The following is a 144,179-nucleotide window of genomic DNA, read 5'->3' as shown; positions in this document are numbered from 1 at the left end:
CCTTTCCTTGTCCCCCATGTGCCACATGGCTGTGACCACATGAACACCCCAAAGTTATTATCCCATTGAGTATTCAGTACATGCTCCTGGAGGTGAGTATTAGCAAGCCATTTTCAAAATTATCTCCAGCAAAGCGCTGTTCAATTTGTTCCAATCATCACAGCAAAGAAGGCAGTTTGATTATTTAACTCACAGCTGGGCGAAGGTGACGGTGGGTGGATGAGTTGACATTTATTTTTGCGCCAGCCACGTTGAAGGGTTCCCCACCCCCCCATTATATTTAAATTTACAATAAGATATAAACCTTTACAATATATATATTTTTTTAGATGACTAAACTTTTTTTTCTTTCTTTCATAAAACATTTTTGCTTTTAAAATGGTAACTGCTACTTTGCAGAGGCCAAGGAGACTTACTGAAAAACCCAAACTACTGACTGTCAATAAAGAAGTGAACACAGCAAAGTCTGGAAATGCAGTAGTGCCTTGAACCTGCATTCTTTCCAACAGCCATCCAGGGGCTACTCTTGTGGTTGCAAAATGTAGTGAGATTGTGTAAAAGTATGAGTGTGCAGTGTTCTTGGTTTCTCAGTCACATTCATCCTTTGCTTTTGATACCAAGGTTTAAAAACGGTGAAACTCAAGTCTTCAGAACATCAGTCCACAAACTGATTATATGGCTTTAGCAATCTTTTATATAGTGTCAATAACTCAGATATACAATATTAGCTTTTTAAAATTACAATACAATTTTATTTATTTAGCACGTTTAAAACCAGGGGATACACCAAAGTGCTTCACAGTAAAAATAACGGTAAATGATTACACTGAACAGTAAGTCATTAAAACAAGGTAAAATAGAGAAAGTAGAGAAAAGAAACAAAAAGCATTAGTAAGTAGAGAAAGGGAGAGATCATGATTATCCAGAGAAATGAGTAGCGATACAGCAATTAATGAGGTGAGAATTAGCAAATTAGAAAAGCCAGGTTGAATAGGTAAGTTTTCAAGTGTGCTTTAAAGGATTGAATGGAGTCAGAGGCACAAATGGTAGCAGGAAGACTATTCCAGAGGCAAAAGCACGATCACCCCTAGTCTTCAGACGGTGCCTGGGCTGGGCCAGAAGTAACTGACCGGAAGATCGTAAAGAACGGCTGGGAGTACAGAGACTGAGGAGGTCGGTGAGATAGTCAGGGGCTATCTCACAGACCTTTGGTGAGATAGCATTTGAAAGTAAGCAGCAGAACTTTAAAATCAATACAAAATTTAATAGGCAGCCAATGTAAGTCAAACTTTCTAAATTTGCAGTTTAAAAAAAAAATACAATGAAAAGGTTATGTGAGTGGTTTGGTTTGTCTGTTTGTTAGTAGAACTTCTCAGAAAGGTGGGGAAATATAATTCCAGTTTAACCATAGGTGAGGTTAGGCCCAGTTTACAAGTGATAAACTTCAGCTAAACGGATTTCGGAATTATTTGAAGGATTCTTTACTGTTGCAAAATTGGGCATTTTGCGTCAGAACTTACCCAGTTTGATATCAATTAGTTACAAAATAAACAAAAAAAAGGATTGAGAGATGGTATTGATGACGTTAAAACGCCTATTGATTGTTTCACATCTATGTGTCTTGCTAGATCCAAGAACTTAGTTTATGAGTTCTTAGTGAGGTGCGTGTGTGAATGCTGGATGTTTAGCAACATGGCCTCATCCTGACTCTTAAGGTAAAAGGTACCTGGTGAATGGTCCTTCTTAAACCATTAGGAGGAGACTTTATATAATGCTTGTCAGCTTATTCTTCCATGTTCTGTCAGGGCACACATACCACCGATGCCAGCTTATCTCTGGCTGTTTGATAAGCAGCACTGTAAGGGCGATGGGGGGCTGTGAGGCGTCACAGTAATAGTTCTTGACAACTGCTGAAGGGCCACGTGCCTCTGAGGCACTACAGGTTCACGCCACAGATGAATGGCAGGAGCTGAGGTCAGACTCCATGCAGCTTGGAACATTTTAATGTAAGTGTTGCACTGGAGGAACTGTTTATGAAGAGAAAAACACCCCCAGTCCCTCATGAGTTGAAGCTGGACTGCAGCCAGCTATGGTATCTAGTCCAAATGAGATATTAATGAGGTCATCCTAAGGCTAATTTGAAATTGGAATAAATGCAATAGACTTTACGTTGACTTAAAAGACTGAACACACAGTCACTGATTCTGGTCTCTTCTTTGGGTTTATCGTATCTCAGAGTGACAGAGTCAGGGATCCTTTCCTCGTCTTTACAGGTCAGATTAATAGATTTTCTGACAATAATATTACAAGAAGTCTAAGGAGCTTGGAAAGAAAAGCGTCTGGACTTCTTTAAGTTGTTGTCAGTTGTCTTAAAGAAGTCCAGACGCTTTTCTTTCCAAGCTCCTTAGACTACGATGACCTGGATGACTGAGAACCTTCACAGACAATATTACAAGAACTGTGATTTGATTACTTAATGGACACATAATGGCATCGCTCTCTGTTAATTTCAGCATAGCAGTCTTTGTCCACAAATCCCAGGGATTCAGCCCCCCCTGTCTGTGCCCTATCGTAGAAATAAATGTGACCTCTAAAGGAAAGTGAGGAATTGGTAGCAAGCTCTGGAGGCACATTTGGCCTTATTCCCCTCTAATACACAAGCTGATCGCAACCTGGTTTTCAAAGTTGGAATTTTTCAAAGGCCTTGTCCAGACTGGAAGTACAATGGTGTGTCTGTGTCTTTTTTTTTTATGAACTTTTTGAACAGGCCATTAACTTTATAAATCTTCGGGATTGCTATTCCTGTATTATGGTTTCCATGTAAATGCAAGGACTGGTCCAAGTTTTCCTCCAGATGCAGAGTGAGGGCTGCAGAGCTGCTGATGTGACCTTGTGTTATTGTGATACCTGAATTGTCATATATTTTATATTCCTATAAAATGTTAGAAATTATTATAAACAGACCAATCAACTGGAAGAGTATAAGAGTATAATCTGACTATAAAACCGAATGTATAATGTTGTCTGTTTATTGATGGGGGTGAATTGAACTATAAAATGGGACAGGAGAATAAAGGTGTTGTGCCAGAACGATTTGCTTTTGAAGTTTTTGGGGAAGATTTTGATCTCCTGGCAGCTTGCCATCATCTGCCCCTCATGCTTTCTCTCTCCCCTTCACCTCTTTCTGCAGTTGCTGTCAGCCAGTCCATCCTTAATCTCACATTCTCATTTCTCTTCCAATCTGCTCCAAAAAGGCCCGCTTTGCAGTCCTCTCTGAGCCAGGACCCCCCCCCCCCCCCAAAGTTTTCATCCCTTTGACGTTCCAGACGAGTTTCATCCCTCATGACTGAGGTCTTATGTTTCGGCCGTCTACTGGATGGCTGTTTACTGAGGTAAAGTCAACCAGAGGAGCAAAGTAATCATACCGTGGATTTGTGGCTGACACAGGGCCAGCTCTCCCAGGATTACTGCTGATTCACTACAGTAAAAGATGTGACATGGAGCTCTTAGTATTAAGTCACCATAGGTAACATATTGCTTTACTTGGATATATATTAGGGTATTTTTAAGGTTGTGACAGACAGAAAAGACCAATTAATGTCTTTACCATAACCACAGCCCGGTGCTGCTTCTGAAAGTTAAGTGCCTTGCTCAAGGGTGTCTCAACAGTAATTTATAAGGAGAGAATTACTCATTCATTTTTATTCATACTTCGTCCTTGCTGACCTCGTGATTCACATCATTGGCCTCCTGCTTAGAAGCTCCCTTCTCTAATCTGTAAGCTACCACCAGCCATCACGTCCTTGGTGTTTTTCTTCCTGCTGAATGATACTTGTGTTTAACTCTGTGCCTTTTCCCTGTATTTTTCTGATGAGTCACTCCATGGACATTCAGGATATTACAGACCAGACTGAGAAATGATCTCCTTTTTCTCTTCAGTGGTAGTTTGCTGCTTTTATGATTAGTATTTTCAGGGATACTTTGTTCCTTTGAGAAGTGGCAGTAGACAAATAAAGCACTTAAAATGCATTTCTACTGATAAACATTTTAACAATGGAGACAAAAATAGCAGTCACATACTACCCAGAGCTGAGCAGGTAAGAGATCTGGAAACAAAGGCTGCTGCAGGCAACTATTAACAATTCTTCAACAGGTTCATCTACAGAGACCTTAACTTCTCCTACCTTAGTTTAGAGCAGTGGTTGGGGAACTCCAGGCCTTGAGGGCCAGTTTCCTGCAGGTTTTAGATGTGTCCTTGATCCAACACAGCTGATTCAAATAGCTAAATTACCTCCTCATCTAGAGAACTTCAAGACATGTTGCTTCGTAACGAACTAATCATTTGATTCAGTCGTGTTAACCTGGGGTGATATCTAAAACCTGCAGGACACCGGCCATTGAGTTCATCACCCCCGGATTAGAGCCTAACCGATATAGTTTTTGTAAAGACTGATGTGGATATTTGGTGATTTACAAACCCAATGTTGTACTGCATTGGGTAGTGCGCATGTGCCAACCAGCGTGCAGCCTGTTACAGTCGCTCCTGCTTTTCTCTTAGTTTAGCTCTTTTTTTCTTACGTATTCTTTTTTTTTTCTGACTTGTATTTTCCTCCATTTTCTATCTCTTACTCAATCATGTGGATTGAGAGAGTTTTTGTTCTTCTGGTGGCCGTGGAACTCTTACTTTTATCAAGGAACGGGACCGCGGCACATCTCCTACACGCACGGACCGTTTACTCCAGAGATCAGCTGATCGCCCTGATGCCGGCCGGCTCGCTGGCCAGGCCCGCAGAAGTACCAGCTGAAATTTGGAGGAAAACACATCGGGGATGCAGAGGTCAAGGACAGAAGAGAAGAAAAAAGGTGACGGTGAGACAGCGGAGGCTCGAAGCGAGGAGGAGGTTTAAACCGTGTCTGCCGTCTATCGTGATGGGTAATGTGCGATCGTTGGCAATTAAAATCGACGAGCTCTCAGCACTGGTACGGAGTCAGAGGGAATACCGAGAGTGTAGCCTGATGTGTTTCACCGAATCATGGCTGCACCAAGACATTCCCGATGAGAATGCTTCCGTGGAAGGCTTCCACACTGTTCGGGCGGACAGGGACAGCATCGCTAGCGGTAAGCGGAAAGGAGGTGGGCTTGCTGTTCTAGTTAACAACCGGTGGTGTAACCCTGCCAACATAACAACCAAAGAAAGGATTTGTTGCCCGGACACTGAACTGTGTGCTGTTGGACTCAGGCCATATTATTTACCCAGGGAATTCTCTCACGTCATCTTGGTGGCTGTTTATGTTCCCCCCTCTGCTAACCCCACAGCTGCATGTGACACTATCCACTCTGCCATAGCTCGGTTACAGACTCAGCACCCGAGTGCCTTTATTGTGATCTCGGGTGACTTCAACCATGTATCACTGGACAATACACTACCAACATTCAAACAATATGTGGACTGTCCCACCAGGGGAGAGAAAACTTTAGACTTACTGTATGCTAACGTCAAGGATGCATACAGCTCCTCCTCCCTCCCCCCACTTGGAAGGTCAGATCATAACCTGATTCACCTCACCCCCTGCTATGTGCCAATTGTGAGGAGGGAACCTGTGACCACCAGGACTGTCAGGAGGTGGTCAGAGGAGGCCTTAGCGGAACTACAGGGCTGTTTCGAGGTGACCGACTGGGAAACACTCTGTGAGCCTCACGCCGAGGACATCAATGGGCTTACTGAGTGTATCACAGGCTACATAACTTTCTGCACCGACTCCATTGTTCCAGCTCAGACTGTTCATTGTTACCCAAATAACAAGCCGTGGGTGACTAAGGACATCAAAGCCCTCCTCAACAACAAGAAGAGGGCTTTCAGAGGGGGCAACAAAGAGGAGGTGAGGAAGATCCAGGTGTTACTAAAGGACAAGATCAGAGAGGCTAAGGACAATTACAGGAGGAAGCTGGAGTGGAAACTCCAGCAGAACAGCATGAGAGAGGTGTGGAGGGGCATGAAGACCATCACTGGATTCAGGCCAACCAACAGCAGGGGAGCTGAGGGAGGTGAGAATAGAGCTAACGAGTTGAATCTGTTTTTCAATAGATTCGACACCACAGTGTCTGCTCCTACCCCCACAACCTCACCTGTAGTCAGCCTGGAATCCAGAGCCACACCACTGTGCCAGCCTCTCTCTTCACATGTTGCCTCCTGTGAGATTCCTGACACCCCTCCCCCACCCATCACCTTCACTCAATACCAGGTTGAGATGCAAATGAGGAGACTTCACTCAGGCAAGTCTGCTGGACCAGACGGAGTGAGTCCCCTTGTCCTCAAGACCTGTGCCCCCCAGCTGTGTGGAGTCTTTCATAAACTGTTTATGCTGAGTCTGAGTCTGCAGAGGGTCCCGGTGATGTGGAAGACATCATGCCTCGTCCCTGTACCAAAGACGCCACGTCCCAGTGGCCCCCAGGATTACAGGCCCGTGGCACTGACCTCCCACATCATGAAGACCCTGGAAAGGCTCATCCTGGACCAGCTGCGACCCATAGTAAGACCACACCTGGATCCCCTTCAGTTCGCTTATCAGCCTCGTCTCGGAACTGAGGACGCCATCATCTACCTGCTCAATCGTGTCTACACCCATCTGGACCAGCCGGCGAGCACTGTGAGGGTCATGTTTTTTGACTTTTCCAGTGCTTTCAACACCATCAGGCCGACCCTCCTGGGTGATAAGTTAGCAGCGATGCAGGTGGATGCTTCTCTGGTGTCCTGGATTGTTGATTACCTGACAGGAAGACCACAATATGTACGTCTCCCACAGTGTGTGTCTGACAAGGTGATCAGCAACACAGGGGCACCACAGGGGACTGTCCTCTCCCCCTTCCTCTTCACCCTCTACAGCACAGACTTCAGCCACTGCACAGAGACCTGCCATCTTCAGAAGTTTTCTGATGACTCTGCGGTGGTTGGATGCATCAGCAGGGATGATGAGACAGAGTACCGGGCTGTGGTCGACTCCTTTGTCACGTGGTGTGAGCAGAATCATCTGCAGCTCAACGTGGCAAAGACCAAGGAACTGATCGTGGACTTCAGGAAGACCAGGAAACACTTGACCCCTGTTTCAATCCAGGGGGTCAGTGTTGACATTGTGGAGGACTATAAATACCTTGGAGTACACATTGACAATAAACTGGACTGGGCTAAAAACACCACAGCACTTTACAGGAAGGGCCAGAGTTGTCTCTATTTTTTTGAGGCGACTGAGGTCCTTCAACATCTGCCAGAAAATGCTGAGGATTTTCTATGAGTCTGTTGTGGCCAGTGCGATCCTCTATGCTGTTGCATGCTGGGGGAGCAGGCTGAGGGTCGCAGATGCCAACAGACTTAATAAACTAATCCGTAAGGCCAGCAATGTTGTGGGGATGGAGCTGGACTCCCTCAAGGTGGTGTCGGAGAGGCGGATGCTGTCCAAGATGAAGACAATGTTGGATAACACCTCCCACCCACTCCATGACATGTTGGTCAGCCACAGGAGCACGTTCAGTGAGAGACTGAGATTACCGAAAAGCACCACTGAACGACACAGGAAATCATTCCTGCCTGTGGCCATCTCCCTGTACAACGCATCCACTTAACACACTGTTTGCTACTACAGTGCTACTACACATGTTTCTTTTCCAACTATTTATGAGTGACTTATGTATGTGTATATATATGTATATTTTGTACTATTCTTAGTTAGTGTATTGTCTGTCTTGTCTTAATGTTGGTTTAAAATGGAGCACTGTAACAAAAAATAATTTCCCCCAGGGATCAATAAAGTATTCTGATTCTGATCCATCTCTCTATAGCTTAAATTTGTTATGTTTAGTTATTTATTTACTCATTTACAGTGGTCTCGGATCCAGCTGGTTATTTATGATATTCCAAATGTGTTTTGCCAACAGAAGTTTTAGAGTGTCCACTGGTTGATAAACTTTGCAACATAACACTTATAACTTATAGCTTGTAGCTAATATCGACTGATAATATACATACTAAGGAAAGGGTAAAAGCACAGTGCTGCAAAGCAAGAGCATATGTGTTGTAAGCGGATCAAAAAATGAGAGCTATATAAGGGGGGGGGGGAATGTGGGACTAGAGCTCAGTCAGCATGTTGAATGTCCAATTGATGAACTTTAAGCTAACTGATACTTGATATTATGGGGGATGGCAAAAATAAGATGCGTAAAAAATATACAACAACATCAATGAAATAAAAAGGAAGAAGTCTAGCTCCTATAATAATGTTAATGTTTTATTTGCCATAGCTGTTCGCTGCTAGCTTATTGATAACTTTACACACAGCTATTGTTCCTAGCGGGTAATTGCTAATAGTTAAGTAGCTAACATTAAAGTGTGGGCTGGCCAGATTAACACTTTTAACTGCTTAATACATCACTACTGTTGAAATGTGAAACTTTACTATGGTCTCTAGTTGCCAAGAAGCATTGAATTGGTTTTGGCATCCCATGGGGCCTCAACACTTTAGTATGATACCTGTCTGCTGCTTATCTACTAATGTCTATAGAAAGAAATGTAATCTTCTAGTGCTTCCTTTGTGTATTAGTTTGTGGTGCTAAACAAAAGTTTGTATAAAAGTATTGTTCCTAAGTACCTTCATCACAGGATCTCTCGAGGTCAATAGGTTGAAAACTATAGTGGCTGGAAAAAATTGGTGAAATTGAGATTTATTAATGCTTTCCCGAAATATTATGCAAATGCTAAGTTTCTAGCTTTTGAGTGTGAAACACTGGAATTATCTGACACTGTTTTTTGTTTTGTTTTGGGGGTTTTTGTACAATGAGTGATACCAGTCATAATTAAACCCGGTTTTGACATTTACCAAGAAGCGGCGTTACCCAAAGATAAATGCTGCTTGACATTTAACTGTGAAATGAGTAATGATTTGGTATAAAATACTTTTCTTCTCGTTAAATATGGAATATTTTGCATCCAGAAAGTGTATTTCTTTATCTTAAATATAGCTTTTGTAGTCTCCCCCTTGCCCCCCCCCCCCCCCCCCCCCCCCCCCCCGTGAAGTTACAGCAGTTGTTTCTTCACATTCAAGGCAAGGCAAGGCAAATTTATTTGTATAGCACAATTCAACAACAAGGTGATTCAAAGTTTACAGAGACCTTAGAAACAAAAACAAATAAAAAGCATGATCACACATTGATTCCTGTTGTATCCTTTTTAAAGAAAAAAATTAAATTATCTGATAAGAAAAAAGACATTTTCTTCTATGTGATCACATCTCTGCAATGCTCAGCCTCTTTGTCTAAACAAATGGCAAAGAGCAAACTCCAGCTCCATGTTAAACTATGATGTCATTGCTGCTGTTGTGATTTGTTGTTTTTCACCAAAACCCCCCCACAAGAGGCTGCTTGGGCCTAATGCATGCATCCATGCGCCTTAATATGTTTCTGTTGCAGGTTTATTTTTAGTTACAAATGTGAGTGCGCTTACATGGTGACAACTGAGTGCTGCAGAGTTGGAGACTAAACAAAGTGTTGACGATTCTTTTTAAAATCTTTTTTATTTATTTAGGGTTTTTTTTTTTTTCTTGTTTTTTTTTTTTTTGTAGCGTGGAGTTATTTGAGTTGCTCGGTGAATGAATCATTACAGCCTGTTTGTGTTTAAATGTGCTAGTGTATGACTGTGTATGCATGTCTGTAAGCATTTAAAGGAGTAACAATGAAGAAATGCGAGCATATCATGTAATTAGCCACCTGTAATTACTGTTGATGATGATGATCTGGTGTCCTGCTCAGTGATATTGGCCCAGGAATATTTTTAATGGCCTGTGGAGGAAGGACCCCCCCCCCCCCCCCCCCCCCAAGCTTTTAGTTTGGTAATATAAAAAAAATATAATTGTACATTATTATATTATTTTTTAATATTATTACACTACAATTAAGCAATATAGTTTATTGATTTATATTGATCTAAATCTGTAAAATGTTACTACAGTCTTGATCTGGCCTAGTACACCCCATACCCCCCTTTAGACTCACCCCTGCTTGCTAGAAAGTGAGATGATATCCACCAGCCTTCAGCAAGCGGACTAATTTCAACACTGTTTTATTTTAAATTCTGTAGCTTTACTGTAGTACTTCCTGTGTAAAACAGCAGGGAGTGGAAGCTGATACAACGGTCTTTCTTTCTTCACGTTGGAGTTGTTGATCAGGCGCTTTTCCCCAGTAAATTTCGGGTTTGCTTTTAGTTACATGACTAGTGTTGAAGTTGATTAAAGGTAGAAAACAATATTAATGCCTACTTGAAGTTATAGACCGTCAGTACTTTTCTCATCTTGTGCATTTTCCATGGTTATACCTCTCTGACCTGTCTTCCCCGTGATGTTTGTGTAATTTATGTATGGTCGGAAGGGTAAGATAGCGCTGGCACGGCTGGCAGCTTTAACCCAATTTCCCTCGGGATGAATAAAGTATTATCAATCAATCAATCAATCAAAAGTGTTTGCTGAGCTCTGAATGCTTCACTTGGTGTGTGTCTGTGTGTGTCAGACAAGTTGTGTGCTTACTTTACCATCCTGTGAAATTTGTGAGCTTCTGCCATGGACATCATTGTCTGAGGGGGAAAAAGTACTGAGACTACAAAATAGGAGTTTGGTATGATCTGTCCAAAATTCTTCCACGGTGGCATACAGTTCGATCATAGCGCAAAGGAGTATCTGGTATAAACATAGCTTTGGATCCATTAGAGGGAGTGGGTGTCAAAAGATCATGTTGGTAACATAGCTAATTTTTTGCAATTTATAGAACGAAGTATATTTACTAAAGAAACACACAGGTAGCTGGAAATAATTGTTAAAATATGGACACCTGTGCACATACTTTTGGCATATGTTTCATCAGAGCATGTGAAAAGGGTTGACTGTGCAGGAGTGTTTGAGACAGTGTTAGTCAACAGTACGTGTCATTGCTCTGGCCAGCTGCATGCCCACGGTGTGCTCAACTGTGTGATTTGCCAACAGGAGGCCACGCTAGCCTGATGATCCACGACAGCTCATGAATGTGCTTTTCTACGCTCTGCACTGCCGACCTTTCACTTGTCCTCTCCCTCTCCTTCTTCTGAGATTATGCTTATGCCATTTCAGCTCTGCTGGTCAGCATGCAATGAGGAGTGACAGTGATGATGGTAGATGAGGTGAAGCAAATGTGACGCAGAAGCATTTTTGCCCCTGTTGGTTTAATTGCTTCACAGTGCAGGATCAGTTGGATGTTTCTGATCATTGTTTGGAGGATTAAAGGCCCTTTTGGACCTTGGAAATAAGTTTTATATAGGTTAAGCATAGCTGTCACTGAGATGTGATGTGTTTATTCTTTAACTATGTTTTGCATCTATTCGAATGATGTTAATATACAGTGTTGTCAATATGATCAATCAGTCCAGTGCTCTAAAAGGTCGGAGTTATGGTGAAAACGGAACAGGACAATTTAACTTAAAGTTAACGGCTGGCCTGCTGCCTTTATTTGTATGAACAGGTTTTCCAGCAGTGAGCCAACATGCACTGTCTGAGGACCTCGTGATCTGCTGATTTAAATCCAACGATCAGTCAGACTTGTACATGTGGTTATAAGCAGCACTGAGGTATAATTTGTCCTGCAGCCAACCTAACAGCTACAACAAAATGAAGTGTTGTATGAGCTCAAACAGTATGTCCTTAAATGGACTGATTCTTATATAGCACTTTTTTACTCTCCCGGAGTACTCAAAGCGCTCTATACAACATGCCACAATCACCCATTCACACAAGCACTTTTTCTAAGCTGTTAAGTGCGCCCTATCTAACATTCATACACATTCAGACTCCAATGGATGCATCGGAGAGCAACTTGGGGTTAGTACGCTGCCTAAGGATACTTGACACGTAGACTGGCTCCTCCAGTCTGTCAGCAGAGTCGAAGTGATCTAATCAGACTGTTGGTGTCTTCCAATTCCCTTCAATTGATCTTATCTCTTTTCACATCTCACACATATTTAACCCTGTTGGTTCAGTTTTGTTGTCTTTGAAGTCTTTCTGTATATCTTTCTCTCGTCCATCCATCCATTATGTTTTCTTCTTTTTTTTTCCCTTTTTTTTTTTTTTTTTTTTTAAATGTGGGCAGATTTTTAATCAGATATGCACAGATCTGTACAACTCTCATTCTCTCCATTTGTGTTCTTAAGAGAAATAATTTTTCCACTGTGTTCTAGTTCTGGCATGGGATCTCATCCCAGTAGGACATGCCATAAACACCTCCTAGGAGGTGCCCAGGAGGCACACTAGTCAGATTCCCCAACCACCTTCGTGGGCTTCCTTTGCTACAGATCTAGTGAAATGAACAATGTTGTGTGATGTTTTTGAAATTGGTAATACAAAATTATAAAGCTTTTGATTAGCAAGTAAGGATTAATCAGGTTGGAGTTGGATAGCGTTGCTTTATTTGTGTGGAGTTTTTTTTAGGAGCGTGCAGAGACTGAAGAAATATATATTTTTTTTTTGCATATGAAACTTACATCTCATGCCATCAGCTTGTCCTCGGTCACGGTTTCCTTCCACATAAAGCTTTGCAAAGATTGCATAAAAAGCGCTTGCAGGAACAAAAACATAATATTCCAGAAACACGCTTTGCCGATCCGATCAGCTGTTCGTAGCACTTCACACATTAAAACAGATGTCACCGCTAACTATCGCATTTCCGCCATTTCCTGCCTGAAACCGGAAGTGACGTCATTTTCGCGGAAAATGTAGTTGTTGTTGTTTTTTTTTTTTTTTTTAACTTGTAGGCCTTAAAAGCCTATACTGGTCATGTTTGACTTTTCTGAATAGTTTCTGGGATGCTTAGAACTCTAATTGCACTGCTGGAAATAGTTTATTTTGATGCACATGCTGTTTTCTTTGCAAATTTGCATCATAGGATTGTTTTTTTTTTTTTTTTTTTCCTGCAGTATATAAAAATTGCTGCATCTCCAAAATAAAACTATGAAGACACTCAAAATAAATTTCCTGTTGTTGTAAACTATTTTTTGCAACTTTTTTGTATTTAAAGTTTTGAGGGATAAGCCTCTTAAATTTCTCCAAGTAGAAATATATGTAAAAACAAAAAACAAAATGATTTTCAATTTTTTTTTTTTTGTAGTTTATTGCACTTTTTTGCAATTAATGTAGTTACTATGGACTTAATGCATACATATTATTAAAATATGGGCTATAACAGTTGTATTGATGTATAGCAACTTGAAATGCTCCCACAAATGGCACTACAACATGTAAAAAAATAATATAAGCTCTGGCGGACTTGGTCCTATAGTAGGTCTTAAAGGGTTAAATAAATATCGTCAAATAATCGAGATCTCAATTTCAGTGAAAATAATCGTGATTATCATTTTTGCCATAATCGAGCAGCCCTATCCTCCAGCACAACTGATGCTCTAAAGGAGCTGTGGATGTGGCTTGAGGCACCAAGTAGCAGGCTAGCTAGAAATCAATAATAAAACAGCAGTAGTGAATTTCCCTCTTCTCACATTTTCTCTCTGTGTAATTTGGCTGTCCTGACACCACAGAAATCCAGCAGAGTCAGACTGGAAAGAGATTAGAAATGAACGGATGGGTAAACTTGTAATTTTGTTCATTCTTCAGTAAGGAATAAACAAACCAAGGCACACATACTGATGATGGCTGAAGGGATTATTATTACTCCCCTGTGGTTGCTAACTCCTTGAACCCTCTGCTAGGACAGTATATGGATTTATCATACACACATCTTTTGTGTGACGCTCTGGGGACCTCCTAATGGGGGGTGGGGTTGTGTGTGTGTGTGTGTGTGTGTGTGTGTGTGTGTGTGTGTGTGTGTGTGTGTGTGTGTGTGTGTGTGTGTGTTCTCCTGTTGACTGTTTTGTGTAACCTGTCTGTGTGTTAATCCTTTTCCTACAGGCAGATTGACTATTTTCAGCAGATAATAGCATGACCTACATGCATAAAAGAACCCATACTGATTGTAGTTATGGTATTGCTTTATATTAAAGTATTAACTCCTCATCACTGTCAGAATTTTTACGGAATTAAAGTTGCTGACAGACTGTTTGTCAGTAAGTAGAGCTGGGCGATATGAGATTTTTTTCACATCACGATATGTTTTTTTCATTTCAGGCGATAACGATATCTATCACGATATAAGCCAAATAACTATATTTGTAAGATTTAAATGTGCCGTTGCTCACAAGTAAAATGTGAAATAATCAGCAGCTTGTTTTTATTTAAATATTTATTTCCCATAATAAGTTCAACAGGGTAGATGTACTTAAGGAACATGAGACTTTTTCAGATAAATAAAGGCAAATATTGCAAACTACACAAAAGGCAGCCGCTAAAGCGTTTAAGTTTCAAAATAGAACAAATGAAACAGACTAAACTGTCAATTCCACTTAGAAACAAAATATTAATTCTAAAAATAAATCTTAGTTTGTTTTACAGAAGAACAGACAAAACTGACTAACTTTTGTCAATATCAAATAAACTGAGAACTAAAAGGAAATTCTCAATCTCTCCTTGTTGTATAGCTTAGCTTTTCAAACAGTTTTAACAGTTACTTTAGTCTGACAAAAGCCGAATGACAAATTAGCGCTTCCAGTCAGAGACTGAGGCTACGTACACGGGTATTTTTGAAAACGGAGATTTTCCGTTTTCGTTTTAAAAAATAATCCGTCCACACATAAAGGCAGAAATGAAGGAAAACGCTGCTATGAACATGCCAAAGCAGCAGGTGGCGCTAGATTCCTAACCGTGCCGAAATGTTGGCCAATCAAAAGTCTAGAAGCCTCGGTGGGAAAAAGTAAACAAAGCTGCGGCATAGAAGCAGAACCGAGTCGTATGTGTGGAGGGACAGTAACTGTGTGTATATGTAAGCATTTGAACACTGCAGAGAGTAGAATTAACAGTATTGTAGAAATTCATTTCACCGAAACAATAACGTGGCGCACAGTGTGACGCATGCACCAGTTTATTGTATTTCCAGACTTGCTTTCGGCACAATTTACAGTGCACGCTACTCTGTTTTTTGTCAGACTTGAAATAGCCGAAATACCCTCACACTACGGAACTTCTTTGGCTCTTCCGTTCGACAATCTCTCCGGCGTTGGAACCATCATCTGTTTTCTCTTCGGTCACGCTCGGTTGATTTTTCTAGTCGGCACACTCATTTCCTCCATTACGCGCTGGCTGCTTCCCAAACAAACACACGTGCGGCTTGGCACTTGTGCTGTACGTAACAAGTCACGCAACGTGACGCTGCGGCTGTGATTGGTTCGGCTCTGCGCTACTTAATTTGGATTGGCTGACCTTTTTTTTTTTTTTTTTTTTTTTTTTTTTTTTAAGAGGACAAGAGCGGCGAAGTCTATCGCGATAGTTTAATTTCTCTATCGAGTAAAAGTTACATCGCGATACATATCGTTATCGTTCTATCGCCCAGCTCTATCAGTAAGTCAACTTAAATACTACTCCATGAACTAAGATCCTCTTCAGCTCCTTTTTATAGCTAATCGCATACAATTGCTTAAAGCTCAGAAAAAGCTCATCTATTGCTTTTAATTTTGAGTACTGTTGAAGGGGTTGCTCAATAAAAGTAATGAATTACTTTCCTTGTTTACTTTTGTAGTTAGCACGACACTAATAGTCTCTTGGATTAGCGCACACTCAGCTTGAACGTCACTGTGTGTCTGTGCACTGTGTGCATCATTACGTATAAAGATGCTAGCATGATGTTTTCATAGGTTTTTTGGAAAGGTTTGATGTGGTGGATCATTGCACAGTTTGACCTTACTGCTACTGTTTTTTTTTTTTGTTTTTTTTTTTTAATAGTAGTAATCAGCACTGTTAAAATTTGAAGATCACTCTGATTGCTGTCCTGTCTCCCACAAAATGAAGTCAAGCATGTACATAAAAAGACTCGCTGCACACTGGAATGTGCATCCCTTTAAATTTGACTGCTGGTCACATGCAGACACTCCCGGCTCCGGTTGCCTAGGTAACCCTCTAATGTATTTACTACTACTTGGCATGCAGCTACAATTAATGATATCGCACACTCTGACTGGTGGTTTCCTCAAACACTTTGGTGGCAGCGGTTATTTCACCCATCGTTTCATGGAGTCGTAAAATTCCTTTCACTTTATATCACAACTTTAATATACCCTGTCACTGCAAATCACTTCCACTGTGGACACAGTTTTTTTTTTTTTTTTTTTTTTTCTATCCGCAAATCATGCAGATAATTGAAACATTGGAGATCAATTAACTTCAAATTTATGGAGTGCAATTAGTCACTAATAACAATCCTTCCACTGGGATAATTATTAGTAACTAATGCTTTATAGCACAGTTGGAGATAAATGTAATATGATGATAGTAGTGCTTTACTTTGTAATTTAGTGATGCACTGGTCCAAAATTTGGACTTGATATGAGATAATCCTGACCAAAAAGCATGACTGGTGACAGTGGACTGATTTGTTCAGTTAAACTAAATGTTATTTATATTGTGCAATCTTTGTTGATTGGTTGACAAGAAGGGGAAAGAGAGATAAGACATCTCCTTATGCTCTCTCTATTGTTGAAGTGTAAGTGGTGGATTGTTGCAAAATTATTTGGAATGCACTACATACTTTAGTTTTTCTAAAGTTTTAGATTTTAACTGAAGTTTTAGCTCACTTGTAATTTTCTTATTGCACAATTAATTATTAAAAGTAATATTTGTCAATGCTTCTGTGTTTAATGTTTGTTGCCTGTTATATTAACTTTTTCAAAATATATAAACTCGCATTCCCAAGTCTTGGATTACTGCCCCCTAGCCCAAATGGTTCTGTCATTAGAAGTGGTCGTCCAGGCAACACAAGAATACCGCCAAATTGACGCTCTTTGTTTGGCCCGTTGTGGCCTCACTACATCTTGAATGAACAGAAAGGGGGAAATAATAGTCACAGTTCCATGAAGATGGAGAGAAGGCAAAAGACAGGCGAGGGAGGAGCATAAGAACGTGACTTCTGAAACAGGTCATCCACATCTCAGCTAGGCCTCATTTGGCTTCCATAATGAAACGACCCCAGACAAACCTCTCCATCTTTGTTTCCCTGCACAATGCCTGTGCAGCAGGAGAGAATCATCTGACACATGAACTCCCAGCAGTCAGCTGTGTTCAACAGGCTGTACTGACACACACAGGGATAGTTTATCTGTCTACTGTGCTTCCAAGCACTGCAATATTAGCCAGCATTATTACGTATTGCATATCTGAGCTCATGAGATGGACAGTGTTCTCCTTTTCTTGCTTTGAGGGTAATTGTTGCCATGACCTTAATGGAGATTTATTTGATCTATTTGGCTAGACGTCTGTTGCACCTTCCAGAAAGTCTTAGTGCTGCTTTTAAGGACACGTTCTTGGACATGGTCAGGGCTACACTTCTTAGAAATCAAAGAGATACAAACAACATGTACAAAGGAACTTTTGGAGAGTAATGGGTAGGGCTGCACGATTAATTGTTAGAAAATCGCGATCTCGATTCATACTTATGTGCGATCTCATTTCCAAATGACAACGATTTAAAAAAAAAAAAAAAAAAAAAAAAGACGACAACGATTGTACCGCATTTTGATCCGGGACGTAATCTGCATGAAAACAAGCGCTCACTTATCCTGCTCAACAAATGACAAGGGCGGAGCCTCATGCCACGTGATACAGAAGCTGTGCCGTGTGATGCTAAAATTAGCAGGGAAAAAACAACTGAGAGCACGTCAGGGATGACGAGAAAGTGACAGGAGAAAATCCGTCCCGGTCAGCCACCCAAACATCAATAACAGGAACCTTATACAGCGCTTCCCTATACCCGTCGAACTCCCGCAGGCACAAAGAAATTACGGAGGCTATCACTTATCACCTGACCAAAGATATGGCTCCCATCAACACTGTGCAAAACGAGGGATTTAGGAAAATGATCAACACCCTAGACAAACGCTACACAGTGCCGTCCCGCAACTATTTTTGTATTGTTGCACTACCTGCTCTATACACGCAGCGTCGAGCAACGGTGGAGACGGAATTTCAAGCAGTACAACATTTTGCGGCAACAACAAAATGTGAGACATTTGTTGTTTTTATGTTTATTTATTGTTTTTATGTTCAGTTTCAACTGTTACGAAGTTGATGTGCAGTTAATAAGTGCAATAAATATTTATACTGGAAAAGAGAATCGTGAGAGAATCGTGATCTCAATTCTAAGCCAAAAAATCGTGATTCTCATTTTATGCAAAATCGTGCAGCCGTAGTAATGGGGCTTTATTACATGTATACAACACGCATGCATATTTCAAGTAAATGTCCTCAAAGATGAGCATATTAAATTTTGGGCACTTGGGTTGCAGGTTGTTCCTCATGAATTCCTTTCTTTTGTTTTGAAAATCACTACAAAGATGACACAACCTGGCTGATTTCATGTACCTCCTGCCACATGACCCACTAAACATATTAGTGGCTTATGGTTGAACTGACTGTCTCAGGTATAAGTGTGTAGCATTGTATATGTACTTTAATTCACTTTGGGTCCTTTTTGTGTGGTTGTGGTGACAAGCTAATAAAGCTTCTGAATCAGGCTGGGCGATTAATTCAAAATGAATCAAAACTAACACTCAAAGTCTCTAACTGACCTAATCTTGTTAATGTAGGTTATTTTATTATTCGTTTTAAAAGGCTGTTAACACTCCCTGAAGTTTGTTTAAATGGGAGATGGTCCAATGTACTGAGGGGATTGTCATTTTACTCTGCGCCTTCCACTCTGACATGGAAGCATCATGGAGAAAAAAACATAACACTAAGCCAACTGCACAAGTGAGAAGCACATTGACGGTGGCTTTGGCAGATTTATGTGCTATCTGCTGGCAGATTGAACAAAGTCAATTTTCACTTATTATACTAATGTTATTAGGAATAACCATGGTCGCGTGCCTTATATTAAATGGAGTTTTTCGCTGGCAATCTTTAAAAGTCATTAATTTGTCAAAGGGTGTTCATTCTTCCACCAATCAGCTGGTGTTGCTCTCAAAGGAGACCCACATGGTTATAGAGAACATTGTGTGCAGCACAGAGCAATCAACCTGCTGAGATCTTCAAATTCTCCTCCTTGTAGCAGCTACACCTCATCTTTTAAACGAAGCTCTTATTAAAATTTCAGAGGCCTCTGATGTAACTCATTTTCTGCTCGCTGACAGCTCAGTCGCACAGCTGCCGTTTGAAAGCAGCCTGCTTATCACCTGTTGACATTTGAGAACACACACAAAGAGTCGGGGTTGTACTTTAACTATTCTAATTACTTTTCACATAGTTCAAGACCTTGAGGTTCTATTATTTATTATTTTTATTTATTTATTTTTTTGGTATAGCTGCTTTTTGGGAGGTAGCTGGAACTGGTTATTTTCCTGCACGCTGGTCAGTGTGTCTGGGGCAATGGCTCAAGGATTTCAGACAATGATCTTCACAGTTGACATTAGTTAGATCATAGGTGTCAAACTCTGGCCCGCGGGCCAAATTTGGCCCGCAGCCTAATTACATTTGGCCCGCGAAGCCATACCAAATTACTATTAGAGCTGGCCTACTGGTATTATACAGCTAATATATATATTGTTTAGTATTAAGCTTTGCTTGTTCCATATTCAGTTTTTCAGCAAAATGTGTTTGAGTCCATAAGAAAAGATTCATTCTTATATCTGGAGGAATAAATATATTTCAATAAATATTAACGTTAGCCCGCGACTTTGTTCCAGTTTTCAATTTTGGCCCACTGTGTATTTGAGTTTGACACCCCTGAGTTAGATGATACCAGATTACTGCTTTCTCCACTGTTAGAAGTAAGAATTCAGTCACAGGGTTTGGTTGGAATGATTTGTTTTGCTGACTTGTGGCTGGATTTTTATGCTCCAGTTTCCAGGTTTTAATACTTTAATGTGGTTAATGCACGCATACGTGCATGCTCTTAGTATGAGTGTGTTTGTTGTTTCTACACACCTTGGCTATTGGCCTATTATGTGACAAATCAGCAGGAGGCATGGCTAAGATGACAGCCAGGTGAGGTGGACTAGGCTTCATTCTGTTTTACCACAGCCGTGTCAGGGGCTCTCTGGCCTGCTCTTCTCTGCAAATCCTGACCTGTGCTGTATTTCAAGAAAAACTGTCATTTGATGTCGTGTGTGTGTGTGTGTGTGTGTGTGTGTGTGGTGTGTTTTTTTTTTTTTTTTTTTCTTTTTTTTTTTTTTTTTTTCTTTTTTTTTTTTTTCTTTATTTAGTTTCACCCTCCAGTGAACGCAGTGGTCCCTGCATGTGTGGGTTTTTTTTGTTTTCTGGGTGACTGTGTGGACTTGTCCATGGACCATCGATGCACCAACTATGCATGTTCCTCGGGCAGTGAACTGCAAAGTATTATAACAGGAACAGCTACTCTACTGTCAACACCTGATACTTCTGCTGAGCTCAGAGTTAGCTACAGGGTGTTCAGTTTCAGGGGCACTTCAGTGGGCATGGCCCATCATTTCTTTTGTAAGAATTCAGCATCAGCTGAAGGTTGATCTCACACAAGTTCTCCTCCAGCGGTACTGTACACACTGAAATTAGTGAGGTAAATCCAATTGAGATAAGATGTGCTACGCAGTTAAATACCATTAACAAAGTACAGCTTGAATGACAGCTTTCCTTTAACAGTACACTCTGCTAATTGCACATGTCAAAATGGATTTATTAGCCAGACAGTACTGTTGAGACTGAAACCGTTTATTAATGTCAGGCAGTAGAGGATCTTAGTACAAAAAAAAACCTCTTAAGTGACATCACCAGCATTTTGAGAGTACAAATGTGTAAGACACAGAGTGAAATACAAATAGTGGAACACAAATATGGGTGTTTACAGGTAAGGCAGTGATCTAGTGAAAGTACATTAGAATAACATTCTGAGCTGCTGAGGGACTTTTCTTTTGCCCGGCACAGCCAATGGTATTTTGACATAGGCTCTTATCACAGAAAATGTGATAAGAGCTTGTAGGAAATAAGATTATGATCCTGACACAGACGGCTATATGCACAGCCTTACCTTCATTAACTGGAATCATTGAAGTGAACCTCTTCATCATGTTTGTGCAGTTTGGAGCATTTTTATTGGAATTTTCTGACAAAATGGAGCTTGCTCTGTGGTGGGTTTTTTCCTTTCAGGGTTACTTGGCGCCACCGCCACCACTACCACTGCTGCTACTACTAATACTGCAGTAACACGCAAACACTAATGTTGAGGCTTTGAAAGAGTCCAGTACATAAAATAATTGGAAAACAAATGAAATAAAACTGCACCCAAAGCAGTAAATGATCTACTCTGGAATAATATATTTGGTACAGGGTTGTAGATTCCCGCTCTGCTTTTAGGTTAAATCTGATACTTTTTTTTTGTTGTTGTTGCCATGGTTTTTACCCCTCTGCCATAAAAGGGTCATGGGTATTGTCGACACCCCATTGGGCGTGTGGACGTTGTGGACATGCAAGTTTGTGAATGCAACAACTCAAGAACATGGCGATGTAGGCGTTGGATCTAATTCAAATTCAAATTTTATTTGTCACGTACACAGTCATACACAGTACGGTATGTAGTGAAATGCTTGGACAACTGCTCGTGACCTAAAGAAAACAAAAAAGGAAAAGGCTATGAATAAGATAGGAAATAAATATGAAAAATTAAAAAGGGTAAATTTAACTAGGAAGGAATAAAATATAAATTAAGGTTAAAAATGAAATAACTGTACAACACAAATTAGAATGAAAGGTAAATTTAACTGGGAAAGAATAAGATAAAATATATAAATTAAAGTTGAAAATAAAATAACTGTACAACAAAATACACAATATAGAACTATATAAGAATGTATGAAGAAATATAAATAAATATATACACAATAACAGCAGCTGTACAAGTATTAACTGGAAATGAAGAATATAATGTCCAGTGTTGTGCAATCTTGGATCTTGATACCTTAGGTGCATCTATTATGAGGCTGGCGGGTCGTGCTGATGGCTGCCAGCATTTTTACATGTGGAAGAGCTGCCGGAGCCCCACCTATAGTAATAGTGGAGCGCTGGAGTATCTCTAGGAGCAGACGGCGGCTCTATTGGTCACGAATTATTTTGGAGCTTGTCGGGTTGTTGTTTTTTATTTTTTTTTATTATTATTTTTTTATTTCATTTATCCTTCCTAGCTGTTAAGGCACTGCTATGCTGGCTAACATTTAGAGTTGGCATTCTTGGTATTACCCAGTATGTCATTAGGTTCTGTATTTTTATAAAAATTGAAGTAATTAGTGCAACAATTGTCTTTCTGTGTTATGTTTGCCCCCTTAAATAGATGAGAAAAATACCAAAACAGCTGGAACTGCACAGAATCCTAGTTCCATGTATTGTTTTCCTCTTGTCTGTGATGACATTAACAGATAAATTGTTGCTAAGCTGCTGGTTAATAATGCTTTTTAAAACATCTCAAATGTTTACTTTTATTACTGGATTTTATACCCAAGGAACCAAATGACCTTAATTAGATGAATGCCGTGGAATTTATTTTTTTTCAGCTTGTTTGCTGGGTCATGCCTGTGCAGATCACATTTCCATTGCTGCTGTATTATCAGTGTAAGTACTATATCCACACATGTAACCTCAGGCAGCAGATGTCACTGGTAGTAAAAACTGGAAGAGGCTTATGTGGCAGCCTGTAATGCCCCAGCCGTTCTAATGCCCAATACCCTACCCTGCCAGCCATCATGTGGGCGTGTGTGTTTCTGACTCTGTGTGTATTAGGTGTGGAGGCTGGTTGCTGACCCAGTCCAGGCTAGATGCTCTTCCTCTCACACTCACTGTGGGCCCTTTCTGTGTGTGAAAGTCTGCCAACTGTTAAAACATGTTTCCTTTGTGTGTGTGGACAACAGCACATGCAAAAAGCTGAAGCACTCGGAGACATCGGGGGAGCCTGTATGGTGGGATGCTGTGGGTGAAGAAAGCTGAGCGTCTTGATAGAAATGTGTGTGAGATGAGTAAAAACAGGTGGCTGCTCTGTTTGTCCATCTGCACCCTCTTCCATAGCAGCTGTCTGTCCTTTCCCCTCACCCACTCTGTGTGCATGTGATTTCTACTAGGGTCAGGGGTCACAAACTACAGTGTACAATTCAGCCAGTCTACACTAGTAACACTAATAAATATACTTTATCTTTGTTTGCGAGGCTGCTGGTATGAAGTGATGTGGTTTTGTGTTTTAATGTATATGTGGGCATTTTGAAATTGAGAACATATTTCATGTAGAGCTGCTATGTGGGATTGTAAGGTTTTCATCTTGGTATGTTAGTCAGTTGAAATGAAAAGTTCTAGAGAAATGCTAGAGTCTGAAGATGATCTTCTGTGTGACGTTAGACAGGGTAACGGAGCTCAGAGTCCAAAAGATGTGGGGAACAAGTCCTGGAAGGAATTGGGTCCGGCAGAAGTGTGATTTCACATAAACACAAAGCACAGTCAAATGGGTTAAAGATTATGTTGAACCCCCGTTAATACGATTGAAGAAGGCCCCCAGATTTGGACAAATTTAAAGTGAGTGTCAGCCAGACGAAAACTAACCTCTTCAACATACGAACATGCGGTCACCTCACATAGCCAAACCCTAAACAAGGGATGGTGATTTCCAGGCTCTAAGAAGTCTTTTAGCCACAATCATGCCAAACTTTAAGGCTTTCTGAAGATGATGTCGAAGTGCCAGTGAGGTTATGGAGCAGCCTATGACTGCAAGTATACTATGTGGCTTTAATTTTAAGTCATAAATCTGGTTAGATAGATATAGATTGTTAGGGAAAATATTCTAAAACACTTCTTCAGTAAAGACTCAGAGAAGAGAAACACACAGAGTTCTTGCTAGCAAGGGCAGCTCCCTACTGAGAGACTCGCACTAAGAAACTGCCCCGGTCTTTATTTATACTTCTGTGTGTGTGTGTGTGTGTGTGTGTGTGTGTGTGTGTGTGTGTGTCCTGCTGATCAAAGGGTCATAAAACATGAAAGCACAAAAGGTACATCCTTGGTCATAAAGAGGGTAGTCTCCCCCACCCTAGATGGCACGGTGAGGAAGTCCAGCAGTTAAAGCACTTAGACTAAAACAGACATAGCTACGTTAAAACAATAAAACAAGGTACGACCTCTCCCATGCTCCCAGGATGTGGGGGTGAACCAAGCCTGCTAAAAATCACACATCCTGTCACTACCAAATAACTACAAACAGCATCCTACCATAAGCAAACTTATATCACTAAAAGATTATACTGACTACTAAATACAATTTTCCATTGACATAGATCGCTTGCTCTCTTGCTTCCCAGAAACTCCTGAGTGTTGGGCATGATCAAAAAAGGTGACCAAGGGTTCTTTCCACCTCTTTGCATTTATCACACAATGAGGAAATGGATGGAAAAATACTGGCTCCATTTCAGAGAAATGCAAACGATGAAGGACTTTGAACTGGCATTAACAGAGCACTCTTTAATCTTCTTCAACACATAGGCCCATAAATCATCTGATATATCTACTTGTATGTCAGGTTAATGGAGATGCACTACTTCAAAAACAAGCTGATTGACGTAAACCTTTTCACTGGGTAAACTGTTGTTGTTCAGTGTAGGGATAGTTGAGTGTTTGGGTCAGGACACAAGGACAACAAATATGCTGTCCTTGTGTCCTGACAAGAATAATTTAATCATTTCTTGTTAAATCAATTAAAATACTTTGGGAATACTACCAATGAGTGCTCGTCTAATCTCAGATATAATGATTAAATGTGACTTTATGTATGTAAACAGCAACATAGGAGATTGTCTATGATTTATCACAATTAATTTTTGTATTATGAGAAACGGGTTTTTATGTAATTGCCAGTTTGACCCATCTGTGACCGTGGCAGACTTTAGTAGCAGGTTTTAGAAGCAGTGTTGGTACTAAATTCTTGACGATCTCCTTTTGCAGTAATAAAGAAATGACAGAAGTAAGATAACTTGACCTTTATTGGATGAAATGGATGTATACAAAGTGTAATTCAACTTGCAGTTGAGAAGGTGATAGATCACATCCCATGTTATTGGAATACTCAAAATTCATTAATCACAATACTGTTGTATTCTGAGTGATGTGCTCTAATAACATTGTATTGTGTATTCCCACCTAACATTTCTGAAAGTGTGTTTCAGAGAAATTAATTAAACTGAAAAATTTAACATAGAATGTAAAATGAAGTTTCTTGTAAACTGTAGAATATCAATGAAGGGTTTAGTTTAGAAATAATCTTTTTAATTTTAATGTCATCTCACTAATGCAGTTATTTTCAAGAGTAAAACGGTATTTATTGTTTAAAAACCATATTTACTCTTTAAATAAATCTGTTTACATGTTTGTGAATGTCCTTAAACTTCCACAAAGTCAGTCTGATAATCTGTGTGTGCATATGAGAGAGAGAGCGAGGGAGAGAGAGAGGGGGAGACCTAAAGCAGTGTCTGTCCTTCATCCTACACTGTGTGAGCCAAGTCTGCTCTTATCAGCTCAAGATAAAGAGACGCTTCATTCTGACCGCTCATCTTAGCCAGCCTCTATTCTCTTTTCTCCTTCTGTCTTTTCCCTTTGGAAGCATGCTTTCCCTCCTTAACCTCTAGATTTTTTTTTTTTAATCATTTCATTTCATCTTCTTTCTGTTTGTTTTTGTTCAAATGTGAAAGACTTCTCAGAAACTCAGTTTTTTGGGTGTACAAATTCACACATTCTATGTTTCTGGTGTTACAGGGCCACAGAGTGATGCAAAGCTTCCATCTAGCTTTCTGGTTGATGCTCTTTGTGGTTTAAGTATGCTACGTCTGCTTTTTACATAATGAAAATCATCGTTATCAGAGTTCTTAAATCTGATAAATGTTTTTCTTTCCTACTGTTATTTCTTTCTCATTGTAACTGTTGGGGTGCATGTTACAGAGTGGAATGTGTGTGGGGGTTTTTTGGGCTACAATTTTACAGAGATCCCTTAAAGTGTCATGGCCCAGCCTTCTTGTAATATGGCAGTTAGACGTGGTATTTACTTCCACAGCTGTCTTTATGAGCATTTAAGTCCACCTTTTGTAAAAGTTATAACTTGTTAGCTAGGTGGAATTGTTATCATGCTTCTTGAAAACCCTGTTTTTAGGGTTACGCCTTGCTTTTAGGATTAGGTTTGTTTGGCCTTGATGCTTGTTGGTGGTTTATGGGAACTCGATGCCTGTCTACCTTCAGCGTTTTGTTTGTGTTTTTGGTTTTGCACTTCATCCACTCTGAGTGAACTCCCTGCACATTTCTGGCCCACTTGAAAAACAAACTCAGCCAATCATTTGACCGAGTTTGGGTGAGTGAAAGCTTCTCTCCGTTTGATCTGTGTATTTATGCCCCTGCACGCACTGAACTAACACAGCAACTTTTAACCAAAATCTGAGAACTACGTGGTACCAGGGTCCCCTGCAATCCAGCCACCAAGTTTGAAGTGAATCAGATGAATGGTGAAGAACAGACAGTGACGTACATCCAGGGTTTTCAGATCTTTGACAAATAAACAGTTTCCAGCATGTAAAATGGTAAATGGCCTGTATTTATATAGCGCTTTACTAGTCCCTAAGGACCCCAAAGCGCTTTACATATCCAGTCATCCACCCATTCACACACATTCACACACTGAAAAACGCATCAGTTGTTCTGTCTCTCACTTTTTTCCTTCTCTCATTCTTATTTTCCTCTTCGTTTCTGTTGTTCCTCTACCACGTCTTCTTGCTCTTGATCACTTTTCTCAGTTTTCTCTTCATTTCTCACGCCCACACTAACAGATGGGTTGCAGCCATTGTTTCACACGGCAAACATGGCCAATTTTTCAGGGTTTTGACAGCAGTTACAGTGCGCTCAAATCTGTGAATATAGCTGAAAGAAGTTTGCAACTTCCTCGGCCTGGTTTTGGGAGTTATCACAGTGCAGTTCCAACAAACATACAGTCTGCATTGGAGAATTAGGCCTCTCTGGCATTGAGTGAAATCACTGCAGAGTAAAGAGCACACACTCGGAGAAAGACGCTTAGCAGCGCTATCTGAATATTAACACGGTTGTCTCACTGTCTTGTCTTTGCATACATTTTGAAAATGATAAACCCAACTGTACAGTTTTCACTGTTCGCGTAGAGAAAGCGGCGAGTCTGGGTCCAGTAGAATCAGTGTGCTGAATAACTGTGGAGGGGAGGACTGACTATAACAAGTGTAGTCACAGACCTGTGTCATATGCTGGTTTTAAAATAAGGAGTTCACAGGAGGCTGCGATTGGGACTTCCATAAATATTTTCACTAACTCAGAAAATGCAGAGCAAAGGGAAAGTCAGGTGAGAGGAGGGGAGCTGGCAGCTTCATAAGAGCTTGTTTCTTTTGCTGACGTATTGGCGGCGCTCCTGTTGTCTTTGTCAAATTCCTTGCTGAGAGTAAAAATCTCCTGTGCAAACAGCCAGTGGTATGCTCAAAGGCACTCTTATCTGCTTTTTGCAAAGAATTCCAAGCATAAGCTGTGAAGTTTGAATATTAATCACTTTAATGAAGCACCATAACACCGTGCGATGTACAGATCGAGCCTTTTACTCGGGGCAAGGGTTTGTGCAAAAAATAGTGTCTGCTGCCGCTGTAATATGTAATGGTGCACGGTAGAGATTACCAATTTGTTTTCACTGTTTGCCGTTACCTAACGCAGAGGATTCGGCCTATAAAAGGGCTTTTATTTCGTCCACCAAGTACTTATGTAACCTTCTATTCACTCTAATCCCATCCTGTAAAAAAGCAAACAAAAAAACAGTTTCTATAAGTTTCTCTCAGCATTCATTCAACATGAGAAGGCGGCATTCTGTAAAAAGTGATGTTTAAACTAAATGATTTAATATATTGACTTTCTTTTCCATCTTGCACTGATGTTACCACAGGCTGAGACTTGGCCATCATGTCTTCCTTTGTACAGCCACACACACACTGAAAAATACTATGATACCTTTACTTCACTCTGTTTGTGGGGATCTGGTTTTCAGTTTTGGGTCAGCTTGTTGTTTGTAACTTCACCTGGGGAATACTCTGTGTAGGGGTGAATTTGGCCAATGGTAGAGATTTTGACTCTACCGCAATAGCACATGTGGATGGTGTCATCTGCGCCTGTTTTGGTCAAAAGCATTGCAGTGGCTGCAAGCAATATAATCTGGAAATTGTGCCGGGCGACAGTAATAGCGAAGAGACGAAGCACGTTTTAGAAGCCAAAAACGGCACTTCCTCCACTTGTGTACCGTTGATTCATTGTTGAATTCTCTTGCAGCTGCTCTTTTCGCATGACTTACCTCGTATCGTGGATGGATTATCTCAGTTGTTCTCCTGACTGAAGTTTAGTCCGTTTACAGCATCCTGCCATGCGGTTGCATTTGATCCTAACCATTGGGAACCCTCACGTTAACTTTTATCGAGTGGGGAAAAAAAGTTAGCATTCATCCTCCAGCATCACTGTTTATGTTATGCTAACATAGCTGTGTTGCTAGCGATCACGTAGCACATCATTATATACCAGCTAGTCCAACTTCAGTAACCCTAAAAAAGTCGGTGCTGTTTAGTTTTCTGTCTTTATTTATGTTGGAAGTGATAGCAGAGCTGTACTTTTTAATTTTTTCAGAAATCTCTCGGTCAGAACATGGTATATCATATTTAGGTGGAAACTAGCAAGCTAACTTCCTGCTAACTCAATTAAATTGACTAAATTCTGTTTTCATGCATGCCTGGATGTTAAACTTAATTGTTACACCTGGTAAAGCAGCAATGCTGATCATTTTATTAAAGATGAAAGAATTTGGACAGCTTTTAACTCTCAGTGATCCTGCAGTGTTCCTTTGACTTTGGGGCCCGAAGCGGACTGAGTTTTGGACCTAGATTACTCCACGAGGCTCCTGACTACGGCAGCCGTAATGCTCCGACAATCCATCAAGCGGTGCAGCTTCGTAGCATTTTTTTGACAGGTTTTTGAGTGCTGTGTACCATATAAAATTGGTTAGAGGTCAGTAAACGCAACCAGAATTCATACATAAGGTGCACTGGATTATAAGGCGCACTGTCGTTTTTCTTTTTTTTTTTCTTTTTTGGAGAAATGGATGGATGGGCAGTTCTCTCTCAGAGCACAACCGTGCATTGTGTGAAGTCATAGCACAAGACTGAAAAATGTGTATGGTGATTGTTTGAGTCTGTGATTACTACCAAAGCCCCAAGTGGCACTTGGAGCAGCACTGAAAGCTTGTGGTCCAGTTGATTAGGATTCTTATGGTGGTCTGCATCTGAGACTTCTGCCAAAATAAGGTACTGAGGTTTCCTTCATTTTCTTTCACAGCAAGTCCTTACTGACTGTTCTGTTATTTATTACTGCTTCCTTCAATAAGGATTATGTGACAGTGAGTCATGAGATTTGCCCAAGTGTTTGTTTTTTTTTTTTTTTTTTTGGTTTTTTTTGGTGTGTAATCTGTAGCTAGGTGCTATATCACGTTGCACTTAGTCACCATTGTGCTTTTGCATCATGGGATTCACTGGCTCGCTAAAGGGTAGCAGAGGGAAATATGTGTCTCATGAATCTTTAGATGAGCTGCTTAAGGCTTCATGAAGGAACATGGAAGTTGGTTTTTTTTCTTATTTTTCCTTCAATTTAAACAATTATTTCTATAGAATTATGGCTATTTCCCTGAGGGCTTTTCACAGCAGCCAAGCACCTTAATAAAACCAAGAACACATCGACCCCCTGTTAAAAGTGCACAATCTAATTCTTTTGAACTGTTGCATTAATTAATAATTGCTGTTGCTGGAGTTTTTAAAGTTGCAAAGTGAGGATGAAATTAAAGCCAACTCTAATAAAAGGACAAACACAATAATTAATGGAAGCCTGCATTGCAGTTTTAAACACTGCTAGCAGCTAAAAGCATTAATGTGTAAGTGGTGACACAGCTTCTCTTCCTCTCTGCAGGATGGATTCCTCTTTGCCTCTCCACCATCATTCAGCTGATTAAAAACCTCTCTGCTTTCCATATCAGTCTCTCCATCTTTGTCCCTATATTTCAGCACAAGTCTGGATCCAAAGTTCTGGACTCTGATCAGCATTGGTTCTTTCATAACATATAGTTGGTGACCTGTGAAGGCCCTGATTGGGATGGATCTTTATGCAGTCCTTTTAACATCAGTAGAGCTTTAACAGTTCTGCTTTGTCTTGTAATCCCCAGGAAATTGTAAGTAATGATGTGACTACATTGGTACCCATTTTTGTGGATCTTCAGAAGGAATGGGGAAATTCAGCCAATGAGGATACTTTGGAGATGTACTAAGAATCATGGTAGAATGCGAAGTAGTTGGACAGTTAAAAAAAAAAAAAAAAATGAAGTTAATGTCAATAACTCTCTTACTTCAGCAAAATTCTTTGTATATTAGTACATTATGACTACTTCTTTGTGTTCTTCAGGGCATCAAATAACCTAAAGAACCCACAACAACGCAAGCATGAATAAGATGGGGTTTCCCACAGATTCTGTTTATTGTGGAGACTGAAGTCACTGTAGGCTTGGCTTGTTGGCACATGAACCAGTTTTTGCTGCAAGTTCTGGCTAAAGTAGCCCGCCAGTTCAGAAGGACCGCAGCCACCAGCTGCAGTTAGAAATGGTGGACTTTGAGTATATTTGAGTACACTGGGTACAAGATCCTTGAGAAGCAGCTGAATGATATAAAGAATCGCCACAACAACAACGTGACGGAGCCAGACGCTAGTGAAAGAACTCGACAGAAGGATGATGTGCAGTAACTGAACTTTCAAAGTAAGAGCATGAAATGAAAAGATTAAAGTTGGTGTGAGGGTGAGGAGGGGAGGGGGGGGGGGGGGGAAACTAAAGAGAAACAGTCGACCACTTTGCTCCAAACTACTATATCGGTAACTGTGAGGTGAAATTTAGCAGAGACATCAGCAATAGATTGTATATGTAAAAACATACATGGCCTCTGAGAATACACCTACTGCTTTGTGACATGAAGGCTTGAGGTTGTTACATTCATCCTCCATTGATGTAATGTTTTCAAGAAGTGGATCTGACCCAGAAGCTGTGACAAAGCATGGCCTATAGCATACCATGCTTTGTCTGTTGTACTATAAGTGAAACTGTAATTAACTAAATGAGCACCGTGCTGTATTAAACAAGACGTGAAACTTGCAGTAGAGTTTGTTGACATTGAGCTTATAAACCAAGATTGGTTTGGCTATTTTTCTCCTCCATTTTCATACTGCTGGACTCCAACCTCTGCCACCAGCAGACTAGCCCATTGTTGACCATTAGAAAGAATACAGGTTTGAAGAAAATGTGGCCTTTTTTTCCCTTTTATGTTCAGTTTTAGTGCTCACAACATTTTGTTGTTAGAATCTGACCACCGAGTTGCTGCAAACCCATCAAAGATGTCTCCACTTCCATGTTTAGGAGCTTACAATTGTATGTTTAGAATTTCTGTTTCTCATTATGTCTGCAGATGCCATCTGCCTGTCACGGGCTTGTAATGGCAGCAGGCTGCGTAACAAAACACAGACTGCACGCACACTGGCACAGCAAGGAAACGCTCCATGAAAGTCCTAAATACACCAGTAGGGCTCACAAACAGACTCCTGTGCAAGTGGAATTCCACAGGCTCGGCACAAACTGAAGGCTGAGTTTGAACAAAAACTTTTTCTCTGCTTTTTAACTGGCGAAGAAGAAAGCTTTGAATACTGGACACTTATTTAGGTAAAGGATGCTTGAGGTGAGATTTCAAAGAGTGTGTGTGTATGTGGGTGCATCCCTGCAGTATATCCCCCTCCTTCAGTGAAGCCGAAACTCAGGCTGTGGTGTATCTATTTTTTGAGCAATGTGACATAAGTGTCTGTTCTTACTGTGTGGTGTTGAATTTGCTCTGAGAGGATAAAGAGGTCATTCCTGAATGCAAATAAGATAAAGACAGAATTCTTCTGTGCAGCCTGTCATATGCATACTGCCCTCAGCTGATGAATTCAGCACCCCTGAGTCACGGGGTGGCTGAGGTAAAACAGGTTGACTACCGGAAGGTTGCTGGTTTGAATCCCTGCCTGCTCCAGTCTGCATGCTGACATTGTGTTAACATTTTTCCTTTTCTCGGCTCTTGTGAAATGGGAGAGTTCATGCTGTGGATTACTTCAAGTAGAAAATGACAAAGGCTCATTTTATCTTGAAGTTTATTTGTGAGTACAGCCTGAGATGACTTTGTTTCAGACTCTAATGAGCATGACTGAGAAGAGGAAGATGGTGTGTGTAATATGCAAATAATGTTTTTTATTTTATTTTTTAGAAGCACTAATGCAGTTCGATTAGTAAAACTGCTTAATGTCATCAGCACGACAAGATTTAAGCATGCAATTAGTTTACCTTTTACTGTAGGTGCAAAATTCACTCCCTCCAACTATTTTCTTGTTCTCCACCAGCTCCTGAGGGAGAGATCTTGCTCTGTAGCTGCTAAGAGCTTCACTGTGTTCGGAAGCCTGCTTCCTAACTATGCTGGGTTGGCAGAATCCAGTGGTCTGTTTAAAATGTCTTACTGAAACAGTTTGCTGCGAATCGGGGGCGAAAGAGTTGAAACCCGCACAAAGAGCTGAAAGAGGCTAAAATGCACATTTTGCATTCACTTTTTTTTTTTGATTCACTGTTAAATACACAAATCGAAACAGCTTAAAATTGATATTAGGAATGGATTTGGTAATTTTTCTTTTCCTTTTTTTTTTTTTAAGTCTTAAACTTTACTGCCTAAAACCTTGGTGAGCAAAACATTAACTTACTGACTGTATATTAATGCAATTACAACATTACCACTTTTCCTCTGGTTAAAATCTGTAGCTTGATGGTTGTGAGTGAACAAAGCACACATGCTCAAAAAAGTGGTAAAGGATGATCATAGAAGGCTGAGGAAACGAAGGCAGGCTTTCTGCACATTTCTTACTCCTTGCCAGACTAACGCAGCCTTTTCCTTTGTCTCTACACCAGTTCTATCATTGAGTGTTGTTGTGTCAACAGCTGAGGACCCGTTGGGTCAGACTCGGGTTTCTGCAGCTCTGTCTGCAAGGATCCGCTTTGGGTCATAAAGTTTGTGCCAAACCCTCCAAGTAATATGATTTAGCATTTCTTTCATGTTTAGCTTCCAGATGGAATTGGAGTCCTTTCACATCATGGAAAAATTAATTATTGCCCCTGTTGTGGAGAGGAAATGTTTGTCTCTTACCATTAGTCTTTTACCCACTCTGTGTTCTTTTGTGTCCACATGTAACCACACTTACAGTTTGATAGATGGGACTCATGGTGCTTACAGTAGCAACAGAGTGTTGCTACCAAACACAGCAAACATTTGCTGCTTTGCCAAGTCAGCAGTGTGATGCTGTGATGATCAAGATTTTTGCTTTTTCATGTACACACTCACCCACATGCATGCTTACAGTTTGGTTGTCAGTGTGCTCACACCTTATTATTCTGAATTGGGTGTAATAACTTGTGTGTGTGTGTGTGTGTGTGTGTGTGTGTGTTGTACTTCATAGTAGTTGTAACAATTATATCTATACCAAAAGTTAAAGGGTGACAAATGTTTAACAACCAGATTTTTTTTATTTTTTTATTTTTAAACTAGCCTGATCAATCGGCGTTAACAAAGTTTAATAATGCTGTTGCTTTCTTATTGCTTTTAAAAGCCTTAGTTTCAGGCTAACCCAGCTAAACTGAACAGTAGTTTAGCTTCTTTAGTTCTTGAGTATTCCACAAATTTCAACACAGTGTCCAGTCGCTCATAGCAAGTTTTACCCTTATTTGAAATGTGTTGATGCATGCTTAATCATCCAGATAATGAAATCACAAAATTTCTAGCGTTACATCCAGATGAAGGAAATCAACTTTTTTGGACTTATTCGAAAGGGTGACTGCAAAATTTGTCTGTGATTGTTAGCTACCTCAGTTTGTGAAAGCACAAACACTGAGCAAAGCCAAAACACAAGTAGCATTGATTTGAAAAAATGTCGCAATGTCTAGGCAGTTAGTCCTAGCCTTTCTGCGTTTACAATGTATCCATCTGCTACTAGCTGAAACTTTTGGGGGCCACGATATACTCACAAAACAGTTCATGTAGTTGTATTTAATGATGTGAAGGCACTTGTGCACAAAAAGTGTGGAAATATGCAATTTTGAGATGTATCATTACTCTTCAGTTTGGATGACTGAACATCTTATCCTCATCCTGTCTGTAAGGCTGAACCCAGGCATGCTCATTTCCACTAATTGTAGCTGTATCCTTATTCTCTGATCACTACCCAAGCTTAGCTTTCTGTTCAGCACAACACACTGCAATATTATTCACAGCAGATGCTGCACCCGATCCGTATGCCAATCTCTTGCTCTACTCTCCCCTCTTTGTTGATCGAGACCCCGAGATACTTACTACCTTAAGTAGAGGAGTTTAACTCCTCCTTAACCTGGAACTATGTTCTTAAAAGCTAAAAACAAAATGACTTGCAAAGGGCAGCCACTGTAATCAATGATCTTGTGGCTGGGGGACAGTAAAAATTAATTAGCCAGCTGCTGATGGTTTGGACTGGTGATGATGGTACTATCAAACGCAGTTGGTGTCTATTTTCAACAAAAGCGATAAAGATGCTGTTGTAGTTAAAATGTAGCCACAGCACAGAGGGGTCCCATTACAGAGTTGTAGAGCTCAGATGAAAGAAACATTTTCTTTAGCATTCACAACAACAGTTTACATTATTGTAACCATGATTAAAACCTTTACTAGTAAAAATCCTGGTCTTTGTCTTCTCACATTCACCACCAAGGGCTAGTAAAACTGATTCACTGCCATAAGTGGGCAGTGAGAGAAATGTGTTGGACACTTGATTGCCCCATGCTATCCCTCTGGCTGTATAGGTACCAAATTGCCCTAGCAACAGGCCTGATACCCAATACTAAAGCACCCCCCACCACCTAACCCCAGGAGGATGCGGTCAAATGATCTGTCAATGTCCACAAACATGTAAACTAGTTGGGCAAACCCCATGCACCCTATAGTATTCATAGTGTGCCCCATACCCCTTCTTCTATTGGGATAGATGGTGATAGTATAATTATTTTTGTTGCGTCCCGAGTTAATAGAATTTTATTAAATTCATACCTAAAGAGGAAGCAGTTTGGGATTAGTTCCTGTTGTCAAGCCAGCAAGTCAAATAAATGCCCTGAAGTTTCAGCATAACGCTACCTCTGACCAATGTAACCATTTGAGCTATATTTATTGAGGTTTGCTTGTGTTTAAGATGATGACCAAAGCATTGCGTGCTATTGATTGTTAAAAATAGCCAGTATTTATAAAAAATGAGTCAAAGGGATATAAGACTTCAATTATATACACTTGCATTTAGATAAACATAAGTGGAAATGAAAGGTGTCTCTTGTACACGCAGCTTTAAATGGAAACGGCTGTAATTTCTCCTACACGATCTTGAGCTCACACACTCAGACGCTGACCGGTTGCTTAGTTGGCTCTAATCCTCTAGTTCATCGGCCCTTTCCTCTCCAAGGGAATGAAAAGTACATCACCATAGAGACCACATCAATGGCCCATTAGCATGAGAGGTGAAGAGAGGAGAGACTGAATGGAGAGGGGAGCGAGAGAGTTTAGACTGGGAAAAGAGATACTGAACGAGAAATGGAGCAAAGGAATGAACAAAAGGAGAATGTGTTTAAAAGAGAGGATGGGAAAATGTGGCAGTGGGAAACTTTAAAATAAATGATACATTGGCTCTGTTCAGTCAAGGAGGTTTATTGCTATGGATAATTCTGCTTTCCTAACTATGTCTGCTCTGTCTTTGCTTTGTTTAACTATGTTTTTTTTTTTTTTTTAATATTCAAAAGTTACTGGCAGTTTGGATCTCTACTCATAAAATGCACTTGTAAGTAAACTTCATTTGGAGTACCTTTGCATCTGATTGCCAAAACACTATTAAAGGTACCTGTTGTTGTTGTTGTTGTTTTTTGACGTTTTGACTAGACATGAATTAGTCTTACAATATAGCTACATACATTTCATGTGTCACTACTCTAAAGTGATACTTTATCACAGCAGTTTATATTATAACTGCCTGGGAAATATTTTTCAAGGTTTTTACAATGAACAGGTATTGTATACAAACCTCAAAGTTTGTTTCGACTGAACATGTATGCGCTTTTTATGCACTTGAGACCCTTTTGTGTTGAGATGAGCGAGGCATCTTTACACACACATTGGTTTGGATCGAGATGCTGCTACTGACGCTGGAGCTGGTGAAACTGTGGCCGGTGAGTGTGCTTTTTATAAAACCTAGTATTAGAAAAAACACATTTATAGATACAAACTGAAAGTATTACACTTCTAACACACATTAGCTTACTATTTTTACATGTTAATTCATGTTAGATTGTAGGGCTGCAAACTGCTGCAGTTTTACAGTTGACTTTTTGGCAGATTTCATTTGACATATTGCTAATTAGTTTGAAGCCAAATCTCAGTAAAAGCAGTCACAGTTGAGACTGAGTCTGCAGGGTACAAAAGTGTAATGTTTTTACAGGTAGTCTGTACCTCCTGCTCCCAGAAATAACATTACAGATGACTTACAACATCATACGGACCAAACAATGGACCAGTGGATCCTGAGACTACTGCTCTAGAAAACAATAGGGAAAGCTGTTAACGACACTGATGATTAAGATTTAAACATTGGAATTCCATAAAATGACACTCTTTCTTTTGAAGGCCAAACTACTACATTTATTTTAGGATTTTGTGTATCAGTTGACAAAAGCAGCACTGGCAGTGATTAAGAAGGATTATTTCTTTTAAACTTTTGTTCAACTACATCACAATGAAAAGATGCTATTTCTATTTGGGTTGTGTGAGCTCGACCCCCACCCACCCCTCCTCTCAGATGAGCATTCTGCAGACAGCTAAGCTATTTAACAGCTGTCTTAAAGTACTGTATCAGGGGGACGCAGCAGCAAATATAACTGACTTGCAAGAGCGTGGAAGAGACACTGGATTGAACTGATTTTTGAAGCGTGCGTGTTCTCTATAAGTTTTCTGACCTACATAGCCCCATTAGGATCATGGCCATCAGTCACTGATAGACTTATCTCACTCATCCTTGTGTTTGTCTTCCTAAGGTTAGTATATCCACTATACGTTGATGATAAACAGAATGTTACTGGAGACGAACACAAAGGCTCACAGCTCCTGCATGCTCCCTCTCCCTATTACATCCATGCTATGTACTTGTGATTCACTTAAATTTGCTCTGTGCTCTATATTAGATGCCATTTGCCAGAACAGATTGTAACAATTCAATACACCGTATTTTTTGGGCCATAAGGCACACTTTCGATGAATGGGCCTGTTTTCATACATAAGGTGCACCGGATTATAAGGCGCATTAAGCAAAACAAAACGGGCAGATAAATGGTAAATGGTCTGTATTTATGTAAAGCGCTTTACTAGTCCCCGAGGACCCCAAAGCGCTTTACATATCCACTCATCCACCCATTCACACACTGGTGATGGCAAGCTACATTGTAGCCACAGCCACCCTGGGGCGCACTGACAGAGGCGAGGCTGCCGGACACTGGCGCCACCGGGCCCTCTGACCACCACCAGTAGGCAAAACGGGTGAAGTGTCTCGCCCAAGGACACAACGACCAAGACTGTCCAAGCCGGGGCTCGAACTGGCAACCTTCCGATTACAAGGCGAACTCCCAACTCTTGAGCCACGATTGCCCCAGATAAATCAAACTTTACTCAACTCATTCTTCTTGCTTCCTCCACTTCCGTACCATTGATTCATTAATGTTGAATTCTCTCGTAGCTACTCTATTCCCATGTTGTTGCAGTACAGTAATGACTAACTAGAGCTGTGATATGAACAAAAATCTCATATCCCGATATAAGACATTTATCGTCCCGACAACGATATCACAATAATTTTACATTTTCTGTAAATTCTGTGAATCTTGGGCAACTCAACTTGCGTAAAGTTTTCAGCTGGGCGTCGTGTACCAGTGTTTTGACCAATACGTGAAACTATACATAGTTAGACATAAGTTGTAACGACCGCCATTTTCTTTGAGTCTGAGGTGGGGACCGGTTTCCTGCATAATTTGCATAGTACAGTTTTCTGGTCTGTGTCAGACTTTTCATAATCACACCGTGTCCATGATACAGAGGCCCCTTGTTTTGAAATAAGGTGCTCGATTGCAGTGTGGGAAAAAATGCACAGAAATAAATTATTTTTCAAGAATAATTAAATAGATTCAACATCTTTCTTCAACAGTATTGCAGAATTCACAGATGGTACCTTCCCAAAGGAAAAAGTACTATTGCTTACTAGGGTATATTAGACTTAACAGTTACTATATACAGTAATGGACTTCTATATTTTACATCAGATTAAAACTTTGGGTGTAAGATTCAGATAATTATTTATTAAAAGCCAGACATTTTAAATGAGAATAAGAAAGAAAAGTATGTCTTTGTGCCCCCTTTTCCCTGTTAATGCCCTATCGGCACCCCTGGCTAAACTTTGCTAGATCCGCCCCTGCACAGTTACCAGCCGTCAGCTGCGTAGAAAAGGATCCTGGTGTAGAAAGTAATAATAAATAAATTCTAACAACGGCTTATCAAGCTTAATAATGCTGCTGTTGTTCAGCCGCTGGTTTCCTCTTTCTGGTGCAAAGTGGGCCAAAAACAAAGAGAGACGGACTTGCGACAGAAAAGCCGATCAGCTGATCATTAAGCAGTTTCATGATTGAAGCAGGAGAGGGAGGGAGAGAGAGAGGGGCAGTCCCTCCATATATTGGTTGTTAAGCTTAACATGGGAATGCTTTACAAACATTCAGAGATGAACTTACACACTCGCTTTACTTCTCTCTGGGATAACTTCCTCGGAGATGAAATGCCGGATTGCTAGCAAGGCTACACACAGCCGCTCTATCACCTGATGCATACTGCTGCAACGTGCTACGGTTATGAGCCGAGTTACGCCGTGTAGCAAGTTTTGTGAGGTGCTTTTTTTGATATTTAATGGATCGGATTACATTTTTTATTTCTCGCCGATATCCGATCCAGTAATTTGGGTCAGTATCGGACCGATACGATACGTAATATCGGATCGGTCCATCTCTAGTTGCCACAACCATACATGCCAACCCTCCCGATTTTTCAGGGAGAATACCGAATTTCAGTGCCCCTCCCGAAAATCTCCCGGAGCCACCATTCTCCTGAATTTCTTCAGATTTTCCACCCAGATAACAAAATTGAAAAACTATATGCAGAATTCATAGCGCAACCCAGCCAATTCCAGTCTCCAACAACGGCGGCAGCTACTTAGTTTTAATATTACTCTTATTTCTCTTTCTGGGTCGCAAAAAAACTTTTAACATATTTTCAGGTAAGAATGTAGCTGTGTTCAAATATCTGAACCGACCAACACATCGGCTTCAAACCCCCGCGGTCTTTCGCTACTCGGGTTAAACATGATATATAAGTCACTTAGATAACTTAAAAATGTTATTGTTTGGCTTTTTCAGTGTTTTATTTGTTCGTGAATAAATCAGTTTGGCTGAGATTAAAGTTATTAGATTTGATTAAATTAAATTTAACTTTATTAATCCCTCAGGAGGGTTCCTCCGGGTTTTCACACAGCTGAATAAACGCCAAACAGAAAACTGAAAACAGAAGTGAGAGAGTCTAGAGTTTACGCCAGCGCCCGGTTATATTTTAGATAGCAAGGAGCAGACGGCAGAGTTTCACTCCACCGAGGGAGCTCGTGACGTACTACCCAGCTTTCTTTAGACCGCGAAGGCCGGGTCCTCAGGTGGAAGCAGCCTCTGAATTTGGACACGCCCACTGTTTCCAGACATTTAACGTATTTTATTCGATAAATAAACACTGTAAATGTATTTATCCCCCCCCCCCCAACAGCTCTTTTGAATTATCTCCCTAGTGTGGCCACAACACCTCACGTTTTTGCCACATGTATCGTGAACTAGTGATGTGTCAGTCGCGAACGAAATGGCTCTTGGAGCCGGATCTTTGACGTGAACGACGTGAGCCGGCTCCTTATCGCGAGCCGTGTTTTGTTTTTTGTTTTTGTGTTTGTTTGTTTTTTCCTTTCTCTCACCCTCTCTTGCACTTTTTTCCCGCTTCACTCCGCATGCGAGCCTTGTGCTTTGAGCTGGGAAGAGGGGGGAGGGGCGGTAGTTAAACTAGCAGTAGCACAGGAACAGAGCAGGATCATAAAGGATTCAGAAACCCATATGACAGAGAATATGCATGTTCTTTTTGTTTTCATATTTTCATTTATATTAATTATATTTTTTGTGTTGTGGTTTGCAGTGTTTTGTGTTGTTTCACTTTAAATTTGTTTAAAAGGGAAAAGCTGAAAATTTAAATAGTTAAAAGTTGAAATGTGAATAGTTGGTTTTTGTATTATATGATTTATTTATTACATTTTATGTGGAGTGAATAAATAAAAGTATATTTACGTTGGCCCCTAGAAACAAAACGTGTACAAACTCCAAAACGTGTACAAACTCCAAAACGTGTACAAACTCCAAAACGTGTACAAACTCCAAAACGCGTACAAAAGACAACCGAAGTGCTCCAGAATGCTAGGTGCAGTGTTGAGCTTTTGTTACCTAGTGGCTACACAAGCCAGGAAGTACCAACGACCGGATTTGTTGTGTGGTAGTAACAGGTAAATGAACTTTTTTTTTTTTTTTTTTTTTTTAAATTATTTGAATATATATGAGTGCTTGTGTATAAATACACAAACAATACACATATGCTTTCAATTGTGTAATTTAAGTGATCTAGGTAGCTCTGTTTTGGAAGTTCAGTTAACTGTTTTGGAATTTGTACGTGCTTTTTGGAGTTTGTACGTGTTTTGTCTCTAGGGGCCACCGCATATATTTATATATAAACATATATAAATAAAACCTTTTTTTTTTTTTTTTTTTTTTTTTTTAACATTAGTATTTCCTTTTGTGCATAATTTTATATTATTGCTAATAATAACTTCATTAAAGCAACAACACAACCTGAAGAGCGGCTCTTTTTAGTGAGCCGAGCCGAAAGAGCCGGTTCTCTGAAAGGAGCAATAAATCCCATCACTATTGCAAACCACGTTTCAGCTTTTGTGGAGGTAAAATACGTTCGCACATGACTCCAATTACGCTCAGCCATTGTTGTGAGTGCACACGCCAAGGGGCTGCGAGACAGACAGCCGTATTTCGCACATGACTATGAAAGGCGGAAGAGGAAGTAGTTCCTTTGAATGTAGACAATCCGAATGTTATGGTTTCTTTTCACTGTGTTCCTGTTAATGATAAACTACAAATTTAACCTAAATTACTAAAATATCGATATTTTAATGTGAGAATGTATTCTAGAACATAAATGATTGGTATGGGAGGAATCGATATTTCAGGATCGATCCGCACATCACTAACACATCCGCACATCGTTGTTGCTAACGACAATGCATAAAAAACAGTCGCTTGTCCATCCGTAGTGTGGTTATTTTAAATATAAGAGAAAGAGAGAACTTTAAGAAATTAATATAGCCACTACAGTGACCATCAAAACGATGAAAAACTATTGCCATAAAAAGTTTATTTTGCGACGCCACGAATCAAATGAGAGTGTAATATGAAACGATAGACATTTTCATATCGTCATCTGATAGATATGGTTATATTGAAAAGCCCTATGACTAACCTCGTATTGTGGATGGATTATTTCAGTTGTTCTCCTGACTGAAGTTTGGTCCATTTACAGCATCCTGCCATGCGATTGCATTTGTCAATAACCATCGGGAAACCTCCCGATAACTTTCATCCAGTGAAAAAAGTTAGCATTCATGCTCCATCTTCACTGTGTTTATGTTATGCTAACATAGCTGTGTCGCTAGCAATCACGCAGCACATCATTATATACCAGCTAGTCCAACTTCAATAACCCTAAAAAATTCAGAGCCGTTTAGTTTTCTGTCTTCATTTATGTTGGAAGTGATGGCAGAGCTGTAATTTCTTTCAGAGATCGCTCAGTCGGAACATGCTATATCATGTTTAGGTGGAAACTAGTGAGCTAACTTCCTAGATGAAACTGGATGTTAAACTTAATTTTTACACCTGGTAAAGCAGCAACGCTGATCATTTTATTAAATATGAAAGAATTTAGACTGTTTTTAACTCTCACTGATGACGCAGTGTTCGTTTGGCTTTGGGACTTGAAGTAGATGGAGTTTTGGACCCAGATTACTCCACGAGGCTCTTGACTGCGGTAGCCGTAATGCTCCGACAATCCATCAAGCGGTGCAACTTCGTAGCTCACCAAAGTCGTACTAAAACGTTTTTTGACAGATTTTTGAGCGCCTATACCACATAAAATTAGTTCGAGGTCAGTAAGCACAACCAGAATTCATACATAAGGTGCACTCCCAACCTTTGTAAAAATTAAAGGATTTTAAGTGCACCTTATAGTGCGGAAAATACGGTATCATAAAAACATAATCTTTGTCAACTCTTACTTCAGCTCGTAGTGTCAACAATAATGAACGTTATCTGACAATAGCAGAATGGTAGGAGTTCACAAATGTCAGCAAATGACAAAAAGCGGGGTTTCAGATTGAATCCAAAACAACCTAAGCTAATGATCTGTTGTTGTCTTAAACCAGTATAATGTGACATTATACACAGGTTAATATAATGGGTCATGTTAGCTTGAATTTGGGAAGCTAGATGACTAATTTCCACTCGTGTGTTCATGGTTGCTGTGTCACACCCAAGTCAAATTATATTGTCATTTTGATATTCCGATATACAACATGTAGCTGGTCTCTAAGTTGTTGCACAAAATAGATGCAATGTAGTACACAGTGCAGAATCCAGTTGTCGATGCTAGCTCCAAAATAGTACACTAATGATCTGCGTGCTAAAACTAGCAATTGAATGCCAACTGCAGCTCACTTGGTATCTGTGGGCGTCAATAATATCAATAGTTTTGCAAAACTCTTTGAAAAATGGGTTCAATATTGACCTGATGCACCTTTGAGAATTGTCCATAGAACCTTTCCTTTGAGGACTATAGAGTGAAACACTCCGACTGTATGCTTTGTCAGGCAGTGGGAGGTCAAACACAGGACTTCTATTCCTGCAGTTTCATTGATCTAGTAGCTTTCAGATCATTCCTGTACTTCAGTGCAATCAGGCCCCCTAAATAGCAGAGTACAGTAATTCAAGGCTGAGAATGTTCACATACTTTCATGCAAATGGCCTTTGAAGGCCTTTACTTTTTAATGTAGGCAACTCTGAGATTTTCGCATTGAGTTTCAAATGTGCATTGTTGAATCGATGAAAGGTTCCAATTCAATCCTTCAGACTTCCTTCAAACCATCTAGGTTATGTCAAATCCTATTGATCTGCCCCTCTGATCCCTGTACAAGAACTCTCTTTGTACATAGAAAAGTTTGAAATATGGGAAAAGTGAAACTTCTGTATACTTTCACATTTGTGCACTTGAAGCAAGTCACAGTCTTTAGTGGTATGATTGTTAGAGGGGGCTTTAGATGCTCTAGAGATGATCTAAGATGTATGATCTAAGGCATTAAACCTACTGTGTGATGACTGCTGCAGTGTTTACCTGTGAGTTTACCTGGGGGAAAAGACAGTTGACTGTTTTTAATTTAGAAATGCTTTATGAGCGTATTTCCCCGAGTTCAGTATTTTGTCAGTGAAAAATGATTAGAGGGGGGAGGGGAGGGAAAAAAAAACCTTTAGTTTCAGCAACCTGAGTATGAACCTGAGCATGCTGGCTCTGTCATGGCTTAATGAAACGCAGGAAGGGGAGAAAACTACTATTAACAGTCGCAGCTGTGCTTTCCCTAATGTGCAATGTCAGTGTGCTGAATGGAGACATCCCTGCTGCATCGTTTCACTCTGAGGGGAAGGAAGAACTAGTTTTATGTCGTGTGTTTCTGTGATGCAGCAGAGGCAGAATGTCAGCAGCACCTCTGTAGACCTCAAGTGTGGTGTTTTTTTGTTTTTGTTTTTGTTTTTTTTGTTTGTTTGTTTTTCCTTCTTTTTTGTTGTGGTTTTGTGTAATTATAAAGCCGTTAAAACATAAGCTGCTCTGTGACTGGAATGGCCTTAGCAGATGGTCTAACTTGTTGAAGAGATGTAGAAGGGCACAAATGTCTCTGTTTTGTTTTCACTTTCCAATCAGACTGTTTAAACTGTAAGCAGAGTGGGAAAACTCCCAAAGACTCTCAGATATCGGCACATAATTGTGGATTGTGTCCTTCTGTTTGCAGAACGTCTACCTGACTGGATATCCTAAGAATATAAATAAAAAGTCTAATCCAATGGATTAATTTCATTTGACAAAAAACATTTTATTTTTTTTTGTCTGGGTTTTTAAAAACCTATATAAGGATTTTAACGCTCATTTTCAGGTTCCTTCTTTGGTAATAGATGGTAAAACATGTCTTGGAGTTGAACCTTGAATTGGGAGACCATTGACAGTCCCCCACATGAGCTAAGCTGATGTGTGCAGGTCACAGTATCTATTTTTGGACTGTAGAAAAAGATTCTTTAACCCCTGACTCATTACACTCCCTACATGCCCCCACCTAGCTGCTCCACTTTTAGCCCAGGCTCCTGTGAGGTGAGTGAGTCCGGGTGGGTGTATGGGCTGAAATGGGGAGGGGGTTACTTCCAGCAGGCCTTGTGGTTGGGTGGATGCCCGTACACTCTCACTTTCTCCCTTGTGGAGTCAAGTCAGTCGTGGAGCCAGGCCAAAGCAGCTGCTCAGTCAGCTAGCCTGTGGAGAAAGTGGACACTAGACCAAACTTTCCCAGCGACCGATTTTCTTGTACAGTTGGTGGAAGTGCCAGATTGAGCGGTTACCAACGCCAGGATGACTCGTGATTCGTAAGTTTCAGCCGGCCATAGCAATGGAGCCGATGTAGGATTTCGGGGTTAACCATATTAACCATTTTCTATGTCTTTACCTACAGTATTATCATCTCCAAAGCAGAGTTGGCAAGTATTTGTAGTATAGGCTCAGGGAAGTGTGATTATTGTGGAGCTCAGTCTCTCTGCCCGTCTACCTGTCTGGCTGAACCATTGCCATTTACCATGGACACTCAAAGTTCAGCTGAAACGCTCACTGCAGCTGTTATCAGCATCCACAAATTCATTCATTATTCGGAGCCCCCCCATCTAAAAAAGCTGCTCTCACCAGTTGAGGAGCTTTCCTTTTTATAGAACTGCAGTAGCTGTTAAACTCAGAGTCCAATCAGAGGGAGTTTGGAGCTCGGTTACAGGATAGGATTCATCTCTTCGTGTGGTGACAGGGTACTTTTCTCCTTTGCTGCTTCTAGAGCTGCCGTTGTTTTTCCTAAAGGACTCTAAAAACCTCTTTGCAGGCTTGTCCTTCTTGGGTTGTTGTTAAAAATGTATGTGATGGTGACTCGGGGTATTTTATCTCTGTGGTGATAGTTCACCTCCTCTTGGCAAATATCTGCTGTCTCATTAGTGTGAGGACTGCTGATTTGTGCCCTGTGAATCTGCTCGCCACATCATTTTTATACCCTTTGTTCCACTGAGCACGTCTCCCTTCATTTTCATTTGGATGCTTGGCAGCATCAAAGTGATTTCCAAAATGTGTTTCACTGTAATAAGTGGAGGTAATGTAGCTAAATGAGTGATTTTAAACTGGTATTTTGTTCAATGTCCCCACATTCACAACACTGCAAATTTGACTTGGCATCCATCTGCAGATCACCTGCTGCCCCATTTTTCTTTTTTTTCTTTTTTTTTTCTTTCTAGAATGGTTCACCCAGCAACAATGACATCATTGTCCAGGCTGGACATCAGAAGCATTGCAGGTCAAATGACAGCAACACAGAGTTATGCTCCCACCCCACACAGCACCGTGCTGTTCTGTTATGTCTGTACTTCAAACCTCAGACCTAAATCACCACTGGAGGCAACAAAAGCAAACTGCTTTATCTTGGAATTTTCACAGACCAATAAACAGTTTTGCTGTTAAACTCCAGATATTCATGTTGAATATATTTGCTACTTGGTTATAGCCAAAAATCATAGTCATTATAATTTTGTTCAGTAGTGTAACCTTGATTATTCAGTAACTTCACAAATGGCATTTATTTATCATAAAAATGTCTTTTGATATTTACTTTTTCCTTTGATGTTGATACCTTTTAACTCTTATGCCTAAAATCTGACGTGTGTGCCTGGTGCATTCTTACTTATGTGTCTAAGTTTGCAGTGACTCTCTTTATCCTTTGCTATTGTTTTTGATTTATGTATGTTTTGTTTTGTTTTATTTTTGTTGCATATGTTGTTTGTTTAATTTAAGAAAAAAAAAAACAATTAAATGAATGAGAGGTAAAACTTGAGGGGGTAGGGACAAATAAGTAAATACTTCTGCCTACTCCTTTTCAAACAAATAATGGAATAATAGTTTGTAATGATTGTGAAGGCACATGTTTGAAATGTTTGAAATAAAAATGAACTGAACTGAACTATTGCTAAACAGCTTGTAATATGCTTGAATGTCATATAGCCATTAGCTGGAGAAGGCTTGGGTCCAATATGTCAGAGTGGATGACAGCAGAATTCAAACAGAGGACTTTTACATGGTACAAAACTGCTGAATGCTGAATCTCTTGAGTAAAACACTCAGTCGATTAGTGTTTTCTTTGTGAGGCACTTTGATCCTTTTTTTTTCTAAAACTGGGGTTTGTGCTACAGGTTGGTGCAGAAGGTCAAGGTGCAGATGAGAATACCAAAATAATGAAAAAAAGTCCCCACCCAGCATCCGCCTTCTGCTGAACACTGTCGGTTTCAGGTTTTTCTCCTCGGTCCACTCATGTAAAATGATCCATGTGCCTTTCAGTGTACCTGAAAACATCCTGGGAGAGGTATGCAAGGACAAAGGCTGGTTTTTCTTCAGCTGTATTCCACTCAGTTTTGCCGTCTGTGCAGTAATGCGAAGCTATCTGTGTACTGCGGCAGTGTTCTCACACCCTGTGTGCTGTGAGAACCGTGACTATACTCGTATATTGTCTGGGATTAAATGGACCACTGATATCACTAGTTTGTCTTGTGGACAGACCTCCTTAGCAGTCTTAGCGTACCTGCCTGCCACTTGATCTGTAGCTTATTAGCCATTCATATCCCTTGAGAGACATGCATGTCTGTGTTTCAGCAGCAGGGTGTGTGGGGCTTTTTTGTTTTTGTTTTGGGTCCTTTTCCCAAATTACACGAAACTGCTTGATTGGCTCAGCACAAGAGGTTTCCACCATGATCCAGCTTTCTTGTCTTTTCTCTTGCTATATTTCTGCCCCTCTAGTCTGTCACACTCCCTGATGTTCCTGGGAAACTGTTTGGTACCACATTAATTCATCTTCCTCTTTACTAATCACTAGTCTTTACAAAGCTGACTCAGTCACTCATGACAATATTGTTTGTAACTTTGTCATAATACAGAAACAAAGACTGTTGGCCAAGCAGAGACTAGCAGCCATGTAATTTTTAATTTTCTTTGACAGTGTGTACTCAGAGTTACCGTGACACTTTGATTGTCCCACACACCAAGTCAACTAAACTTAGTAGTTCATGTTAGAGATTTTCTTGGAAAAACAAAACCAACAGTAATAAAATATTTGATCAACTTCATGTAATCGTCAAAGTTTAAATTTTGTTGCTTTCAGCTAAAGTTCTTAACTTCAGTGATTTGTTTCCAAGCCGTACCAAATGCTCCTTTTATTTAAACTTTTTCATGAAGTATAACGGGGGTGTCTGTCCCTCAAGCCGTCCCTGCCTCTCTCACTTTGTTTCCAGAGCGTTCAGCCTTAGCTGTCATTATGATACACTCATTTCAAATCTATTTTCTAATTTTCCATCCTGCTCTCTCCTAAAGAAAATCTTCCACTCTGTCACCTTCAGCTTCTCTTGTCTTTTTGTTAGTGCCATCTTTTCCACATTATACAAGGTCTCACTACCATAAACTAACTCTACTTCTGTTTTGTCGCTGTTGCACCGGTCTCCCTCTCATTTACATATATGTATTCTGTCGTGCTTCCACTGACTTTCATTCCTCTTCTCTCCAGAGCATACCTCCACCTCTCCAGGCTCTCTTCCACCTGCTCCCTACTCTGTCTACAGAGCAGCGTTGTCGTGAACATAATATTCCATGTAGACTCCTGTCTGACTTTATCTGTTTTGCTGTCCATCACCAGAAGCTGTTGATTCCTGATGTAATCTCACCCCCACCTTGAAACCATCTGTCACTCCTGCTGTAGACATCGTCTTCTGTCATCATACATGCCCTGCACCACCTGCACATAGTTTTCTGCCACTTCTGACTCATCCACAGTTCCTCTCTTTACTCCCTTTCATTGTGTAGTGAATCACTTTTATCCATCTGTAATTACTACAGCACTTCTGATACAACACACTATAGAGAAGGCCATGCATCTTCCCACTCTACAAGACTGTGTTAAACAATCTATTGCCCTCTCTCATACACACCTCTGTACCTCCACAGGTATGTTGTCTGTACCACCTGCTTCCACTCATCATCCTCATCACCACTTTTTTTTTTTTTTTTTTTTTTTTACCGACATTCCTTTTCTTATGTGCTTCTCAGCACACTGTCTTCACTTGTTAGTACATCTCCATCACTAACCTTAATCTGCTGTACATCCTTTCCAGCTCGATCTCTCTCCCTATCCCCTTACTCCAAATCCTTTTCTCCTTCCTTAGTGTTCAGCTTCACATACAACTCACTGTAAGCCTTGTCCTGTGCACTATAACAAGTCCCATTCAGACTACACATACAGCGAATCATACAAATGTAGGTATTAGGCTCAGAAGGCCAGTCATACCTCACTAAAAGCATTTGGAGTTTAGGTGTGACTCCATTAAGTTAAAGCAAGTGTTCACGACTTCATAAGAAAATTCCTGATGTGAACTGGGAGACTGGGGCTGTAGAATGATCCATAAAATGTTGTTGTGTTATGGTTAATTTGAAGCTTTACTGTCCAAAATTTTCAGTCTCAAATGTCCTGCCTTGATCTCTCGGTAATCCCAAAACTGACTTCTTCTAGGAGCTTTAGTCACCAATTGAACTATTTTGAACATGGCAGTCTGCTATGAACGAAATCTCTCCAATACTCCTATAATACTCCTACATATGACAGTTTCAGAAAATTCTATTCAATTCAATTTTATTTATACAGCACCAAATCCCAACAACGGTCACCTCAAGGTGCTTTATCTTGTAAGGACCCTACAATAATACATACAGAGAAAAACCCAACAATCATATGACATCCCTTTGGCGACAGTGGGAAGGAAAAACTCCCTTTTAACAGGAAAAAAACCTCTAGCAGAACCAGGATCGGTGAGGGGCAGCCATCTGCAGCAACCAATTGGGGAGAGAAAAGGAAGATGGGACAAAAGACATCCTGTGGAAGAGAGCCAGAGATTAATAACAAGTATGTTATTAAGAGGTCTATTAACACATAGTGAGCGAAGAAGAAACACTTAGTGCATCATGGGAATCCCCCATCAGCCTATACCTATTGCAGTATAACTGGAGAGAGAGAGAGAGAGATAGATAGATAGATACACAAAAAAATTAAAGCTCCCTTTCTTCCTCACGCTCCTCTCCTCTTAGTCAGCTATAGTTGTTTTGTTTTTGTTTTTTTTCCCCCTCTCTTGCCTGCTGAGGCAAAAAGTACTGCTGACCAGCCTGATGATGTCATCCTCGTCCCTCAGTAACACACGGACACACACCCACATTAGGAAGAGGAGGCTGTTTGTTGAGTGTAAATAGAGAGGAGGGCTGTTTCAGCACCAGCAGGAGAACTGCTACGATTGATACTGTACGTTTGATCATGTGATCTCCAGATTGGATTCATTTAAATTAGAAGTAGAAAGTAAATACTCATATTTGATGAAAACCCTGCTTTATTTGTCCATATTGAAGATGGGCTTAACTCATGTTACTTTAACTTGTTTAACTTGTTAACTTGTTTAACTTGTTAACTTGTTTAACTTGTTAACTTGTAACTTTAACTTACTTTAACATGTTACTTTAACATGTTACTTTCTCATGTTACTTTAACTCATGTTACTTTCAACAAATACATTTTCTGGAATCATTGCTGGATCCTGTCACAACCTCTAAATATTAATTTCTAACATCAAAGGGAGGAGGACTTCTCTCCAGAGTATAGTTAATGATTAGAAATAAGTAAAAGTACCATCTAATTCTGTGATTTGACTGATTTTATACTTTTTTTTTTTTTGTTCTATTTCTTTGAAAAAGCCAAGGTAAATCATGCAGCTTTGGGGGATTTAATACTGGACATTTGCAAACAATAGAGGTCTTAATTCTTAATTTCATTTTCTACTGCCATTTATCCACCCCTGACTCATCGTTACTCTGCTCTGAGGAAACACTAGCTGCTCTGTTAAAATGTGTCACTGTGACCTGTGCCTCGACTCACAGGTGTCTCTACAATGTGTAAAGCTGGTGTGACTGAAACTTGACTTGTACTCTGTTGTGGACACAGACAGCTTAGTAGTCATTCTGGTTATACTACTTGTGCATGAATTACGTTGCCTTTCACACATGTATAATTGATGCATTGTAATTTAAGCTCTCCAGGAACAAACCCGCACAGTCATAAAAAACACCCTGCTTATGTAAAATGCTTATGACAGAAAATTTTTAAAAAGGAAAATGAGACTGGGCAAAAGCAGTTCAACGATTTTGTCGTAGTTAATGTTGAATAGTTTATCCACTAGAGGGCATCCGGTGGTATTTCAAACATCGCTACAACAACCAGCTGATCCGAGCAGTAAATGAGTAATCCACGACTTGTTGTATCAGTAACACAAGTTTATTTTTAAACATTGAAAATCTCATATTATCCCAGACGAACTACAGCTAACAAATGTTGGGCAAATCTCTTTGTGTTGTGTGCCTGGTTACATCAGCTGGTATAACCGGTATTTTGACATCTCCAAATACTGGTATCTCTGTCAGCCTTAGAAATCCTGCATCAGCTGGGCTCTGTTGATGACTGCTAAATATTTGTCTTCATTACTCACTCTTCTTGTATTAAATGTAAGACTTTGTGAAACTGACACTGTGGAAGCCGTTGTGGTGTAGCTATAGTTTGGGAGTTTTGTGGTATACAATCTGTTAGCATTGTTCTTTTCAGTGTATACAGTACAATGTGTGCACGTCGCTGTTTTATTTAGCTTTTGAAATAACTGTGTGGGACGTAGCTTGCGGTTTATGAGCTGTGTGTATGTTTGTCTGTGGCATTTGAGCCACCTGTACTCGGCAGCCTCCTGCGGTGACACAACCTGAAATGGCATCAGGCCTCGGGGGAGACGAGATGTGCTGCTCACTTCATCTCTTTCTTCTCCTTCTCTCTTTCTATTAGTAGAGCTATTTGCAGCATTTCTTTCTTTTTCAGAGCTTACACTGCTCCTCTTTTCACCTTTTCCCGTTTCCCTGGATCCCAGTATTACTAAAGGTTCTATACAACTAAAGTCTTAAAAGGCACATTATGCTTTTCCATATTTTTTTGTCCATTGTTGGCATGGTGGATGCTCATATTAAGTTGGCTGAAGTTTCAGCATGTGTACAGGTTATCCATGTGAGCCAAAAGCTCAGGCTTCAGAGTTGTTGTTTTTAAAAAAAAAAAAAAAAAATTTATTCATGTCTTCTCTACTTCTGGCTGTGATATTATAGAGAGGGATATCCCTACTATGGTCATCTCAGGCATGCAGCCACAGCTTTGAGAACAGCAGTCCCACCCACCTGCTGTTTAATCTTTCAATTTGTGAAACAGTGAAGCATAATCGGGTAATGTAAAGGCAGAGGTACTGCACCAAGACGCAGTTTAAGATAAATACATGGGAAAAAGCTGAACTGCCAGTCATTCAAAGCTAATTAACTGGAGTCTAAATATAAAACTGCGGCGATGGAAATGACCAGAACAGGTGCCCTAAACAAGGTTTCCACACTTGCTGCACATCTATAAGCCTCTTGGCAACCCACCTCCACCCCTCCTCCTCCTTTATGCTGATATGACTGTTGTTTAAAGGCGTATCTGTTGTTGTTGCCTACGCTGTTCAGTGCTGGGTTTTGCTGCTGTTTTCTGTTCTCTGGAAGTTTTTGTAAACACACAGTTTGGAGTGTTTCTGAACAAAATAACCTCGCCTCTTTTGTAATTCTGAGAGTGTTGTTAATTGCCAAATTACAACCCTGGATGTTTTCAAAGTCACTACTGGCTGTAGTGATCAGCCAAAGTCATTTGTAACGGGTGTTCAGATAGAAATAACTGATAGCTTATTACAGGTGCCTCACACTGCCCTCTTCCTCCTCCTCACCCCTCCCAAATGGATTGTAATAGCTTGTGATGTGTGAGCATGGTTTCGGCAGCTTTTGACTCAGTGCTTAAGTGGAGTGTGACAAACTGCTCTCTGCATAGACCTTTCATTCGTCAAGCCCCGTTTTCCAGGGCACATGCTACCTCTCCCTTTAATAGTTCTGTCTTACACTGGCAGCTGTACTTTATGGACGAACCGGAATTTTAATGTAATTATATACGTCTTCATATTTATTTATTTTTTAATCTAAAGCTGTATATCGGACTTTATAAATGAGACAATGACAGCGTATGTTTGTATGCCTGTGTTGTGTTGAAGTGCTCAGTTTTTCAGTGTTGCCTCAGTGTCTGATTTCATGTGCTGAACCAAAGCGCATATATGCATCTCCTCCAGCTCTTGTTGTTCCGACCTCCAAGAGTACAGTCTGCCCTTGGAACCCTGTGTATTTTGTGTTTGTGTGTCTGTCTCAGTGTATTTTTTTTATACATTCTGTGTCCTGCCCTGAAAGCACATGTCAGCCCTTCTGCGCTGATAGAAATTCGCTGCTTTATTGAGGCTGATTTAGTGCCTGTCAAGCCAGCTGTCCAATGGGAAATAATTTTTAAAAAGTCCTTTATTTTCAGCTCTTGTAGTATTTACATCCACTTTTGAATTAGTTTGTAGCCTTCAGGGTGAAGCACGACTCTAATTTTAACCCTGAAAAAAAGGAAAATGTGTTCAAGTCGATCATTTATCACGACAGCTGCTCAGGAAGACACATCTTCAGGACTGGAAAAGGCACTGTCAATCATGTATAGTAGAAATACATTGATACATTTGTTTAAAATGGAAAAAAGGCAGAGGTTGTTTTTCTTGTTTATATTCATTTACAGTCTGTTCCTAAGGAAAAAGAATTTTTCCAATAAAGATATGTGTGATGAAAGGCACATATCTATCTCTAAATGAGCATGAAATCGGCCCTGCAAATTTATGAAACTCAATTCTAGACATAAATGCCCCAAATTGATTGGACACTGAAGGTGGTGAAAGGTTCAGTTTCCAGCTGTAAACTACTTGATAAGTTAATTTGGTTGGCATGTTTGTCCGATGGTTAGTACTGTCACTTCACTGCAAAATGATTCCTAGTTCAAAGCTGGGGCTTTTCTGGCAGGAGGTTGCGTGCTGTGAATCTGCTCTTCTACTCCTTTTAATACTTGTAACAAAACAGGGGGAAAAAAGACTCCCAAATTCCCAATTTAACATAAAAGTTGGCATAGCAACCAATACAACCTGGTACAGGCTGCAGAACAGCGAATCGCAGCACAGCAGGAAAGCCCAAATGTCTCTCCCCCCCCCCCCCCACCCCCCACCCCCACCCCCACAGTATATACAGATCCTACTTCACATGAGCCTTTATAGAAAGCTGTCGCATGTTCCATCCAATATTATGTTTGATTAGGAGCGCCAATGCGGGTCATTTTGACTTGTTAGGTAGATTCATAACGTATGTATGTTGATGTTACATTGTTCGGCACAATGCCAGCTGATGATAGCTGAAAGTGTAAGAAAGGATTTTAGCTGTGCCGAAGCAGGCCAGGACACTGAATAAAGAAATGAAGAACTTTGCGTGGTCGCTGCGAATGTCTGCCTCCTGTGACAACAGAGATGGAAATATTCGACTAATCCTTATTCCACATCCGCCATACATCACTACATCTGGCTGCTCACTCTCTTTAGTCTATTTATTTAGGAGAGTGAGAGAGCAGAGTTGGGTGGGTGGGTATATGGTGAGAGAGGGAGTGTGTGGATGGTCACAGCGATAAAGTAGAGAGGGAGGGGAGGGGTAGATGAAAGAAGGGGTGATCAAGTGAGAGACAAAAGGTATGAGATAGATGTAGCAGAAGCGGCGAGGGGAAGGAGAGCGACAGATGTAAAGGATACCTCCCTTCATGCCCCAGCCCCCGCTTGCAACCTCCTGAATTGAGCCGCTGTGAACTGCTGGATCCCGCCGTGTGGATTTCTCCACAGCAGCCTCTTCCACAGGAGCGCAGGAGTGGGCTGTGCAGGAGCCTGTTGCCTGGATACCTCTGCTGTCGCTACGGCGGCGAAAAGCCAAGACCAAAGCGTGCGTGTATTTGCTGGCTGGTGCCGCTGCCATGGGAAAAACACAGCTGGCTGACTGTTTAGACGGTTCCCTCGCTTGCCGACTTGCTGGCTGACTTGCTGTCGTCGCATGTACGCATAAGGAAAGAATCACCCTGAGAAGGGGACTTTAAAGAGAAGGGGGAGGGGGGTGGCTGGCACCCTGCTTTGCATGATGAAGAGAGCTGTTTGGTAGCAGGGATATTACTTTGGCAAAATTGAAGCAACTGCAACAAGAGCCGGAAAGGGCTGGTAGGGGAGAAGTCACGCTTGGGGCTGGCTGAGTTACTTAAGCAGGAAGGCTGTGGGCAGCTATGCAGATCCAGTCTTCTGGTCCACAGTCCAAAGCCTCCAGCTTCATCCTCAGTCAGAGATGTGTACTGGCCTCCAAAATGGAAATCCACCGGTACGTATCTGTTGTCACAGACTTAGTCCTGCTGCTTTTGTGCTCTTTCTATAGGAACCTTAAACGGAAACTGCTGCTCACTTTTGATCGATGGGAAGAGAATGCCTCATGCTTCACCAGTGACAATTGTTGTTGATTTGGTGTGCTCTTATCAAGTTATCTAGTCAATTTCAGAATTAGGATCATGAACCAAAATCTGACATACTGAACACTTCAGCATGATTACAAATGATCAAATGAAACTTTTAACCCAGATTTATGTCTGTTGGAAAACTAGGTGTAGGTAAAGGGGGGCAGTAGTGCTCATTTCCAACTCTATACAGTTGGGCAAAAAAGTATTTAGTCAGCCACCGATTGTGCAAGTTCCCCCACCTAAAATGATGACAGAGGTCAGTAATTTGCACCAGAGGTACACTTCAACTGTGAGAGACAGAATGTGGAAAAAAAAAATCCATGAATCCACATGGTAGGATTTGTAAAGAATTTATTCGTAAATCCGGGTGGAAAATAAGTATTTGGTCAATAAAAAAAAATACAACTCAATACTTTGTAACATAACCTTTGTTGGCAATAACAGAGGTCAAACGTTTACTATAGGTCTTTACCAGGTTTGCACACACAGTAGCTGGTATTTTGGCCCATTCCTCCATGCAGATCTTCTCGAGAGCAGTGATGTTTTGGGGCTGTCGCCGAGCAACACGGACTTTCAACTCCCGCCACAGATTTTCTATGGGGTTGAGGTCTGGAGACTGGCTAGGCCACTCCAGGACTTTCAAATGCTTCTTACGGAGCCACTCCTTTGTTGCCCGGGCGGTGTGTTTTGGATCATTGTCATGTTGGAAGACCCAGCCTCGTTTCATCTTCAAAGTTCTCACTGATGGAAGGAGGTTTTGGCTCAAAATCTCACGATACATGGCCCCATTCATTCTGTCCTTAACACGGATCAGTCGTCCTGTCCCCTTGGCAGAAAAACAGCCCCATAGCATGATGTTTCCACCCCCATGCTTCACAGTAGGTATGGTGTTCTTGGGATGCAACTCAGTATTCTTCTTCCTCCAAACACGACGAGTTGAGTCTATACCAAAAAGTTCTACTTTGGTTTCATCTGACCACATGACATTCTCCCAATCCTCTGCTGTATCATCCATGTGCTCTCTGGCAAACTTCAGACGGGCCTGGACATGCACTGGCTTCAGCAGCGGAACACGTCTGGCACTGCGGGATTTGATTCCCTGCCGTTGTAGTGTGTTACTGATGGTGACCTTTGTTACTTTGGTCCCAGCTCTCTGCAGGTCATTCACCAGGTCCCCCCGTGTGGTTCTGGGATCTTTGCTCACCGTTCTCATGATCATTTTGACCCCACGGGATGAGATCTTGCGTGGAGCCCCAGATCGAGGGAGATTATCAGTGGTCTTGTATGTCTTCCATTTTCTGATGATTGCTCCCACAGTTGATTTTTTCACACCAAGCTGCTTGCCTATTGTAGATTCACTCTTCCCAGTCTGGTGCAGGTCTACAATACTTTTCCTGGTGTCCTTCGAAAGTTCTTTGGTCTTGGCCATGGCAGAGTTTGGAGTCTGACTGTTTGAGGCTGTGGACAGGTGTCTTTTATACAGATGATGAGTTCAAACAGGTGCCATTCATACAGGTAACGAGTGGGGGACAGAAAAGCTTCTTACAGAAGACGTTACAGGTCTGTGAGGGCCAGAGATTTTCCTTGTTTGAGGTGACCAAATACTTATTCGTAAATCAGGGTGGAAAATAAATTCTTTACAAATCCTACCATGTGAATTCATGGATTTTTTTTTTCACATTCTGTCTCTCACAGTTGAAGTGTACCTCTGGTGCAAATTACTGACCTCTGTCATCATTTTAAGTGGGGGAACTTGCACAATCGGTGGCTGACTAAATACTTTTTTGCCCCACTGTATACACTGAACAAAAATATAAACGCAACACTTTTGTTTTTGCTCCCATTCCCCATGGGATGGACGTAGAGACCTAAAATTCATTCCAGATACACAATATAACCATCCCTCCCAAACAGTGGTCACAAATCAGTCCAAATGTGTGGTAGTGGGCACATCTGCTATATTGAGATAATCCCTCCCACCTCACAGGTGTGCCACATCAGGATGCTGATCTGACATCATGAGTAGTGCACAGGTGTACCTCAGACTGCCCACAACAAAAGGCCACCCTGGAATGTGCATTTTTTTGCGCTATTGGGGGTCTGGGGACCCAGAACCGGTCAGTATCTGGTGTGACCACCATTTGCCTCATGCAGTGCAACACATCGTCGCATGGAGTCTATCAGATTGTCAATTGTGGCCTGTGGAATGTTGGTCCACTCCACTTCAATGGCTGTGCGAGGTTGTTGGATATTCATGGGAACTGGTACACGCTGTCGTATACGCCGGTCAAGCACATCCCGAACATGCTCAATGGGTGACATGTCCGGTGAGTATGCTGGCCATGCAAGAACTGGGACATTCTCAGCTGCCATCTGCCCTGAACAATGTGAACCATGATTCATCTGTGAAGCGCACACCTCTCCAACGTGCCAGACGCCATCGAATGTGAGCATTTGCCCACACAAGTCTGTTACGGCGACGAGCTGGAGTCAGGTCAAGACCCCGATGAGGACGACGGGCATGCAGTTGAGCGTCCCTGAGACGGTTTCTGACAGTTTGTGCAGAAATTGTTTGGTTGTGCAAACCAATTGTTCCAGCAGCTGTCTGGGTGGCTGGTCTCAGACGATCTTGGAGGTGAACCTGCTGGATGTGGAGGTCCTGGGCTGGTGTGGTTACATGAGGTCTGCGGTTGTGAGGCCGGTTGGATGTGCTGCCATATTCTCTGAAACGCCTGTGGAGACGGCTTATGGTTGAGAAATGAACATTCAATGCACGGGCGACAGATCTGGTTGACATTCCTGCTGTCAGCATGCCAATTGCACGCTCCCTCATTGCTTGTGGCATCTGTGGCATTTTGCTGTGAGACAAAACTGCACATTCCAGGGTGGCCTTTTGTTGTGGGCAGTCTGAGGTACACCTGTGCACTACTCATGATGTCAGATCAGCATCCTGATGTGGCACACCTGTGAGGTGGGATGGATTATCTCAATATAGCAGATGTGCCCACTACTACATTTGGACTGATTTGTGACCACTGTTTGGGAGGGATGGTTATATTGTGTATCTGGAATGAATTTTAGGTCTCTACGTCCATCCCATGGGGAATGGGAGCAGTAACAAAGGTGTTGCGTTTATATTTTTGTTGAGTGTATTTCTGACTCTACTCTCTTTGCATGATTCACAGTACACCGAATCATTTTTAACTTACAATGGCCCTTGCAGCCTCTCACTTCATCCATAAGCCACCATCTGTTTAAGCTAGCCGTCTGTTATTTTGGGCCCTTCGCTTCCACAAACAGAAACTGAAACTGTTCAGGAATTGATCCTTTGTGCAGACTTCTTTAAAGTTTTAAGAAATGGTTGGCATAGACTGAAGGCATGACAAGGACTTTAATTTACATGTCATGTAGAGCATAAAGCTACGGTTCTGGTTTTCTGTAACTATCAAGAGAAGATAATTGATTAGTATTAGCTACATTGTGGATGTATTGTACTAATGGATGCTAGTGTTGTATGTGCTTGTCCCCCTAAATAATTGTGATCATTTGTTTTTGCTGCATTCATAATAAATGTGATGCATAGAGTTTTAAACCCTGAATCGGTGAATAATGGCGACCTGTGTAAAGTCTGATGCCCTTCTTTTTTTAAAACCAGATGTTTAAATCCACATGCAGAAGGTCTGGTTTTGGTTTTTTTGGGCAGTTTGTTTTCGAATCTCAGTTTGTCGGAGTGTGTTCGAGTCAACTCTGAGTTGACTGAAGGATTTTCTGTTCTCATGCCTGTGTGCCTTCTTCCCCAAGGGCTTGGTTGGATCCAAGTAGCTACATTGGTGATTTAGCAGTTGCAACGTGATGTTAAACATGAAGACTCTGTTTATTTATTGATGATTGTTTGCTAAAATGTCAGACAACATTTGAGTTTGGCTCAGTAGCACGAATGTTATGTTCATTTGGATTTTTTTTTGTTTGTTTTCATGGAATGAAATGAAGATTTATTTATTTTAAAGTTGGGGAAACAAAATGAATGAATTAAACCGAATGTATTCAAATCGCCTAATGGACCAAGGGATCCAGATATGGACCATATAACTCAACAAACAGGGCTGGGATAATAACCTATAGTTGACCTTTGACTTTACAAGCCTTCAAATCAGAACAAAGGTCATTTTGACCAGCCATAGTGAGCTTGTGAGTAGGTGATTGGGAGGAGAGCTGATTGAAACCTGGCTCTGTATGTTAATGTTAAAACTAAGCCTGTTTAGAGAGCTTAGCATGATTACTGCAGATGCTGAATTTCTTTAAGTTTCTGTGTTATTTCATGGTCCTCATGAGCATCTTCTCCATTCACATGCCATGTTATTAAGAAATTAATAGTGATCTTTTAGTCTGGATAATTTTGCAAAAAATAAGATTATTACATTTGAAATATTTTACACTCTGAACTATGACTCTGTTCTGGGATTTCCAAGTACATGCAGAATATGCATGAACAGCAGGAGCCTGTGTGGAGGTGACCTGCAGAGTTGCTTTGTAATTTTGGAACCTGCTGAGATTTGCTAATAGGTTTTCTGGAAAGGGATCATATGAGGCACTAAGTATTAATTGGCAGTGAGATCGGATAATCTGCTGGGATTGAGTTTGACCCTAACTCTGAATTAGACAGATTATACTTGGTTTTGTTTGCTTTGTCACTTCAAAGGAGTCAGACTTTCTTGTATGTTTTCAAGTTGTCTTGAGCATTAGATCTTCAGACTTTCTGACAGTCTTTCAAAGTTTCCAAGGCATAGTGCATAACTGCCTTATGTCCAGCTTCACCTAAACAAAGGGTGCTCTGTGGCTTTTAAACCAGTCCTGTGGGAGTATTTGGCAAAGAAACAGAAGTTTGGAGGTATTTTATGAACTTTGTGGACATTAAACCAGAATTGTGATGTGACTGTTGCTGAACCAGACCTTTGCAGTTTTGCACCTGAAGGCTGCAGTTGTTTATTTCAGTGGTTTAAGAGGAGTGAAAGCTGAGTTCAGTGCAGACTTGCTCTGCCATCAATGTGTCCCCTGTCCGTGTGTGAATAGAACTGTGATTGGACCCTTGTAAAATGTGCCAGGCACCCAGTTAGGCCGCAGTCTGAACTCTGGAAACTACCTGTAAAAACCACTAGATATAAGTGATATACAGCGACTTGAACAAACACCTTGGAGAACTCGATATCTGGATTGGGTTATGTTCAATAGTGCATGCTTGAAACAGCCGGTTTTCTGCCAAGTGTAAAATTTTCTGTCTCTATTTGCTGTGTCCTTACTAATAGGTCAGCCAAATGTGTCTGAGCGTTGTTCTTTGACTGTAATGTAGCCCATTTGAAAAAGTGTGCGGTTTAATTTAAGGAAAGGTCAAAATGGGCTTGTTGAGGGGATGACACTGAAAAGGATGAGCCACTAATAAAAGATGTGCGTGTTTGTGTGGTGGGATGAGGATTGGTGCCACCTGTGGCCGAAGCCTCTGAGGATCACGCTCTTCATGGTTTCTGTGAGTGACTTACACAAAGCCTAATTGAATCCAAAAGGATTCAGTGGACCTGGCCTTAGAACTCATTAAATAAGACTGGAACTTGAATAGTCCAGTCAGGGGTTCAGGTAATTAGCAGATGATAATGTTTTACATCTTTAGGTGACTTGGAAATAATCAAGGGAGTGACGACACTAGTTGTATTGTAATATAGCTTTAAAATGGAATAAAAGAAGTTTGTTTTAACAGTCATTAACGGTAACAACATTTTCTGTGATTAGCTGTGTAATGACCATGAGATAAAATGCGTAGGCCTGGTTCCGGAAGCCAGTGCGGTGTGGAACATCTGATATGTTTTGTGACTTTAAACTGTGTTGGCTAGAAATAAATTTGGATGTTGGAGTTGGATTACTGACATGTTTTGTTATTTAGCCTAGTTGGACATCTTAAACTACTTAAAACAAAGTGTAGCTCAGCCTTTTCGAGTCTTCTTTGAGCATGTTTAGGTGAATTGTTACGAGTTGAAACTGCTGGAAAAGTTTGTACAAGATGCTGAACCCTGCATCAATGTGTGTGTCTGCAAATGTTAAAAAGCACTGTTTGATTAGATGACTGAGACATACTCAAAATAGAAAAGTAGTAGCAGAAAGCACTTTATATGTTGCAGTCCATTTACCATTATACCAAGAAAGCTAAAAATGGAGTTGTAAGAACTACAATAATACTCAGATGCTGCAGTTTACTCCCAGAAAGGGGCTGGCGCTTGTAATGGCTACTAGAACTATGGAAATATTCTCATGGCCCAAAACCACCTTGCATTAACCATGGGATTTTAAAGCTCTGGCTCATTTGTAGATATTTAAAAATAAGGGTTATGTTAGCTTCCTGGGGTATTTTTCAGTCTTGCTGTTCCTTGAGGAGCTTTTTCTCCAGTTTCTCATTGCTAATTTAGAGTAGTAAGCAGGGCTGCACGATTAATCGTTAGAAAATCGCGATCTCGATTCATACTTATGTGCGATCTCATTTCCAAATGACAACGATTAAAAAAAAAAAAAAAAAAAAAAAAAAAACGACGACGATTGTACCGCATTTTGATCCGGGACGTAATCTGCATGAAAACAAGCGCTCACTCTTCCTGCTCAACAAATGACAAGGGCGGAGCCTCATGCCACGTGATACAGAAGCTGTGCCATGTGATGCTAAAATTAGCAGGGGAAAAAAACAACTGAGAGCATGTCAGGGATGATGAGAAAGTGACAGGAGAAAATCCGTCCCGGTCAGCCACCCAAACATCAATAACAGGAACCTTATACAGCGCTTCCCTATACCCGTCGAACTCCCGCAGGCACAAAGAAATTACGGAGGCTATTACTTATCACCTGACCAAAGATATGGCTCCCATCATCACTGTGCAAAACGAGGGATTTAGGAAAATGATCAACACCCTAGACAAACGCTACACAGTGCCGTCCCGCAACTATTTTTCTATTGTTGCACTACCTGCTCTATACACGCAGCGTCGAGCAACGGTGGAGACGGAATTTCTAGCAGTACAACAACAAAGCGTGAGACATTTGTTGTTTTTATGTTTATTTATTGTTTTTATGTTCAGTTTCAACTGTTACGAAGTTGATGTGCAGTTAATAAGTGCAATAAATATTTATACTGGAAAAGAGAATCGTGAGAGAATCGTGATCTCAATTCTAAGCAAAAAAATCGTGATTCTCATTTTATGCAAAATCGTGCAGCCCTAGTAGTAAGCCTGTCATTTTAGTCATTTTTTTCAGCATTGGGTTTATAAACCCTTTCCAGGATTTACAACATCTATAAATGACGAGTGTATCTCTTTATTGATTCCTGCTTAAATTACTGGCCAGACGCTGACCTTTGCTTGCTCAATTTCTGAATGTTGCTGTGGCTGTTCATATCTGGCTGCAGGGCTAGTGCAGTCTAGCTGCCCCACACGCACACCATCATTGTGGGCTGTACTGGGTTATATATAGTCACTAGTAGTGATGGCTCCTTTGTCACACACCAGGTGTTTTTACAGCTATGACTGATGTGATAAAGGGGGTTTCCATGTTGCCATTAAATTTGATGTATTGATTCAAGTTTGAATCTCATTTATGAAACATGCTGAATGGTTTCAGAAAAATGTCATGACGTCATATCAGGTAGCTGACGTTCTCCTGTTTGGCGTTTCCTGTTTAAAAGGTGGGTGTAATACAAGTACATCTGATGGATCACCTTTATTGTCTGATATAAGCACAGTTGTTTAGGAGAAGTGAGGTGGACTGAATGTGTGTGAACATCGTCAGTTCCTGCTCTTGTTTGTTTGCAGCTTCATGTCAAAAGTCTTTGGTGCAAATATGATGTGGAGCAAATCCATTCTGAAAATTATTTGACTTCTTGTCTAGATTAGGGTGATTTAGGTTTTTGGACATATTCAGATACCCCCAAGAGTCTGGAGTCCACTGGAATCTCTTAATTTTCTCTTCCTCTAAACACTGGTACTGTAACTGCGCCCAGTGGTTGAACAGGATCTTTCTCTTGTCTGCGGGCCTCCGTCTTCCCTCCCTGTCTGCTCCTGATCACTTCCATATGAGCTAGGAGCTCTCTGCTCCACACTGTAGTCGATGGCTGACTAATAAAATAGAAAAGAGAATGAGAGGGAAAGAGGGTTTAGATGAGGGCAGCAAGAGATTGAGTTAGTGGGACAGAAAGTTAGAAAGAGAGTTTAAAAAGAAAACAAAGAAAACAAAAAAACCCAACAACAACACAGAGTGAGCTAAAAATTAGTCCAGGCTGCTGAGTGAAAAGGAAGGATGCAGATGTGGCTGGGGATGCTCCCTAGAGCCCCTCTACACTGAACTCCTTCCTTCTGTCTATAGCCAGTTGCACTTCTGCCTTAACAACCTTCATGGCTTTCCCAATCCCAGTATACCTCTGTCTTTTATTCTTCTCCTCATGTGCATTTTCACAGCGGGGACTCCCGCTGGATTCCACGCCCAAGCTTGGAAAAGCTTTCCCTAACATTCATTTTGGTTCAGCTTGCAAGTTTTGTTTCAGCTTCACAGGATTTATCATCCTCCCCCACCTTGAAAACGGCTGACTCTGGCTTTTCAGACCAGAGCCTCAGTTTATTGTCAGCCAAATGGGGCAAACTGTAGAGAGCAAGTCAGTTTAAAGAGAGAGGAGGAGGCAGAATGAAGAAATGCCTCTGTTGTGAGTCATGTTAATGAATCTATTCTGAGAAGTGTGTGTGTGTTTGTGTTTGTCAGGGGCACCCTTTTGTTAATTTGTCTCTTGAAGGCTGATTGAGTCTGAGCAGCTAAGTGTAGTCTCAATGATTATACATCTGTTCAGGCCAAAAAATACCACAGAGTTTAATGAAATTAACCTCATTGGTGTAACTCGGAAATAATGAACACTGTAAACAAACAGTCATTGTATATCAGCAAGGTATCATTAATGAGGAAATCTGAATTTTATATCAGACCAGTGAAGTGGAATGTTCGATAAGAGCAGCTGTATAAAAACTGCAGCCACTGCAAACTTCCACTCTCCATCTCTCACATTGATCAACCATAACACTATGAACTATTGATAGGTGAAGTGAATAACACTAATCGTCTCTTCATCATGGGACCTGTTAGTGGGTGGGATGTATCACGGAGCATTTTGTTCTCAAAGTTGATGTGTTAAGTGGAGGAAACATGGACAAACGTAAGGATTGAGTGAATCTGACAATGGCCAGAATGTGATTGTTGTTGTCTCCTAAACTGCAGCTCTTCTGGGGTGTTCCTAGTCTGCAGGAAACGGTACTCCTGGATGGCTGTGGCCTCTTTCAGCAAGACATTGACTTTGAGGTGTTGACTTGGCCTACGGATTTCCTGGCTCACATGTAGGGCTGCACGATTAATCGTTAGAAAATCGCGATCTCGATTCATACTTATGTGCGATCTCATTTCCAAATGACAACTATTTAAAAAAAAAAAAAAAAAAAAGACGACGATTGTACCGCATTCTGATCCGGGACGTAATCTGCATGAAAACAAGCGCTCACTCTTCCTGCTCAACAAATGACAAGGGCGGAGCCTCATGCCACGTGATACAGAAGCTGTGCCGTGTGATGCTAAAATTAGCAGGGAAAAAAACAACTGAGAGCACGTCAGGGATGACGAGAAAGTGACAGGAGAAAATCCGTCCCGTCAACCACCCAAACATCAATAACGGGAACCTTATACAGCGCTTCCCTATACCCGTCGAACTCCCGCAGGCACAAAGAAATTACGGAGGCTATTACTTATCACCTGACCAAAGATATGGCTCCCATCAACACTGTGCAAACGAGGGATTTAGGAAAATGATCAACACCCTAGACAAACGCTACACAGTGCCGTCCCGCAACTATTTTTCTATTGTTGCACTACCTGCTCTATACACGCAGCGTCGAGCAACGGTGGAGACGGAATTTCAAGCAGTACAACATTTTGCGGCAACAACAAAACGTGAGACATTTGTTGTTTTTATGTTCAGTCTCAACTGTTACGAAGTTGATGTGCAGTTAATAAGTGCAATAAATATTTATACTGGAAAAGAGAATCGTGATCTCAATTCTAAGCCAAAAAATCGTGATTCTCATTTTATGCAAAATCGTGCAGCCCTACTCTCAATCCAATCAAGCATCTGTGGGATGATGAACTACAGCTCCACTGTGTTGGACTTGGTGATAGTGATGTAGTTGCTATTCTTTGGTGAGCCTGGTGTGGCACTACATAATTAGTTCTCCACTTACTGCTGGGACATGACCAGAACTTTTATGTGCATTAAAGTCATATCTTCAGCATAACCATGTATAATATCCACAAAACTTAAAAAGAGGTTATACACACACAATACGGTAATATTATGTTGAAGCACAGTATGTATCACTCCGCGAGGCTCCTGCCTACGATAGCCGTAATGCTCTGACAATCCATCAAGCGGTGCGGGTTTGTAGCTTAGCAAAGTCATACTAAAACATTTGACAGATTTTCGAGCGCCGTGTATGACATAAAATCGTTTCGAGGTCAGTAAACACAACCCGAATTCATACATAAGCCCCACGGGATTATAAGGGGCTCTGTCGATTTTCAGAAAAATCAAAGGATTGATTTTAAGTGTGCCGTGTTTTCCAAAACACACGGTAATAACGACGGCCCGCTAGCATGTGCTACCAGAAATAGTGCTTTGTTGTGTATCTGACAGATGAAAGCTAAACCAGCTCCACACCCCTGAAGTTGCAGCATTTTTACAAACCAATTCTGGTTCATCCGTTCCATTCAACGATCCGCTTTCGCTCTTCTCATTCTGTCGCCACCATGCTTTTTTTCGCCATGTGCATATGAAAACAAAGGCACTGCGCATGCGCGTTTTACTCATATTCTATCGCGATATTTCATTTTCTTATCATTGCCCAACATTATACCTGTATTACCGTGAACGGTATGATACGGCCCAGCCCTACTGTGAAGAGATCACCACACTGATACCACAGTAATACTCCACATATGGTGAATCATAAGGCTCTGTATAGCTGGCACAATGACACAAATGAATTCATCACTCAGCTCCTGGCTTTGTCAGACTGGCAGACGCACTGAATGAGATTTTTAGTTTGGCCATTTTTGGGTTTTTTCTATATTTAGATTAGTCACTCGGCTGCTTACATAACGCTGGCCCATCAGTTGTGGAAAAAGTCGCAGTTTCCAGCCATAGTAATGATGGACTGAGTCAGTAATTTTCAGGTAATCAGAAATTTGACTTGCTCCAGTCTTCAGTACCTTAGTTCAACAACCATGGGTTAGGAGTCAAATCAGTGATTCCCTTTTGCTTTTGTCTTCTACTTCTCTCCTCTGCACTCCTTTGCTCTCTGTAAACCCACAGTACCTCACCCACCCCAATCCTGGCAGGATGTGACATCATGGTAGTGAATACCCTGGAGCTGTTCTGTTCCTCTTTGAAGTCAGAACTGCTCCAAACTCAGAGCTTCATTAACATTAATGAAGGAGATGAAAATATTCTCATTTCATTTCCCATTCTCTCCATTTCTATTTTTGTCAGATCTGCACATTTGTCCTCTTTGTGTGTGTCGGTGTGTGTGTTGATGTGTCACTATTCGCTTTTCCTTTTAACAGGGAAATAGTATCCACATACATGTAAAACTGTTGTTTGTCTGTAAGAGCTTTCAGATTTTTAGCCTGTAGTTTGGTATTTTATCTAACATGGTGAAATTTAAGGAGCTCATAAAGTAAGCTGTTAAACTAAGCAGATCTGGTTAATTAGATGGTCATTTAAGCTAATGTAAGCTACTGTTAGCTAATGCTACTTGATATGCTTCATTGCTTCATGGCCCCCATTGCTTCAATGACTATCCCCCCACCCACACCCCACACAATTTACACCACCCCTGCCCACACACCTTACCAATCTGAGCCATGGTCTGAGCAACCCCCATCACTGAGGCCACTCACAGATGCTATTCAGACAAGCGCTTTTCTTTGCACTACTTCCAAGCACTTTGCAACTACTTTGCTCTCCAATGTGTGCCTTATTTATTTTTTTTATTTATCCCTCTTGTGTATATATTTTTCCCGTTTGCTATTTATTCTTGCTGTCTACTATTTATATTTTATTCTGGCACAGTTGGTGTGGAGCACCCATAATTTCATTGTACATGTACAATGACAGTATTCTATTTTATTCTATTCTAGTGTGACGTCTGGGGCTTCTTTGCTGCTTCAGGAGCTGGACGACTTCCTGTAATTGAATCATGAGCTCTGCTCTCTATCCTCAAGTGGTCAGCACTCCCGGAGGCTGGACATCATGAATGTCCAGCCGTCAGTAAACTGTTGATTTTAGCCCGTTGGTAGGTGGCTGCCAGGTAGCAAGGTGACATTATAATATCCGATATAGATGGGAACCAGTGGATCCAACCATTGGACTTAAATGTATCCATGTGCCAAAGTTTGGTTGCTATTCAGACAAGAAGAACATTTTATAAAGCACATTTAACTTAATATAAATCTCAGAAATCTAATCTGTAGTTGCATTTAGGAATTCCTTTTTAGGAAAAAGCATGGCTCTTTCTGCAGTCATGTTGGCACAGAGGCACAGAGTGTAGCAGTGTAGTCTCAGTAGAGAGGCAGGCAGAGGGTAGCTGATACATTTAGTGGAAGGGTTAACAAGGAGACGAGGAGGGTCAACAGGACTAGATTACACCGGTCAAGTACTTAACCATCAAAGCTTACATTTCACTGTGACTGTCTGAGACATATCACTGAATTGGCTGCAAAGACGAAAGACAATTCACCACTACATAATGTACATACTCATGTACAATCTCAGTTAGGATTGCTATTAATGTAAATAAGGGTGCATTTTACAGGTTCTTCCTCTGATGACTGTCTGCTTTAAAAGAACCATAACTGTCAAAGTAATTATCCTACAGAGTTTGGACCAATTAGGAGAAAGCAACTGTGTCATGTCTGCTCATCTGTTCTCCACATTTTCTTTCTTTTGGTTCCACATATTCCTTGTCTTTGCTCACATTGGTTGCAAAGAGCACTTGGACCTTCAACACAAAATCTCTTCGAATCGCACACATGCAAGCTGTACTACATTCACCACACAAAAATGTAATGTTGAGAAATTGCATAGACATGCGCACCCAGTGTGGTGAGAGTTTATGACTTAAAGCCTGCAGGCTATGGTCTGCAGTGGTCCTGAGCTTGAATTTATTTTATGCTATGATAATATGTGACATCCTATCTGGCCAAACAAAGTGACCACAGTAACCAAAATATGCACCAGTGCTCTCATTATTTTTTTACTGCTCAGTTGTGAGGTTCAGAGTGCCTCTTTTGAATGGCTGCATTCAGTCACTCTCCCAATTCCAAATCCATTGGTACAATTCCAGGAGGTCCTGGGATATGAAGTCATAGCATTTGGGGGGTCCTAATCATTCCTAACTTCCCGTATATAAGCGAGTCTGAAATGGTTTTATATGTAAAGATGATGAAATGCTATTATCATAAGGTAAATTAAAGCTAAAGCCAAACAGTAAGGCTGACTAAACTTGCCTGTTAAATAAAAGCAAGAAGAAAACTGACACAAAATAACAAAATCTCACTTTGTCACTTGCTGGTACTAGATTGGACCCCTTTGCCTTCCGAACTGCCTTAATTTTTCATGGCAAAGATTCAACAAGCTGCTGGACACATTCCTCAGAGTTTTTGGTCCATGCTGACACAATACCGTCAAAAGGCTGTGGACTGCACATCTGTGAATTTCCCATTCCACTGCATCCCAAAGTGGCTCTATTGGATTGCGATCTGGTAACTGTGGAGGCAATTAGAGTCCAGTGCACTCATTGTCATGTTCAAGAAACCAGTCTGAGATGATTTGATCTTTGTGACATGGTGCATTATCCTGCTTGAAGCAGCCATGAGAAGATGAGTACACAGTGATCATTGGAGATGGTTGGCTAAAACGCTCAGGTAGGCCGTGGTGTTTAAACGATGTTCGTTTGGTACTAAGGTGTGCCAAGAAAATCGCCTCCACACCAGCAGCATCCTCAGCCATTGATGTACGTCAGGATGCATCCATGCTTTCGTATTATTTACTGAAACTTCTGATTCTACTATCTAAATGTCACAGCAGGACAGGAAACTCGTCAGACTAGGCAACTTTTTTTTTTTTTGACTAGTCTGACCCAGCTACCAGACCAACCCAACTATGCTATCTGTTAGCATAAAGGACTGAAGGTCTAAAAACTGTTAATTTATCATCTGAGCAATTACAATACTGAATACTTGGCTACAGTGCTGCTTCTTTAAAACAAATCTTTGTTTTTAAGAGGAAGTAAATTAGCACATGAGACTGAAAACTTGGTGTTTTCAGAAATGTATCATCCCTCTTTGCAGTTTTTAGTATGCAACTGGAAATTTAAAGGCATGTGTGCGGTCTGAATACTTGTATGCACATAAACCAGTGACTAGGGGTGGGTTTATCTTCCAATCCCAGCTGAAATCACTGTAGCTGCTGCTGCTGTGAGCCTCAGAGGAGAAAAGTTAATCGTTCTTACTCCGTTTGGCCAGTATAATAGAGACGTAAGGTTGGAGTAATTTGCCCGTAGAATATTGAAAAATCTGCAGTGATCGTGAATGAATGGTTCTGTCTTTATTTCCAGCTCCAGTGTGTTTGAGCTCAGAGCTTTTACTAGTTTGATGTAAGGTGAGGGCTGAGGTGTGAAGTCTCGCTGCATCTTCAGAGAGGTTTGACATTAAATCATATTGTAAGTTCATCAGCTTCTGTGGGGTGTTACCACAGCTCGACCATGATGAAGCACATTTGAGCAGAGGCGTGAAAGTGTTTGTGAGAGCTGGAAATGCGGGGAGCTGTGCATATGGATGCCTGAACCTCGTGCATGTGTGTCCTTGTGTGTACTTTGGAGAGGCATGGGTGTATGAACAAGCCCACAATACACACTGGCGATAAATGCTTTGCAGCAGTCTCGGGAAGTTTCTTTTTTTTCAATTCCACAGAATATTCTTTGAAACCTGGAGTGAGATGCATGTTAAGTAGCTCTGGCATATGCAGGAGACTGCTTGCACTCCTGTGTGTCTGTGTGTGAACCTCGTTCGTGGTCTACATTCCGAGATGTGTTTTTCTTCTCACTGTAAAGCCTCTATTTTCATGCATTTCTAACACTGACGCAGACTCTCTGAGGATGTGTATATGGCCTGTTCTCATCACTTCCTCCCTGACTCTTTTCACTCCTTCACCCTTCCCCAAGCAATTATGCCTGTCATTTTTACACTTCCTGTCTCTCAAGCTCTCCCTCCGTTTCCCGTCTTAACCTCTGCGTTTTTGCCTGCTTGTATTCAGAGTGTAAATTGTCACACAGGTTCATGATATCATAGGCCACCATATTTGGCTTTAGGTGAGAAAACAATGATGATGTCATTAGTGTCAGACTGGGTTTGAGACAACAGATACAGTGGGGCAAAAAAGTATTTAGTCAGCCACCGATTGTGCAAGTTCCCCCACCTAAAATGATGACAGAGGTCAGTAATTTGCACCAGAGGTACACTTCAACTGTGAGAGACAGAATGTGAAAAAAAAATCCATGAATCCACATGGTAGGATTTGTAAAGAATTTATTCGTAAATCAGGGTGGAAAATAAGTATTTGGTCAATAACAAAACAACAACAACAACAACTCAATACTTTGTAACATAACCTTTGTTGGCAATAACAGAGGTCAAACGTTTACTATAGGTCTTTACCAGGTTTGCACACACAGTAGCTGGTATTTTGGCCCATTCCTCCATGCAGATCTTCTCGAGAGCAGTGATGTTTTGGGGCTGTCGCCGAGCAACACGGACTTTCAACTCCCGCCACAGATTTTCTATGGGGTTGAGGTCTGGAGACTGGCTAGGCCACTCCAGGACTTTCAAATGCTTCTTACGGAGCCACTCCTTTGTTGCCCGGGCGGTGTGTTTTGGATCATTGTCATGTTGGAAGACCCAGCTTCGTTTCATCTTCAAAGTTCTCACTGATGGAAGGAGGTTTTGGCTCAAAATCTCACGATACATGGCCCCATTCATTCTGTCCTTAACACGGATCAGTCGTCCTGTCCCCTTGGCAGAAAAACAGCCCCATAGCATGATGTTTCCACCCCCATGCTTCACAGTAGGTATGGTGTTCTTGGGATGCAACTCAGTATTCTTCTTCCTCCAAACATGACGAGTTGAGTTTATACCAAAAAGTTCTACTTTGGTTTCATCTGACCACATGACATTCTCCCAATCCTCTGCTGTATCATCCATGTGCTCTCTGGCAAACGTCAGACGGGCCTGGACATGCACTGGCTTCAGCAGCGGGACACGTCTGGCACTGCGGGATTTGATTCCCTGCCGTTGTAGTGTGTTACTGATGGTGACCTTTGTTACTTTGGTCCCAGCTCTCTGCAGGTCATTCACCAGGTCCCCCCGTGTGGTTCTGGGATCTTTGCTCACCGTTCTCATGATCATTTTGACCCCACGGGATGAGATCTTGCGTGGAGCCCCAGATCGAGGGAGATTATCAGTGGTCTTGTATGTCTTCCATTTTCTGATGATTGCTCCCACAGTTGATTTTTTCACACCAAGCTGCTTGCCTATTGTAGATTCACTCTTCCCAGTCTGGTGCAGGTCTACAATACTTTTCCTGGTGTCCTTCGAAAGCTCTTTGGTCTTGGCCATGGCGGAGTTTGGAGTCTGACTGTTTGAGGCTGTGGACAGGTGTCTTTTATTCAGATGATGGGTTCAAACAGGTGCCATTCATACAGGTAACGAGTGGGGGACAGAAAAGCTTCTTACAGAAGACGTTACAGGTCTGTGAGAGCCAGAGATTTTCCTTGTTTGAGGTGACCAAATACTTATTTTCCACCCTAATTTACGAATAAATTCTTTACAAATCCTACCATGTGAATTCATGGACTTTTTTTCACATTCTGTCTCTCACAGTTGAAGTGTACCTCTGGTGCAAATTACTGACCTCTGTCATCATTTTAAGTGGGGGAACTTGCACAATCGGTGGCTGACTAAATACTTTTTTGCCCCACTGTATATATAACAAGCCAATGAGATGGTGTTTTATAGACATTGACGTTTATAAGGCAGGGTAGTTAACGTGAAGACTGCAGGCTTGTGCTGCTTTTAAATTTGACCTTTAAAAGAAAAAAAACATGATATAACAGCTTGTGTGTTTCCGAACTGCATGGATGCAAAATAATCTATAGCAAACCTTGAATATGAGCAGATACAAAACTACATCCTAGCTTATTAATTACCAGGACATGTCACCACGCTATATGGAAGCTTGTATAACAGATTTCTTTTTGATGTGCTAAAGGAAAATCATTTTTCCATCTCACTCTAGCATGTGTGTTTTGCAAGCAGCCAAGTTTCAGCTGATGTTAGCAAGCCTAGTTGGCAAGTTGCATTTAAAATCTGTCCAATTCCAATGCACCTACACTTAGCAGTGCTGAGGCCTGAATGACCGCTGTCTCTACATCTGACTGTGCAGACACACTTGTCATTAGAAGCCTCCATAGCTCTTAACTTTAAGCCTCAAGTAAAACCAGATTGATGAGATGTAAAACAAAACCACAGTACCATTATTATGTAGGTGGAAACTGTCCATAGAGGCAAAAAACAGTTTTTTTCTTTTTTTTTTATATCAGGCTGAAAAAGGCACATTTCATAGCCGAATTTGGGCATTTCAACATGATAGCCTCTGGAGTGATTTTGGAGGCAGGTTCATGTGTCCACTACAGAAAGTGCAATTCCAAAGCTGCATAGCTACAGTGAAAAGTGAGCACAGCAGAGTTTCCAGGCCTTAAATCAGCTGTGTGGCAGCAGATGTAGCCATCGCAGCAGAAAAGACTGGAGGCAGTTTTTTTCCTCTCAAATGAGCAGTCTCCCCTCACTGTCAGTCTTTAACTCTTTCCCCTGTAAAGAGGACATTTGATCTCCTTCCCTGTACCCTTAATGACGAGTTTTGACACCTCAGTATATAATAAAGAAATAGTTTGACAACCAGTAGGATACTGTCTGGGTTTGCTGTTTGCTGGTTTAAGAGAATCTCTAGATGGATGATTACTAATGTGTCACTGAGGAGCTTGGAGGCATCTGAAGGGCTGTGGACTTTTAGTCTGTGCACTGCAGACCAAGTTCATGGGAATTTAGTTAATACTGATCAGTAACACTAATGAAGGCATTTGCTTGCTGCCTTTGAGAATTGGTATGTTTGATTAAACTGATATTAGACTGCTATGTTTGATTATGGAGGAGTATGAACCATGTTAAACACCGATTTTAAAAATAAATAAATAAATAAGGATACGGATAAGCTGTTTTTGTCGGTTGCAGTTGCCTGCAGCTGAAATGACACACCTAGTCGACCATACATACAATACATACAATATACAAACTTACATTGTGGATACAGGTCAGGCTAGGCAGCAAAAAAGGGATAGACGGTGAGATATGTAATACATAGGGGCAATTAGGGAGAAAGTGATTACTGAGAAGACACGCGCAAACACCCCCCCCCCCCCCCCCCCCCCCCCCACATACCAAACTATTAATACAACAAAGTTAGTTTAGTTAGGACTGCAAGCAACAATGACAGCAGATATGACACTGATTAGGTCCATCACTGTATAAAAGTCAGAGCTGAGGTGGGAGCGGGTTGCCAGGCAGCTTGCAGAGGCAGAATCAGTTGTGCACAGACTAAAACTGAAATGACATTCACAATATGAGATGTTGTGTGGAAGTGTACCGGCTGAGCCATCAGCTGATCTGCTGGGATTACAGCTAGGCTTGAAGTAGTGAAGTTTATTGGTGAGCTGTGGAGCCAATGAAACATTCACTAGTTAATTTCATTTTACAGTCTGTTTTTGGTGTTGCTTTTATACCTGTGGGGTCATCTTTGTATTTGCAGTCCCAAGCACTTGGTCACTTCACAAAACTTGCTTCAAAGAAGAAAGGAAGATTGAAAAAGATTGGATTTCTAAAATGGTAGAATAAACTTTTCTATGTCTCTTGTCCCTGCAGTGAACAGAGCATCTGCCAGGCGCGAGCTGCTGTCATGGTGTATGACGATGCCAATAAGAAGTGGGTCCCAGCCGGTGGCTCTACAGGCTTCAGCAGAGTCCACATTTACCACCACACGGGCAACAACGCCTTCCGTGTAGTGGGACGCAAGATCCAAGATCATCAGGTCAGTGGATGAGACGGGGCTGTTACTATCACAGTGTATATATAGATTTGAAAAGGAGAAATGGTCTGTGACTATAAGCATACAAAAACAATGACACAATTATCACATTTGCGTTAGTGATATAGTGCTGATATTACATTTTTTGACCTCCGACTGTGTCCTCTGGCAGCAGATCCTTTTCAAGACAGAACTGTCCATCCGCTGGACCAGTCCTGCCCTGGCTGGGACATTCCAGCATTAGTAGTATTCATGTTGATTTGTGTGCCAGTAGTTGTTTGGAGCCCTTTTACAAATATACCTTTTAGTTTTGAAGATTGTTGTGCTGTATCATATCATCTGCAATGATACTAGTATAAATATTTATACATATTAAAAAAGAATCACGTTGTGATGTAATTTCTGCAGCAGACTACCAAAAAACAAGATCCTAGCAGGGAAGGTGTGACGTGCAATGTGCAAATGAATGACTCCATCAAGTGTCACTAGAACACTTGATAGTTTGAATCAGTGTGTCACAAAGAGCAAACAATGGATATGAATTACTGATGTGCTTACATGGTGGAAAAATGTGCCTGGTTTAAAAATCTCAATTCAAGATGCAACGCCACACGTAGAAATAATTTAAGTTTTATTATGTGATAGTATTTTACAATTACTTTAGTTATTATTAATCAAAAGTGTTAAGTAGTTATTTTGTAGTTTTACGTAAATTTTCTCAGTGGAAAAAAAACTGCAAAAGTTACTTGAGTGCTCAAATTTGAGTTATACTTTATAATGCTGTCTTTACTGGTCTGTTCAGTTTAATTTTATTTATACAGTGCAAAATCTCAACAACTGCTGCTTGAAGTTGCCTTTTATTTTATTGTATGTTGTAGGTAAAGACTAAATAATACAGAGAAAATCCCAACAACATGAGCCGTATGAATAAGCACATGGTTGACAGTAGAAAGGAAAAACTGTCTTTTAACAGGAAGAAACCTCCTGCAGAACCAGGTTCAGAGAGCAACAGCCAAATGCTGTGACCCACTGGGTGTTTCAGTAGATTCACACGTGAATGACATGGTTTCTTTATTCAGTGACAACAGAAAAGGATGGAAATAACCTTGAGTTACTTGCACTTTGCCATAATATTTTTCGACTTTCCACTGAACCTGTATTCTGAGTCTTCAACTGTTTTCTTCTTGACCATCTTGTTCCTCTTTTTTCTGTGCATGTCAGCACATCGTGCTGCCTGGTTAGCTTTTATTTGTAAGAATAAGTAACCATCATATATTTATTACAGCAAGCCATGCATGTATGAACACATAATGATTTAGTCCTACACAGCAGAGTCCTGGTGAGGACATTTGAGCAGAAAGAAACTCAGATTAGCTCAAATGGCTCATAGCTTCAGAGCAATAATCCCGAAGCTGACAATAATCCTCAGTTTAGATGAAAGCATCCCAATCAGAGCTGAGGCACAGTGGGTACAGTTATATGCAAAAGTTGGGGCAAATCTGTGGAATTGTGAAAAGGCAAACATTCCTGCAGGAAATGCAATGTGTGAGAGGGATGAGCTGAATGTATGAGTTCAGAATTGTGTTTATTGCGCAAACCTTTGCAAACAGCTGTCAGTGTGCTCTGCATGTGCATTTATTGCACATTCGCACTAAATTGCACTAAACCTTTGGTGTTGGTTATCTTTCTTCTGGAATGCCACAAAATCTGTGTATAAAAACTCGGCTAGTGAACAATGCTTATGGCAGCTTCCCATTCCTCCAACCTCCGATCTGGTAACCATTTGGAATTTTAACATATCTAATAAAGCAAATTGGAGCGTTTAGACAGTGGATTTTCATTAATATCAGGGAACACATGTTTCATATTCATAATACAGACGTGCTAAAAATTGACTGGCTGGAGTGTGCGCATCCTCAGTTATGAGGCCTGTAAAAACATGGACGAGTCAGAGGCTGGACTGGCTGTGTTTGTGTTGGCGCTTCACACTTGGGCTTCAGCCTGATTTCTCACTGTGTGGCACTGCCTATCTTACCATTTCCTCTATTTGTTTCACTGCCATCCACAACAAAACATTTGCAGTTACACAGTTCCTCCTCACATTTGCTGCTTGTCATCTTATCCAGTCCATCAACAATACAAAGCAAATATGGGAATCCTTTCCTGCCTACCAGAGACACATTAGCAAAAACGCAAAAATCGACAACAGACCATTTTCATAGTCAAATAAATGTCTGCTCTGGTGCTAAAGCTTGTTTCTTTTTAAATGAGCAGATTGATTACAGGTATTAGCACTCATAGAGCTGTTTTTTTTTTTTTGCCAAAGTAGCAGTATCGTCTTCTGAAGTATTTTTGCAATATTACCTTTAAGCCTAGTGTCAGTACAGTACAGTAATCCTTCATTTAAATCAGGATGCGGCAGAAATCAAAACACACCACCAAGCCCTGTGTGATAAGCTGCTGGGTCCCTGTTGGGGAATGTTTTGAATTTATTCTCCTTATTAGTTTGGACGAGAGATAGCACAGCGATTATGAGATTAAACCGCATTACACATCTTTTCAGGGTATATCCGCTATATCAGATGAACTGTAACAAAATGAAGCGTGTGTGTGTGAATTCACTGATAATGCTGATTATGATGCTTCAAATATGAATGCTTTCATTGTGGGGGAAAAAGAGGTTGGACTTTAACAGCAGAGAAGGCAAGTTAGCATGCTAACAATCCAATAAATCTACTGCAAATAATGTATACTAATAAGCCTTAATAGCCTTCTCAAAGGTTTTAGAAGCTTGTTTGGTTCAGAAATCTTAAATACAGTAACTGTAAAAGACGGACATAGCAAAGACACTATAGAGAGGGACATAATGATGATGATAATAATATTAATAAATTTTATTTGAAAGTGCCTTTCAGAACACTCAAGGACACTGTACACAGCAGAATACCGGTAATAAAAGCAAGCAGTTTACACAATCATAAAAGCATAACACATAAAAACAAATTTAAAATAGAGTGGAGAGGTTATGCGGGATAAGCTATTTTGAACAAGTGAGTTTTGAGTCTGGACTTAAAGAGAGAGAAGGAAATGATTTTTTTTTTTTTTAAATCAGGAGGTAGGGAATTCCAGAGTCGAGGAGCAGAGCAGCTGAAAGCCCTGCTCCCCATGGTGGCGAGACGGGGAGAGGGGACAGAGAGAGAAAGAAGAAAGATCTGAGACACCGAGATGGGATGGTGATCTGAACCAGATCACAGAGATATGGAGGGGAGAGATGATGAATAGCCTTAAATGTGTACAAGAGTATTTTGAAATTGATGCAATATTTGACCGGGAGCCAGTGAAGCTGCTGCAGGACAGGAGTGATGTGATGGATGGAAGGGGTCCTGGTGATAATACGAGCAGCAGAGTTCTGGATGTGTTGGAGCTTGTGGATGGCCACAGAAGCATAGCTGTTAGGGGGGAAAACAGTATTGTAATGTTATTTTTAGGATGAAGTAGGAATCGTATTGGACTCATGACTCTTTCTCCTCGTGATGACTGAAATTAAAGGTAACTTGGAGAATGCTGCCACCCATTGTGACATCACCACTTGTTTCTCAACTGTGCAAACTGAAGCCATGATATTAAAGTTTTGGCTGCTTTTGAGCCACAAAAGGTCATATTTGGACACTGTTGTATCTATAGACCATATGGTTTATGGTCTGAAAGAATAATCATTCACCATATGTGGTTTTTAAAATGTGTCTGTCTGTCTTAAAATGCCAGTATCTGATGGTCAGGCTCCAGTGAATGAAATATCGCTAAAATAATAATGATAAATAATATTAATAATGATAAATATATCAATTTTTTAAAAACTTAACGAATAAAATACTAAAGTCATATCCCTGACTTCAAGCCTAAACAGAATCCTAACTATGTTTTAAAAATACACACATTATCCATATGGACCACATGGATACTTTAGGCTTCAGCTGTGTAGGCACTCTGATGATGGAACTGAATATGTTTGTACTGTGATATGAGCCAATACACAAGTCAAATGTGAGTAATTTCCCCTTGTTGCTTCAAAAGTTTGATTTTTCTAAAAATACTTTTTGACTTTGCATGTGAGTAGAAAAAGGAAAATGTTCAGACAGTTCCTTTAGGTTCTAGGGAAAATGGTTTGGGACCCCTCCCTATTGGTCTTATTTAACTGGGAGTACCTTGAGGCATTACTGTTTGGCTGTGTGCCCCGAACAGTAAAAACCTCAGATGTGAACACTTAAAGTGCCTTAAATTAGACACAGAGTGAGGGGATCATAAAGTCTACTTACGAGGAAGTAAAAGTGACTTTAAACAACATAACAGGCGACAGTGTTACAAGGTTGACATATTGTGTTTTAATTGGAGATATTTTATTTTATTATTATTATGATCCTTCAGACTTGAAGTCATAAACCTCTCCTGTCTTGTCTCCGTTTCCTCTCTCTTCTGATTCACGGATGTCTGCAGGTGGTGATAAACTGTGCCATTCCCAAGGGGCTGAAGTACAACCAGGCCACACAGACCTTCCACCAGTGGCGTGATGCCCGACAAGTCTACGGCCTCAACTTTGGTAGCAAGGAGGATGCAAACGTATTTGCCAGTGCCATGATGCATGCACTGGAGGTGCTTAATTCGCAGGACACAGGTGAGACCTCCTGAGCATGCATGCTTTCTAGCTCCACCACATGATAACTGAATATCTAAATTATGCATGCACAAACTATATAGCTTATCCTGATACAGGATTCAGCTATAGCTTTTATTTAGATCAGATCTGCATTTACACTTGGTGCTGTTATTCCTGAAGATGGGCAAACATGACGATATATTGGTGTCTGCATGCTGTCGGGATTTGGAGAAATCATAGTCATATTTCTTGTCGTGTTCTCTCTGTACTGAGAGCTACGCTTCTGTAGATTTGTTTTCACATTGCATTTTACATGTGGATTTCCCTTTCTTAAAGAAATCAAAACAAAGAATAGTAACAGATGTAATGGCATGAGAGCGTCACATGGTCATTAGCAGCCTGCTAAATTAGCTGCTAGCATACCTTTTCTCTTTTGCAGGCTGCATAGGTTTAGCCACCATGATCCTTTTTTTTTTTTTTTTTTTTTTTTCATGATTTCAAAATAACACCAGTGATTTTAAATGTTCTGAATATCAGCCCCTCTAATCAGGCTGACCAATAACTGGCCTGTCTCTATACTGTATATAAAAGATGGACATTTCCAATTTAGCATTTTGACTGTCGTCCTTAGAGGATATAGGCAGACACTTGTTTTTGAATTACTGTTTTGAAGCCTCAGATGACTTTTTACTTCATCTTGTAGAATGTTTAGCTTATTTTAGAGTTTAGAAATGTGTTATCATAGAATGTAGAACTATTGTAGAGACATTGATACTGCCCTTAAAGTAATAAAGGCCTCACTGTGTCGTGAACTTAGGAGTAGATTGTAGGAGGCCTCTCCCCCACTGAGTGGAAATTCCCCAGAGGATGTTTTAAGGTGGGGGTCTAAACATTTGTAACTGTGGTTTGGAAGGGAGAAAGGTTTTATGACCTAGGGAGTTACCTACACCCACAGTGTTTTAACTGTCACGCACACACATTCACACGCACACTCACTCATGTGCACTCACACATACACACAGGTATGCGCACACAGTCACACACGAGCACTCACATAGACACGTGGGAACGCGCACATGTAGGCATTCATGTGCTCGTGCACATAGACACAGACAGAGTTTGCAGCACACTGTAGGGGGTTTTATGATGGGGTCGCTTCTATAAAGCTGGCTGTAACTAACAAAGGGTTGAAGATTTTTGCAGAGGGACACCGGCCTTGTCTTCTAGAAGTGCATGCTTAAATGAAGATGAATAAAGATGAATAAAAGTTTTGTGAAAATGACTACTGAGTCCGGTGCCATCTCTGGATGCTCGAGGAATACAAAGAACTGGGATAAAACTGATTTCTTAACAATCTTATTGTTTTGAATCCATGTGTAAAGAAGGAATGATGGTCGAACTGCACATTCTACTGACTTTCAGGTCCATAAACCCATTAAAATTTTGACTGAGCTCATGGCCCAGTAGAGGACTCACAAACTGCTATCGGACTGAAACCACAGATTTTGCGTCTTGGTGGCCATTAAAAACATTGCAGATTTAAGGCACATTAACATGGCTTCACCTTTTAGACCAGGAAACTATAACCATACAGTGGGGCAAAAAAAGTATTTAGTCAGCCACCGATTGTGCAAGTTCCCCCACTTAAAATGATGACAGAGGTCAGTAATTTGCACCAGAGGTACACTTCAACTGTGAGAGACAGAATGTGAAAAAAAAATCCATGAATCCACATGGTAGGATTTGTAAAGAATTTATTCGTAAATCACGGTGGAAAATAAGTATTTGGTCACCTCAAACAAGGAAAATCTCTGGCTCTCACAGACCTGTAACGTCTTCTGTAAGAAGCTTTTCTGTCCCCCACTCGTTACCTGTATGAATGGCACCTGTTTGAACTCATCATCTGTATAAAAGACACCTGTCCACAGCCTCAAACAGTCAGACTCCAAACTCTGCCATGGCCAAGACCAAAGAGCTTTCGAAGGACACCAGGAAAAGTATTGTAGACCTGCACCAGACTGGGAAGAGTGAATCTACAATAGGCAAGCAGCTTGGTGTGAAAAAATCAACTGTGGGAGCAATCATCAGAAAATGGAAGACATACAAGACCACTGATAATCTCCCTCGATCTGGGGCTCCACGCAAGATCTCATCCCGTGGGGTCAAAATGATCATGAGAACGGTGAGCAAAGATCCCAGAACCACACGGGGGGACCTGGTGAATGACCTGCAGAGAGCTGGGACCAAAGTAACAAAGGTCACCATCAGTAACACACTACAACGGCAGGGAATCAAATCCCGCAGTGCCAGACGTGTTCCGCTGCTGAAGCCAGTGCATGTCCAGGCCCGTCTGAAGTTTGCCAGAGAGCACATGGATGATACAGCAGAGGATTGGGAGAATGTCATGTGGTCAGATGAAACCAAAGTAGAACTTTTTGGTATAAACTCAACTCGTCGTGTTTGGAGGAAGAAGAATACTGAGTTGCATCCCAAGAGCACCATACCTACTGTGAAGCATGGGGGTGGAAACATCATGCTATGGGGCTGTTTTTCTGCCAAGGGGACAGGACGACTGATCCGTGTTAAGGACAGAATGAATGGGGCCATGTATCGTGAGATTTTGAGCCAAAACCTCCTTCCATCAGTGAGAACTTTGAAGATGAAACGAGGCTGGGTCTTCCAACATGACAATGATCCAAAACACACCGCCCGGGCAACAAAGGAGTGGCTCCGTAAGAAGCATTTGAAAGTCCTGGAGTGGCCTAGCCAGTCTCCAGACCTCAACCCCATAGAAAATCTGTGGCGGGAGTTGAAAGTCCGTGTTGCTTGGCGACAGCCCCAAAACATCACTGCTCTCGAGAAGATCTGCATGGAGGAATGGGCCAAAATACCAGCTACTGTGTGTGCAAACCTGGTAAAGACCTATAGTAAACGTTTGACCTCTGTTATTGCCAACAAAGGTTATGTTACAAAGTATTGAGTTGTATTTTTGTTATTGACCAAATACTTATTTTCCACCCGGATTTACGAATAAATTCTTTACAAATCCTACCATGTGGATTCATGGATTTTTTTTTTTTTTTTTCACATTCTGTCTCTCACAGTTGAAGTGTACCTCTGGTGCAAATTACTGACCTCTGTCATCATTTTAGGTGGGGGAACTTGCACAATCGGTGGCTGACTAAATACTTTTTTGCCCCACTGTATATTATACAGCCTGTGCATGTCTGTGTCAGCCAAGTTGAGCAAGCAGCTTTCAACTCCCCACACTGGGGTTCAATATTTTTGTAACATAACAAATATAACATGTCAAGAGCCCACTCATTTACACTGCCAGTAGTTTGTTCATATTAATTCCGTTTCAGAGGTTTCATCCTCTGATTGTATTCATAACATGTTGAGCCTCCACTAAAACAGAGACCGCTGATGAATTTTATTTCTTTTGAGCATTCCAAAGGAGGGATGTTAACAAAGATGTTTGAAAAGAAGAACACTAGTTCAGAGCTTGTACCTGTACAGAGCACTGAGAGATTTCCACATATCTAATAATGTAGCATTAAACTCCAGCTCCTGCTGCATTTTTGGACCTGTGTTTACTGGAAGTAGAACCACTAACTTGTGCTTCTGCTCAACTCTGCAGGCAAGAGCAATTTTTGGATATGAAATGCTAAGAGGCACGAAGGTGTAGCACATGGGATTAATGCTTAAAAAAAAAAAAAAAAAAAAAGGATTAAAAAACATGTGTCAACAATAAAAATGTTTTTTGAGTGAACAAAACATTTTTTTCCAGAAGCAACGATTAGAGTAAAACATCTTAATTTGTTGCGGGAAGTCAACATTTGAAACGTGAAAAAATAAAAAACAAACCCATTTGAAACGTGATTTTCATTTCAAGTTGAAAGCACAGCCAGGAGGTAATGCTAATGAGGTGGTTTATTTATTTATTTTTTAGCATTGCTGAGCTTGGTTAGCAGTTACTTCTCGCAAGAAATTCATTTATCAAACATTGAATATCGACCCCAGATCTGATCAAAACACAAACGGCCTCGTTCACTTCAAGAAACGCCCCATATTCACAGCACGCACATTCATGCTGAATCCAATTTCCAGCAAATAGTTGCAGGCTCAAACTTCCATGACCTTGGCTTTCTAAACACACACTCGCTCCACTGACTTCCTGCGTGTCTACGTTCGCGCATATGTAGGAAGGGATGGATGTTTCCCTACTTTAGAAACATCCGTTGTATTAAAGCACCTCATTTTAATACAAAAAAGATGGTTTTAATTGCAGCTTGTTTGTATTTTTGCAATCCCAGCATCCAGATGCTACTCCATGCTCCCTCCCCTCTCCCTAAGCCATGCCTCTCATCACACTCTAATCCCATCCACTAATTAACCTGATAGAGATGCGCCTCATCAAGCTAATGGGGCTAAGACATGTGTGGTGTGTTTGCGTGAGAGAGACAGAACAGACTTTAGAGTGAGAGTGGAATGACATGAGGACACATTTTAACAGAGCTGAAGGGAATTGCCAGGATTTTGTCATCCCTAATACGACCAGAGGAAGGCTAAATGTGGACAGTTGTGTAGAACTGTGAGGGTCGTGTTTTGTTTTTCCTACAATAGGTGCTGGCATCCAAGCGTTTTAGGATAATAAAACGTGGCTCACGTGGCTCAAGAGTTGGGAGTTCGCCTTGTAATCGGAAGGTTGCTGGTTCGAGCCCCGGCTTGGACAGTCTCGGTTGTTGTGTCCTTGGGCAAGACACTTCACCTGTTGCCTACTGGTGGTGGTCAGAGGGCCCGGTGGCGCCAGTGTCCGGCAGCCTCGCCTCTGTCAGTGTGCCCCAGGGTGGCTGTGGCTACAATGTAGCTTGCTATCGCCAGTGTGTGAATGTGTGTGTGAATGGGTGGATGACTGGATATGTAAAGCGCTTTGGGGTCCTTAGGGACTAGTAAGGCGCTATATAAATACAGGCCATTTACCATTTACCAATAAAGTAGTGGATGTATCTTGATGGCTTTTTTTAATTAATTTTTTTTTAGCTCTTCAATTTTACATTAACTGTTACATTAAAAAAAGTACTAATGCAGTGTCTCTGAGAGTTTAACCATGTTTTTTTTATCTGTATTTTGCAGTCATATAGTGATTGTGTATATTCAGCGTGGTTGCTGCTTCCTTGAGAAATGCTCATTCAAACTATGAGTGACAGAAGTCATTAATCACAAGAAAGAAAATTAAAGACAAACACAGCTGGGCGAGTATATACTATAGTTATCTTGGGATTACCATTTTGAGTTTTAGAGTGAAACAACTACAGATGTGCAGAAATGTTGCTGTGATTTGTTTGTATAAGAAGCAGCTGGTGATGGTGTATAATGGTGATACTATTGAGAGGCTTCTGCTAGAATTTTCTGCTCCTGCTCGCTTCAAATACTGAAAGTTTTGATCCCCTAAAGTGTCTTATGGTGCTGTAGTATGTCTAAAACTTAGAAATCTATTTCAATGCAGTTTAGAAAAAAAACTGTGATTAAAATCATAATACTGTGTTACACCAGATCAAAAAACTTTAAGTTGGATGTGCAAGCATGCTAATTTACAGTATCACTATAATGAAGCTCAGACCAAACTGTGGTCTATAAAAATATAATCTTTGTTTTCTTGTCAGGTTGTATACACATTAGTTTTAAATGCACTTGAATCACCTTAAATCGTATCACAAAGCTGGAATGTTAGCCGGACCATTTAAGTGAAGCAAGATGGCTGAAACTAACTAGACTTCTCTGCTGTGTATTTTACCCCCACAAGAGCCTTATGAGAAAACGGCACAGCCAAAGACTTCAGCCTCCAGCGTTTTCCTTTGCTGCTTGCTTTATTCTCTAACATTTTAATTTTCCTTCACTCGCCTGATTTCCTCTCTGCTCCCTCTGTCTTTCTCATTCTTCTCACATTGCCCCCCCCCCCTCTGTGGTGCAGTCAGCTCCGTACAGAAGCCAGAGGGTTTCCTCTTTCACCCCACTGTTTTGCTACTGTATTTCTGTCGTGACAGCTGCACTCAGTGGCGCCTATTCCAGCCACATTTACCCGTGGACCTGACAGCCCCCTGCGACACATAGGGTTTGCCCTCCGTCACTCACTCAGTGGGTGGATGGGCCCTGCCCTCAGAGTGGGATCACTGATATTACCATGTGCATGGCAGTCATACAGTGGAAGCTTTTAACCATTTTAATAATTGTTCTAAATCGCTTTTCTTTGATGTGGTGTACAGTATGTGACATACCATGACCACTTTAATAAACAAAGACAAAAAGAACATTTAAAGAATTTAAAATTTTGACTTGCTTTGCAGCTCAAATATAAAGTTCAGCAGAATTATAACTAGCTGTCTAACCTTTTACCTAAAGTGCTTCACAGTATGGTGGAAACATGTGACCTGATCCTCTACAGGAACTACTGAGTAATCAGTGGAGATGTAAATCGTATGGCGCGGCCTTGGCCAGTGAGCACACTTAATTGGAACAAGACAAGCAGCAGGATGAGCATAGTCACTGAAGCTAGCTTTTCCAGTCAGACTAATTTGCACAGCTGCTTTTGCTCTCGTGTTTTAGTCAGGACCCGTTCAGTCAAAAGAAGGCTGTTATTTCCATCTGCAGTAGTGACACTGCAGCAGAGATGTCTCTGGTTTAGTTAGGTTGCAAAGTGGCTTGCAGTAGCTGTAACTGCGGGCAGGCTGCGTGGGGTTAAAGAACCTAACACTCTATTTGAGGTGTAGAAGGGTATCAGCTGAGCCGCCAGGTAAACTCTTGTGATCTCAACTGCCGTTTACCCAAACAAATTATCGCTGGGCTCAATTTTTGTTTCACGTAAACAAGACTAAAAATTATTCCAACTGATACTTTAATACTTATGATACAAGTTAGGGTGGATGGAACTGAACTTTAGTCCAGACATATTAGTTTTTTACTTGCATTTAAACTTTGTGTCTCCTTTGCTGCCACCGAGTGCAATCTGACAAGAGCAGAAAGCAAAAACCACTGAATATTCCAACAAATAGTGCAGCAGACTGTGTATGCAAAGGTAATGAGGACCAAATCATGTTATATGGCACAGATACTTAGTTCGTTACTACTTCCATGAGGCATTTGCTAAAGGACCATCTCGTTCTTCTTGGTGCTGCTAGTTTATTTATTTATTTTTCTTCAGATTGAACTTTTTTCATTCTGGCTCTTAGAAGTTACAGTTGTCCAGCATCACTGCTGATACAGAGATCAACTGACAAGCCAGGATTGTTGGAACAGCATGCCATAAGCACGATCTAAAATACTCCTGTTGAGAAGGCAGGCAGATTAAACACTAGTCGTTTCAGTTCAATACACAAGTTCTATCACATGACACCAGTTTTATCTCCATCACTTTGAGTCCTAGGAACAAAGAGAATAGCTAATTTGGATACTTTTTTGTTTTTGTTTTTTTTAGATGTACTGAATGATGGGTTCATAACCTGAGAGTGCTTCTAAAGAAAATGTATCTAAGTGTACAAAAACTTTAGCAAGAAGCCAGAAATATAGAACATATGAATTGATGATGGGACAACATCATATTACAAGTGCCTCGATTTAGCTATAGCAAGGATTCATGCATTAAACCCTAGATAAATCAGCCCTGACAGTGGATTAAAGTATCTTGGCACATGTGGAAACCATGTGAGGATGACCTCTGCCCTCCATGACTTCACTGATTTATTTCCTTTCCCCTGAGAACCCTCCACAGTGTTTCTAATGAAGAGATGCTCTACAATTGCAGCCCATGCTCAATATTATCAGAGATAGAACTGATTTCCTCCTCCCATAAATGCTTCTCCGGATCAGGACATGCTTTGATGTATGTCTTTGAAGTCGAGCTTGACCCGCATAGCCAGAGAAGATTACGATTTCAGCTGTTTCGGAGGATTAAGAGAGAGGAAGGAAATCAGTTTATACGTTGTTGCTGTTTGGCCAACAAATCTGCCCAATAGCATCACACTTTTAGTTATTTAAGGATTCCCACACATGCAGGTGAGTGAATTATGTGATGTGTGTTTTTATCTGAGGCTAGGAATGTGTGAGTGAGAGATTGAACAAAGCACAGAATAGTTTCCGAGTGAGGGAAGAGAATGGATATGGTTCACTGCTGCCATGTGGAAAATGTGCGTGTCTACAAGCACTTAAAATAAAGGCAAACACTCATCACTTTGATGATGGGTTGTATACAGTAGGCATGCGCATTTACTGCGGGTGACCTCTGCAAACACCGCACACTCGACTCTGTCGCCGTCTTACGTCACTGAAACCAGCTCGTCACCTCACTGCTGGATATTGACTTGGACCAGCTTCTGTTCTAAAAGTGAGCTCACATGTGGATAAGTGAGGGCGCAGACAGCCCACACATAGTTTATCTGTTATTCCTTTTCTCCTAAAAAGGCCAAAGCAGGGTGGGAAGGAAGGCCAGGATCAGGAGAGGGAGGGATGGGTCACAGACTTGCCAGCCGTGTGTTGTGGTCTGGCTGGTAATCCGCTTCTGTCAGGTCTGAGCAGAGAATTGCAGACTTAAAGGTGGACATGAGGTCATAGGTTGATGCATGCATCCTTTTTTTTTTTTCTTTTTTAAATATAGCCTTCTTGAATAAAGGGTTAGAAAAACAGCATTGTCACATCCTGACTTGCGTGTCACCAACTCACTGCTTCGAAAAGCGACCAGCATTAGACCTGTCTGTGCTTTTCCTGCACAAACGTCGCTAGGATGTTGATGCCAGAGGTCAGAGGAGAATGGCCAGACTGTTTTGATAGGAGGGCAACAACAACTCAAATAACCATTGTTAAACCCCAAAATAGTATCTCTGAATGCCCAGCATGTTGAATCTGATGGGTGACAGCAGCAGAAGACCACACCGCATGCCACGCTTGTCAGCTACAGGAAGGGAGGCAACTATTCACCCAAATCACTTGCCACCTTTGAGGTGTGATGGATCAGGAGATGATGACATAGATGTGCAGCTGACAAACAATTGTGGGACTCATGTCATGTCAGTATGGACCAGTCTGACACTCCAATTTAGGTTTTTACAGTTGTAATATTTTTAGTTGGTCAGTCATATCTCCTGAAAATACCAACATGTATTAAAAAAACAAACCCATCTATATCTGTATAAGTGTCTCAGGGTCTTGTTCGCGAGTGACGGGAGAAGGGAGCAGGAGATCAACAGACTGATCGGTGCTGTGGCTGCAGTGATGCAGACGCTGTACCGGTCTGTCGTAGTGAAGAGAGAGGTTCATCTGTGTGTGTACTTCGTCTTCCTGTCAGTCATCAGTTCATTTACATTTTTTTTCTTCCCAAAGCCTGGTGTTGCCTTCTTCTGTGGATCCTGGAAATCTGTATGATAAAGCACTACTTACTGGTTTGAATTTCAATTTTCGTAGTTGTTGTGTTTGCTGTCAGTCCATTAAATACTGACTGGTATGCAGCTGATTAAATATGACAAACTGTCACATTGTTTTTCAGCTGTCCTTCCTGTCTTCAAAAGGACTTGTTTTTAATTCTTTTATTTAGGATTATTGACCACTCAAAGCACTTGGCACACACAGACATTATTACAACACTCTGTTGTCATTTATATGTATTTTTGACTCTCTGTCAGCTGCCAGTTGACCTCTGACCTTATGACTAGTCATATGCTTCCAACATTGCCTCTTTTAATGGAAGCATGTTTACACCTTAATTGGGGAAAACCCTGATTTGACACATCCAGTTGCTAACACCTCTGTGTGACTTTGCAGCTTGATTGCTGATGTTAGTTTAGTTTAGTGTCAGGTTTAGTGAAGCCAGATAAAGAAAACATATCTGGGATATGTTCACTGTACAGACGCTGTTCTTCCCCTTTTTGTTTATCCTCTGACTTCTTTTCCTCTATTTTCAAAACTTAAGGCTTAACTTTGAACTCTGTGCATATCTTCTTTTTGTATTAGAGCATGGATTTTACTTCTACCTTCCTAAAGCTTCTGCCCCTGGCTTGTTCTTTTAATGGAGCATTACCTTGAGTAAATGTACATTCACCAAATGGAGGAGAGAAAAGCTAGCAGTTAGGCAGTTAAAGCGTTCATGCAGGCTTGCCAGTAGAGTTGTATTCTCTGCTCTTTTTGTCTGGGTAGCCACAGTTGGAGTTGGCAAAAGCTTGTCTCCACAGAGATGTGTGAAAAGTTGCTAAGTGCGGCTCATCAATTTATTTTGAGTCCTCACTGTTCCTGCCAGCAGTATAGAGCATGTGGCTCTGGATGTTGTGAAACCTTTGTTGCAGAGGAGGGGGTGAAACCTGAGAGCTGGAGGTGAAGAGAAAGGCACATTTCATCCCGCATCTCATAGAAACAGCCTGTATGTCCCTGGACCACCGGGAGGGGGGGGGGGGTTGCAGGTCACGGATGAGTGAGAGCAATGCGTAAACATTTTGGGGTCCGGCACTCCCCCCAGCAACTGTCCACCACACCAGTCTGGCATGTGTTTTTCTTGTTTTAACATGACAGCGTGTGATCACGCTTGCATCAGAAGCCCCCCCCCCCTCTATTTCTCGATGAGCTCATGGTCTCTGGCATCAAACGCGAGTTTGCAGACGACTGCACAGCTGGACTAGAGAGACCGAGGCAAAAGGAAAGTTGTGTGCAACAGGACAGAGTAAGTGACAGAGTTTAAAAAGAGAAATACATTGCAGAAGTATCCGCAGACATGCCGGCCGCAGCAAGAGTTCACAGATTCCCCCAGGAGCAGCAGAAGATCAGCCGCGCTCAAATCATCCTCAGGAGTGAGTAGTCAGCCTGGCAGAAGTGTTGAACCGGAGCACCTATCTGCTTGGCTGTTTTATGTTGTCTTGCGTGTCTCTGTTTGGTCTTTAGATTATGCATGATGAGGCAAAATCGTTTGTATTTTTGTAAAACTACAAACGATTTTTTTTTTTTTATTAATAAAAGAAATTTTAAAAATTAATTTTGAGCTGTTTATCAAGATTAAAAAACAACAGACAAACACTCTGTTTGCTGTTGTTTTAAAGAAGCTGCAAATACTGCTTATATTTCATATGCTTTTTAATAGAACACCTGTTATGGGCACAAAGATTTATCCATCAGTAAACCATCATGTCATTACTGTCGTCGAGTTAAATGAACAGTCAAACATGAATATATTCCACTGCCGCCTTCTCAGCGTGTCTAAGCATTTTGTCCCATGAGTCTCAGACACATGTCAGTCGGAAGTGAGGACTCTGCAGAAACCTGATTGGCTGCAGAGCTCTCCTGTAATTTCATTGGTTAAGCTGTGCTCTAGTTGTCGTGTAGCAACAGTGTCAAAAGGCTGGAGGGAAGATTGACCATAGTTGCCATGGTCTCATGATCTTTGAAAGAGAAACAAGTTTAATTGTACATGTGAGCCACAGCACAAGTCCTCCTTTGTGTTTGCCAGCTGGGTGTGATATATGTAATGATTTGTTTGACAGGCCGTCCAAGCATAAAAACACAGCTATGAGTACGGAAATACCAAAAAGCCCACTGACCGGCTTCCAGAGTACAGAGTGCGAAGCCAACTAACCTAAGACGACTCTGAACAAATGTTACACGGGATATTTCATGCTCCTCTTCAGCTCCATATTTTCATTTGTTCACTTTGTTATAGCAGCTTCGCATTTGCAACCCCCTTAATCATCCACTGTCTGAAATGAGCTATTTTAGTTCCCTTCCTGTTCCCTCACTCAAGTTGGTGGTACTTAAGTGCTCACAGCCCTTTTCCCCATTTTCCTAGTTTACTATAAAACTGGACTTCTTTTTTCAACAGTACTTGCCTCTTCATTTTTCAGATTTAGAAGCTACAGCCATTTTTTTTTTTTTTTTAAATTCTAAGGTTGGGAAATCTGGTTTGAAAAAAAGAAAAAAAAAGAAAAAAAAGAATTACCATAAACGGAGGCATGCTAATATGGAATCCTTGCAATTTTACTATACTGGCTGAATATTACTGTGTAAAACTTTGTAATAGTTTCTAATTATCACTACAATAAATATTATGATAGTTTGGGAAACCAGTTAGTATTGGCCTTTAAGCAGGAAGAAACATTGCTTACTTTATCTAGAATATAGACCAGTACTTAGAATATGCAGCTTTAAGGCATGTATTCTTTTGGGTACAGGCCCAACTCAGTGGAAACAACATAATGAATCTAGAAAACCCTCACCGAAACCAAATCTTGCTCAACTTTGCCAAAACTCACGAGGAAGTAAACAAAACACTTGAGTTAAAAAGCCAAACAACCACGCTGTAATTATGGCTGTCATCATTTTTCAGCTCAGATGGTCAAAACATCCTCAGACACCACAAGACTTGAGTCACACTAATAAGTTTCCATCTTTTGGTCTCTGGTTAATGGCCAGTTATATGGTGTGTGCCAAATTTCCTGCTCATCATTGCATTCCCACAAAGTCATATGTGCTTTAATCTTATAGCATGGAATGCAAAGATTCCTTGCGTCAAGCGAATCTGTGTCATTCAGCTGTTACTCATTAATCATGTGCTAAATACAATTTGTGTGAATCTGTAGGAGCTGGGAGGGTATCAGCAGAGTGGTAGTATAATTAAAGGATCTCCACTGCTGGCTTGTCTTTAAACCTTTCTTAGATTCAAATAGCAAAAATTAGACCAAAAAATGCAAACTTTGTTGCGGTGTCCCAACTCCAAGTCATGGAAAAGAAACTCGACGTTCCTGCACACATAAGATGTCGCAGACTGGAGGAATGCTCTGACATGATGAAATATCGAATTTAAGAAAAAGAAAAAGAAGATAGATAATAGGTCTTATTATTTACCCACAGAATGCTCTCTTCTCTCAGTCTAAAATAATCTGCTGCCATTTCTTGTCATTTAATGCTGACAAAATGAGCCTTTCGGCACTTTTTGAGCACTCACTGCCAGTTCTGAATGATCGGAGACTCATTTTACCGGAGAAGCTGATGAAGCAGTTTTATGTACAGCTGCCCCCTCTTGTGCTGCATTCCTCATCCCCACTTAGGCTTATCTCTAATTTCTGTTTTGTTTTGTTTTTTCTTCGTTCTCTAATTCAAGTTTTCACAGTGAAGACTGTGGGGGGGGGGGGGGTGACTGAACACTCCATGTGACTACAGCTACTTTGTTGCTGTCTGGTAGTGTTTTCCTCTCACATTCTTGTCCAAACTGATCCATCCTTGTTGCTGCTGCTGCTGCTGCTACCATTAGCCTGTCGAGCTATAATGAGTCATTCAGTAATATATAATTCATGACAGTATTGGTTTTGTGTGTGTGAAAGATTCTCGTGGGTAAGGTAGAGGGAGCAGCTTTACAGGAACACCCAAGCCAGCCCTGTTTTCTGCCTTTATCTGTGTGTGGAACTCATTCTGTCCTTGGATCAGGACCATTGGGTTCCATCCTGCTGTAGATGGGCCATTGCATTACATCCAAACAGGTTGGCACAAACAGTTTGGCTCTACATGCGAGTCTGCAACCAACAAATTAGTTACATTTAATTAACATTTAGAGGGAAGTGATTGACCAGTTAATAATTTCTTATGTGATCCAGTTGTTGAATTGATCATCTGGTCCCCTCTAAGTCAAACCCCCTGCTTTCCCCTAGTTCCAAGTGTTTACCATAACCCTCGATTCTGCAGGTTGCCGGGCAGATCTGAAACTATATTAAGTACATGTTTGTAGGTTGTGTCACACTGACAGATGATCCCTGTCGTTTGACATGGATTCAGAATCATCCCTGCCCTGTCACTCAGATATTCTGACAGAGCACTGGGTTGGAATTGGATTTCCAGCAGTCATTCAAGGGGTGGTGATTGAAATGTGTAGCTGAGCAGAGGTATAGATATCATTACCCTACTGCCCCTCTAGACATTGTGACTCCCACGAGCCCCAAAATAATCCTTTGACACATTGAGTGAGTCGGAGATACAGAAACAGATGGAGACGGCTCAGCTCAGCCTGGACCCGCAGCTACTTAAATCTCCTGCACGTCTGTCTGTAACAGGATTTGTCGCTAATTAACATTATAATTAATGTACTCTCTCTGATTGAGTCAGAGGTCCTGTAATGATGCAAATTCTGTGTGAATCTAACACCTGTCTTTTTAAGTTGTTTTTCTGATTTAAGGAGTAACAGCTTTTAAGCTTGACCTTGAACAGCATGGTAAAAAATGAAATCAAGAAGAAATTCACAAATTCAGATTTTAATTTGTCAATGATTTAACAGGGGTTTCCAGAGGCCCAAGTTCTTTTAAATTTGGACACATAAAAAGAACACGTTAAATCTTTAAAATCTTTTAAAACGGCAGCAACGGAACATCTGGATCAGCCATTTTCAAAGAAGAGATTTCACTCTGGTGTCTTCGCTTTGCAAAGAGAGAAGGCTTTTGAATCCCAGTAACCAATAGCTTGAAAGTCACTGCTTTTGATGGTGGAGTGCATCTATGAGCTTTTAAGTTCCTGCTTAGTGTAATGTCAGCCATCCAATCAGGTCATGGCAAGGTTGCTTTAAATTAATGAAGTAATGGATGAGGTTAACAGAGGTAAGGGATTGGACAGGCAGCGGCAGAGCAATTGATGAGGAAAGCTGGAAGCCACGCAGAGAATTTAAAGGTTTATGTGCCAGATGAGCCATTTACTTGGCTATCTAATATAATGGTTATTGATGGAGAACCATTTCACCTTCCTTTCCCGAAGACACAGACTTCAGCAGGAAGCACGAGATTGAGGCGGACACAAATACTTAGTTTTCTAGTAACTCTCTCAATCCTGCCTGCATTTGGCCAGTAGGAGAACTGCAGACACCCGCAGAACAAACTGGAGATAAAAAAAAAAAAAAAAAAAGGATGTAATGACTAGACAGATATTCAAGATATTGTTGAAGCACCTTACACCTGCATCCTTTCATGATGGCCAGAAGACACAATGCTTCACTCAGCATACGTATTTGGCTACACAGTTGGACTCAAACGCAGTTCAGTAAACTGTTATTGTTCTATGGGTGGTAAACAGAATTAAGCAAATGCAATGGAAGCGATTTTATGGAGTTAGTTCAATGCTCTGAGCTGGTAAATATGACCAAAATCTGATTTGATTAGAATAATGTACTTCTGTAGATCGGCCGTGTTCTCTCTTACTGCATGGGCTATAGATGCGGCCACTTTACCCGACAACAGACCTTGGAGGATGACATCATGATCTATATGACGCTGTGAGCTTTAGGTGTGTAAAAAGTTGTCCCTGTAATCCTGCTGTCTGAGCTTTGTGCCAGACAGTCTAAATCAAGCTGGCTGTGGACATTTGTCTTACATGTTACCTTTGACTGTGTGAAGGCAGTTTCAATTTCGAATTTCATTCGGTTTTCCAGGGCAGCATGTCTCTGACTGTATCGTAACACCCTGTTGGCTTTGGTTCTCCCTGTAGCCATGTGTGCTAAAAAATGTAGGACCTCGTGACACCGTAAGGCTCTGTGGATCAAAGTGTGTACCAAAGCAGAAACTCGGAGCTTCATAGATTATTTATAACCCCGTGTGCTTTTTAGCATGTTGGTGCCTAAGGGTTTGACGGATGGACATGTTTATAGAGAAATGAAGTGAATAAATGCTTGTCCACTGCAGACACATACACTACAGAAATACCTTGACCTATTGGCAGTTGACAGTGTCAGCTCCTCACTTGTATAAACGGGATGGTTGCGAGGTTTGATGGCACCTTTTTTTCCCCCCCTTTACTTTTGTGTTTTGTGTCCAGATCATATCAGATAGCTCCGATAACTAATGCTAAGGTTGGGTTTTTTAAAAAAAAAAAGGTAATCACCATATTCATTTTTGATGAGACGTGGAGGATAGAACCAAAAAAGTTTAAGCTTGCTCAACCTGACTTTAAAAAAAAAAAACAACCCCCCCCCCCCCCCCCCCCCCCAAAAAAAAAAAACCAGGTTTTTTTTTCCTGCTTTTGTTTTTTTTGTTTTAAATTGAGGTTTAATCAGCTGTTATTTGTTTGGTCAATAAAATGAAGTATATTCTATAAATTATAAATGATTTATAAAACATCGGAAAGGACTGAAATATTGCTGTTTAATTCCTGTGAGCTCAAAAATAATATCGTTACCATGTCATTGATTCAAAAAAATAATAAAATAGTTTGTTTCCAGTAATACATCACCTTGGTTTAGTACCAGCTTAATTGTAGACTTGTAGTCCATGCTGCACCCCCGTCCTGTGCAGACCCTGACATCCTCAGGTCAGACGGTTGTCAGACTAGCGTTGCATTTCCAGCAAGCAAAACAGCTGTTTTAATCTTGTTTGCACAATTTCTCATCCATCATTCTGAGATTTCTGCCTCCAACACAATGGAAGAAAATAGCAGACTTACCTGTCTTTCAGTTACCTTGGTTCATAGCAGGGATGCAGCCGTACTGATGCTTGGCTGATACTGTCGTTGGTAAATGATCATTAAATGGCATTCACCAATAGAACTGAAAACAGTATCTTTTTTTTCCTCAGACACAAAGTGTGTGAATAAATAGCAACAAAACATCATAAGCAAGTGCTTGGGGGGTAAATATTAATATCACTACTGACTAAGCCAAACTACTTTTAAACCTCGATGTTTCTGTCTACCCAGAACTTTAATATGTACATTTCTGATCTTTATTTTTATTATGGGCTAACAAAAAATCTTCTAGTATATTGAAAGTGGTGTTTGGATTGTATTCAGACTGATGTCTGGAGAACTGAGACTGATGTTTATTCTACTCCAGGCTCAGACAACAGGCTATAAATACTTTTGTTTATCGATTATAAATATTATTTGGATGGTCTTTAGGGCTTGAGTGTGAGCTCGGTGTCCAGGAATTACATGGAGTCACCCTCCCTAAACAGTCGAAGCAGATGGCTGCCCTTCCCTGAGCCTGGTTTTTTCCTGTTAAAACTGAGTTTTTCCTTCCCACTGTCGCCAGGTGCTTGCTCAAAGAGGTCTTTCTAATTGTTACACTTTTTTCTGTGGCTAGTCCGTTTGAGAATTTCACAGAAGAAAATCCACTCTGTCTGTAGGTCTAGACATTATATGGTGTTCTAACTTGGGTGAACTAAGCCTTTCTGTTTGATGCCATTTCTTGTCATCTGAATGAATAATTTAGGTATTCTACATTTATGTGAAACGACAAACCGTGGAGTTTCAGTCCCTCTACATCTCCATGCACATGCTGGTAATGATATTGAGAGCAGCAGCATGTGTCCTTCTCTGTATCCAGTGCATAAATAATAGATTAGATCCAGGAAGTACAAACCGGTGGACCAACCCATCAGGTAGGGAATCCATCGTACCACATTACGTACACAACACCCGGTCTATTTCTTTTCCTTTGGCCTCTTTATCTTCCTTTTATGTCCCATCAGTTTCTTTCTACTCACTCTGAATCTCCAGCAGTTTTGTTCTCTCTCACTCCCTCTTATGCTCATCCCTCCCTCCTACTTTATATCCCTCCCTCCCCTCTTCCTTTTGTTTCCATCAATTCTAATCTGTTGGAGAACTGGCACAAAGAGAAACCACACCCAGCATTCCAGCATCATTTTTAAAGTTGCACCGTCCGGATATTGGGATATCAGGACATCAGACTGCAGAGAATAAAGAACTTGTGCCACTGCTATTTTATTAAAAGGAGTCTTCTTTTGACGGAACTTTTGCTCGTAAGCATCAGTCTGCGTTAGAAACCTCCCTCACTGTGGGCACTGCACAGCTAAGGCACAAGGAATTGACAGAGGAAACTCTGGAGAGCCCGAGCTATGGTTTTATATGTGACGTCCCAGGACTGTACAAGAGGAGCTGGCAGCAGGGTGGTAGTGACTCTGAGGCCTGGCAACGGTTCAGACGGGGCCTCACACGGACTGTGGCGCTACGTTTGCTGCCAGAGGAGGCCCACAATGACGCTGCCCTCATGTAGGTATACAGGAGTGATGGCCGTCAGTGGCTACTGTACTTGTGTGTATCTGCAGGACATTTCAAGGTTGCTCAAGAAAAGTTACTTATCAGATTTGTGAGTGGATGGCAATTATAGATTTTCTGTTATCTCCTATAAACTATTATCTCCCTTGTACTCCTGCTGAGATGACACATTGCCAATACTCTTGTTTCCAAAAAAGTGTTTTAGACCTTGATGGTGATCTAATGATATACTGCTTTTTTTTTTTTTGTTCTTTTTGTTAAACCTCCTACTTGTCTTTGGCTTTACTTTTTTCTCTGCCTGTTTTCCCAGCCTTTCCCAAGTGCTGTTGTCTGGGGTCATTGGATCACTTCAGCTCTAAGGAGACGATCCATTTGACAAAAAGGGAGGCTGGCTGTGTTTTGAGAAAGCATTCCGAGCACCGGCAGGTTTGGCGTTTGCCTTCCTTGTGCTAAATAGTTAAATACTAAGATACAGTAATAAAAAGCTTGGTCTAATGAGAAAACGAGGCCTAAATGAGCGTCTGACCCGGTGATTTGATTTAAAGTCATCCCTCCTGAGCAGCTTTTGGGGCTGTTGCCCTGCTAGGCTGCTGTCTGAGTCTTGTCATTAGCACATAAGCTCTATTAGAGCAGACAGTAACACAATTACACCCACAGGCAGTGGAAGATGGAGACAAGGGACCATGTCAGCAGTTGCAGATATAGACTGCCTTCATTTGATAATATTTCAAGACTGGACTAGAAAGAAATCATCATGGTAATAAGATGAGATGATTTGGATCACAGTAGATGGATAGCTACATGCAGAGGTGGTAACAAAAAAAGTGCTCTGTATCAGTCTTGTTCAGATTTACTTTGTGCTGGGGATAATCAGTACACAATGTTGACGTTCAGGGATTAAAGTGTCTCTGAAGTGTTTCCTTTTTCCTTTTTTTTTTTAAGGCACTGTAGCTTTAAGAGCATTGTGTTTGTTATTTAAGTGCTAAGCTGCATCTATTTTCTGTGTTAGTTTTTGATATTCAGTTTTGGGATCCTGATGGTAACACACACAAACCATGTTAGCTTGTGCTAATCCTTTCCCCCTCTGTGATATTTATCAACAATCTAAGGACGCTCTGTGCTTTGTGCTTTTTACATAAATCAGAATCTGAAGTCACAGCTTAGCCACTCTTTATAACTCCTGTAGTTATTTTCTCAAATATAAAATCAGGTGTCTTCTAAGTTTTAGAATCAACATTAGGTATTTATTATCATGCCAGTTTTCAGCTGAGCCTATCCAGGCATGTTACCTCTGAACAAATGACTTCCTGTAGAAGCCTCTTTCATTCAGTACATGGCTGCCAGCTCTCAGACTATTGCATTTATTACACAAATAAACAGGAGGAAAAGTCAAAATTGCCTGCTTTGTTTTCCAACTGAAGCGCTCAAGTTCCCACAGTAGCCCCGATGTAACTTGTTACCTGGAGAGGGCCATATTCTTGCTTCTTTTTTCTCCTTCTTCCTTTTACTGCAACAGCCACCATCAAAGAATGGATTACAGTTTTTAGCTAGTTTTATGGTAAATGGATGTATAAAGTTTGGTTAAAAAGTCCTTGTGTTTGCAGGTTTGCTAGCAGTCCTTCAGCTGTCTGTCTCTGCTCTGCATCTGTAAGGTTCTTGTATTTCTGTGTGTTTAGTCTTGTAATGGCGATTCTAAGTAATCCTCACAGAAACCTGCTCTCCAAAAATTAAGCACATGTTTTCGTCTTCATGTGTGATTTCAACAAATAAATATTTAGGAGTTGATCTGCATTTCTTGCTCAGGACTAGCAAACTCACATCTCTCATAAATACAGTGGTCCCTCTCTTTGATGCGGTTCACCTTTCGCAGCCTTGCTGTTTTGTGGATATTTTTTTTTGATATTTTCCATGGGGTTTGTTTTTTTTTGTACACAAGGTACTGTAGCCCCAGTGCATCCATCTGGGTCTGCGTGAATACAGATCCATTTACCAGGGACTAAACTAGCAAAACATATCTGACTGATAAACTTGATAGTGAAGTTACTAATATAACTTCAGTTAGCCAATATAACAAATGGCTGCTGTTGTGATGGTGAATGGTTATGTGTCACTCTGTGTTAGCCTGTTTTAAATTCATGAATAAAAATAAGAGGTTCAAAAATTGGGGTGGTAGGGCGGTTAGCACTGTTGCCTCACAGCAAGAAAGTCCTGAGTTCAATTCCATCATCAGGCCAGGGCCTTTCTGTGTGGAGTTCGCATGTTCTCTCTGTGTTGGCGTGAATTCTCTCCAGGTACTCCGGCTTCCTCCCACAGTCCAAAGACATGCAGTTAGTGGGGTTAGGTTAATTGGTAACTCTAAATTGCCCATAAGTGTAAATATGAGAGCGTATGATTGTCTGTGTCTATGTGTAGATGACAGGGTGTGGTAGCATTAGTTAGCTGAGCCGAGGTTAAAGGTTTCTTCTTTTTCTTTGGTAATAAACTGGCACCAGATAAATGCTAAAATCTTGGGGTGTCACCAAAACGTGTCACCATGCTAAGTTTTCTTTCAAACAAATAATTTTTAAATTGGAATCTACATATCTCATTTCTGAGTGCGTAAATAAAGACTAGACTCTCTATAATTTATCCAGCTATTGAAATCCTGTAGTAAAACCAGCGTTTCCTCACAAATATGAAAGCTAAATTGGAAGATTTAGAAATTTAAAAAATTCAAATGCCTAATGGAATTTAATGAAAAATAAAACTTTCTTTGCTTTATATAATCAACTTACAAAAAGGTAACAAAAACAGTGTCGTAAATATCAGATAACTTGGATGTAGGTGAATATATCAGTGTTACGTGTTGTGACAGTGCAGGGTTCAAACAAATAACTGAGTACATTTGTACTTCCAAAGCAAAGGGGTTCCCTGAAGGCAGCAGTTTTCCCCAGATAGACGCGGCTCTCCATCACAACACACAAACTGCACAGGAGCATCTCATGATAATTTGAACCAGAGCCCAAGGCATTGGCACATTCTGCACATTTCCCACATCCCATCCAGTTGAGCACCCCAAAGGATTTTATCCATGCCCACAGTCTTCCACTTGGGTGTTTGTGGCAATCCAAGCTTCTACTGCAACACCCTGAGGTGTCTTTGGGAGAACACTCACATAAAATTATGTGAATGATCTGAACTGCGTTCTGGGCCATCTCTTGCGGACAGCTTTTTTTCTTTTCTTTTCTTTTTTTTTGCCTCCATTGTCTTTTTTGTGTTTTTTGCTTTCTGGAAAATGGAAAAAATGAATCAAGCTGAAGGGTCACAGTTTTGATTTAACGTCTTAAAATGGTCCAGAAGTGTTTAGTAGATGGCCTTGAAGGAGAGATCAGTCATATTTTAATCAAGTAGGTTTTTTGTTTTTTATGGTATGGACCTGTCCTCAAAACAAACAGCTATATTTACGACTGATAAATGAAGGCCTTAATGGCACCACGCTGACTCATATCTCCCCTTTTAACTCGATAATCTGTATTCCAAATATTTGGCTATTTCTGCTTGGATACTCTTTTGTCAAGTGGCCTTTTATGGTGACAGAAAATCCTTCACCATTTCTTGCAGATGACCTAAAAGTCTGAAATTTAACAAAAAATGCTGAGATAAGGCAAGTGGAAGAAAAGGAAGTAACATAAAGAGAGCTGTTGTTCCTGTGCTCTGATTGCTTTGACACAGACGTGGCAAACCTCATATTCTCCCCTTGTGGGAAAAGTAGCTGCTGTCAATACCAATGGCAGTGTTAAGTAGAGGCAATGTGTGTGAGCACGTTGGTATTCAGATGCAGTCATGAGCCTGGTTGCAGCCCAGATTCAGCCCCTTTTATCTTTCTGTCTCGGTCTGTTGATACGGTCAGGACTTGGCTGAATACTAATTACACTCAAATCTGCTCCGTGCAGATCCAGAAGCTTCTCATTGCTGTGTGTGTTTTATGTACACAGCACCACTTTGGTCCTTCTGACTAATGCCCCTCTTTAGGTAAAAGTTAGCTCATTAGTGAGTGTAAAGTACACAGAGCTGTCAGTGTTTCACTCATGCAGGATTTGTTTTACCTTTTTTTTTTTTTTTTTTTTTTTTATATTAAACAACAATTAAAAAATGTTCTATTTTCTACTCTCAGATCTGCATAGAGTCACAGAGAGGCCATCATTTGGCCATTTCAGGCACACAGCTATGGCTCTGGGCACAGAAGACCCACCTACTTCCCATTTATAAGGGGCAGCCAATCAGACAAAACCTGCTTGCAATTGCAGATGCTGCATATTGTGTTCACAGCTCCCTGCCTGTGGGGGATGCTGTTCATTTTCTTCTGCATTTTATTAATATTGAAGTTTTCGGTGGCCGACGGCCATTGGTGTTAGACTGGAGATGGGATCTAACAAGACCGGCTTGCTTATTCCAATCAGACCTTTTTCTGTGTTGTTGTTGTGTGAACAGATGTTTACTGTCTAGAAGAGCTAGATTACTCATTTTGTACAAATCATAAATATCTTCTTTGAAAAAAGCAGTCCTTGTAGTTATAAAGATTTAGCCTTTTTGGTTAATAGCTTTCTTTTCTCCTGTTTAGGTGCTGATGTTACCCCTCAAAAGATCAATAATAGTCAAACTGGTCCTTCCTTGCAGGAATCATATTTGTGATGCTCTACGTTTTCCCCCCAGCCGCGTCGTAATATGGTTGACCCATGGTGCTGCACTGATATTGAGTCATTTTAAAATTACCGCAGATCATTTCAAACTGCATTTGTAATGTAACACTTACAAGAATAAAAGCATGATAGGTCACTGTCAGACAGACTTGGCAGATTCTCAGAAAATTGTGTTTGTCTTCAGTTCGGCTCGCATGATTCTGACTAGTTCCTATTGCTTTGTCTGTAACAAAACACACAAACACACACTCTCACACACACCTGCTGTACCTGCTTGGTTATAAAAATGGCTGATAAAAGAGAAAAGTGGGTAATGTGGTGGCGATTGTTCTCTGAATGACTGGAAACTTGTAGTATTTGTGGTACACACTAATATGGATACATGACGGTTTCTGTTCAGAAGGTTTTGAGCTTTTATAAAAATGACTGGATGTTCTAAATTCAGTGTTTCAAATGAAACAGGGCTAATTCTGTGATTTCCACCATCTACACTTTGAATTTACTTCATTGCAGAAACTCATATCATTGTTTATTACTTTTATTTTAAGCTTAAAGTACCTGTTATTTTTCACACTGCTCTTTATTGTGATGATGTTTCCTTTGGAAAAACAAACAAAAAAAACTAACTGGACACACTGAAAGCTCAAAGCCCCCCTGGGAGTCTGAGATGCATCTCAGTTAACAAAAGGAAGGGAGAACTGCTCTGCATCCAAATGTTCCTACAGGAAGAGGGTGGGGTGGTGGCATGACTTGAACCTGGAGTGTAGCAGATGTATGTGGAAGCACTGAGTGTTTGCGTGTTTGGATCAAATATGAAACGTGAGCGTGTTAAAGATTCCACAAAGCCTTTTGGTGCTAGTTTTGTTTTTTCTTCGTGGTGCTGCTTTTTCTCTTTCTTCTCTCAGACCTGGCGCTTCAGTCCAGCTCCGAGTATTTACCTCCCTTTCTTAGCAAATAACAAGTGTCTGCCAGAAATGGCTTTACAGGACATGAAGCCACCAGAGAGCTACAGAAGCCAGATAAACTGCAGATATTTTGCCAGATAATTTGGTTACTATGGCAACCAGGAGAATCTCCCTGCTTTCACTATGAACTGCTCTGAGCAGCTCTTTGCACAGGTTACCTTAAAAACCTTGTATTTTGATAGGTCAGAGGCTTTGACTGGAACAATGATCATGTGAGCTAAATGTCTAACAGTTGCCGTGTGTGTGTGTGTGTGTGTGTGTGTGTGTGTGTGTGTGTGTGTGTGTGTGTGTGTGTGTGTGTGTGTGTGTGTGTTGCCCTCTACAGGTCCTACGTTGCCCAGACAGGGCCCCCAGGTTCAGAATGGTCCCACACCAGAGGAGATGGACCTGCAGAGGAGGTAAGGACTACTTTTCATGCTTAAAGTCTGTCATAATGCAGGGTCCAACACTAAGTAATGCATTACATATCATGTATTGAAATAAGTAATACATGATATTAATCGCTACCTGGCGAGTACTTCTTCACACTACTTGTTACATTACTTTTGTGTTACACTGTACCATGGCATGGAATATAATGGCACATAATTACCAGTAATGATATAAACCAGCGGTCCCCAACCCCGGTCCGTGAGTCATTTGAAATTTATGATTTTTAGGGTTTTTATCATGATTTTTTTTTTTTCGTTAACTCCCTTTTCCTGGGTCTTTTCTAGAGATGGCACGATACCACTTTTTTATGTCCGATACCGATATCATAAATTTGGATATCTGCCGATACCGATATGAATCCGATATAGTGTTTTTTAATCAACAAAGCTGTTTTTTAAATATCTTGCTGCATTTTGTATAAGTTCATACTCAAGTTTAAAACAACAACTACACTAAAGCTATTCTGTTATACCTGTATGCAAAAAAAAATATTTCATAGTTCAGCAATACTGATCAATCTAATAAACTTAAACCTACACCATCCTCCCTATTCTGGTATTTTAAAGAGTACTTAGCATAAATATTAAGCAACCTAACTAATAGGGTTCCAACTCCCAGCAACAACAAAAATAAATAAATAAAAAATAGAGAACCACCCCTCACGCTCCACCTCATGATGCTTAATCGACGTAATCAACCTTAATTTGATGCAGTGTGAAAAAAAAAATGCACAGAAATCAATTATTTTTCAAGAAATATTAAATAGATTCAACATCTTTCTTCAACAAAATTGCAGACTGCACAGATGGTACCTTCCCAAAGGAAAAAGTACTATAGCTTACTAGGGTATATACAGTATATATATATTAGACTTAATAGTTACTATATACAGTAATGGACTTCTATTCATTTTGCATCAAATTAAAACTTTGGGTGTCAGATAATTATTTATTAAAAGCTAGACATTTTAAATGAGAATAAGAAAGAAAAGTATGTCTTTGTGCCCCCTTTTCCCTGTTAATGCCCTATCGGCCCCCCTGGCTAAACTTTGCTAGATCCGCCCCTGCACAGTTACCAGCGTCAGCTACGTAGAAAAAGATCCTCGAGTAGAAAGTAATATTAAATAAATTCTAACAACAGCTTATCAAGCTTAAACGTGCTGCTGTTGTTTATCCGCTGGTTTCCTCTTTCTGGTGCAAAGTGGGCCAAAAGCAAACTAGAGACGGACTCGCGACAGAAAAGCCGATCAGTTGATCGTTAAGCAGTTTCATGATTGAAGTAGCAGCAAGAAGAGGCAGTCGCTTGTTAAGCTTAATGCAGGAATGCTTTACAAACATTCAGAGATGGACTTACACACTTGCTTTACTTCTCTCGGGATAACTTTGTCGGAGATGAAATGCCGGGTTGCTAGCGAAGCTCCAAATGCTATCCAGACCACCTACAGGTCCCGCATGCCACAGCCGCTCTATCACGTGATGCATACTGCTCCGACGTGCTAACGTTCTGAGGTGAGTTACGGCGTGTCGCAAGTTTTGTGAGCTGCTTTCGTGATAGTTAATGGATCGGATTACATTTTTTATTTTTCTCCGATATCCGATCCAGTAATTTAGGTCAGTATCGGACCGATACCGATACGTAATATCGGATCGGTCCATCTCTAGTCTTTTCCTTTGTGTTATGAGTAAATCTTTTGTTTTTTTGGTACTGGTACTGATTTTGTTGTATTTATCCGTGACACCTCAAGCCCAGTTCGTGAAAATATTGCCTGACATAAACCGGTACGTGGCGCAAAAAAGGTCGGGGACTGCTGATATAAGCCTAAAGCTTATATTCCCACATGCTGACACATGTCCCTGTCCTAATGAGGATGCACACAGGATCTTTGTCAACAAAGTTGTAAACCAGGTCCTATTCCTGCTGTAGGAACAGGACAGGTAGAAATGGATGCTACAACACTAACCACTGCTTTTGTTACCTGTTGAAGATCAGGCTTTGGCTGCTTTGCTGCTTCTAACTTTGTTTTAGCATGTTAGCATGCTGTCTGTGCAGATGCTTGTAAAGAGAATTAATGTTGTGTTAGCAGAAGAAGACCGTTGTTTCTGGTCTGACCACACTTTACTGCACCAAACATAATTTCCCTTTCTCAACTCATCGCTTTACTACGTTCCTCCTCCCTGCTCTCTAAATCCAGTAATCTGATTAGTTACTGCTACGTCTTCATTGTTGTTGGCTTTCGGCTGCTCCCTTCAGAGGGAGCCACAACAGATAATCTGCCTCCATCTCAACGTATCCCAGCAACCCTCTACATGTCCTCCTTCACTACATCCATCCTGTGGTCTTCCTGTTTTCCTCCTGATTGGCAGCTCCATCTGCGCCATCCTTTTGCCTATATTATCCAGACTCCCTCCTCCTGCACATGTCCAAACTATCTCACCTAGCCTCTCTAACAGTAGCTCCAAGTTTCTGAACCCGATCTGTCCCTCTGACATGCTCATTTCTAATTGTGTCCATCTTGTTCACACTCAGTAAAAATCCTAACATTTACACTTTGCCACTTTTAGTTTTCCTTCTTTCTCTTTGGTGAGGTCTCACTACCATCTGTCACAGATCACCTCTGACACCAATGTCCACTCTGCCTGCATTCTTTTCTTCTCCTCATACTGATCAAGCCATTGTGTCGTTACTTTGTTACAGAAGTTATTGAATAATCTGTATGATTGATATTGAAGGACATACCATGCATTTTTATGCACACAGTGGTGATTATTTCGTAAGTTAAGTTTGTAAGGCCCTGGTTAATGCCTAGAACAATGATAAAGCAAGGTGGGAATTAGAACAGACCTTCTTGTGATTGAGTCACTTCTGTTTGAGCGTGCAATGTGATGGCAAATCAAGAAAATAAAATAAGATTATTCATCAGTGGGTGAGGTCCATCTTTTAGATACAGTCTGTGGGAACAGTTTAAAGCCGTGGGCCAAATTTAAGTATAAACAAATGGTAAAATAGTAGCTATGCTCAGAGATTGGGCTGTATTATTGTTTTAAAATGATTAACGGCAGAGAATAACAATTGTCATCTTTATGTGCTTAGTGACACCAGCAAAGCTCAGCTGTAACATAAGGCCTCTGAATGCTGTGGATATACAGTCTTATGCGCGCATACACTCAAACAAAACCTTGTTTTTCTTCTCCATACAAGGCCACTTGTTCTTGAGGTAATATAGAAACCATGGAACAGCTACACACACAGTTACATGGATACACACCGGGCTGCATTAATGGAGCACAGCTGTTGGCTAAGGTTCAGAACCTGTTCAGCACTCTCACAGGCAGAGCAATTCTTGAGACGCCTTGGCTGTCTTAATAGTTTTGTCTTAATGCGCCACATGAGTCAACCAACAACACCTTATTACAACTACGTGGAGTTAACAGTGAAGTGAGAAATAAATAGGGGCATCAAAGTGAAATGTGTAACACTTGAAACATGATCAATCCAGGTGTTCAAGCACATTGCAAATGTGATGATTCTCCAAATAACCAAACTCCAATCCTGCTGAACACGTCATTATTTTAAAGTATTGTGTACTGCGAGACAGTGAAGGCATTGAGTAAATGTGGGTTTTGGCTGAACTGGGGTCTTTGTTTTGGGGTTTTGTTTTGTTTTTGTTTGTTTGTTTGTTTGTTTGTTTGTTTGTTTGTTTGTTTGTTTTTTGGGGGGGGGGGGGATTTCGTAATTTGATTAGAACGGTGTTGCATTTGTGCTTCTGGCATAGACTACTTAGACTGTTTACATGCACCTTTTTAACCGGCTGCCACAGCAAGTCCAGTAATGCTTAAGACAGATTTTTCCAACATACTGCAAAATCATCTTTGCATTCCTGCAAAATTCAAAGGGAACTTAGACTTGCAGACACATGCAAAATGCAATAATCTATATGGTGTTTTTGACATGGCCACCCACCAAACTTCTTCCCATAGTGGAAGGAAACATTAGATTACTTGTTTTAGTTTATCTCATTATTAGAAATAAATGGAAAAGTGCAGTGATTTCTGTGAAAGTGGGCCTCAGTACTTCTAATTGTGTTGGAGGGGAACTTGAATCTGGCAGCTGGCGTCCCCTCCATTTCTTCTTGCTTTTTTTCCTACTTCCCTATTGCTTTTCTCTTTTACCGTTTTGTCTCTGCCTGCTGTCATCGATCTCTTCCTTCTTACCTTCCCTTCCATGCTCTTGTTCCCAGTTCCAGTCACATTCCACACTTAGCAGCAGATGACAGACAGGCAGGAAGTGAAAACGTGACGGAGGTCATCTTATGATACAGAGGCTACTGTCAAGCCCGTGGAAGAGTGTGCAAAGGATGTGTGGATCAAAGAGAACATAGGTTGAGAAAAGCGAGGGGGTCGGTGACGGGAGAAGAGGCGATGTGAGGAGAGTAGTGTAAAAATTAAATGCGCATTAGTACTAACCTTTCTGCTTTATTAAAAGAAACACAAACTCACTGCAAGCTTTGGACTCTTGGGTTTACAAATATTACTTTTTGAACAACAGATGGCTGTCTTACATCCCCTCATTACACCACTCTCTGTGATCCAGCTGGTTTTGTTGACTGTTTATTGGAACATCTGTGAAACGGTCATCATGGGATTTTAATTTGTAGGGTCAGTTTGTAGTGTTTGCTGATCTGACCAAACTGTCCAACACGTGAATTCAGTCTTGGCTCTGTTTACCTCCACTGTACATCCTGCCTACTTCAGCTAATCACTCGAAAGGTTTGTGGTTTTCATCTGACTGTAGACACACCCGTAGTTAATCCATGGCAATCTAAAAGCCATTTTTGAGCCTTTTAATTCTAAATTTTCTAAACTTCAGCGGGTAGCTTGTGTTGCTGTGGGATCAACTATGGCTCATATTCATAGCCAAGGCTCTACATCAGGAAGACTGATGTGGTTTCAGACAGTATTTTAGCAATGCTAGAGAGCTATGGCCACCTAAAATTAGGTAAAGTTAAGGACATGTGGTGTCATGGTGGTGTAGTGGTTGGCACTGTCACCTGACATTTATGCCAGAGGATGTTTGACTGATAAACTGTAGTTATCAAGTTGCAGCGCACTGATGACTGATGACTCTTGCAGCACTTGCGACCACTAGGGTTGCCACAAACGACTATTTAATAGTCGACTAGTCACAAATTATTTTTGCGATTAGTCAACTAATCGGATCATGCATGCATACAGCTTATTGCATCAGCGTGCATCTGCGCTTATATAACTATCATTAGCTTACAGCTTGAAGTGTTTAAGGTATGTGCTAACTAAAAATAAAGACAAGATGATAGTTTATTAAACTTTTAATGAATTTTGCAGATTGTCTCAGTGGACTTTAATAAACTCAGCTGTCTGCTCCTTGCTATCTAAAATATAACAGGACACTGGAGTAAATTCTCTACCATCTCACACTTTTGTTTAATCAGTTTTCTGTTTGACGTTTATTCAGCTATGTGAAAACTGTAACTTTAATCTCAGCCAAACAAATTTACTCAGGAACAAATAAAACACTGAAAAAAGCCAAACAACAACAGTTTTCAGTTATCTAAGTTATCTCGCAGGCTCTAGTGAGCCTTGAACCCTGTCTAGATGTCTCCGAAAACGTAGGAGCACTTTTACAAATATGTGGTGTCTTGATAAACTGGGCAGATATTTGAAGTTTACACACCTACATTCTCGCCTGAAAATATGTTAAAAGTTTATTTTGTGACCCAGAAAGAGTAATAAGATTAAAATTAAAACTAAGTAGCTGCCACCATTGTTGGAAACTGGAATTGGCTGAGCCGTGCTATGAATTCTGGGATAGGTTGGGCCACAAAGGATATGCCCGACCCATCCTTCAAATCTGGGAATTGCAGAAGTCTTCGAATTTGGAAAGCCTTCGTTGCGTCGCTGTAACGTAATCGGCCCTCAAATGTGGCCTCCGAAGGATGCGGCCCCTGAATTTGGACACAGCTATGATACTGGAGTTGCTTCTTCTTCTTCGGGGTTTAACGGCAGCTGGCATCCTTGTACATGGAGTGCTGCCATCTTCTGTTTCAATCCATTATTACACTCTTAAATCCTACTACTTATTCCTGCGTCTTTCAGGATCTCACGAGGCTTTAAACGACGTGTCGACTATTAAATTTGTCATTGACGTAATCGTGACTAGTCGACTAATCGTGGCAGCCCTAGCAACCAGGCTCTAACTTTATATCTTTGGTCTGTGGTCAGGAGTTGCTGTGTTTCTTAAACTTTTCCACTTTTTAATAAAACCACTTACACTTGATTGCAGAAGGGAGGGGTTTTTGAGGGAACAAATGTCACAAACAGCCTCAGTGGTGTCCTATTTCAATAACAGGCTCTAACTCATTGAGCTCTCTACTGTGCATTTGGAAAGTATTCACAACTTTTCACTTCTTCCACATTAGGAAACCGCCTCTGCTGCTTCCCTTGACTACTGGCTGTAACTTTGATAAGGTGGCCAAGTTCACATCTCAAAAACTGCTCAACATTTGTAATCCTAGCAGGAAGTTTACTGACATTTTGATGCAGATTAATCACAGAGGTTCTGTCTCTTATTCTACTGGTAGACTAACTTGATAGGCCAGCATCTTACAGCATTATTAAGGAAACACTTCTGGGTCTAGTTCGGGGTCAGGTTATGCCAAAGAAGAGCTAGCATAGCATCAGACTATGGCTAAAGTAGCTGAAGAGAGAGCTAGTGTTTCACCACCTTCAGTCTTTCATCTTTCACTCCCTGTTTGTAATTTATCTTATTTTTAATCTTTATTGGGAAGCACTTAAACAAAAATAATAACCTGGAGAAATAAATCCACTCATAAGTTTCACTGACGTTTATTTTATGTTGTCTTATAAGTTGTCTTTGACACCTTTGTCTCATCCAGCCTGTTTCATGTCTGTTATGAATAATTGCAGACACTATCATCAAAGGAGCTAATATTTAATTTCAGTTTGCTCTCTGCTGTTCATCAGGAATCATTCAGCCTTGTGCTGTGTGAATGATAGAGATTGGGAGTGAATAAAGAAATTGAGAGTGTGGATATACTGAAATTGTCTTTCCCCCTCTCCAAATTCCTCTCTGCCTCATTTTGAGATCCACCTCGTTCCTCAGTTAACCACACATGTTCATTCAGACTCATTCCATACTCATCAGTGTGGCTTTGTCTTGCTCACTTGTGGGTCTCTGCTCTGTGTGAGAAGCAAACACTGAGATCCTTCTACTGTGGAAAGGCCAGAATATCCAAACATCTCTGTGATGGGATTTTCCACTGAGTCACATGATAGGAGGGGAAAATGATGCACGTTTCCCTGTTTGTCGGTCCCCCCCCTCTTAGTATTCCTCCTTTTCATGAATACATAGATGAATGAAAGCAAGCAGACAATGCCACTTCAGGAGTGAGTGATTTGTTGCATGTATTCATTCTGCAGCTAAGGGAAAAAGTGAAGCTGAACCACCTGTTCAGAAATGCAGGGTACTACCCTCAGATTAAAAAGACACGAGCTGGAAATAATAGGCTGTGTTATAAATAGCCGTGTGCTGTGTGGGTGCAAGCGAGTGTGTCGGGGGAGAGAGCGAAAGAGGAAATGTGTTGCATCGCCTTGAATGAAAGAGAGGATGGAAGTATGGGAGAGGATAAAGATGCATGTGTGTTTTTGCTCAGGTTCTGTTAGCTGTTAGCGAAGGAGCTCGAAGGTAAGAGCACAGCAGCTGCTGGTGGAAACAAGCGCTCTCACAAACCTGTGCTGATATCCGTAGATATTCTCAAATGACAGTGCTGGATATTAATCCACACTCTTTGCATGCAAGCACACACTCAAAACTCAAAGACCGATTGCTTTGATAGCAGGGTTGGGCTCTTTTATCAGTGGGTCACATGACACATCGAGTGTGTCTATGTGTATATTGCACATTTGGACTAGATTCTTCATAGAGTAGGTCCATATGGTCCATCTGGGCTCCTGTCCATTCAGACAACACTTCCTTGTCCTGTGAGCCAATCAAGCAAGCCGCTGACTCCAGCTGGCCAGCAGATTTTGCCAGACTTGAGTGTCCCAGGAGTTTCAGTGCAGTTGTCACTTGTGGCAAAATGGCAAAGCCAGATTGTGACATCATTTTCAGCTCGATGTTTAAACACCCGAATGTCTTAAAGCCACAGATTGAAATATTCATACAATATTTCAGTATGAAGGACTGTACAGATAAATATTTCGAGTGTTACAGCCAGTGGATAAAATCACTCGTCATTCAGGATGAAGTAAAACAAAAATAAATCATCTGAAACAGGCGGTGTTCTTCTGCTCGGACAGATTGTGCTGACGTTACACAGATGTGGTTAAGGTTCTCTTTACAGATAACTGTGTTATACATAATACATATAATACAGTGTTAAATGAACACTGACATTTTTCTGTTAATTCGCTCTCAGTTTAGCTTTATTTAGTTATTCTGTATCTGATTAAAGCTGACAGAATGTGAGCTTCTTTGTTTTCCAGTATTCTGGGACATAATGAAACGTCTCCCTCTCTGGATAACCACTATAGTCAATAATAAAAACATGACATGGTTTAACAAGAATATAGAAGTGGCAGGAGAAGCCCTCATTCTGTTGGCTTCTTCTCCTCACATTGTTAAAGTGGACCTATTATGCTGTAAAAATGGGAGCTTGTGACGGCCCTAAATGCTGCTTCAAAAAGTGTCGCTCTCAGCGAGCTGTGTCGCAGACTTAATTAATTACTAAGGTATTCGGTTAATAGTCACTCAGTTACTGTCCGTTAGAGCTTGCTGGAAATACAGAAATGGTGTGTAATGATTGTGTGATGGGCTGGTGTGGAAGAGCCTCCACGCTGCGACTGCTATAGGGACTCCTGTCCAATACTGATGAAGCTGAACATGATGGTGACTCAAACTTTTTCTTTCACTTTAGACTGATTTGTTTTTGACCTATACTACTTTCCCACTATATATACTTCTTTCTTTATTTAGTTTTAGTTCATCAAGAGTAGTCTTTATAATTTTTTTTAATACTTCTTGCCTAACTAAAAATATTAACTCCTATTGAGAACATTTGCAGCTCTTTGATCCTTACAGCCTGACTGCAGATCCTGTTCTATCGCTGTTTGCATTGTGCCTGTGCAGCTCTCTCCCTCTGTTTCATGCCTCTCAGTTTTGACTGTAAGCCTTTTGATGTTTTCAATATCATCCCAAATCCTTCCCGACTTCCTGAGTATCTCAAAGTTTTTGCAAAGACGAAAGGAACGTGTGTGCATATGCATGTACGTGCATGCCGAGATTCAGGCCGCGCCACCGCCCACACTTGCATAGCAACGGTTTCCCAGCAACGCTTGTCACGAGGCGAGTGAGACGCCAGTTAAACGGTGCACGAGGCTTTTCACAGCTTTGAATCCTGTGACGTTTCCCTGCGAGGCATAGAGGGATGCGGAGGGAAGGGGAGCTCGTTTTTTGATTCATCCACTGGAGACAGGAAATAAGACAGCACTGTATAGAAAGGGGAATTTAATGTGGTAGTTGTTACATCGGTTTCCTGGAAGTGACGACATACTCTGCTTTATTAAACGCTGTCAGTTCCAGAATGGAATTCCATAAAAGATTTCTGGAAAAGAGAAAAGATGCTGAACTCTGCCTCCTAGACAGAAAACTGTAAAAACTTTGGAAAGATTTTTTTTGAACCACACAAAGTATGCAAACTGCTATTCCCCAACGGTCACTTGAAGCTTGTTCCAAAATCACATCAGTCCTGATAGACTCCATGTTTAAAAATGCCCGACTTCAGTCATGACCATAACTTGTTTAATCTGGTAAATAAAAGAGTTAAAGTTATTTGGGGTGTAAATCACCCATTTAAATTTCATTAGAACTGTGTGTGACTGTTTTGACTGGCAGGTAATGCCTGTTATCCACAGCCAATCAGAGGCACTAAACTGAACCTGTCACTGTGTTTGTGCTGTTTGGATGGTTTTAATGGAATTCCATCCATCCATCTTCACCTCTGCTTATGAGGAGGAAATTTCACACATTAGAATATGAGCTGAATGGATAGATGTGCTTTTTGATACATTTTGTGAAACTATTTACAGTGGAGTGGAGCAATTAAAGAATTTATGGAATGACAACTAAACCGGAAACAGAAGTTATTAGTTTCTAAAGTAAAATTTTACATTTGCAAAGGTTAATTGTAAACTGGCCCAGATTCACAGGCTGCTTTATATTATGGATTTATTTCCATTAACAGACACTGACTGTGTATCAGTATTAACAGGAATTTCACTAGGCTCATTTCTCCGTCCATAAAAGCATTTGTGACAAAGCTATTTCCTCATCTGTTGCTATTAATGAAAGAGTGTGAGTGTGCTTGAAGTTCCGGCTGTGGGAGAAGCTGCTCTCACTGAACAGGAATGTGCTTATTATTATCACATGACATCAGCTGAAAGGCTACACTGTGTCATAACCTCAAAGGTGTCCCCCTGATAGACTACAGGCGCTCTGCTCCCTCCCGTACACAGATACAAGAGAACACACATTTAACCACATTCACACTCTTCATGACCACGTCTCTCCAGATGGGATATTTTAAGTTGGTGTGCTCACTGTGTAGGAATGTCATGATCTCCCTCTTAGAAGAATGCTGTGTGCGTGTGTTACGTTCATAAATTTTAGCATTTGTGTATACGTTTGTCCAGCTGCTGGCACACTACTACTTATCGCACTTAGACAAAGGGATGGCCCTGCACTGAAACCTGTATGTTCAGGCTGGAGACCTGAAACGTCAAAGTCATGATTCCCATGTCCTTTTCTGGGCAAAAAGTTGCACCAGTCAAGAGCGTGAATATCCTCTGAGCCTAAAGACATTCATCAACACCAGCAGAGGCATTTAACTACAACAAAACAAACTCCAACCCTGACAGCAGAGCTGAGATTGCCTCTTCGCTCTAATTAGAACTGATTCAGCAAGTACACCTCCGTCACCAGAGGGAGAGCACACAAGACAAATTACACTATCTCTAGGAGTTCATGTTTCTTTGTCAGAATGTACCCCTACAACAAAAGTCCCTGTGGGAACACAGTTCTGTAGCATAGATGCTACTAGTCTGCTTTTATTTTCTCTCATATATACAGCACTGTGCAAAGGTCTTGAGACACCCTTCACACTCTTCAATGGGAACATTTGTTAAAAATGTGTAAAAATACAACTAAGCGCAGCAGCCCCACCCACCTGCAGTTCAAACCTTCTGTTTGTAGGGTCAGTTAATCAGAATTTCAGTGAGGGATCTGAAATTCAACCAGCTAAATCGGGATTTGTCTAGACTGTGATTTATGCCAAGCTATTCTCTACTATCCCAGAATAAAAATATAGAGCTCGAAATGAGTTTAAGAAGTTTTAAAAGAGGCTGAAAGGTAAAATGTTGGCTATGAATATTCTTACTTCTAATTTGGAACTTGTCCCTTGATAAAGATAACCTTTATTATGCTGCACATTGTCCCGACAGTTGGTGTACTCTCCAGTGAATCACCTAGTCTCTTTAGCTTACAGTCTTGGGAGAGGCTAGCAGTGTGGAAACTTGCTGCACAAACTTGCTGCACTGGATCACCTCCAGTATTGGGAAAAGTTCAAGACATGTTTTTTGTTTTTTTTTAAACCACTGTGCTTGGATTCAGTGATTGGTTGGTGTAAAATTTTTAACACTCCATTTGCTGTAACTTAACTAATATCTAATATAAAACATGTAGATTTTGAGGTATGGTTCTGTATGATGTAATTTACAATTTTAGATGTAATTCTGACAGAAATGGAGTGAAATAATACACAAAACAACTTCATCTTAAATAACTTGTGGTTGTTACTAATAACACATGATGTGAGCAGTGTTTTTGGGAGAACCATTGTAAATCTAATTCTTAGCAGTTGAACACAGTAGTTACCAGTGGATAAGGGCTCCAAGGACCCACTACAGAAGGTCTTTGAACTGTTATAATCAGTCCTGCTAGTGGGTTGCATCACTGCCAGGCTGTTCATGTTCTGACCATCAGGCAGTGTTTTGGTTTAATCTCTAGGACCAGATGGAATTAAATCTTGCAAACTATTAAATTATCATGAAGCTTTAGGAGTGACCCGTAGGTGTTTTCATGTGTACCCACAAACATCTCAACAGCAGCTGATTGGAGCAGTCATCCTTTTCACAGAGGATTATTTCTGCACTTTCCCTGTCTGAGTAATAAAGCACATATGGATTTAGAACAGAGAAAGGCTTTAAGATAACTTCCAACATTGCTGGTTGACAAATTGCACCAGGTGCCTACTTCCCTGCTAACATTTTGCTGCTAGCACTTTGACCATCATCACACAGAAAATTGCAAAATGAATGAAAAACGTGGACCTCTTCCTGATGAAACTTCTTTTACTGCCATCAACCATGACATCATGAGTTATTTTTAATCCCGAAGATATTCTGATGCTGTTGCAGCGCTGAGGATCCCACAGGGACTAATTTGCCATCAGAGTGTAGATTATTGTAGATCTGGAAAGCCTCCAGAGAAGACTGAAATCCTCAGAGACATGGCTGTGCTGCACTTTCATTGGCCATGAATCCAGGTTTGCTCCGTTTTTCTGTAATTACATCAATGCACAACTGAGACATCGTGAGAACTGGGACGGTTTAAGTGTGTGAGTGACAGGCAGACAAGGGAGTTAAGGAGGGAGCAACTTTCCATGGGCTCGCTTTCTTCCACCTTTTCCTTCTATCATTCTTTTCTCTCCATCTTTCCATCCTTTGGTGTTTTCTGTCTCTCTGCTAGTGGAAAATGGGAGAAACCCATGTTTCATTCATACCACTGCTGAAGGAAGAGATTTTACTTTGATCTTTACACTCATTGTCCGCTTGTGTAAGTATCTCTTGATGGTACTGGGATGGAAGCCCTTGTGACTTCAAAACTGATTCAGTATTTGATGCCATAGATTCAACAAGGCGATGGGATCAGAGATCTTGGTCCACACTGACATTATGGCATCACACAATTGCTGCTAATTTGTCAGCTGCACATCAGTGAATATTGAGTGTGAGACATGCTTCTACATACCTTTGGGGGGGGGAATGGTTATTTCAGTTACTGTTGCTTTCTTATTAGCTCAGAGTACTCTGGCTTTTATCCTCTGACATCAACCAGCCGTTTTTACCCACAGAACACTTAAATCACAGTTCTGCCACATTCAGATGCTCACGTTGAACTTCTGATGGTTGTCTTAACCATCTCAGCATGCCTAAATGAGTTGCTGCCAGTTGATTGGCTAATTTGATATTTGCATTAATGAACAGTTGAACAGATATATTTAACAAAGTGACGAGTGAGTGTGTAAGCACAGAAGAGTGGGTAAGTCCCAGAAGAGAGCTGTGCTGTCACATTTAAATTACTTTCAGTTGTCTTTTGACTGTAGTGATCCCAGGTAAGCTTCCACTGTGAACAGTTGTTAATTCTGTCTGTCATATTATGTAGAAGGTGAATCTGGTCTCATTTTATACCTTACCTGGGAAGCTGTGCAGAATTCAAAATCTGCAGTTTAAAATTAAAAGGGTAAATATAGGATTTGAAACAGGTGTTAGGTCGGTCACCCTTTTCTTGTTATAGTAACTGAAGTCACCTGCTTGCCTTGGCTTAGAAGTGAACAATCAACATATATGCTACTGTGTGAGAGCACAAATCCAAACCTTCCTCCCTGTGTGTGTGTGTGTGTGTGTTAGTGCATTAGGCCGAGTGCAGTTTTTGTGTACCCCTCCGGCAGATGGAAGCAAAGGGAGTTTGCATTAAGCAGCATTTGTGCTGATGATTGACTTTTAGCTGTGAGTCAGCTTTCAGAAAAACAGGATGAGTGAGGGCAAGCGATGTGACAGCGTCTCATTTGGTGTGTGTGTGTGTGTGTGTGTGTGTGTGTGTGTGTGTGAGAGAGAAAGGGAGAGGGGAGTGCCCTTTGGCGTTTAACTTAATTTCCCACCATCTCTCTTCTTGGTTGTGTAATTTATGAATGTAACGCTCACTTATTTGCAACAAGTATAATTTATGACCCCGTAAATCAGGCTATGACAACACAGTCGAGGCTTTCCAATGAAATTAAAGGTGTGTGTGTGTGTGTGAACCTGACAGATTACACCTTCCTGCTGTTTGCACCTGCTCTCTGCCTCGCATTTTATCTCTTGTACTTTCCCCCAGTTCACACCCTACACAGACACACTTTATTTATTTGTACCCAAAAGTCTATCAGAGTGCTGCATGGCTCTGGTACATGATTTCATATGCATTCAATGGAGCAGGGATCTGTCCTATGAAGCTAGTTCAACATGGCCATTATCTGGCTTCACTCATCCTAAGAAAAACTATCATCTGAAAAAGCTAAGCACATGATACAGACTGAACATGTGCGCGGTGTGAGTGTGTGTGTGTTGGTAAAAGCACACTATAGAGTGTAAAAACTGCTGTATGATTGTTTGGAAAAGCACTGTATAGCTTGAAGAATTGTATTTATTTAAAATTCACTTTTTAAAGTCTATTTAAAGGGAGAAAAGCATGCCGTGTATGGTTGCAGAATTCTCCTCGCTCTTATTTGTCAGTAATTACAATGAAATTAGATGTAAAAGGACTCCTCCTTTTAGCGTGTAGTTGTATTCTTTCAGCTGAAGTCTCATTGGTGTGAAGTGGTGTTGAGACAGTCTCTTTTTACTTACTGAGCTCCACAGGCTTTTCCTGGAGTGGACATTATGTTTCAGAAGTGCTCTGGGGGGTGGGGCTGTGTGTTGATCTCTTATCTTCAGCATAACCTGCTCTAGAGAAGAGCAAGTCTTCAAATAAGCAATCCATATGGCTTAATGGTGACCGCGAGGCAGTCCACTAACACCTTGTAGTATCGGACCAAAAAGGGAATTATAAATAAAAAAATGTAGCACCACAGAGCGCTGAGAGGCAGACCATTTTTGTAGACCAAACTGGTCTACAAATATGGGCTTTTTCCATAGGGTTCTGGATACTGGAGGCCATAAGCTCCCCTCCATTTAACAGTTTGGTGTTCGTCTTTTCGTTTACACTTTTCTAACCTGTAACTATTGTGCTTTTTAAAACCTTTTAATGCAATATCAGCTTACACCCCCAGTAAGCTCTGCTGCACAGCATACTGAGTCTGTGCTTACATCCTCATGGAGTCATTGCTACAATCTGCATAGTAGCCCAGTGCACAAAGTAGAAAATCTGATGGTTGAAATCAGAGAAAAGGTCTCAAAATGTCTTCTTTTTCTTATCAGTTCACTGTGTTTTTGTTTTTTTGTTTAATTATAGTGCACCATTTAAATATTGTTTGGTCTTACCTTCTAGTTAAGGTTCTAAAAAGGTGTTAAAGTATTAGTTTTTATTTTTCAAACATGATAGTTTTTCCTATTGTGTTCTTTTTTTATATTCTTGTAAACTGAATGGTTTACCTGCAGCGATCTTTGCGCAGAATCTCAGCTATAGCAAATTAAAAATGGCCTCCTTAAGTTGCACTTGATTTCATTTCCACATGCAGGCACACAGAAGTGCTCACACTGGCTCACATGGCTTAAATGGTTCATTTCTTGTTTCCCTGTTCTTCTGCTGCTGCCTTCTGCTGACACCTAGTGGCTAAACATGAGTCTGCAACCACTGTCTGTGCTGAACACAGTATTAAGGTCACATTTTAAGATTTTAGGTGAGGGGAAAAAGCCACAGTGAGAGTTTTGATATTTCTGTGTCTCTGACAGGCACACCTGGCTCTGTGCAGCAGGCTTTCACATCAGGCAGTCAGTGTGTGTGTGTTTTTAATGCGCACAGATTTTAACGAAGTTGGGTGAAGTTGCGAAGTTGGCTGAACAGCATGGTTATTGCACCGAGGAAAATTTGTTATCATATGACATGACCCATTTCTGTAATATACTTGCATATCTATATTATTGCTAATATATATTGTAATATATCTATATCATGGCTAAAGCACTTCTGGATGGATGCAAACTGCATTTCGTTGCCCTGTACCTGTGTATGTGCAATGACAATAAAGTTGAATTCTATTCTATTCTATACGTGTTATGTAATGATGGTGAAAATGTGCATCAAACTCATTCATAGCATTTTATCCTGTTTTGTTTGTTTGTTTGTTTTTTAACCCATCTCCACAGCTAACTGTTCATTGTAAAAAAAATAAATAAATACCAGCACACATTATTTGATTGTAGACTCAAAGAGGCTCAAATAAAAAAAAATTATTTTTTTATTTGGAGAAATTTGACCAAGACAACAGAAGCGATTGAAAGATGATTTTCTTTTTTTTTCTTTTTCTTTTTTTCTTTTTTAAATTGCATCATTTTCCTGCATCTCTTTTGCTCCTCCAGGCAGGTTCAGGAGGCACAGAAACAGAAGGAGATGGAGAGGGAGCGCCAGGAGCGAGAACGTCAGGAGAGAGAGCGTCAGGAGCGGGAGCGCCAAGAGAGGGAGCGCCTGGAGCGAGAGATGCTGGAGCGTCAGGAGCGCGAACGTCAGGAACGGGAGCATCAGGAGAGGGAGGCGCAGGCAGAGAAAGAGCGACTTGAGCGGGAGCGCCAGGAGCAGCAGGAGCGTGCCGAGCGTGAACTGATGGAGAGGGAGAAAGTGGAGAGAGAGCGGCTGGAGAAGGAGCAGCAGGAGCAGTTGGATAGAGAGCAGCAGGACTGGGAGAGAGGGAGACGCATCTCCAACGCTGGTGAGTAATCCACTTTGTGTTTCTGCTGCTGCGCACACTTGTTTCATTTTACTAATTTTACTACTACAATATTACTAATGTGACTGTTTTCTGTCCAAGGAGCAGTTTGTCTCAGGCTCACAGTAAATATAGACTAGTCAATGACAAGCGTTATCTTTCAGTTATCTCTCCAAAGTACATTTTAAAATGGTCATTTTTGTTATTTGAACATTTAGTGAAGTTTTTGTGTCAGTTTCATACAGTGTCATTATTGTGTTAATATTTAACAGTTTATTTATACGCGTGGTGGTTTTCAGTTGGTATAAAACAAAATTCCCTAAAAGTGGTACATGATCTGAGTGATGATGTGATATTTAGACTTGTTATACTTTAACCACAATGCATATTTTTGTTTTGTTTGGTTGGGGGGGGGTTGTTTTTTGTCTTCTTATCCATCCATCCCAATTAAAAAAACAACTCAGTTTTCCAGCAGCAAGCAGTGCCTGCTTTTGCATTGCACTGTGGGTGAATCAAGTCCATTAGCAGTGCACTCAAATATCCAAGTCTTCTTTGTATTCATGGTGACTTTTTGAATGAGGCTTCATTAATGAAGCCTCATTCGGAGGGAAAGGAGTTAATCCCTTTTAACTCCTTTCCCTCCATTTAAGAGAGTTTAAGAGAGTCTCCTTCTGATTGGCTGCAGCTTGGAAACAAAATTTGAGCCAGCTGGGAGGGGCCTCTGTGCTCACAGGAAGCATTGTGTGTTTGAGATGACCATGTTGGGATGCCTACTCGCATTGATGTCATAAAGCGTCAAGGCTAGAAACATCAGTCTGAAGCCTGAGCACTTGGCTCACAAGGAATTTGCACGCATATGCTGACCTCATTACTGGACCCTTTTGCAATGTTTAATATGAACATCCACTTCTGGAACAGTACACATATGACTAAAAGTAAGGAAAAGCAGAATTGGTCCATTTCTCGGAAGTAGCAGTTGATAATTTTCCAGTAGAAACGCTCCGAATGTTCCAAAACAGGTTACTAGATGCAGTACTTGAAATACAGGAAATGTATTGAAGAATGAAGAGAAGCGTTCTGTTTTAACATTTTCATCTAGTCTCATTGGTGCTGAGTTACAGTAATCTCATCTGCCAGGCGCTGTGAGCAGATTCCACATGAATGCAACAGTTAGCGTGTTATGTTAGAAAGTGTGCTGCCAGCTCATACACAAATTAAAATTCTACAGTTTATAAACTCTGAGACTGAGGAAAATAATTTTGAACAAACACATCACCTCAGTCAAGCATAGAGAATGAGTGCAAATATTTGCAGTCAAGTGTAATTACTGCTTACATTGAGCAGCAGGGTAGAGGTGTAGGTAGACGCCACCCTAGTGTTGTATGCGTTCTAAACTGGAGCTGCTTGGTTGTTAGATAAGAATGAAATTTCCTATAATCCAACTCTGGGTCAGCGGGGAAGGCTGTGTTGGATGGCATGCTTCAGTGCCACGCTTGGCCAATTACCATATGCATGCATAAGCACACACACAGAGGCAGGCAGAGTTCAGTGGCCTGACTCAGAGCCTAAAAATACATCATCATGTCGAATGCTGGTGAAACCCCCCTGGGGTTGGATGTTTGTGTTGGTGTGTGCGTACGTGCATGTAAAAGCCCTACATGTCATGCAGAATAACACTAAGAAACAGGGTGCAGTGATTGCTGTTTACAAAATCTGAAGTACCACTGCAGTGACTGTGAGGGAGCTACTAGGATGCTATCTCACAATCAAATCAGAATCTAACAGGAACTTGGGCTGATTGTGTGATTTTAGCTGTAACTTGTGTGATTGCTGTGCTGTATGATTTTTTTTTTCTAAATTCTTCTTTTTAGAAACAAGTTTGCCAATTTATGAGATGGTGGTAGAACCATATTTTTTCAGCAAAAAAAGTTGGGTTTTTTTTTAAACTATGTCCAATTAAGAAATTAAATTTAACTTAATATAGAAAATATATAGTATTTACAGTAACTCTATATAAAAAATAGTCCTGTGAAAATGGGCTCACAGAACTTTTAGACAGTGGACCTGGGTGCCTTGTGAGAGGCAATGACAGATTTAATTAGGTGTCCCTTCACGTTTTGAAAGATGAATTCTGTTTCAGTAGAGCCCTTCATCTCACAGTCACAACACTCCTTGCTCCAACTCTACATGCACATATACCTCTTTGCAGAATTGAAGATTCTGCAACCCTGACCCCACTGAGACTTAGCAGTGTTGGGCTTCATGGCCCTCCCCGTATTTGAACCTCTGCAGGAGGTTGATTTAAAACATCTGTTTGAAAACAGTTTTGCTGCTAGCTTTAGCATCTGCTAAACATGTCAGTAACATTCATGCACTTTCAATGTACTCTTCGTGGACTCTGGTTTTCTCAAGGGCAGACCAGGGTATTGCTGAAACCCAATGGATGTTGCATTTGATTGTGGAGGCAGTTGCTCTTGGTTATATAAATTGGGGGTTGCAGGCGCCAGTCTACTATACTAGTAGTCTGGCAACCAGTGCACTCATGGCCTTGGAAAATGTAGCAAAAGCAACACTTAATTACAAGCTCGGGGTCCTCACTTGGATAGATGGGCTATTTGCGAATTGGTAGTGATGAGCATTTCTGGCAATGCGAGAGTCTGAGAATTTGAGATTACTTGTGTAATCCAGGTTCTCAGAGTAGCATGAGTGAGAATTCTCACCAGGTAGCTGTCCTCATTGAAGCGAAGCTAGATGAGGGGCTTATCTTGAATAATAACTCTAGCACAACTCTAGGTGGGCTATTCTGCCCAACGTGGTCGTTGCAATCACCGGCCAATGAGGAAGGCCCTTCCCATGATACTTTCACTCGTACTACTCTGAGAACCGAGGTTACGCAAGTAATGGTGCTAATATGAACATCTAACATCTGCAATAAAAAACAATCACAAAATTATCTTTTGTGAATATTCCCTTCCACAGTATTACTCTGAGCAAAAACCTAAAATCCACTCGCAAAACTTAGGAAATACAGGTGTGGAATTGCAGCACGTGTAAAGTGAAGTAGAGCAGAAGGTGATGTAAGGATTACACCATCCACAAACATTGAAAACATATGGCAGGCACAGAGAACACAGTCTAGGCTATGCTAAGCACTAGAGGTGCAAAATCAAAGTAATTAGACAGGGTGGGACCAAGCTAAGATGCATAATGAACAAGAGAGGGAATTTAATGTGAATTCATTGCATACTGTTCCTTTTTGACGTGAAGATGTGCTTCTACACCCCATTAAAGCAATATGAGGTGTGATCAAAAAGTTCAAAATATTTAAAAACATTTAAAAATTAATCAAATCATTCAAAAATCAAAAAACCTTACTTGATCTAAATGTGCCTGATGTTCCATTCATAATGGGTTTTTTTTTTATTGCTGCAATTTTTAGATCAGTCTATAGTAGGCCCATTGAGTCCAATCATACTTCTGCCTTGTTTTTTGTTTTTTTTTGTTTTGGGGGGTGGCGTGCTTGTTCTCTCAACAACACAAATGAATGTTGGTGAGAAAAAATAAACTAAGCATACTTGTGGTCTGGTTCCTCATCAAAATGTAATATTTTCTTAACTTTCTAAAGTGAAAGAAGTAAAAGCGGCCTCAGGCTCAATTTGACTCTTGTTTTCTTTACATTTTAATGTATTATCCCTTTCTTGTTCTTAAAACATCAGTTTAAAAAATAATGGACACCAATTACAATATGGGCATCCCATCTACTAGTAAAGACTCTGATTTGGACATATAAGCTATGCATCTGTATACTACAAACTGGAAGATCTCCAGGCTGAGGAACTGGGTTCAGAATGTTGTCTTTCAAATGAGAAAGATGGGTCTGTTATTATCAGTGTTGGTCAAGTTACTTGAAAAAAGTAATCAGTAACTAATTACTAATTACTTCCCCAAAAAAGTAATCCCGTTGCTTTACTGATTACTTATTTTCAAAAGTAATTAATTACTTAGTTACTTCAGTTTCACGATTGACAACCTGAATAGGTGATAAAGCGATAGATCTTTCAGCCCAATTCTACTTTTTCTGCATAATCCATCATACAAAATGTAATCAAATGGAAAGGTCCCTTTTTAAAACTTCTTTTATTAGTTTTAATCGTTTAACTTTATGCATCAAGCAAAAATTTAATTATATGCAACATTCTCTGACTGGAAGAAATTTGTTTAATATTTAAACCTATTTTCTGCACATTCCAGCACATAAAATATTTTTTTTTGTGTGTTTACACTGTCTTTCAAATAGATACAAGTAAAACACAGCAGAAAATAAATAAAATCAAAGACTCAGCGGTCCTGTTGCTCTATTTTCACCTGTAAAGCAGGAGTGGCGTAGGCGGAGGTTTACCCTGGTGCAGGTGTGCCGCGGCGGTCAGTGGAAGAATCCACGAGTTTCTCTGTGAGTTTCCCATTACGTCGTAGCTACTCGGTGCTTGATTGGAAGTTTAGGGGTTTTTTTCACTGTAAAAAGAAGTTTTCTTCCCACGCACAACGGACGCTAATGTTTTTGTCACTTTTTATGGAATCAAACTCAAAGTAAGGTCAGTGCTTCCACGCTTTAAACGCTGCACGCTCATACTCTCTCCCGCACTCGATATATTATCCACTGTTGATCTGCAGACAGCTGTTGTCACGAACGTCGCACTCGCTTACGTCACTGTCATGAGACATTCTCGAAAAAAATCACGGTTTTAGTAACGCAGTAACGCAGCGTTCCTACGGGAAAGTAACAGTAATCTAATTACCGTTTTTGCAATAGTAATCCCTTACTTTTTTTCAAGTAACGAGTAAAGTAAAGCGTTACTGCCCATCTCTGGTTATTATGTAGGTATGACGATACTGCATACTCATTACAATCATTAAACTATCAACAGTGCAGCCTGACTCTTCCTAAAATGTGAAAGGTGCATGTGTGAAGGCAGCTTTACAGAATCATTCTTCATGCAACTATCACACTGCTCAAAAGTACAATTATCCATATAACTTTCATCACCTTATCCCGGACAAGCCCCTAGTTCTGCTAATCATATTAATGTTGTTGTATTCATACATGACTATTGCAATTACATTTCAGGAAATTTTCATTGTTTAATGTCTAGAATTAATTTATCTGGACCTGTTTGTGCTGCTGTTGAATAGTCTTTATGACATTGGTATATTCGTCTATACTTTGGATTTGTTATGTGAGATATCAGAGTGAGATGAGTGGTAAGCTGTCATTTGATTGTTGTCCTCAGTACGTTCATTCTTTCCCTCTTCTTTCAGTGAGCAGAAGTCTGAAAGCTTTCTATCTCTGCCTGTGTCCTCAGTGCTAACACCTGTTTACTAACACAGTAGCATCACCTTAGCCTAAGAACATACACACAAGCTGGAGGAAAACTTTAGTTTAGCTCTGTGCTGGTTTTTTCTGCTTCATCTGCCCCCTTCTCTTTTTTCCTCCCTCCCTTCTTCCGTCTATCTTTCCTCACCTGCTGTCTTTCCCTTCTGTGTGCACGACGGCTGCTTCCTTCCTGCCTTCTTTCCTTCGTTCTGTCCGCTTCTGTCCTGTCTTGTCCTCAACCTCGGTTTTGTCCAATTCGCACGTCCAGCTTTCGAAAGCACATTGTGCACCCCCACACCTCAGGAGTACGGCAGGACCCCCTCCACGCCCATATCTCCATCCACGCCCACTTACCCATCTCCTGGGACCCAGTCGCCATCCTCCACTACAACACCCCCAACCCCCCCACTCAGGCACTCAGCCTCCCGATTTGCCACCTCACTCGGTTCTGCCTTCCATCCTGTCCTGCCTCACTACGCCACAGTTCCACGGCGACAGCAGGCATTTCCCCAAGCCCCACCGCCTGCCCCTGCTCCAACTCCTCCTCCACCCAAGTCTGTGGTGTGGTCAGCGTGCAATTTTACTCCATTGCCTCCCTCACCTCCGGTCATGATAAGCAGCCCCCCGGGGAAGGCCACCGGTCCAAGGCCACTGATCCCGATTGCCGCGCCATCCCCTCTCACCCAAAAGCCTCCCTCGCCATCCCCCAATGGGCCACCCATGTTTCCCGCACCTTCTCCTGTGACCATCCCACACGGCCACACCCCCCTCAGCATTACCTGCCCAACACCACCTCCCCCGCCTACCCCACCCCCTCTCCCTTCGCCCATAGCTCCCCCTCCGTCTTCCTCCTCAGTCTCGTCTCCCCCCTCCTCATCCCAGGCTCCTGGTGTGCCCTCTCCCTCCACAGCGCCCCCTGCTGCTGCAGCTGCTGCTGCCACCTCTGCCTCTGCTGAACACCTCTGTTGGGGCCTGGGTCTGTCGGGGCCAGGGGAGCTGGACACAGCCGCAGGCTCAGAGCCCCAATCGGCTCAGGGGGATTCCTCCTGTCAGCCCCAGCCCCAGGGTAAGGCCTCCAGTCTGGATTCTGCTCTCTCTTTCTCACTGCTTTTCTCCCCTCTGTCTTTCACTGCTTGCAACTCACACTCTAACAGGGGTTGGTTGTTACATTGTCACTGATCTGGCCACAACACAAAGTAAGTCCTGTGACACAGACTGATCTAGGAGTTTTCTTTAGAAAAATTGTGCCTTTCCTGGTTGCTGTAACTCAACTCAGTCTGGTTACAATTTCTAATATTAAAATATTCACTATGGTAACTTTTGTGGGATCTCAATGTGTAACAGCTATTGTTTTCCAACTTCTAGCTTCTTTGTCAGTCTCACAAAGCCTGTGTATGTCCTCGTGCTGGCTGGCTGTTCATTGGATATGAAATGTGTTGTTGTTCAGCATGGCATGTCTGTGTCTTTGACAGACCTGCGTAAAACTCTTGCTTTCTTCATCTCTTGCCTGATTTGTTTTTCTTCATTCTCAGACAAGCTTCACACACATTTGACCTTTCACTCTCCATAATTTGATTTTTTTTTTACTTTGGGTCTGGAAGCCAATTTCTAAGCAGGCACAGCTGGAAGCTCACTCGACTTGATCAGTGGAACATCAACTGTGCTGTTCAAATCTTATCCACATGAACTTGTTCTGTAATATTAGGAATGCACCAAACATTAAGAGAGAAGCTAATAGGAAAACTGTCATTGATTTAAAGGGTAATGTCAAAAAGTCTAAAGAAAAGAAAAACTGGTGTCACTTTGAAATGCAGCTGTTAGCTTCCTCTTAACTATGTTAATTGTCCCACTAGTGATGGGCGTGCTCCTTCTGACACAAGGTGCAGCAAACACAGAACCTTTCATATACCTGATCTAATTTTTTTGAGACAGGCTCTGATTGGTGCACCTGTAGGGAATATGCTTAAAAGTAAAGATGGGCAAAGGAGCTGATTTGTACTCAGAGTAAAGTAACAACAAATATTTCAGAGTTCATCACAATGATTGGGCGAAAGAGGCTGGATTACTTGTATCATACCATAGGTTCCGCACAAACTATCCCACATAAAGCAAACATCTGGTTGTTTGAGATTCATTTATGAATTAATGCTTCTTCCCAAGTTCCTTTTCATAATTGTCTTTTGGTTATTATGCATTGGTGTGTACATGCATGCTTGTATGTGTATGTATGTCATTGCACCAAACTGTTTGTTTAATTGAATGTTTAGTGTGGCTTGCATGTCTTAGTTCTGTTTATTGGAATGTTAAATGGTCCAAATTGGGTTTTCAGTAAACCATGAAAAGCAATTGTGATATCTGACTTACCCCTTTGGCACGCTGCCTTCCTTTAAACGCAAATCCAGTCATTAATTCCACATTTTAATAAAACAAATTTGCTCTAGTATGATGTCGCATGCCATCATTCCTTTTATATGTTGAAAAGTAGGGACACACTGGCAACAAATCCTGCAGTTTGGTTCCAGTAATGCAGTTCAAATTAATAATTGATCTGAAAACCTGTGGCTAACACGTAGCCAGCAGGGTCAAAATGAAATATGACAGTTAAATGTCAGCCAAAGATATACAAACATAAGTCGGTATCATATTTAAGAAAATAGAACTACTTTGCCTATTTGGGGTTTTTTTTTCCCCCTCAAAAGTGATAGTTCAGTCTACATCCTAATCCATTTTCAATACATTTTCTCATCATTTAACAGTCAACTTAACTATCCAGTGTCAGATTAAAGACAACATGAAAATAGGGTTTTTCCTCCTGTTTTTTCGTGCGCTTCCCCAAAGAGCTTTTGCCCTTCCCCCTTTCAAAAAAAAAAAAGGAATTTGATTTGCTTAAGCATAAAACAGGGAAAGTAGAGGTAACACAGAATCATTGCTTTAACAATATGGAATGTAATCATGCTATTTTGTGTGGTCCCACCCCAGAGATCCATCTAATCGCTGGAGTGTGATCAGTTTTAATGCAAACATCCTGCCGTCCGCAGGTTTGTGTCTGGAATTGTTCTGAAAAATGTCTTTCTGTCTTCACCCATCCCCCACTGCTCCTTATTCCACCCCTGTCCCTAACAGACGTGGGACAGACTCCAGGGCTGACCACCCCCACCCCTCCCCCACCTCCACCCCTGCCACCCGGCTCCACTGTGACCTCTGCGGCTGCTACCCCGGCCGTCACCCCCACCACCCCCGGCGGCCACCCTCCACCCCCGCCACCTCCTCCACTCCCTCCGACACTGACTCCAGGCGGGACGCCACCTCCTCCGCCGGGTCCCCCTCCCCCTCCCGGAGCTCCACCACCACCCCCAGCACCACCTCTTCCCACCGGACTGTTCTCTCCTGCAGAGGACCGCCCTCTCTCAGGCCTGGCTGCTGCCCTCGCTGGAGCCAAGCTGCGCAAAGTGCCAAGGGTGAGCGCTTGATTTGTTAATGGACCAATGGAAAGCTCGACTAACACGTCTTCATAAGTGAACCATTTAGGATACAGTGTATAAGTATTAGGAAGGCAACCGGTTGCATATGCATGCACTTCGGTCACCCCCGATCATCATACACAATCTCACAGTCACTAAAACATTATCCAAACGCACCATGTTCACACATGATCTCTCTCTCTCTCTCTTACACACACACACACACACACGCACCATCTGTCACATCTCATTAGGGCTCACAGGAGGACTTCATGTAATGCTCACTGTCTGCCAATGACTACATGGCTACTTGTGTTTTGAGTAAAATATGTATTGTACTTCTTTAAAAAACATAGCTTTTCTGATATAAAATGAGTATTAAAAACATCAATCCTTTTTCATTTATTCTATTTATTTCCCAAACACTGTAAATACCTTCTCTGTTTATGAAGAACACAAATGTGTTTTTGCTTGTGGCCCTTCAGAGTGATGATGCAGGGGCAGCTCTGGCAGCAGCCATGATGGGGGCCACAGGGGCTAAATCAGAGACAAGAGGTAACGGGCCACTTCCTGGAGGAGGGGGGCTTATGGAGGAGATGAGCGCCCTATTGGCCAGGAGGTACACTCGCACGATATTATCATCCAAAACCAGATTTGTCTGTTCACCATGCAAATTTTGTCCTAATTTCTGAAAATAGGCAATTAGTGGTTTTAAATTTGGAAATGAGACTTGATATCGATCAGTGTTTAAGCCCTCCTCACTGTGCCTGGGCTTTTTACATCTTACAGGAGAAGAATTGCGGAGAAGGGCTCGTCACCTGAACCTGACCAGAGATCAGTAAGTAATACCAGAACCATCGTCTAAGCCCCTGTCATGCTATGGTCCTGTGTTTGACTTTGTTTCAAAATGTCATTATTGCTATCGTCAGACGATAGCTCCTCAGTGTGCTTTGGTTATTTCAGAGTATTTTCACTCCTTGATCACTGAGTACTTTCGATATGAAAGTCTGTATGTCTTTAGAGGATGTCATGTTCTACATACCTGTCTGTTACTATTGACATATGTCATAAAGTACTTACCTAAATTGCAGAAAATAGTGTTTTGAGTTGTGGATATATTAATAAAGATATAAACCAATCACTATTTAAATAGCACTTGACATGGTTGAATTCTAGCTGAACATTGAACATTTTCCATACTATTTTCTATTCCTAGAGTATTATATTAATTACTTATACATGATTCTATGGAGAAAATCTAGCCTTTTAGGGGTTTTTTTATGTTTGTTTGATTTAGTTTCCTGTTTTGTTTTTTTGTTTTTTTTGGGGGGGGGTTGTTGTTTTTTTAAGCTTTGGTCATGGTTCTGCCAGGCTTAATAAGGGCAGTGGAAGTAGGGAGGCCAATATGAATGTTTTGCGCACAGGTATTTAAAGGCATTTAAGAGTCAACTTCTTGCTTATAATTACAAATCATCTAGTGCTTTCTACCTGCATATAGCAACAGCCACGTTCTAGCTTTCCAAACTTGTGCCTCTAGATATGTGGTCAGTTTTTAAGGGAGCGTTTTTGTTTTTTGTTTTTTTGGTCAGTTGACAACATTTAATTTCTGCACTCTGTTATTTTGTCTTGATCGCAAAGGTTTTTGGTTTAATATAAAATGAATAATTCAATTCAGTTTTATTTATACAGCACCAAATCACAACAGTTGCCTCAATGCGCTTTATATTGTAAGGTAGATCCTACAATAATACACAGAGAGAAAAACCCAACAATCATGTGACCCCCTATGAGCAAGCACTTTGGCACGGTACTTCTGTTTGACCCACAGCCTGGGCGTGTGCATCAACTCGTTGGGGAAGCAGGCGAAACCCGTGGGGACATAGACTGGTATCCTGGGAGGAGACGGTGACAGTTGTGAATCAGCATTAGATTTTACTAAACAAGTCATTCTGAATATTTCAAAATTAGGTTTTTAAATGACAAAGTTGGGTGGCACAGAGCTGTTGAAGACTGTTAACAACAAACACCTTTCAACCAATAAGATGTTGCTGATGTGCTTTATGGGAATTTGGCATTTGTTCTCACTTACTTTGCATGTGGAGCATCAAGACCTTGGCCAAAGTTTTCCTTGTAGAACCTCATGGAGGAGATAATGCAGCCAGAGGTCCAATAGATCATGACGTTTGTCAGCAGGTCATCTAGAGAGAACTTCCTGCAACACATGACCCCACTGATATAAGACTACTGACAACTGAAAAACTAAGGAAACAAGCCTATTTCAGAATAGACAGCACTGCTAATACGCATGCTACTACTCAAGTTCACAACTTCTTATAACCTTCAATCCAATTTTATTTATACAGCACCAAATCACAACACCAGTCGCCTCAAGGTGCTTTATTTTGTAAGGTAGACCCTACAATAATACATACAGAGAAAACGCCAACAATCAGACGACCCCCTATGAACAAGCACTTTGGCAACAGTGGGAAGGAATAACTCCCTTTCAACAGGAAGAAATCTCCAGCAGAACCAGGCTCAGGGAGGGGCAGCTATCTGCTGCGATTGGTTGGGGTGAAAGAAGGAAGACAGGATAAAATTCTGAGTTTGTGTTGGTGTTACAGATTAAATTTGTTTAAAAGATGTCTGTGATTCTGTGTAGACACTCCATCACAAGACCTGTTCTTGATCCTTATTGTGACTCATTAAACCTTGTTTCTGTGTGCCCAATAGGAGGAGGGTGAGATAAATACGACCCCTAAAGTGTCAGCTTGTAGCACACCAGGTGAGTGTTAAATGAAGACAACAGCATTAGCAGTTAACGAGCATCTTCCTGAAACTGGTGACAAGGTTTACAGCTAGCTTTAATCTCGTTAGGTTATAGGCATACTGATCTTAATGTCGGTTCATGTTTGGTTTCAGTATTTCTTATATTTTGTTTTCTGTTTTCCAGACATGCCCAGGAAGCCATGGGAAAGAACAAACACCATGAATGGTAGCAAATCTCCAGTTATTGGAAGGTACAGTGTCTTCCTGCATCTCCATTTGAAATGTTTGTTTATTACAAGTACATTTATGTTCTAAATTAAATTTTTGTTTATTAAGTTCACCCAGGATATGAATGCCGATCATTTCCTAACTGAATGGCAGTGTGACACAGCTAAACATGATTTCCTAGCCTCTGAAACTATACAAGGATATATTGAAGCATAAGCATCAACTAGCTTTAGCATGATGCATTGCTGGGGCCGTTTAGTGCTGGCTAACACCACTAAAGCTTATCCTGGCCTTTATGTGCAGATTCATAAGACCACCAGCGTGTGTGTGAGAATGAACGGGTGAGAATGTAATGGCATCCTTACCACATATTTTCATATACAGTAGTGACCCAAATAATAAAAATGGTGTACATCCATAACCAGATGAAGGTGTGTGGTGGATGAATTAGTCAACCTTAACCATGCAAGACCATATTTTATGTATCAAAAAATATACTTCATCTGTGTTAGCAGGCATGCTAGCATTAACTAATATTAGCCTGAACAACAACAGTTATGAATCAGATTAGATACAAAAAAGGATCAAACTCAGAACTTTTCACCCATAGGCGGTTCCACATGTTTCTGGGTTTTCTGTTTTGTTTTGGGTTTTTTTGTTTTTTTTTGTTGTTGTTGTTTTGGTTTTTAAATATACTTTATCACTGAATTATAGTACATTTTAATTTCCTTTACACAGAAATGAGAAGCTGTTTCAGACTTTTTCCACAACAGCAGAAAGTAATTGAAATAAGTGACATCACCACACATGTAACAAATAAGATATCATCTATATAGTATAAACAGTTTGGGGGCCGAGTATTGAACCTTGTGGAACTCCACAAGAAACTTTAAGTAAACATAACTTATATCAGGGTTTTACCAGGTATTTTCTTACATCTACACAACCACTTATTAACAGAAGCCTTCCCATTAGGCTGGCGTTTTGCAGTACATATATAGGTTTTACACTGTAATTTGTAAAGTCAGTGTTTCTGCTGCTCACACAGACGAGAGTCTCCGTGGAGGAATCCCATGGGAGCAGATTCCTCCAACAGGTAGAGCGAAAAGCCCTGAAAAGTTTGAGAGAACCTTTTTTTCTTCAAATCAAACTTCCTTTAAAGTTGAGGTTTGCTGTGACGATTTGGTTGGAGAGGAGTTCTTTCGAAGTGCTTGGATGTTTGGACTGAATCGTGTGCAGTCTTTGTGTTCTTTACTACATTTATCAGTCTTGTAGGGGGCCGGGACTGCTCGTCTGTTGTTTAATACGTGCCATTTGGTCCAATTTGTGTGTTCTAAATCAGTGTGCGTCTGGATGATGGGTTTCTAATATAATCTAGTCATTGTGTTTGCATGCTGTGTGCCCGCTGCTCTCAGAACTTAATTTATTTTAAATGGGGAAATCCATATGTGTCCGTCACATACTGTACACCCACCCTATCATACAGACCAACACAAAAATGTGTGTCCACCCAGTGTAGAGTAGACTTGGCAGAGTATTATCTTTGAAGAGCCAGAACAGTTCCAGCAGGCTCTGACAGATAAGAGTGTGTGTGTGTGTGTGTGTGTGTGTGTGTGTGTGTGTGTGTGTGTGTGTGTGTGTGTGTGTGTACACGTACACAAGAGAGAAGACCAGATGGGTGTTTTTGATTCCAGCTTAATAAAATTGACTTTCATATGCAGCCCACAGAGAGCTGAGCTGAGCAGATTGTCACTTGTCAGACCCTGTAGTGTTGCACGGAGCTTTTTGTTGATCTGACCAGAAAAACGTTGACTTTTACTGTTATGGTAAATGGACTGGTTCTTATATATCGCTTTTCTACTCTCAGTCAAAGCAGTCAAAGCGCTTTATACAACTCGTTCATTCACCCATTCACACAAACACTTTTTCTAAACTGTTAAGTGCTCCCTATATAACATTCATACACATTCACATCCCGATGTGAATGTGTATCTGTAGCTCAGGTAGTGGTGTGTATTACCTGAGCTACAGCCAGGGGTAGCTACTTTTTATATATATTTTTTTTATATTTTGTATTACTGTGTGATGGGCAGCATTTGGGCAGGTAAATCACAATATACACATACACCAAATCATCTGCAAAACACTAATTTGTTTGCTTTAATATTTTTTTTAATTATTGTGTAAATGTTGTATAATGTGTGCGCACTGATTTATCTTCCTCAGTCTGTTTCTTACCTTCACCATTTCTTCTGTTCTGAGACCAGCATGAAAAGGAACACAAACACACCACAATCTCAGTTTCCGAATTTTTCCCAGTCCCATAGCTACCTAATGACCTGCTGTTTAGGTCACTTCCTTTTCCTTCACTTCTCATTCCTGTCACGTGTCCTATCTTGAAAGTAACTGGCTGCTCTGAATGTTTTTTGTCCCTCACATGGTGTATGGGGCAATACCAGCCTTCTCTTAATTACTGGTATCCTCCTCCTTCCTTTAAGTGTGTGTGTGTGTGTGTGTGTGTGGGGGGGGTCCAGGGAAGTTGTGCCACACCTCAGGTTTCCTCCTTAAAAAGACAGGGGTAGTAAAGTGTATTTGCACTGTTACGAATGTGGTCTAATCTCTGTCTAGACAAACAGAGGTTGCTTTATTTTGTAACGGACACATTCAATATTTCCAGAGCTGTGGGAAAAGTAAGGGAATGTCTTCTGGAAGCAATAACCTTTTTATAAGTTTTTCAGTTCTCCACAGTGAATTTTATACTATTATTCTTTCCAGAGAAGCTTCAGCTCAACCACATTCTTGGGATATCTGGTATGAGTGACTATGTCACGCCCTTAACTCTCCTAGACATCAGCTGACAGAGGAACATGTGAGAAGACAAATATCCAGTGCACCCAGTATTTAACCTGCCAGCTTCTTAATACTGAGTCTGTGTCATATCAGAACGTGCTAGTGAATTAATAAGGAATTTAATATTTTGGTGTATTCACAGTATGGATATTAAACTATCCATACTGCATAGTCTAATATCCAGTTTCCATATAATTATAGTATATTTCATGAACTGGACCTGCCCCCTCTTTATTTCAGTTTGATAGGTGGCTGAGAACTGTGTGTTTGCTTTTCTGTGTATTCCCTTGCATGTCTCTGTGTACAGTATCCAATGTTTGTGCATGCATCGACCAGGATTTGGCTGCTAATTGTGTTTATGTGCATTTTATATCGGACTAACACAAAAGAGAAAATGCTCAGTGTGCAGTTCAGCATACTAATAAATCTCCTGCCTGTGGTGACAGACAAGTTTGATTGCAGAGTTTATTGTCATGTAAATGATGTCAAATATTACATCGGATTTGTTTTTATTTGTTATCCTCTCAACTATTTATGGTTCCTCCTCTATAAAATAGATTCAAATACAGTTTGAGACATATTTATTCGACTGCTGTTTTCTCTCATGGTGTAATTTACTCAAGTTGCTTTACAAGCAGCTAAACAAGAGTCAGCATTCTTGTAGGAGGGCAGATTGTGTGGTTTAAATGATTTTACTGAGCTCAAAACCTCCATTTATTACTCATAAATCACATAGTAGCTGGTGTTGCTTTATGATCTTACAAGTAGTTTTTATGCTCTTTGTCTTTTCTCATAGACCTAAATCCACTCCTACACCTACTGCATCCTTAAGTGCCAATGGTGTGCCAACAGAAGCTGTTGACTATGATAGATTGAAACAGGTAAGTAGACATTTTTAGACACAGATTTTATTTCTGCATATTCCCTTTGATACTGTGATTGTGGTTTTCAGGTTGTTGCAGTATATGGTGACTGAATTTCTTTTCCTTGTGGCCCAAAAGTCGCCCGACAATATCAATATTGCTCCACAAAGTTTTCATATTAAAGCAAGTCAGCTGTATAGTGCTGTTGTTGTAAAATAAAAGTAAAATGGAACTTGGAACTGGAGCGTCTATTGACCTTGGTCTGTGTTTCTTCATTATTTATGCAGCCCTGTTAGTAGTTCAGTGCGTGGTAGTGTGGGTGTGTGCAGTCCTGTTAGAAGGCAGCTCCTCCCTCTGACCTTGTGAATGAGCCTCTTAGATAAGTAAAGAGTCTGTCAGAGTTCTGCATATCTGTCACTACAACTGGCCACAGACGTGACAGCCCACAGACCCACTCACCACACTCACTGTCTCACTGAGTAAGCCTGGGTTAAGTTATAGGTCAAACTTGAGGCTCATCATTTTAGTACGCCTTCCATACTGTGTATGTCACTTTGTTTGCATCTTGGTGTCATTAAGTAAGTCTTTAGCTCTAATCCCACAGAGATTACCTAAGAAGGGATTAGCTACTATGTAAAGCTGAGATGGGAGCTTCTTTTACCAGTTGCCAGGATGCATACCCACAGTAAAAGAAGGAAAAGGGGGGGGGGCAAAATTAACAATTGCACAAGACAAGCTCGTCTCTGAGGTCTAATGACATTTATCATGTTTATATGAAAATGTGACTTTTTTTTTTTTTTAGGACATTCTTGATGAGATGAGGAAGGAGCTGTCAAAACTAAAAGAAGAGCTCATTGATGGTAATTATCACCACTTTAGTCATCCTATAGAAAGACCAGCAAGGCTTTGTAGTGAGTCCATACTAAACACGACAGTGCAGTAATGGTTTCTGGACACTTTGTTTAAAAACTTTTTTTTTTATTTTGTGAGAGCCAGAAGTGATCATATTTTGACAAGAAGGTCTAACTTGTCCATTAAGCAAGTTAGCAAGCTAGCAAGTTTGGTTAGCAGTGTTTTGCAGTGTACCTAGTGTGATGTAAGGATACAGATATCTGCTTGTTAGTTTTAATTGACTGACAACTAAAATACTATAATTTCATTCACCACGACTGGAGCATCATCTTCTTGGGTGTGTACATTCAAAGGAGCTCATACTTTTTAAATTCTATTGGCATTGCTATAATAGGTGCCAACAGCACAAACACGCTGGAGAAGTGTGGTGGTTCATAACTCTTTGCTCCAATTCTTTCACTTCTACAAAGATTCACCGAAAGTTGGGTATTTTAACATGGGGAAACTGACTCACCCTTGAAGCCAGCCTTGAGTGAGTGTTACAGGAACTGCAGTTGTTGGCTTAGTTTATTGTGATCCACGTTAAGAATGTGGCCGTGTCTTTGTTCTGTGTTTCAGCAATCCGGGAGGAGCTGGGTAGGTCCAGCACAGCATAGAGGAATCTGACTTCCCCGTTCAGAAACACACACAAGAACCGACAGACAACACCGGTCAACTTAAAGACATGACAATATAACAATGGAAAACAACAAAAAACGGTGGCGATTACGACAAAAATCATTTTACCACACAGAGAGGACATTATCTGGTGCGGAGCAGTGTCAGACAGGCTGGTGGTGGTAGGAGATTTGTAGCCTTTGATAGCTGTGACTCACAGAATCCATTCTGCAAAGCCTCGTATTCCCACTGCCCCATCTCACAACCCCCTCTCTCCCCTCGCCTTCCTGCTGAGGGCATCCTGGAGGACAGAGGAGCGAAAGTCTTTATGCAAAGATGGCTCCTCTCTGTTTGTCCTCCTATAAGAAGAAAATAAATCCAATAGTGAACTCTTCTGTGATACTGCATTAACCACAAGTTGCTCACTGTCAAAAGTTTTATCAAGAGTGTGCAGAGAGCCGAAGGATGGAAACTTAAAAACTTTTCTCCCATAATGCCATAGGGGTAGCGTGTGTTTGCGTATGAAGGACTGACAGTCTCTGGTGGAGGCTAACACTGCAGGACACTGTAAAGCTCGTCTTCCTCAAATACTATTTTAACCTGAACATATACAAAAGAGAGAAAAAGTTAGACAAAACAAATAAAATCTCTCCACCAACGTCTGTTTCAGTGTGGATCTACGGCCATATGAGTAGCTCAATAATCCAGTCTTTATACAGGATGCTCCCTGGCCCGTCTCTTCATCTGTGAAGTCATCATCAGAGGCACCGTTTCCCTCCCAAAGCGAGCGTTTTTGTCATTTTTCTGTCGTCGAGCGGCAGGTGGATGAGACACTGAGGGGTGTAGCTGCCTGTAGCTCTCTACCAAACATTACCTGTTGAACAGAAGTGCTGATTCACCTGCCATGCGCCTCGACCAGACGTATAGATAGGTGTTCCCCTTCCCTTGATTTAACGAGTCTCTATCATCCATCCTTCTCAGTCTGTTGTGGGGTTTTTTTGTTTTAGCATGTTTGTTTTCTTAGTACGGCGAAGGTCACAGGTCTGCCACGAATTTACATTACCCGTCACAAGTTTTAATACAAGCAATAAGTGTAGCATCTATTTTTACAGCCCTGCTCCTAAACACCACCAAACATTTCAGTGTCTCCTTTTTTTTTTTTTTGCGGGGGGGCTCTTCTGGGCCCCTGTTGGATGTTACTGTGTCACCACCACCTTTCTGTAAAGCTGAAAGCTGATGTGATTGAATAACAGCGCAACACTGTAAGACATCATTTCATGGAATTCATTTCTATATCACAACACACTCAGAATTTTTCTTCTATAAATCCTAGGATACTGTATCTGTAGCCACATTGGAGGTGAACTTTATTATTAGTTTTGTTTTTTTGTTGGGTTTTTTTGGAGGGGGGGTGTTTGTTCTGTTTTCATTTCAAAACATTTATAAAATTAAACTTTTTTTCAAAAGGTGCACCGGATAACCCAAAAATCTAAGAGATTGTGTCCATGCAAGGACATGAATGTGCCATTCATTCTTTCACCAGTGCTTACCGTGTCATTTTTTTTCTTTGCCTTTTTCTCCTGCTGCTGTCAAATCCTTAAAATGACAAACTGTATTTACCCCTATCATGCTATGATATAAGATAGAACTGTCACTTTCAGCATGTCTTTAGCTTCAGTGCTTAAAGTACAATCAGTAAAAGAGAGAGATGTTTGGAGCTGAGAGACTGATGTCCCAACAAAGCTTCAAGATACAACGCAACAGGTTGAGGCAATGGATGAAAGTCTGTGGTATGGTTCTGTACTCTTGTTGTCTGAATGAGATCCTGAAGAGTGGCCATTTCCAAAACGTAATCGAGTTTCTTGGCTAGCTAACAGCCACAGTGTGCTCTGCAGGAGCCAATTTAAGCATTCAAGAGGGGGTGACGTTTTAACGTGAGCGTCTTTAGTGTATATTGCAAGCATCAGAATGGGATCTTAAAAAGCAGCAGCATACCATCTCCACAGGTCACTCCTAGGCAGCAATCCCACACACATTTCAGGTTTCGTCTCTCTGGACTCCAACTCTCACTTGTGACATTTTGTGTTGCCCACACAATCTTGGATGCAGTGTGTCGCTTGCGATGTTTCGATTACATTCTAAAAACGCCTGAGCAAACAAGCTTGTTCAGCCTGTAATTTAACATCAAATGGAAAAGCTGATAATTGCACTGAGTAATCACTAGTTTACTTAAGTTAGTGACAGCTAATGCTAGCTCCCTTGGGCACCTGTCACATTTCCAACATTCTCACCCGTTTTTCACTTTGAATAGGGGTAACATCAAGTGCTCATCTGGCTTGGTGATTCTTTGCTAGTTGTGTGCTGTTGAGAGGGCTGCTAAAACTTGTTAGCACCTGCCAGCCATATTGTGCACATGTTTCAGTGCTGCTGGTAGCAAGCAAAATGATGTAAATATCCCAAAAGAGCAGCAGACCAGTGAAACATGCTGTTTGGGATCAAAGTGAAGCAATTACTCATTTCTGTAGAAGTTGGTGACAGGCGGCTAACTTAGATAACGCTAACTGCTAACTCCATTAGCCTCAGTGAGGCAGTATTCGTATGTGGAGAGGTTGCTTTAGTGCCAGACAGTGGCTGTTCGTGTCCTTTGGGGACATATCTTTGCAGACACTACCGTCATATTGACAACTATTCACTCACAAGGCAGGCTAATGCAGCTTAACTAAACTAAACTAGCTATCTCTGTGCAACTTTGCAAATATGCAGATTGCACAAGCAACTCTTTTTTTTTTTTTTTTTCATGATGGTTTCATTGCCTCGCAAATGATGTCATTAGCTGGCACTTGAAAAATTAAGTGCGAGTGAAGCCTTAAGTTTCGATGAACCAGCTACCTGCATGATAAATCTAAAGGGCACACTTCCAACATTGTAATGCCAGATTTGCTTTGTAGTGCAGGCTGAGATGACCATGAGGACCTGATTATGAATTCATGAGGAAGAATTTTGAAATTCCTACCAGACCAAAGAAACCATTACACCATCTTCAAAATTCTAATGGCACGTCTAACAAACTGTGTGTAAAATATGTGGCCATGCCCCCTTTAGAAGAATCTTTGGGTTAACTGGCTAATTTGTTGTTGTTGTTGTTGTTCTTATCACCACAGTTTTTATACTACTTAACCCAACAGATGGCTTGATAATCATGTCTTTCAGTGGATGTTGGCGCCTCTGGTGGATCTCATTCTACACAACTGTTTAAGGGCTTTGATGTTATAGCTTTGCTACATAAGATCAGGCATCACACACTTGAGAAATGTCATTTTCCTCTTCAGTTACAGTCATCAGTTTGAGATTGGTTCGAAAATACTGTGAACACAATATGAAAGCAGTTTCAGTTCATGTGTGGACATGGTGTGATCCATGGAGGAATGTTTTTTTCGAGACAGTTTAGGTTTATCCACTTAAAAAAAGGCTGTTTCATCAACTCATTCACCAAGAGTGTTTACACAGCATCGATTGCACTTTAAGACAAAAAAACCCACACACAAACAAAGCAATCCACCGTGACAGCTGTCGCTCAGAGCCTCTGTCACCAACATTGTGGCTCTCTCACCAAAGGATTTTAACCCTGACGGTCTCCTGCTAAACATGATCAATCTCAGAAAAGTCGCCTTTTTATTTTAGGTTTTAATGATTTTGTCAAAAGCAGAAACATGTCACAATGGAAGTGGAAATGTTTTGATCAAGAAAAGTTTCTCTTTTGTGGAGCTGTGTAGTTTGTGCCTTGTTCCGAAGTTGCATTTAATATGTCAAAGATTTAAAGTTGACTAGTAATAATATCTATGGGACTGTCATTATGATCATCTGCAGTTTCTTTCTTTGTTCATCATGGTCAAGTTGATTTTAAAGGGAGAGTTTCAATCACTTTGGTACTGTTCCCTCCAAGAAAACAAAGTGTTTTTCTGTTTGCTTTCAACATAACTCATGACTTCTTTCCATGCAGCTGTGAAGCTGCTTCTCTTACAGCTCAGAAGTACAATCAAACTTTGATACACAAGGCCTACGAGGGTTCAAAGATGATCTTCAGTGTGTGTGATTTAGTTTTTTGTAAACCTGAAGCCCTGTTTGGAAGTCCCAATGAGTCTGGCTGCAGTGTTCTGTGTTCCCTCATGCCATTTTAAATGTCACAGAAACTCTTTGTGTTCAGCAGCTTAGCTTTCTTTACATGCTTGGAAATCTCTGATTGGGAAAAAAAAAACGTTTTGGTTTTGGCTGTGAGGTCTGCTCAATGATGGAAACACTTTGTAAATCCAGCTGAGGGAATGGAAGTTGTGAATTTGTGGGAATAATGGCAGAGATGACTGACTGAAGTAAGTTTTGTAGAGGGGTTTCCAGACGTATTCTTTTATCATCTGAAATGTACCATACTGTTCTCATGTCTAGTCTTTTCTTACATGCTAACATATTGTTTTTGTTTGAGCAAATGAAATAAAAATTGCAATACAATACTAGAACTGATTTCTTTTTAAATGATCACTGATTTCAACTATTTTTCACTGTTTAATGGGAACATTTTGTGGGGAGACCCAAACAGATGTGGAGAAGATCTGTCGAGAGCGAAGCGAAGGCCGTCGGAATGACGTGGACCCAGCTAAAGAGAGCAGCCCAGAACAGAGTCCGTTGGCGTGGGGTTGTTGCGGACCTATGCTCCCCCAGGAGTCAACAGGAAAATTGAATGGGAACATTTAAGTTAATGCTCTAATGGGTCAACTTCAAGTCAAGATTATACTGATATACATGAAGGAACAGGGTGAGCACTGCCACAGCTACAAAATGACCTTCAGCAGGACACTGTGAATGTGTCCCACCAAACAATCCGAAACAGACTTAATGAGGGTGGCCTGAGTCAGCACACCTTTGAAAGCAGTTTTTATCAGTTTGGCCTGGTGATCCTGTACATGCACTGAAATAAAAGTTACTTGAAATAAATTTTAGAATAATCGCCCCAATAAATGCTTCTTATTCTACAAAGACTTTGGCTGAAACGGCTCGTTTCACGGCTCGAGAGGAATAAAGTACCAAAGCCCAGTTTATGATAAAACAACAACTTATACAAAACTAATCTTAATGCAGTTCAACAATGGAAACATGGAAGTGGAAATGAGCAGATTCCAACTACTTGGTCAGAAATCAGCATTCGATCTCCTTTTTCTCCTCCCAGATCTGTTGCTGCACACCATTTCACAGCCTGTCAAGTGACATAATGTCTGACTGCTCCACGTCGTCTCACGTGCACACTGAGCAGATGTGAACAGGAAGAGGGGAAACTAACTAAAAATGAGCTCACTTATCGAAAGCTTGCATGTTGTGCACATTTTCTTCCTTGTAGTGCCACTGACATCTGTGAGCTCAGTCAAACTGCTGCTGCGTGAAAGGATGGCCACAGGAATCTCAAGACTAAAAGTTTAACCTAACACTGCAAGTTGTGGTTTTTCTTGTGTCAAAGGAAAATGTTTACAATGAAACTCTTTGCAAGATGTGGCTCCTTCACATCTTTTTAAAGTTTTTTTTTAAGTGCAAAATCACGTTTTTGGGATTGTTGTTAGTTACTTGCAGAGGCGTCTAGTTATCAGAGTTCATCTTGATTATGGTATATGGTACTTGATTATGGAGTTTAATAACTTCATACATTTTCTGGGTTACACCAAGAGTCCTGGTTTAGAGAATAAACCTCTTTTATTGGTTCCTGTGCAGCTTCACCTTACAACATACACAGCCATGCTTCCTGTGGGTGGAGCATACAGCGCTCTGTGCCAGTGCATCTGCAGTTCATTTGAGGTTTGCTTTGACTTGCAGCCACAGAGGAGCCGTGCTGTGGCGAAAGCTGCACTAAGACAGGAAAACACCCCGAGCTGCAGAGATGAGGACGAGGAAGATGAGACAACACTGATGCTGTGACTTGATTGGCGAGTTTGAATTTTCGAAATCAAGCCCTCTTCCTCTTATTGTCTTAATGAGCTTTAGCTTTGAGCGGCAGGTGCCAATAATGTGTCAACTGTCAGGTTCCCCCATGCAAATAAGTCATGCTCTTCTGCTGTCAGACACCATTTCTGCTTCACTACCATTGTTTGGGGCAATCTTCCTCAGCACACATACATACATACATATGAAATACTCAGTCCAGCATACTGTAATCAACTCTCTTTAATCTGGCAGATATTTAAACAGGTGCAAGAAATTTACTTTAAACTGGACAGGCTGTTTTAAAAATAAAAATAGTTTTCACTCCAGTTTTGTCAGCTGGTTCAGTAAGACCTATCAGGGGGTTTATTCCCCATGTTAAAATAGGTCTTTAGTGAGTGACTACACATTTGATAAGCATGACTTTTTGCTTATGCTTGACTTAAATAAACCTTACTTTTTATAATCCTAGTCATTTTCCATTGGAGACAGGCCCAAACCTTTTTGAAGGGGTACTAAAATTAATTGGTATCTTTATGATGAGAAAGCAAATGCATTATGACTCACAGATTTAAGGGTTTTCTGTTGCTGCATTATTACAGCAAAAAAGAAGTTGATGACAGAAAACTTAACTGCTAAATAGTGATGCAATTTTCGTGTAAATTTAAATGCAGAGATTTTGTAATGCATCGTGATAAACTCTGCATTAAAATCAATGTCACACAGGTGACTTATGTGAAAGCATGTGTCTCCAGAGCCTTTGCCTGGACAAGGCAAAGTGAGAATTAAGTGAATGATTCCCATTCACTTTTACCGCATTTTTTTGTTACTGCAATCAGTTAAAGTAGGCTGTACTAACAAAAATAGCAACTGTTAAGTATTAACAGTTTGAAAAATACGTTTATATTAATACTATTTTTATTCCAACATTGTTAGTCTCATAATAATAATTTTCATTATGCCCT

At 40.9% G+C, this 144,179-nt stretch overlaps 1 protein-coding gene across 2 annotated transcripts; it reads left to right on the top strand.

The window, feature by feature from the left end:
• Positions 1–54,590: 54,590 nt before the first annotated feature.
• On the top strand, positions 54,591–141,759 carry enah (ENAH actin regulator). 2 transcript variants are annotated; one of them, XM_086262854.1, is made up of 15 exons: positions 54,591–55,232; positions 74,512–74,677; positions 79,169–79,346; positions 103,307–103,379; positions 119,862–120,208; positions 125,845–126,642; positions 128,700–129,034; positions 129,523–129,656; positions 129,827–129,875; positions 131,771–131,822; positions 131,991–132,057; positions 133,083–133,130; positions 135,681–135,765; positions 136,550–136,607; positions 137,218–141,759. In XM_086262854.1, the coding sequence occupies exons 1-15, from the start codon at positions 55,141–55,143 to the stop codon at positions 137,253–137,255; spliced, it is 2,520 nt and encodes an 839-aa protein (XP_086118980.1). In that variant the 5' UTR covers positions 54,591–55,140; the 3' UTR covers positions 137,256–141,759. The 2 variants fall into 2 exon arrangements, with proteins under 2 accessions (XP_086118980.1, XP_086118981.1); XM_086262855.1 differs by lacking the exon at positions 133,083–133,130 and having other exon boundaries at positions 54,593–55,232.
• The last annotated feature ends 2,420 nt before the right edge of the window (positions 141,760–144,179 follow it).

This window comes from Aulonocara sp. 'chitande type north' Nkhata Bay, linkage group LG15 (assembly GCF_057382095.1).
Source record: "Aulonocara sp. 'chitande type north' Nkhata Bay isolate Kocher_YH1m ecotype deep benthic linkage group LG15, A_spYH_male_GT1.1, whole genome shotgun sequence".
NCBI classification, from domain to species: domain Eukaryota; kingdom Metazoa; phylum Chordata; class Actinopteri; order Cichliformes; family Cichlidae; genus Aulonocara; species Aulonocara sp. 'chitande type north' Nkhata Bay.
This window is presented reverse-complemented; position numbering and strand designations above follow the sequence as displayed.

Coding starts and splice junctions, on each gene's coding strand:
- enah (XM_086262854.1), top strand. CDS start 55,141: ATGCAGATCCAGTCTTCTGGTCCACAGTCCAAAGCCTCCAGCTTCATC. Junction 79,347..103,306: donor GCTTAATTCGCAGGACACAG/GTGAGACCTCCT, acceptor TGCCCTCTACAG/GTCCTACGTTGCCCAGACAG. Junction 103,380..119,861: donor GAGATGGACCTGCAGAGGAG/GTAAGGACTACT, acceptor TTGCTCCTCCAG/GCAGGTTCAGGAGGCACAGA.